Source organism: Molossus molossus, unplaced genomic scaffold (genome assembly GCF_014108415.1).
Source record: "Molossus molossus isolate mMolMol1 unplaced genomic scaffold, mMolMol1.p scaffold_m16_p_5, whole genome shotgun sequence".
NCBI classification, from domain to species: domain Eukaryota; kingdom Metazoa; phylum Chordata; class Mammalia; order Chiroptera; family Molossidae; genus Molossus; species Molossus molossus.
This window is the reverse complement of record NW_023425388.1, coordinates 102,916,055-103,060,233: the sequence shown is the minus strand read 5'-3', so window position 1 is coordinate 103,060,233 and position 144,179 is coordinate 102,916,055.

The following is a 144,179-nucleotide window of genomic DNA, read 5'->3' as shown; positions in this document are numbered from 1 at the left end:
AGAGCAGTCTAGAAAGGAGACCAGTTCCTTGTAAGCAATACAAAAGTAGTTTGGCAGAGGGAATTTAGAGCCAGAGATAGGAGCAAAGCCAACCTATGCTTCTTACAGGTTGTATTTTAAGCTTTTGTTTCTTTAAATTTCAAAATGAGTGTAACAATAGCAATTCTACAGTTTAGAAAAAGATTAAATAAGATAACTATGTCAAAAACCTTGCACAAAATAGCAAAGGTTCAATGATTGTTTTTTTTGAAACACCAGTCAGAAAGAATATATATGTACCCCCATGTTTGTAGCAGCACTATTTACAATAGCTAAGATCTGGAAACAGCCCAAGTGTCCACCAGTAGACGAATGGATAAAAAAGCTGTGGTACATGTACACAATGGAGTACTACGCAGCTGTAAGAAAGAAAGATCTCTTATCCTTTGAGACTACATGGAGGGACCTGGAAAGTATTATCCTAAGCGAAACAAGTCACACAGAAAAAGACAAGTATCATATAATCTCACTTATTTGTGGAATATAATGAACATAACAGTCTGAGGAATGGGGTAGTCCCAGAGACGTGGAAGTGGGGTACAGACTGACAATCCCCAGAAGAGGGGGTGGTGGGGGAGAGATAAACCACAGAACTTATATGCATGTATGCATGAACAGTGGACATGGACAACAAAGCTGGGGACAGGGCAGGGAGGGAGGGGGAGGAAGGAATCAGTGGGGGAAAAAGAAGAAACATCTGTAACAAAAATTAATTAATTAATAAAAAATTAAAATAAAATAAAAATTTGTAAAAGAAAAAAAATAAATAAAAATAAAAAAATAAAATCATATAGCATCCAGCCCCCCCCCAAAATAGCAAAGTTTCTACAAATGCCATAGCCTTCTCCATTTTTAACATAATACTTATGTATAGTTAGTTAGAACATTATGCCAATGATAAGGAAACGACTTAGTCCATCAAGGTCCATCGGAACAATATGTGCACAGGCATATCTCATATTATTGTGTTTCACTCCATTACACTTACAGATACTGTGCTCTTTACATAATGAAGTGTTGTAGCAATCCTGTATCAAGCAAAGTCTGTCAATGCTCTTTTCCCAACAGCATTTGATCACTTTGTATCTTGGTGTCACATCTTGGTAATTCTTGCAATATTTCAAATGTTTTCATTATTATCATATTTGTTATAGTGATCTGAGATCGATGACCTCTGATGTTACTGTCATAATTATTTTGCAGCGCCACAAACTGTGCCCATAGAAGGCAGCAAATTTTATCAGTAAATGTGTGTATTCTGACTGTTCCGCTGACTAGCCCTTCCCCCATCTCCTCCCTCTGCTTGGACTCGCCACCCCCCCCCATTTCCTGAGACACAATATTAAAATTAAACCCATTGATTATGCTACAGTGGCCTCTAAGTGTTCATGTGAAAGGAAGAGTCTCTCAATTTAAATGAAAAGCTAGAAATTATTAAGCTTAATGAAGTAGGCATGTCAAAAGTCCAGACAAGCCAAAAGCTAGACCTCTTGAGCCAAACAGTTAGCCAAGTTGTGAATGCAAAGAAAATGTTCTTAAAGGAAATTAAAAGTACTACTCCAGTGAACACACACATGATAAGAAAGGAAAACAGCCTGATATGGAGAAAATGGGTATGGATAAAGCCAAAACCTAATCCAGAGCAAGGCCCTAACTCTCTTCAATCCTATGAAGGCCGAGAGGTGAGAAAGCTGCAGGAGAGGCTGGAAGTTAGCAGAACTTGGTTCATGAGAGTTTGAGAAAGAAGCCGTCTCCACAACACACAAGTGCAGGTGAAGCAGCAATGCTGATGTAGAAGCTGCAGCAAGAGACCCAGAGCTCTACCTAGGATAAGTAATGGAGCTAGGTGCACTAAATAACAGATTTCTACACAGGCAGATCAGCCTTACAGTGAAAGAAGGTGCCATCTGGGACTTTCCTGGCTTCAAAGTTTCCAAGAACAGGCTGACTCTCTTATTAGGGGCTCATGCTGCTGTGAGTTTAAGTTGAAATCAATGTTTCCTTACCATTGTGAAAACCCTAGAGGCCTTAAAAATTATGCTAAATGATTCCACTCATCTGTGGAATTTAATGAGCAAACTGAACTACCAAGCAAAATAGAGAGACTCATAGATAGACAGCAGGCGGACAGCTCTAGTAGGGGAGGAGGTGTTAGGTGGTGGTGGAGGATTGAGCAAAAAGAAAAAAGAGAGAGAGAAAACCCATGGAAATGGACAATAGTGTGGTGTTTGCAATGGGTTGGCAGGGGGTGGAGGTGGAAGAAGCATAGAGGGGATAAATGATAAAGGAAGAAATAAAATATAAAATAGATTTTAAAAAATTATGTTAAATGTATTCTGCATGTGCACTCTGCAAATGGCATTCTACATGAGACAACAAAGCCTGAACCACAACACATCTGTTTACAAGATGGTTTACTGAATATTTTAAGTCCATATAAGACTGACTGCTAAAAAAAAATTCCTCTCTCAAAATATTACTGCTCATTGACAATGCATTAGGTCCTTAAGACCTCTGATGATGTACAACAAGGTTAATGTTCCCATACCCGCTAACAACATCCAGTCTGCAGTCCATGGATCAATGAGTAATTTCAGCCCTTAATTCTTATTTATTTAAGAATTATATTTCATAAGGTTATAGCTGCTATAGACAGTAATTCTTCTAATGGATCTGGGCAAAGTAAATTAAAAACCTTCTGGAAATAATTCACCATTCTAGATGCCATTAAGAACATTTGTGATTCAAGACAAGAGGTCAAAATATCAACATTAAGAGGGGTTTACGAGAAGTTGATTTCAACACTCATGGATAACTTTAAGGGGTAAGACTTCACTAGAGCAAGTAACTGCTGATAAAGAAATAGCAAGAGAACTGGAATTAGTAGTAGAGCCTGAAGATGTGACTGAATTGCTACGACTGGAATTAGTAGTAGAGCCTGAAGATGTGACTGAATTGCTACAATCTCATGATACAATTTTCACTGATGAGTAAATGCTTCTTATGGAGGAGGAAAGAAAGCGGTTTCTTGAGATGGAATCTATTCCTGGTGAAGAGGCTGTGAAGATTGTTAAAATGACAACAAAGGATTTAGACTATTACAAACATTTATTTGATAAGGCAGCAGCAGGGTTTGAGAAGATTGACTCCATTTTGAAAGAAGCTCTCGTGTGAGTAAAATGTTATCAAACATCACCACATGCTACAGAGAAATAGTCTGTGAAAGGAATTGTTGATTGGCAGAGAAAACCTCATTGTAGCCTTACTTTGAGAAATTGCCGCAGCCACCTCAACCTTCAGCAACCACCACCTTGAGCAAAAAGAAAACAATTGGCTGAAGATTCAGATGGTGGTGAGGATTTTTTAGCAATAAAAAAGTTTTAATTAGATTATGTACGATGGGTTTTAGACATAATGCTATTTCATACTTAATAGACTACAGTATAACATAAACATAACTTTTATGTGCACTAGGAAACCAAAACATTATGTGACTCGCTTTATTTCCATATTTGTGGTGGTCTAAAACTTAACCCACAATATCTCCAAGGTATGCATGTAATATAACTGAATTAAGGTCAAGAAATTTTTTTATTTTTTTATTTTTTCTTTATCTATGGCTTTTTTTCTTCTTAAAAATATGTCTAGCCTGGCCGGTGTGGCTCAGTGGTTGAGCATCGACCCATGCACTAAGAGGTCACCAGTCTTGGACAGGGCACATGCTCAGGTTGTGGGCCCAGTCCAGACTGGGGGGCCTGCTGGAGGTGGCCAGTCGATGTTCTCTTTCATTGATGTTTCTATCTCTCTCTCCCTCTCCCTTCCTTACTTTCTAAAATCAATAAAGAAAAAAATACTTGAAAAAATGTTTCTTATTGTGAATCTATATTGTTCTTCCTATAATTATTAGCTACTTTTCTTCATACAGCTCTAATTTATATAAGGGTGTAATTCCATACATTGCCTCAGTTTTTCTTTTCTTCTACTTTATGGTTGCACTGGTAACAGAAGACAAAAACATGCCTGGAGCTTTATAGTGAAGTGTAAGAAGGAAAAAAAGTAAATAATGGAGCCAATCTATACACTTTTCTATTATTCTAAAGAAAATGAGACATCCGTTATATTCACCCTTTTTATGGTTTATCATAGACAAACTATGAAAACATTTTCAAATCTACTCTTTTCATTCATGCACATTTTAGTATAATGTAGATGTAATTCACATATTCTCTTTGATCCTTGAAAATACTAAAATTTTGAGGATAAAAGATAAGATAATCTACATTTATTTTGCAAAGAAAGAAATAGGCTGCTATTTAAGATAACTCACTGAAAGATACAAATAACTAACTTGTGATACAAGCATTCTATTTATCGATTTCTGGCCACGTGATGGCTTTCGTGCTAAACCACACATTTTTACAATCCATCTTCTAATGTGGAATTGTTCCAGCACCTACTTCCAAACATGTTTATAGACGGTATTTTCAAAACAAACATTATTTGATCATCAATTTGCATAATATATATTTATGTTTATATTAGCTCGATTTCGTCTTCAAATGCTCTCTCTTGGCGTCCCTCTCCATTTATAGGCCTCTTCTTTCTTATATGCAAAGTCCAACCAGATTCCCTTCCACTGTTAACGTTTTGGGATTTTTATACCTAATATTCTTACTTTATTTGCATGTTTTAGAACCACAAAATTTAGAGCCTAAAGTATTACTTTCAATAATTGCACATTTGTTGCAGTGATAGCTTATATTTGCAAAAGATGTGGTTGATGATTATATAGAATCCTATTATGAATTATGTAATTTCTAGTTTATGCATTACTTTAATATTGTCTTCTTTATACAAAGCAGTATTTTGGTCCATCAGTTAACTTTCCTAAATAAGGAAGTTAGACTTTAATTGTTATTTAATTTCTGTTATCTATTCAATAAAATTTTCTTTATACAAAGGGGTCTCAGTGCATAAATCATACAGTTATAAGTAGGAAATACACACTAGCTTTTATTCTACAAATTGGACTTATTTTTAATATAGTATGTTTACCTTGCATATGAATTTCTAGATATCAATGTTTGATTAGCAAGAATGTGCACCAGAAACAAAATGTGCTCAAAGAATGTTAGGGCATTCAGTCCTTTATTTTCATTTATTTAGGAAATATGTTCATCTGAACTTACATAGGGTATTGGAACCCCTATAAGTAGTATGTGGGAAATGGAAAAAAGGATTATGTACATTTGTATATGTGTATATATACACATACATATTTAAAAACATGCTCTATTAATTAGCATTAACTGTTAGTAATTAATGAGAAATTAGAACATATATAGAGAAAACTTTATGACTTGTCTACATATAAACATTACACTTCTAAGCAAAAGCAAACATATGGAGCAGAAGGAAGAAACTGAGGAAATAAACCTGGCAAGTTTGCTAAGTGGTTAGAGCATTGGCCTGTGGACAGAAGGGTTTCAGGTTCAATTCCCAGTCAAGGGCACCTACCTAGGTTGCAGATTTGATCCTGGCCCCAGTCGGGGTTGTGCGGGAGGCAACCAATGGATGTGTCTTTCTCACACTGATATTTCTCTCTCTCTCCCTCTCTGTCTCTCTCCCTCCCTTCTACTCCATTTAACAAAAATAAATCTATGAAAAAATATCCTCAGGTGAGGATTAACAACAACAAAAAAAAAACAAGCAAAAAACTGAGGAAACAAATCTCAGAAAGCTAAAACTGAAAAGAAAGTACAAGTTGATGGTACCTATATTATGACAGAAAGATGAGGCCAAGTTTGTACTGTCTAAGAAGGGGGTCACAGAATCAGAAATCATAGTTCCTCTAAATATGATGTTCTTCATTGCCACAGATGGACATTCTATTTATTTACCATCACCCCACAACCCAAAAGACATCCAAGAAAAACGGGGAGTAATAAAAATAACTAAATGTCAGATGAAGCTAATATTCAAGAAATGCACAAGACCGATAAGCAGTTTGCTTCAGAAATAAAATCCACCAGTTAGAGGCAAATAATGAAATAGAAACTGAAGACAAGATAAATGATCATATAACATTGCCATAAAGAAATATAGTAAGAAACATAGATAAAATAATGTGAAAATAAAAGTCAGAAAAATTAGTGATAATATGTTCAGAAAAACTATCCTCATGTTTTCTTTTACTTTATTACTTGGCTTATGAATGCTCATAAAATATATAGCGGTTCAATAATCATGAAAACTACAAGTGCTCATGTAACGTCATTGGTAGGTTCCATGGCATTAAGCAAAACAAGCATTACAAAACCAATTTTTCAATAACATGTTTGATATAAGCAAGAATTAAATTCCTACAGAATTGAATCAATGGTATAACAAAACAACTTTGAACAAAATTATGTTATTTGAGGATCTGCTGTATAGTATTGCAGATTTAGTTAGATTCAAGTGTATTATTACTTTCAATTTTGGGAAAAAATATAGTATGAAATTAATATATACATTTACATATATAAATTATTACAAATAAACAAATAGTCATAGAAATTTAAGTAGATCTTCAGATTATGTTAAAATGATTTTAAGAAACAATTAGTTGTCTGATAGTGAGTTATGTGCTTACTAAAATGATGTTTTGAGTATTCAGATTCAAAGGTTTTGAAACAGTAGTGAATAAAATGAAAATGCAATATATTGTTACAAATATTTTTTAAATAAATCTTATATATAAAAACAATTTTATTATCTGTACAGATGAAAGAGATTGATTATAGAGGTTTGTAGTCTTTACATGTAGACTTACATTATTTATACGATCTTCATGCATGTTTAAATATGTTGTTTAAATATAACTGGTCTTATTCCAAAGATTTAGTTTGAATAATAGATATATTACCAAATGGCAAAGCCTTACATTTTTTTTCAGATCTTTCCTGCTTTCTGAAATTATCTGCATTTTCTAGGTGTTACATTCAGAAATAAAACTATTTATGCACCATATCAAAAAATTATATGACTGAAAAAATTAATACATTTTGCCATACACTTAATGGTTTTAGAATACGACAGATATATTATTTTTAAAAAATGAGTTTTTATATGGAGGTATGTGGTCAACATTGTTGAACAGTAGCTTGAGGATATTTCTTCTTTCTACGAGGAAATGCTGGCTGACAGGGTAGAAAACCAAGTGTGGGACTGGTTTTATACTTCATGCACAAGAGGAAGAGTAAATAAAATATTTTTGAGCCTGGCGTAGGGTGCTAGTTTTATAATTTTATCACATGAAAAATTCTTGTTCTATTAAATATAAATACTTTAATATTTTCTTTGAATTTATTTCATATCTTATACCCAAGAACACAGGGAAAACTGAGTTGGTCATTAATTCTCTGTAATTAAATATAAAATGTATACATTGTTCCTTATTCATGTTGCCTTTCATGCTCAAATAAAAGTGAGTTTGAGTCATTATATCGTTGCAGTACTACAATTCACTATTTAATACAAAGCTGTTTGCACATTAAAAATATAATTCTGTAGCTCTACAATCTAAATGTAAGATAATCAATTTCTTATCTACTAGAAACATAAAATTTCATTTTTTCCCTATATCTTCATTGAAATGAAAGAAAGTTATTAGTAAATTCAATAGTAAAAGATTCCAAAATGGCGGCGGAGTGAATGGAGCTACACAGACCGTCTCCAGGACCAAACTGGAATTACAATGAAAATAGAGACAAATCACCAGGAAAAAGCAGCAGAAAAGCAGCTTGCAAGGACCATGTAAACAGGGACACAGATTTGATCCTGGTAGGATTGCAGAGGCACCAGAGGGGGGCCTGGGAGCCCACGGTCGGCAGCTCGGCAGCGGCCTTAGCTGGGAGCAGCGCCCTCGGGTCACACTCCCAGGCGGCTCCACAGCGCACAACCGGGACAAAGGCTGAAACAGCCACAGACACTCACCTTGGGCTCCAGCAGAGGGAGGGCAGACTGGACTGGAACTATGTGGGGGCACATGGAATTCGGAGGGTGCTCAGAGCTTTTGCTGAGTTATGACCACTCAGGACTGTGGTCATCTTACTCCTTCCCAGGGCTCTAGGGAGAGGCAGTGGCCCCTCCCTCGGAATTAAAATTGAGGCCCATTAACAAAGAGCATATACCCCGCTCTCGGGAAATCCAGTTACACAGAGCACCTGAGGGAGTTTTTCATTAAACTGAGAAGCCAAAGCTCTTCGGGTAACATCCACTGCTAGCCTCCAGGAAAAAGCTAGAGGATAACTGTACCATTCCCCGGGCTAGCAACTCCAACCAGGAAAGTAAGACTTGACAGTGGTGTTTAACGTGGGTCCTTCCTGGCTCATCCAAACCCAGGGGAGGGAGCCACAAACAGCAGAACACCAACACCCACAAGGAAAATTTGGCAGAATCCAAAGCCCACTGTGATAGCCAAAATGGTGAAACACAGAAACAAAAGCCAAATGAAAGAACAAGAGCTCTCTACTAAAGGTGAGATAAATGAGGTGCAGTTAAGCAAGTTAACAGAACTAGAATTCAGAGCCATGATCTTGAGGAAGCTCAAAAGCATGTGTAAGAACATGGGTACCATGAGTAAAAACATAGAAATATTGAAAATCAACCAGTGGGAAATTAAAAACCACCAAGAAGAAATGAAGAATGACATATCAGAAATAAAGAACACATTGGAAAGTCTAAATAGCAGAGTAGAGGAAGCTGAGGACAGGATCAGTGAATTAGAAGATAGGGTAGAAAAAAATCAACCAATCAGAAAACCAAAAGAAAAAGATAATTAAAAAACAGGAAGATAGCTTAAGAGAACTGTGGGCCAACTGGAAACATAATAACATTTGCATCATAAGAGTCCCCAAAGAAGAAGAAAATGAGCAAGGGTTAGAGAATATATTCAAAGAAATAGTGACAGAAAATTTCCCTAATTTGGTGAAGGAAGAAGGCATTCAAGTTCAAGAAGCACAGAGAGTCCAAAGTAAGAAGAACCCAAATAGGCCCACACCAAAAATCATAGTGATCAAAATGCCAAAAATTAAAGACAAAGAATCCTAAAAGCAGCAAGAGATAAGCAACAGGATACCTACAAAGGAAACGCCATTAGGCTCTCAGCTGACTTCTCAGCAGAAACACTACAGGCCAGAAGGGAATGACATGAGGTAATCAAGGTCATGAAAAACAAGGATCTGGATCCAAGACTACTCTACCCAGCAAGGCTATCATTCAAAATAGAAGGTCAAATAAATAGCTTCCCAGACAAAAAAGGGCTAAGGGAATACATTAGGACCAAACCAGCACTGCAAGAAATGTTAAAAGGACTGCTGTAATTAGTAGAAGAAATAGAAAGAAAAATAGAACCACATTAAACAAAAATGGCAATAAATAAGTACATATCAATAATCACCTTAAATGTAAATGGATTGAATGCTCCAATAAAAAGACACAGAGTAGCTGATTGGATAGGAAAGTCTGCCTCATCTATATGTTGTTTACAAGAGACCCACCTCACAAAAAAGGCTCACATCGGTTGAAAGTGAAGGGATGGAAAAAAATCTTCCAAGCAAACAAAAAGGAAAAAAAAGCCGGAGTAGCAATACTCATATCTGATAAAATAGATTTCAAAATGAAGGCCATACCTAGAGACAAAGAAGGCCACTACATAATATTGAAAGGATCTATCCAACAGGGAAATGTAACCTTGATAAACATATATGCATCAAAATTAGGAGCACCAAAATATATTTAAAGTCTTCTGGAATACTTCAAAGGAGAAACTGATAGCAGTACAATCATAGCAGGGAACTTCAACACCCTGCTGACATCACTAGATAGATTCTCTAGACAAAAATTTAACAAGGAAACAGAGACTCTAAATGAAGCACTAGACCAAATGGATTTAATAGATATCTACAGAATTATACCCCAAAACTACAGAATTCACATTCTTCTCAAGTGCACATGGGACATTCTCAAAGAGAGACTACATGTTAGGATGCAAACTAACTCTCTACAAGTTCAAGAAGACTGAAATCAAATCAAGCATCTTCTCATCACAATGGCATGAAACTAGACATCAATTGCAACAAGAACATGCAAAGACATTTGAACACATGGAAGCTAAATAGCATGTTATTAAACAACAAATGGGTTACTGAGGAGATCAAGAAAGAAATTAAAAACTTCCTGAAAACCAATGAAAATGAACACACAACAAGACAAAATCTGTGGGATGCAGCGAGAGCAGTTCTGAGAGGGAAGTTCACAGCACTACAGGCCTACCTCAAGAAAGAAGAAAAATCACTAGTAGACTATCATACCTCACAACTTAAAGAACTAGAGAGTAAACAAAAAGAAAACCCCAGAGCAGAACTAAATGACATACAGTCCAAAAAAACAATTCAAAGGATCAATGAAACAAAGAGATGGTTTTTCAAAAAGATAAACAAGATTGATGGACCCTTAGCTAGACTCAACAAGAAACAAAGAGAAAGAACCCAAATACACAAAATCAGAAATGAAAGAGGAGAAGTAACTACTGACATCACAGAAATACAAAAGATCATTAACAACTACTATGAACAATTATATGGCAACAAATTCGACAATCTTAGCAAAATAGACAAATTTTTAGAAACACATTGTCTCCCAAAACTGGACCAGAAAGAGATAGAAAACTTGAACAAACCAATAACAACTAAGGAAATTGAAGATGTAATCAAGACCCTTTCAGCAAACAAAAGCCCAGGCCCGGATGGCTTCATGGGGGAGTTTTACCAAACATTCAAAGTAGAACTAATACCCATTCTCCTCAAACTATTTCAAAAAATTCAAGAAGAAGGAAGACTTCCAAACTCGTTTTATGAAGCAAGCATAATTCTAATTCCAAAACCAGGAAAAAGACATTACAAAGAACAAAAACTACAGGCCAATATCCCTGATGAACATAGATGCCAAAATTCTGAACAAAATACTAGCAAATCGAATCCAGCAATACATCAAATAAATAATTCACCATGACAAAGTGGGATTCATCCCAGAGATGCAAGGCTGGTACAATATTTGCAAATTAATAAATGTGATATACCACATAAATAAAATGAAGAATAAAAACCACATGATCATATCAATAGACACTGAAAAAGCCTTCGACAAAATCCAACATCCATTTCTGATACAAACGCTCAGCAAGATGGGAATAGAGGGATCATATGTAGACATAATAAAGGCCATATATGAAAGACCTACAGCTAACATCATACTCAATGTGCAAAAACTAAAAACATTTCCCTTAAGAACAGGAACAAGACAAGGATGCCCACTTTCACCACTCTTATTTAACATAGTACTGGAAGTCTTAGCCACAGCAATCACTCAGGAAGAAAAATAAAAGAATAGAGGAAGATATAAAAAAGTGGAAGCACATACCTTGTTTATGGATTAGAAGAATTAACATCATTAAAATGTCCATACTACCCAAAGCAATCTATGGATTCAATACAATCCCCATCATAATACCAACGACATACTTCACAGAACTAGAACAAATACTTCAAAAGTTCATATGGAACCAAAAAAGACCTCAAATAGCCACAGCAATCTTGAAAAAGAACAAAGTAGGAGGGATCACATTACCAGATTTCAGGTTATACTACAAAGCCAATCAAAACAGCCTGGTACTGGCACAAGAACAGGCATATAGAGCAGTGGAACAGAACAGAGAACCCAGAAATGGACCCAAGGCAATATGCTCAATTAACGTTTTACAAAGGGGGTAAGACATACAGTGGAGTAAAGATAGCCTCGTCAATAAATGGTGTTGAGAAAATTGGACAGCTAAATGCAAAAAAGTGAAACTAGACCATCAACTTACACCATACACAAAAATAAACTCAAAATAGATAAAAGACTTAAACATGACTCATGAATCCATAAAAATCCTAGAAGAAACTGTAGGCAACAAAATTACAGACATCATACACAGCAGAATTTTCACTGATACATCCCCTGTGGCAATAGAAACAGAGGAGAAAATGAACACATGGGACTACATCAAACTCAAAAACTTCTGCACAGCAAAAGATACAATCATTAAAATGGCAAGGCAACCCACTGTATGGGAAAGCATAATTGCCAATGATATATCAGATAAGGGGTTAATTTCCAATATATATAGAGTGCTCATACAACTCAACAAAAGGAAGACAACCCAATTAAAATATGGGCTGAGGAACTAAATAGACACCTCTCCGAACAGGATATACAAATGGCTAAGAAACATATGAAGTAATGCTCAATGTCACTAATCATCAGAAAGATGCAAATTAAAACAACAATGAGGTATCACCTCCCACCTGTCAGAATGGCTGCCATCAATAAATCATCAAACAACAAGTGTTGGCAAGGGTGTGGAGAAAAGGGGACTCTAGTACACTGCTGGTAGGAATGCAGACTGGTGCAGCCACTATGGAAAACAATATGGTGTTACCTCAAAAAATTAAAAATTGAGCTTCCATTTGACCCAGTGATCTCACTTCTAGGAATATACCCTAAGAAGCCTGAAACACAATCAGAAAGAATACATGTACCCCCATGTTTGTAGCAGCACTATTTACAATAGCTAAGATCTGGAAACAGCCCAAGTGTCCATCAGTAGAAGAATGGATATAAAAGCTGTGGTACATGTACACAATAGAGTACTATGCAGCTGTAAGAAAGAAAGATCTCTTATCCTTTGAGATGACATGGAGGGACCCGAAAGCCTCATCGTAAGAGAAACAAGCCAAACAGAGAAAGACAAGTATCATATGATCTCACTTATTTGTGGAATATAATGAACATAACAGTTTGAGGAATGGGGTAGTCCCAGAGATGTGGAAGTGGGGTACAGACTGACAATCCCCAGAAGAGGGGGTGGTGGGGGAGAGATAATCCATAGAATTTATATGCATGTATGCATGAACAATGGACATGGACAACAAAGCTGGGGACAGGGCGGGGAGGAAGGGAGACGGGAGAATCAGTGGGGGAAAAGGAGAAACATCTGTAACAAAAATAAATTAATTAATTAAATAAAAATTTAAAAATTTGATAGTAAAATCCCTTATGTGTGTCTGATAATTTAGCTAGTGCATTATATAAATATATTATAAATTATAGGTAGAAGAGCAAAATGTCATGTATATAACCTATGCTAGGATGAAAAAACTAAAGTCTTCTAGGGCACATATTAAGGGCCATTAAACAAAGTATATATTTATAGTATTCTGAGGTCTGTATATGGACTATTATATAGTTTTAAAAGTATAAATGAAGAATAAAATTTATTCCTCTCTCACTACGGAAGCTGGAAACTTTTAAAAGTATATTTAAGGACAGCAGTCACACTTCAATGAACTTGTAAATTTGTCTACAATAATATTGAAGACATTGAAAATTTGATTACCCAAATTTTAAAAAATCAACAGTTTTTCTGACAGAATCAGTAATGAATTATCACAGAGTATTAGATACTATCACAGTTTTCACAAAAGAATGATGTGCAAGCTTACCATTAAAACAAGCTGGAATACCATTGGCCAGAGTTCTTGAATACATTCAATAATACATGAAAACAGATATCTATTCAACAAGAATTTTTGTATCAAATATATGCCAGGCACCACAGGTGCAGAGGTAACAAACAGAAATACTACATACCTCCAATTCTTCAATTCTAGTTCAGAAGGGAAAGACAAGCCAATGCACTGCTACTTGATATAACTCCTATTATAGTTTTAGAAACAAGGCATTGTACAACCAAAAAGATGAAAGTTATTATTCTTGTCTGGTGATGTCCAAAAATAGTTCATATGTATGTGTTACATAAAAAACAAAACAAAAAAACAGCAGTTTGCTAGGCAAAGAGAGAGAGGAAGAGTATTTAGTCATTTCACTGAGAGAGAACAATATGTGACTGGCAGAGCTAGGAAAGTCCCTGCCTGCACCCTTTCATATGCACATTCAACACATGTCTTTGGATTAACTTCTGCTTGCAAAGCACTATGCTAGCAATGGGAAAAACACTGGAATATAGACGCCCATTCTCCCCCACCTGCCCTGGTGCTAACAATCTAATAGGAAAGACAGACACTGGATAACTATGAAAAGTCTTTTCTAAAAAAAAAAAAAAAAGGAGATGACCGAAAAATGGCGGCGGAGTGAACGGAGCTACACAGACCGTCTCCCAGAACCAAACTGGAATTACAACTATAACACAGACAAATCGACAGGAAAAAGCAACAGAAAAGCAGCTTGCGAGGACCATACAATGAGGGACACTGACTCCATCCCGGTAGGCTTGCGAAGGCGCGAGACGGGGCTGGGAGCCCACGGTCGGCAGCTCGGCAGAGGCCTCAGCTGGGAGCAGCGCCCTCGGGTCACACTCCCAGGCGGCCCCACAGCGCAGCCGGGACAGAGGCTGAAACAGCCACAGCCACTCACCTTGGGCTCCGGCGGAGGGAGGGCGGACTGGACTGGAACTGTGTCGGGACACTCGGGGTTTGGAGGGCGCTCAGAGCTTTGGCTAAGTGCACCCACTCAGGACGGTGGCCACATTGCTCCTTCCCAGGGCTCTGGGGAGAGGCAGCAGCCCCTCCCTCGGAGATCCAACCCCACCCTGTGGGCCATTGAAGTGCTAATTGAGGCTCACTAACAACCAGCATCTGCCCCACCCTCCTGAAAGCCCCTTGGCTGAGCACCAGAGGGAGTTTTTCAATCAACTGACAACCCAAAACTGATCAATTAACCTAGACTGCTAGCCTCCAGGCAAAAAGGTAGAGGATAACAGTACGTTTCCTGGGCTGGCAACTTTAACCAGAAAAGTAAGACTTGACAGTGGTGTTCAACGCGGGTCCTCCCTCGCTCATCTAAACACAGGAGAGGAAGCCACAAACAGCAGAACACCAACACCCACAGGGAGAACTTGACAGGCTCCAAAGCCCACAGTGATAGCTAAAATGGTGAAACACAGAAACAGAAGCCAAATGAAAGAGCAAGACACCTCCACCGAAGATGAGATCAATGTGGAGCAATTAGGCATGTTAACAGAGCTAGAATTCAGAGCCATGATCTTGAGGAAGCTGAACAGCATGAGTAAGGACATAGAGACACTGAAAATAAGCCAAATGGAAATTAAAAACCAACAAGAAGAGATAAAAAATGACATATCCGAAATGAAAAACACAATGGAAGGTTTAAAAAGCAGAGTAGGGGAAGCTGAGGACCGGATCAGTGAATTAGAAGACAGGGTAGAAAAAATCAACCAATCAGAAAAACAAAAGGAAAAAACTATTAAAAAACAGGAAGACACCTTAAGAGAACTATGGGACACCTGGAAACGTAATAATATTCGCATCATAGGAGTCCCCGAAGAAGAAGAAAAGGAGCAAGGGATAGAGAATATATTCAAAAAAATAGTGAGAGAAAACTTCCCTAATTTGGTGAAGGAAGAAGGCATTCAAGTTCAAGAAGCACAGAGAGTCCCAAGTAAGAAGAATCCAAACAGGCCCACACCAAGACACATAGTAATTAAAATGCCACAAATTAAAGACAAAGAGAGAATCCTAAAAGCAGCAAGAGATAAGCAACAGGTTACCTACAAAGGGAACCCCATAAGGCTCTCAGCTGACTTCTCACAAGAAACACTACAGGCCAGAAGAGAATGGCATGAAGTAATCAAAGTCATGAAAAACAAGAATCTGAATCCAAGACTACTCTACCCAGCAAGGCTATCATTCAAAATAGAAGATCAAATAAAGAGCTTCCCAGACAAAAAAAAGCTAAGGGAATACATTAGCACCAAACCAGCACTGCAAGAAATGTTAAAAGGACTGCTGTAATTAGCAGTAGAAATGGGAAGAAAAATAGAACCACACTAAACAAAAATGGCAATAAATAAGTACATATCAATAATCACCTTAAACGTAAATGGATTGAATGCTCCCATAAAGAGACACAGAGTAGCTGATTGGATAAGAAAGCATGACTCATCTATATGTTGTTTACAAGAGACCCACCTCTCAACAAAAGACTCACATCGGTTGAAAGTGAAGGGATGGAAAAAAATTTTCCAAGCAAATGGAAAGCAAAAAAAAGCTGGGGTAGCAATTCTCATATCTGATAAAATAGATTTCAAAATGAAGTCCATAACTAGAGACAAAGACGGCCACTACATAATATTGAAAGGATCTATCCAACAGGAAGATATAACCCTTATAAACATATATGCACCCAATATAGGAGCACCAAAATATATTAAAAATCTTCTGGAGGACTTCCAAGGAGAAATCGACAACAATACAATCATAGCAGGGGACTTCAACACCCCGTTGTCAGCACTGGATAGATCCTCTAGGCAAAAAATTAGCAAGGAAACAGAGACTCTAAATGAAGCATTAGACCAAATGGATTTAATAGATATCTACAGAGAATTACACCCCAAAACTACAGAATACACATTCTTCTCAAGTGCACATGGAACATTCTCAAAGATAGACCACATGATAGGACACAAACTAAATCTCTACAAGTTCAAGAAGATTGAAATCATATCAAGCATCTTCTCAGATCACAATGGCATGAAACTAGAAATCAATTGCAACAAGAACATGCAAAGACATTTCAACACATGGAGGCTAAATAGCATGTTATTAAACAATGAATGGGTCACCGAGGAGATCAAGGAAGAAATTAAAAACTTCCTGGAAACCAATGAAAATGAACACACAACAACACAAAATCTATGGGATGCAGCGAAAGCAGTTCTGAGAGGGAAGTTCATAGCACTACAGGCCTACCTCAAAAAACAAGAAAAATTTCTAATTGACTGTCTAACCTCACAGCTTAAAGAATTAGAAAGCAAACAAAAAGAAAACCCCAGAGCAATTAGAAGGAAGGAAATAGTAAAGATCAGAGCAGAAATAAATGACATAGAGACCAAAAAAACAATTCAAAGGATCAATGAAACAAAGAGCTGGTTTTTCGAAAAGATAAACAAGATAGATGGACCCTTAGCTAGACTCACCAAGAAACAAAGAGAGAGAACCCAAATACACAAAATCAGAAATGAAAGAGGAGAAGTAACAACCAACACCACGGAAATATAAAAGATCATTAACAACTACTATGAACAACTATATGGCAACAAATTCGACAATCTCAGCGAAATGGACAAATTTCTAGAAACACACAGTCTCCGAAAACTATTCCCGGAAGAGATAGAAAACTTGAACAGACCAATAACAACTAAGGAAATTGAAGAGGTAATCAAGACTCTCCCAGCAAACAAAAGCCCAGGCCCAGATGGTTTCACAGGGGAGTTTTACCGAACATTCAAAAAAGAACTAACACCCATTCTCCTCAAACTATTTCAAAAAATTCAAGAAGAAGGAAGACTTCCAACCACATTCTATCAGGCCAGCATAATTCTAATTCCAAAACCAGAAAAAGACACTACGAAGAAAGAAAACTACAGGCCAATATCCCTGATGAACATAGACGCCAAAATCCTGAACAAAATACTAGCAAATCGGATCCAGAAATACATCAAAAAAATTATTCACCACGACCAAGTGGGATTCATTCCAGGGATGCAAGGCTGGTACAATATTCGCAAATCAATAAACGTGATACACCACATAAACAAAATGAAGAATAAAAACCACATGATCATATCAATAGACGCTGAAAAAGCATTTGACAAAATCCAGCATCCATTTCTGATAAAAACGCTCAGCAATGTAGGAATAGAGGGATCATATCTCAACATAATAAAGGCCATATATGAAAGACCTACAGCCAACATCATACTCAATGGACAGAAACTAAAAACATTTCCATTAAGAACAGGAACAAGACAGGGATGTCCACTTTCGCCACTCTTATTTAACATTGTACTGGAAGTCTTAGCCACAGCAATCAGACATGAAGAAAAAATAAAAGGGATCCAAATTGGAAAGGAGGAAGTGAAACTGGCATTATTTGCAGATGACATGATATTGTACATAGAAAACCCTAAAGACTCCATCAAAAATCTATTAGACTTAATAAATGAATTTGGCAAAGTAGCAGGATACAAAATTAACGTCAAGAAATCGACGGCATTCTTGTACATCAATGATGAACTCACAGAAAGAGAAACTGATAAAACAATCCCATTTACCATCGCTCCAAAAAAATTACGATACCTAGGAATAAACTTAACCAAAGAAGTAAAGGACCTATTTGCAGAAAACTACAGGTCATTGAAAAAAGAAATAGAGGAAGATATAAAAAAGTGGAAGCACATACCCTGTTCATGGATTGGAAGAATTAACATAATTAAAATGTCCATACTACCCAAAGCAATCTATAGATTCAATGCAATCCCCATCAAAATACCAACGACATATTTCATAGAACTAGAACAAATACTTCAAAAGTTCATATGGAACCAAAAAAGACCCCGAATAGCCACAGCAATCTTGAAAAAGAAGAACAAAGTTGGAGGGATCACAATACCAGATATCAGGTTATACTACAAAGCGACTGTAACCAAAACAGCCTGGTACTGGCACAAGAAAAGGCATATAGACCAGTGGAACAGAACTGAAAACCCAGAAATGGACCCAAGACAATACACTCAATTAATATTTGACAAAGGTGGCAAGAGCATACAGTGGAGTAAAGACAGCCTCTTTAATAAATGGTGTTGGGAAAATTGGACAGCTACATGCAAAAAAATGAAACTAGACCATCAACTTACACCATACACAAAAATAAACTCAAAATGGATAAAAGACTTAAATGTGACCCGTGAATCCATAAAAATTCTAGAAGAAAATGTAGGCAACAAAATTTCGGACATCATACGGAGCAGAATTTTCACTGATACATCACCTAAGGCAACAGAAATAAAGGAGAAAATGAACACATGGGATTACATCAAACTAAAAAGCTTCTGCACAGCAAAAGAAACAATCATCAAAATGGAAAGGCAACCCACTGTATGGGAGAACATCATTGCCAATGATGTATCAGATAAGGGGTTAATTTCCAATATATACAGAGTGCTCATACAACTCCACAAAAGGAAGACAAAGAACCCAATTAAAAAATGTGCAGAGGAGCTGAATAGACACCTCTCCAAACAGGACATACAAATGGCTAAGAGACATATGAAGAAATGCTCAACATCACTAATCATCAGAGAGATGCAAATTAAAACAACAATGAGGTATCACCTCACACCTGTCAGAATGGCCGCCATCAACAAATCATCAAACAACAAGTGTTGGCGAGGGTGTGGAGAAAAGGGGACTCTAATACACTGCTGGTGGGAATGCAGACTGGTGCAGCCGCTATGGAAAACAATATGGTGCTACCTCAAAAAATTAAAAATTGAACTTCCATTTGACCCAGTGATCCCACTGCTGGGAATATACCCTAGGAAGCCTGAAACACCAATCAGGAAGAATATATGTACCCCCATGTTCATAGCAGCACTATTTACAATAGCTAAGATCTGGAAACAGCCCAAGTGTCCACCAGTAGACGAATGGATCAAAAAACTGTGGTACATATACACAATGGAATACTATGCAGCGGTAAGAAAGAAAGATCTCTTATCCTTTGAGACGACATGGAGGGACCTGGAAAGTATTATCCTAAGTGAAAGAAGCCAAGCAGAAAAAGACAAATACCACATGATCTCACTTATATACGGAATATAATGAACATAACAGTCTGAGGAATACAGTAGACCCAGACACATGGAAGTGGGGCACAGACTGACATCCCTCAGAAGAGGGGATGGGGGGTGGGGGGGTGGGAAGAGATAAACCACAGAACTTATATGCATGTATGCATGACCAATGGACATGGACAACTAAGCCGGGGACAGGGTGGGGGGGTGGTGCCAATGGGGTAAAAAGGTAAAATTTCTGTAACAAAAAAATAAATTAAAAAAAAATAATAATAATAAAAAAAAAAAAAAAAAAAAAAGGAAGGGTCCGGCCGGTGGGGCTCAGTGGATTGAGCATGGTCCCATGGACTGAGAGGTCCTGGCCCATTCCCCGTCAGGGCACATGCCCGGGTTGCAGGCTCGATCCCCAGCAGAGGGCATGCAAGAGGCCGCGGATATTTCATCTCTCTCACGTACATGTTTCTATCTCTCTCTCTTCCTTCCCCTCTCTCTAAAAAATCAATAAAATCATATTTATAGAAAAAGGAAACATAGGTGCCATGGGAACATAGAAAAGGCTTTAGAATATAGGGCATTTTAGTCAAGGGAACTGAAATTAGGTAAGGGAGAGAGGTGTGTCCAGATGGTAAAAGATCTCAGAAATTATGTTCAGTTGTTTGGACTGTATTCTGCAGGCAATGGAAAGAAGTTTGTAATCAAAAAGTGACACATCTGATTGGTATCTTAGAAAGGTACCACTGACAGCTTAAACAAGGAAAAATCAATCAAAGAGAGATTAAAATTATGGAAAACCGAAAGGGAGTCCATTATAAAATTCCACACGAGAGACAAGGACAGCCTGCGTAATACTTTACAGATGTGATGAAGAGGAGAGGGAATATCACAAAGACATTTCTGAGGTAAAATTTAAAAAAAAGAGAGATTCACAAATATAAGGAGTGAGAGAAATCCCAAATTAACAGCCTGCTCCATGGGCTTTACTTAAATGACCTGAGCAGTACAGTGGGGTGGGGAGAACTGAATAATACTGAGGATCTAGAAGGTGATTATTTAAGTGGTGGTCAAATGATGAAGAGTTCATCTTGGAACGTGAGAATTCCCATGGTGGGTGAGAGTGAGAACAGTCAAATGAAAAGATAAACCATGGACAATATATATTTAAAGCTGAGGACAGGGATCTGTGCTGGAGAAAAAGACTTAAATATTATCAAAATATTTACTCTAGAGCAGGGTTCTCATCTTTGCTGCCCTTCAGAATCACCTAAGTCAATTTAAAAAACATCAGAGCCTGTTTCACATCCCTAGACATTCTGACTTCAGTGATCTGGGGTGCAGACTGGACACAGGGATGAAAAAGTTTCCCCTGTGATTCTAATAGCAGCCAAATTAAGAACCTCTGTCATCAAAGGACATATTTGCATGAGGTCTTTTCATGGTAAAAGCCTGAACTCTGAAGTCAAGCAGACCAGTGTTTGAATAAAAGCTCTGCCAGTTGGCCATGAAACCTTGCATATTTAAGCTGCAAATTCCTTATTGAACAGTGTCTACTCACTGATTTGCAGGTTTGTATGCAAAAAATGTATAAAGGTGCTTCTCAAGATGCTGAACAAGTGCCTATAAATATCATCACCTATAAGTATCATCAATTATTATTAATACCACATCACCTTATTCTCCGTTATATAAAGGTTCAAGTCATTGGAGTCAAGGAGACGGCAGAGGAAAACTACACAAAATGTGAAGAGAAATGCCCTATGGGGAGAATCTGGGGAATATGCCGGCACTGAAGAGACTGGTAGAGGAGAAGGAGGCATCAAAGGAGAAAGTGGAAAATTCAAATATTTTGAAAAGATCTAGAGGAGAATGTTGTCTTGGAATTTATTCAATAAATTTCAGGTGTCACAAATGTTTGAAGTAGGATGAAGTCTGAATCTTGGTTTTGGATTTGGCTAATTCTAAGTCTATGAGGTCTACACTTCATTAGATTAGGGCTGTACAAATCTACCACTGGTTCAGGGGTGAATAATTAGTGGCAGCCAAGGTAAGGCAAGAGAAGGAGACTATTGCAAGAAGTTTACATTTTAATGGAGGCAGGGTAGAAGAAAGAAAGATTATAGAAAATTGGAAGAACTTTTTTCCTAGAGTAGAAATAGTTATAAAAATAAACAAAGGAGCTAGTTAATGAAAATACTGAAGATACATGAAGGAGGAAAATTGATGAGCTATGGCCCTTGAGAACGGTTGTCTCAGAAAAGAAAAAATATGGGCTGTTTCCAGATCTTAACCATTGTAAATAGTGCTGCAATGAACATAGGGGTGCATATATTCTTTCCGATTGGTGTTTCAGAATTCTTAAGATAAATTCCCAGAAGTGGGATCGCTGGGTCAAACGACTGTTTCATTTTTAATTTTTTGAGGATACTTTACACTGTTTCCCACAGTGGCTGCGCCAGTCTGCATTCCCACCAGCAGTGTGCTGGGGTTCTCTTTTCCCCACACAGTCACCGGTACCTGTTGTTTGTTGATTTAATGATGGCAGCTATCTCATTGTAATTTTAATTTGCATCTCTGATGATTAGTGATGTTGAGCACTTTTTTCATATGTTTATTGTCCATGTGTAGGTCCTCTTTGGAGAAGTGTCTAATCAGGTCCTTCGCCCATTTTTTAAATTAGATTGTCTTCCCTTTGTTGAGTATGAGTTTTTATATTTTGGAAATTAACCCCTTATCAGATGTATCATTGGTGAATATGTTCTCCCATGCAGTGAGTTTCCTTTCCATTTTGATAATGGTTTCTTTTGATGTGCAAAAGCATTTTTTTCTTCCTTTGTTACTCTTGCCCTAGGAAATGTGTCTGTGAAAACTCTGCTACATGAGATGTCTGAGATTTCACTGCCTATGATCATGCAATTTTTATCTTCCATTTTGTTTATGTGACGTATCACATTTATGGATTTGCAAATATTGTACCAGCCTTGCATCCCTGGAAAAAATCTCACTTGGTTGTGGTGTATGATTTTTTTTTTTTAATCCTCACCTGAGGATATTTTTCCATTTTTTGTACAGATAGAGTGGGAGGGAGAGAGAGGAAGGGAGAGAGAGAGAGAAACATCGACGTGAAGGGACACATCGAGTGGCTGCCACCCGCACGACCAACCAGGGCCGGGGACAAACTGCAACTGAAGTACGTGCTGTTAGTGGGAACCGAACCCGAGTCTCTCTGGACCGCAGGCCGATGCTCTAACCGCTGAGCCAAACTGGCCAGGACGTATGATCTTTTTAATGTATTGCTGGATCTGATTTGCTAATATTTATGAAGATGTTAGCATCTATGTTCATCAAAGATATTTGCCTGTAATTTTCTTTCTTTGTAGTGTCTTTATCTGATTTTGGAATTAGGATAATGCTGGCTTCATAAAAAGAGCTTGGAACCCTTCCTTCCTCATGAAATTTTTGGAATAGTTTGAGGAGGACAAGTGTTAGTTCTTCTTTGAGTATTTGTTAAAACTTGCCTGCAAAGCCATCCGGTCCAGGGCTCTTATTTGCTGGGAGTTTTTTGATTACTGCTTCAATTTCATTAGTTGTTTTCAGTCTATTCGGGTTTTTTGATTGTTCCTGATTGAGTTTTGGAAGACATATGTTTCTAAAAATTTTTCCATTTCTTCCAGATAGTCCAATTTGTTGTCCATAAGTAGATGAGTGGGTAGAAAGCTGTGGGCCCTGAGCGTGGTTAGAGCATCGGCCTGTGCACCAAAGGGTTTCAGTTTGATTCCAATTCCCATCCAGGAGCACGTACCTGGGTTGCAGGTCCAATGCTCAGCCCTGATTGGGGTGCATACAGGAAGCAACCAATGAATGTGTCTTTCTCACATCAGTGCTTCTCTCTCTTTCTCTCTCCCCCCTCTCAATCTCCCTTCTTTTTCTAAAAGTTAATAGTGAAAGTATCCTCAGATGAGGATTAACAAATAAACAAAAGAAAACTGTAGTACATTTGCACAATGAAATATTACGTGGCTATAAAAAAGATGGATCACTTCACTTTGTACAGCTGAATGGATCTGGAGACTATTATGTTCGGCGAAATAAGCCAGTCAGAGAAAGACAAATATCACATGATCTCACATATATGTGGAATCTAATGAACAAAATAAACTGATGAACAAATAGGTCCAGAGGCATGGATGCATGGAATAGACGGACAGATCTCAGAGAGGGGGTGGGGAGGGGGATGAGAAAAGATTAACCAAGGAACTTACATGCATTGCCCGTGGTCAGACAATGGTATGCTGAAGGCTTGGGGTGGGGCAGGGGTTGGGTGGAGGGGGACATAAGGGGAAAATGGGCAACATCTGTTAATACTGTCAACAATAAAAAGAAAGAGAAGAAACAGTACTTTTTCTGGGACAGGAGTGTGTGAGAAGGTGCTGCACATCATCTAGAAGCAGAGAGACCCCGTGGGTGCTGTGGGCGGAGCCTCTGGGCTGTAACAATCTGGGGGGGGTGGGGGCGAGCACTTACACCCGCTTTCCTGCTCTTGGTGTCCAGCACGCTCGCAGAGAGACTGATGATACATGTCTGATGAAGTGAACTGCGACTTGTTCAATCAGAAACCGCTCTCATTCTGGGAGAGTAAGTAATGCAAGACAAGACTGTCACAGTAAACCAGGAAACGTAATAGGAAGCCAAGGGAAGACCCTGTAAACACAGGAGCACCTCCCAGGCACTTGGCTCCATTTCTTCTTTATGTTGTCTTACATTCTTCTCCCTCCCCGGAGGAGTGAAGGAAATTAATGGAGAAAGTATAAAAGTGAAAAAAGAAAAGATGAAATAAAGTGTCTCGTGGGAATCTAATGTATAGCATGGTGATTATTGTTAATAATATGGTATTGTATACTTGAAATTTGCTAAGAGCATAAACCTTAAATGTTCTCACTACAGCCCTGGCCGGTTTGGCTCAGCAGTTAGTGTCGGCCTGCGGACCAGACAGTCCCGGTTCGGTTTTCACTAAGGGCACGTACCTCTGTTGCAGTTTGTCCCCGGCCGGGTTGGGGGGTGGGGGTCGTGAGGGTGACGACCACTCGGTGTGTCCCTCTCACATGGATGTTTCTCTCTCTCTCTCTCTCTCTCTCTCTACCCCCGCTCTATCTGAAGATAAATGCAAAAATTTCCTCGGGTGAGGATAAAAAAAAAAATGTTCTCACTACAAAAAATAAATGGTAATTATGTGACATGAAGGTGTTAACTAATGTGAAGGTGGTAATCATTTCACACTATATAAATGTTTCAGATCAACATTTTGTACACTTTAAAATTACACAATGTTATTTTTATATCAATTATATATCTATAAAGATAAATAAATCAATAAACAAAGTGCCTGGCTGCAGAAAGATAGGCAAAACTTCACAGTTTTCTCATAAAAACATTCCTTTCCTGCTCTAACAGTTGCAACTAAGGCAAAATAAAGATTATTTTCAGTAGTACTTTAGCTATAGCTATAGCTCTGGAAAAATAGTACAAACAAGCAAATTCTTTCTTAAAATTTTCTCCTACTTGTACCCAAGTTCTCATTCCCTCATACCATTTCAAATAGTTTTCCATATCTCCAAATAATTTCATAATGCTCAGAATGAAAGTGATTAATTACTCTGTCTAGTTAAAATATTTTTAGATAAACTAATAAAATCAGGGTCTTTTTTCTATACTCTTAAGCTTATTACACTGATTTTAATTCAATGGAAAAACATCCCAGTATCACCAGGCAAAAAAAGAATGACCAAGACAACCAAACCTATTACCCTGCTAAAAAACAACAACAACAACAGCAAAAACAATTCATAGTTCATGCCCTTAGCATGCTACACAAATAGCCTTATCTTTGTATAATGTAAGAACAGCAGTACATTTCAGGGCACTTTTTAAGTTTGATAGATTATCATCCATGAAGTTAATGATAAGATGTCAAATTGTATGTACCTGCCTAGAAAATTTAATGATAATAGAAGAGGAGGATGGTAATAGTATATCAGAAGTTAAATCATTATACTAAAGAAAAAAAACATAAAAGGGGAGAATGGGACTTTTGCTTCTTTATTTCCAGCACCAAGAGAAATTAGTGTTCTCACCATTACCACAGAACCCTTCCTGATACACCTCCTGCCTCCCAAAGAGTCAGCAAAGGAGCTGGTGCTACTTAATCTGCAATTCACGATATTCACATACATCTGTGTCACTGGAGTAATCCTATTTGATCCTATTAGTCTTTGATCTGGCAGTTTGTATGTGCAGGTGGCTAAGGCCTTTACCTTCCTGGCCACTTTGTAACAGCCCCAGCACAAAGTCCTCCGGGGTTCAGTCTGTTCACTGTACCCAGCTGGGCAGCCGGTTCCTTCCCGCACACCTCACCATCTGGGTATCCACAGCACAATATTTATTGTTAAAATTTTGTTCTGTTTCCTCTATTAAATGTGTTTGTTTAGCAGAGTACATCCCATAGATCATATGCTTTGTATGCATGTTCATTTTCCATATATTGTCTTTTGGCTTATTGCTTTTTTCTTAATATTAATAGGCAGAGAGACTATTATGTAATGCTATGTTTAAAATTAACATGCTAAAGGGCACTGAATAACCATGTTAGAAAAATAAATATTTGTCTAAGGGGTGAGAGTAACACATCAAAAATAAACTTGATAAATGTTTGTCAAAGTAATTTTTAAGGTGGTAAAATATGTGTCACATAAAATGTATCATTTAAACTTATTGAAAGTATTCAATTCAGTGGGAATAAGTGCACGCACACTGTTGTGTGGCCATCATTAACATCCATTTCCAGAACTTTTTCATCATTTCAATCTGAAAGCTATACTCATTAAATAATAACTCCCATTCTCTCCTCGCCAGCTCCTGCCAATAACCACCATTCTACTTACTACATTTATGAATTTTACTGCTCTAGGTACCTCATGTAAGTGGAATCATACAGTCTGTCTTGTTTGTTTGTTTGACTTATGTCACTTAAGATAATATTTTCATGGTTCATCCATGCTATAGCATGTATCATAATTTCATTTCTTTGTAAGGCTGAATAATACCCAATTATAAGTATATATCACATTTTTTCATCCATTTATTCATTGATGGAAATTTAGGTGGCTTCAACCTGTTGACAAATGTGAATAATGTTATGAACATGAGAGTAAAAATATCTATTCTAATGCTTGCTTTCAGTTCTTTGTTATCTAAACCTAGAGGTAGAATTCCTGAATCATAAGGTATTTCTGTTGAGTCTTTTGAGGAACCGCCATATTATTTTCACATCAATTGAACCATTTTACATTTTCATCATCAAACAGCAGTCCCATTTTTTTCACACCCTTGCTGACACAGTGGGTATTTTCTATTTTCTTTGGTAATAACCATCCCCAATAGGTATTCATGTAAAATTAAATTTGATATTTTGAAAAGAGTGAGTAATTTACCTCCTCATATGAAGGAATCCAAATCTTAAGGGATGGAATTGTTATCACTAACTCAATCTTATTTATTTTATGCCTAAGTCTTAAAAGATGATGTTTGCTTTATTGCTAGGTTGGGTAAATAGGTGTGCATTAAATATCTAAGGAATTTACCAAGAATAAACTTTAACTCTCTCTTTGATTTCTTTGGTGCTTCATATTGTCATTACCTCTTTGGTCAGGCAGAGATTGATTGTTTCTTTGCAAAAAAGGCTAAAACCTGTAAAGTTGTCAAATTATATTCATCAACATAACTATATGTATAATCCAATTCAGGAATAGCTGTCCATTGAAAATCAAATGTTATCAATATCTCCTGTAGAATGCATTCATTCTAAATTTTACTGTGAGTCTGTTCTTCCGAACTCTTTACAGTAGAAGTTTCAGTGATGCTAGACGTATTCTATATCTGTACCATCCAATACGTTAGCCACTAACCACATGTGGCTATTGACTACATGAAATATGACTATTTAAATGGAAAGTTAAAGGTTGGGGGTCCAAGATGGCAGTGGAGTAGGTAATTTCCTCTCAGAGCCAAAATTAAATTACAACTAGAATATAGAACAACAACCTGAATAACCAACTGAACAGAAACATTATAACCAAGGAGTTACAGAAGAAGCCACATCGAGACTAGTAGGCAAGACAGAGACACAAAAAGGGCTAGCCCTGTTCCCATGGGCAGTGGCTGAGATTCTTGAAGCATATCTTAGCTACAAAGGTTCCCCGTGAGAAACCAAGGATCTCAACCCAGTGACAGGCTCCCCACCCAGAGCACCAGAGCTGGGAAAATGTGCCCACATAACATGTGGTTGTGAAAATCATCAAGGATCCTGACTGCCAGGGAAAGACAGGAGTTTGACAAAAACCCAGGCACCCCCTTAAAGGGCCAACACACAAAATCTTGTTTGTAGCCACTTACCCTGGACTTCAGTAGAGGAAGGGCAGAGCAGACAAAAGTCATATGAGGATAGATTAGGTTTTAGAACCGGTGAAGGGACAGCTGCAGTGTCCTTGTTGAGTCCCTGTCCTTGTAGATGCCATCTTTCTTGGGTGAAGAACTCCCCTCCTTAGGCATTAGACTGGGGAAATGCAAAAGCCCACCCTCCAACTCCTTGTTGTCCACTCAGAGGAGCTCTTGCTCTGTGGAGTGCATCCCCTATGAAGTGGTCACTTGCCTGGGCCTGGGGGGGGGGGGGTGTAGAGGTCCTGCGGACTCAGAAGGTATCAGTGACTGAAGTGTGTGGGTCTTTCAAGCATCACCCCCCAATACACACACACATGAGATCCACTAACCCCACCTTCCAGACTCTGGGAGGCCTTGTTCTGCCAAGCTTGGGCTCTCCAGGAAGGCCAGGTGGAATCTGGGACAGACTAAATTGTGATTGGGGGGGGCACTCTTTTCCCACATGTTAACTCATGTAGAGCCTTCCCTTAACAGGGCCAAGTCTTGGTTTGTTTGGGCCCGATAAACTGCTGGCTTCACCCTGTCAACTCCCTGAGACCCAACTCCACCACACAGATATGCAGGCAACTGACAAGTGACAGCTAGCCTTGTTGTATGTACTCTGGAGCTTTTGCTCAGTGGCCTCAGACCTAGCACTGGCACGGAGATTGAACCTGTATCAGTCTGGTAAACATCACTCGGACCAACCTGGTGACTCACTGAAAATCTACCTAATGCAACTCGTGTGGTGCCAGAGGCTCTTTCACTGACTGAGCTTAACAGGCAGACAGCAAGTGGAGGCATGTTGAGGTAGGTATAAATGGATCTCAGGGTGCCTTGGACCTTTAGCTGTCCAGCCCCCAGGCTCAATAGTGGTAGAAGCTTGGTGTGCAGCATGGAACTTCCCACACATACCCAGACCCAGCAGAAGGAGCCACAAACTGTGGATCACTTTGTAGCTCCAAACAAGTTGCCCAGGGCCAGTCACAGGCAGCATTTAATTTTGAATTGCACCAGAGATCCTCCTAAGAGACCTCAGAATCAAAAGACCCAGTGACAAGCTTCAGACAACATCAGAACAGGATCCAATTAGCTCCACAATTAATGCAGCCAAAGGGAGATCTCAGCAGGCACCAGACACTGCTAAGGTCAATTCTGGTTCATATGGTAAACACCTGCACAGCAGCTGGAACACTGTGGTGTCAACCCCCATGCACAAATGGGTCAACAACAATCAAGACTCAATTACAATAGGAGGACTCACATAACCAACATAAGGGACATTCCTGGAGCACCCAGTTCAGGTCAGTTCAGGTGATCAAGGAGACAGTACCACTGGGTCCCATAGGACATCTACTACATAAGGCTACCCTTATAAGACTAGGAGACATAGCAGATTTACTTACCACACAGAAACAAAAAAAGAGAGGCAGCCAAACTGGGAAGACAAAAAAACATGTCCCAAACAAAAGAACAGGAGAAATCTCCAGAAAAAGAACTAAATGAAATAAAGGCAAGCAATCTACAAATAAGAGTTCAAAATGATGGTTATAAGGACACTAAAGGAACTTGGGACAGAATCATTGAACTCAATGAGAATTTAAACAAAGAGATAGTAAGCATAAAAAATGACATAAACACCATAAAAAAGAACCAGTCTAAAATGAAGAATATAATATGAAATGAAGAATACACTGGAAGAAATAAAGAGATTACAGGAAGATTATCAAATCAATGATTTGGAAGACAAGATAGCAGAAAACACCATATCAGAGCAGCAAAGAAGAAAAAAAGAATTTAAAAATGAAAATAGTTTAAGAGACCTTTAGGACAACATAAAAAATAACAACATTCACATAATAGGGTTGCCAGAAGGAGAAGAATGAGAGCAGGGATTGAGAATTTATTTAAAGAAATAATGACTAAAACATTCCCTAACCTGATGAAGAAAAAAACACACAAGTGCAGGAAGCCCAGAAAATCCCAATCAAAAGGAACCCAAAGAGGCCCTTACTAAGATACATCATAATTAAAATGGCAAAGTTTAAAGACAAAGGAACTTAAAAGCAGCAAAAGAAAGACAATTACCTACAAGGGAGCATCCATAAAACTGTTAGCAGATTTCTCAACAGAAACATTTTAGGCCAGGAAAGATTGGCACCAAATATTCAAAATGATAAAAAGCAAAGGTTTACAACCAAGACTACATTACCCATTTAAAAATGAAGGATAAATTAAGAGCTTCCCAGACAAGAAAAAGCTAAAGGAATTTGTTACCACCAAACCAGTAATACAAGAAATGTTAAAGGGTCTTGAAGGAGGAAGAGGAGGAGGAGGAGAATAAGGAGGCGGAGGATGATGAGAAGGAGAAGGATGAGGAGGAAGAGAAGGAGAAGGAGAAGAGAAAACTTAGCTATAAGGAATAAAATGGCAATAAATACTTACCTATCAATAGTCATTTTAACTGTTAACGGATTGGAAAACAAGACACACATATATATGCTGTCTACAAGAGACCCACCTCAGAATGAAAGATACACACTAAAATTAAAAGGATAGAAAATGATATCTCATGGAAATGGAAAAGAAAATAAAGCTGAGGTAGCAATACTTATATCTGACAAAATAGACATTAAAACAAAGGCTATATATAATAAGACACACAAGAAGGACATTACATAATGATAAAGGGAACATTCCAACAAGAAGAAATAACCCTTGTTAACTTTTATGCACCCAAAATAGGAGCACTTAAATATAAAGCAAATATTAATACACCTAAAGGAAAAGATTGAGAGTAAATGAAAAAAGATCAACATTAAATCAATAAGGCCTTAAAACACACATTAGATTGTATTTAATTTATATTTTCATAGCATTTCACCCTGAAGCAGCAGAATATACATTTTTTTCAAGTGCATATGGAAGATTTTCTAGGGTAGACCACATGTTAGGATGCAGAACATGTCTCAATAAACCTAAAAATATCAAAATCATATTAAGCATCTTCTTTGACCATAATGGTATGAAACAAGAAATCAGTAAAAAAAAAAAACTAAAAAATACACAAACACGTGGAGGCTAAATTACATGTTACCAAATACTAAAAAGGTTAACAAAGAGATCAAGGAAGAAATCAAAAAATTTCTTAGAATAAAGGAAAATAAGAAAACAACAGTCCAAAATCTGTGGGAAACAGCAAAAGCAGTCCAAAGAGGAAAATTTATAGAATTACAGGACTACCTCAAAAATTAAAAAAAAAAACCTCAAATAAATAAAGAATTAGAAAAAGAACAAAAAACAAATCCCAAAGTGAGCAGAATAAAGAAAATAATAAAGATTTAAGTAAAAATAAACAAAATAGAGTCTAAAAAAATCAATATAAAAAATCAGTAAAACCAAGAGCTGATTCCTTGAAAAAATAAACAAGATAAATAAAACTTTAACCAGACTTATCAAGAAAAAAAGACTCAAATTGGTAAAATGAGAAATGAAAAAGGAGAAGCAACAACGGACAACACAAAAATACAAAGGATTAAAATAAAATACTAAGAAAAAATTTATGTCAACAAATTGGACACTCTAAAAGAAATGGTAAATTCCTAGAAACATGCAATCTCCCCCAAAAAATCAAAACAAAACAAAATTCAAATGCACCAATTACAGCTAATGAAAGTGAAACAATAATAAAAAACTTCTAACCAAAAACGTCCTGGACCGGATAGTTCCTCAGGTGAATTTTGCCAATCTTCCAAAGAAAAATTGACAGCCATCTTTCTCAAACTATTTCAAAAATGTCAAAAGGAGAGAAGACTCCCAAGCTCACTTTAAAATTTACAATTTTATCCTAATTGTAAAAAACAGAAAAAACACTACAAAGAAAAAATCTTATAGGCCAATATCTCTTATGAACATAGATGCAAAAATCTTCAACAAAATATTAGCAAACCAAATCCAGCAATACAGTGATACCTCGGTTCTCGAACGCCTTGACTTTCGACCAAATCGGTATTCGACCAGGAGATTCGAGAAAACTTTTGTCTTGGAATCCGAACAAATATTTGGAACTCGAACTTCCGAGATGAGCCGAGTTGAGCCGAATGGCGTTCATTTGGCCCAGCGCGCCTTGCTTGCGTCCTCAGTGTGAGTGCAGAGAGAGAGTCACGCTTTGTGGAGAGAGTCACGCTTTACACTGAAGTTAACCCTTAGACATACTGTACACTTTTATTTCTTGTTGAGACTTATGTTTTTCTACATATTATATACAAATTAGGCCAGTAAATAGGCATTTTCTGGGGCTTGGAACGAATTAATCCAGTTTCCATTATTTCCTATTGGGTTTCATTGCTTCGGTTCTCGAACAATTTGGTTCTCGACCGTCCTCCTGAAACGAATTATGTTCGAGAACCGAGGTATCACTGGGTACATTAAAAAGATCATATACCACAATCAAGTGGTATTTATTTCTGGGTACAATATTTGAAAATCAATCAATGTGATACACTACATTAAAAAATTGAAAAATAAAAATAATATGATCATATCAATAGATGCAGAAAAAATATTTTGACAAAATCCAGGACCCATTATAATAAAACCTCTCAAAAAAATGTGAATAAAGGAAACATATTTTAATATAATTAAAGCCATATATGACAAACCCACAACTATAATCATACTCAATAAGAAAAAAAAAAAAAAAAAAAAAAAACACTAAAAGAATTTCCCTTAAGATAAAAACAAGAAAGGAATGTCCACTTTCACCACTCTTATTCATCATGGTACTAAAATTCCTATGTAATCAAACAACAAGAAGGAATAAAAGACATCTAAATTGGAAAGGAGGAAGTAAAACTGTCATTATTTGCAGATGACTTAATAATGTATAGACAGAACTCTAAAAATTCCACCAAGAGCCCAGTCAGTGTGGTTCAGTGGTTGAGCATTGACCCATGCACCGGGAGGTTGCCTGTTTGATTCCTGATCAGGGCACATGCCCAGGTTGTGGGCCAAATTATCAGTGAGTAGCATGCAGGAGGTGGTCAATCAATGTTTCTATTTCTCTCTCCCTCTTCCTTCCTCTCTCTCTAAAATCAATAAAGAAAAAAAAAATCCCACCAAGAAACTATTAGAACTGATAAATTCAGTAAAGTATCAGCATACATAATAAATATCCGGAAATCAATTGCATACTTATACACCTGGAATGAACTATTAGAATGGGAAGCTAAGAAAACAATCCCATTTACAATTGCATACCCCCCCCCCCCAAAAAAAAAATTTTTTTTACCTAGGAATAAATTTAACCAAGGAAGTAAAAGACCAATGCTTGGAAAATTATAAGACACTGAACAAAAAATACTGCAGAAGATACAAATAAATGGTAATATAGACTTAGCTCATGGATTGGAAGAATTAACATCGTTAAAATATCCATATTACAATGAATAGATTCAATGCATTTCCTATCAAAAAATCCAAAACTGCATTTGGAATCACAAAGGCCCCGAATAGCCATAGCAATCTTAAGAAAGAAGAACAAAGTTGAAGGAAGTATGCTACCTGATATCAAACTATAATACAAGACTACAATAATCAAAACAGCATGGTACTGGCATAAAAACAGACATGAAGATCAGTGGAACAGAACAGAGAGCCCAGAAATAAACCCACACCTTTATGATCAATTAATATTTGACAAAGAAGGGAAGAACATACTATGGGGTAAAGACAGTCTATTCAATAAATAGTGTTGGGAAAATTAAACAGATATAGGCAAAAAGAAAACTAGACCACCTATAGTACATATAAGAATAAACTCAAAATGGATTATAGACACACATACAAGAAAACATACACAGTAAAATTTCAAACATTTCCCTTAGTAATATTTTTCTGACGTATCTCTCCTTGGGGAAGAAAAATAAAAGAAAAAAATATATAAATGGGACAACATCAAACTAAAAAGTTTTTCACTGCAAAGGATAATATCAAGAAAAAGAGAAATCAACCCACTGAATGGGAAAACATATTCGCCAATAATACATCTGTTAAAGTGTTAATATCCAAATTTATAAAGAACTCACACAAAACCTAACACCAAAAAAAACAAACAATTCAATTAAAAAATGGGCAAAAGACCTAAGTAGACACTTCTCCAAAGAAGACCTACAGATGGCCAATAGACATAAAAAAAAGACGCTCAATGTCACTAATCATCAGAGAAATAAAAATTAAAACCCCAGTGAGATATCACTTCACACTGGTCAGAATGGCTATCATCAATAAAGCAACAAACAAGTGTTAGTAATGATGTCGAGACAAGGGAACCCTCATGCACTAATGGTGAGAATGCAGTATGGAAACAGTATGGAGGTTCCTCAAGAAATTTAAAATGGAACTGCTTTATGATCCAGCAATTTCACTTCTGGGTATGTACCCAAAGAAACCCAAAACACTGATTTGAAAGAATGTATGCATCTCTATGTTCACTACAGTGCTATTTACAATAGGCAAGTTATGGAAGCAACCTAAGTGCCCATCAATAAATGAGTGGGTAGGAAATATTGGTATATATACATACACAATAGATTATTACTTGGTCATAAAAAGAAGCGTGAGATCTTATCATTTTGTGACAGCCTAGACAGACTTAGAGGATATCATGCTAAGTGAAATAAGTCAGTCAGGGTAAGAAAATACCATATTAACACCGAGAAATTGTTCACCATCTTTGTCCTACATAAAGTATAGTCAATAAAAGTGACACATAAATATTGCCTATAATGAAATATGTGTGTGTGTGTGTGTGTGATACTGAAACACAAATGAAAAATAGGTGAGGGAAAAATTGGAAAATGCTTCAAAATGGAGGTAACAATTAAGTTAGATCTTGAAGGATGACTATGACTTCATTAGCTAGACAAAAGAAAGGTTATTTTAAGGAGCTAGAAATGCAAGCAATGAGTTGGAAACAATGTGGTGTGTTGCGGCATAGAGAAGTGTGCATTGTACTGAGCCTCTATGGGAGAGGTGAGAGAAATGAAAAGGAGCTAGAAGAACTGTCCAGAATTTGAGTGTAAAAGTCAGGGTGCTAAAAAAATTCAGACTTGAAGTATATAGAGGCAACGAAAAGAACGAGTAAGTAAAGGTACACTGTGAGTTCGTTCATTTCTAAAACAGTTCCTTTCTTTGACCTGAGTAATGACAAAAAGCATTAATCAGAAGGAACAGTGATTAATGGCTTAGGTGTAATTTGCATTTGGTATTAAAGCTTTTTTAAATTTGTTACCTTTTTTTCAAGGAAACTTATAAATATAAAATTATCTCATTGATTGAATCAAGCTATTCTTAAACTCTCTTAAATTAATACCTAAGATTTAAATAATTCACAACTTGCTATAGCACAAACCATGGTTGTTTATAGAATAAAAAGCAAATTCTTACTTCAAGCAGGTGAAGTTGTTTTGCAATCCTCCTAGTTCTTCATTCCAGGGTAAAGTTTAATATAAAATGTACAGGCATTGCACTATTTCCTTTTTCAACTTTCTGTGATTGGATTAATATTTTAGAGTGCTTACTCCAGGGTTATCCATTGATCAGAAGCTGTTGGCTGTTATGCTGAAATGTTGTTCTGCCTAAGGGTTATAATTCACCTGGCAAGTAGTCAATCATGCTTCACTCTTCGTTGAGTTATGATTCTTCCGTTGTTCTGTTGAAGTTCATTTCTAAGGTTTACCCTTCCTAAGTTCTATAAAATAAATAATAAAATAAAATAAAAGTAGGTGGGTCTTTGGGATATTCACTAACATTCTCTATGAAGAACTAAAACTGAAGTAAATGATGCTAGGCATAGCTAAGGACTCATTACACATGAACAATTCACATACCATTTAAAGAGATTATACAGTTTGTCATAAAAAGCATTTGTCTTAAATTCTGGTTAAATATAAACCTATTTGGGTTGAAATCTTAATTGATGCTTTCTCTCTGGTTCATTAACATTGTGATGATTCAATGAGATGATGGTCCACATAACAACCTGGCACATAATGACCAGAAAATCATGTCTCAGATGAGGACAGATGCCAAGTATTCTTATAGACAAAAAATGCAATCCACCACCTATAAAACATTTAAAAGTGACAGTCACATTTCTTAGCACAAGAACACTTAAAATCAATTCCAGATAAACCAAAGTCCTAATTATATAAATCAGAAATGTAAAACTCTTAAGGCAAATATACAAGGATGTTTTATGACTTTACCATAAGCAATAGTTTCTCAAACAAGATGTAAAAAGGAGAAACTATAATCAAAAAGTTGTATTGCTTTTAATGAAATGCAATATAATTTTTTAAAGTAAAAACCATGGTTTTATGAAGGTTGAAGGATACAACCTACAGAAAAATATTTGCAATACATATACCAAAAAATGCATTTGAATACAGACTATATAAAGTAATTCTATAAGTCTATAACAAAAAGTTAAATGTCTCAGTAGAAAAAAGTGTAAAATATATGTTTAAGCAGTTCACAGTAGAGAAAACCTGAATTCTCAATGAACAGATGCTTACTGCATATATAATCAGAAAAGACAAATTAAAATCATTCAATTGGTAAAATAAAGAAATGTGCCAATATTCGATGTTGACAAGGATAGACAGAATGGTAACTTTCACAAATGTGCTTGGAAACTATAAAAGCTACAAGCAATGTGTGGAATTTGGACAATATCTGAAAAACATAAAGAAGTAAATTTCATATAATCAATTTCACTCTTAGACATGTATCTAAAATAGTATTGGAGTTATGCACAGTGATGTATATGCATAAAAAAATATCATTGCTACACTGTTAAAAGGAGAACCTGGAAATGCCTATTAATGAGAGAGGAAAAGTAAATTGCAGTAAATTTATATAATGGAATACTAAACAGCAATGAAAAAAATGAGGCAAATCTTCCTGCATCAGCTTGAATAAATCACAAAAATCAGTCTTCTGAAGAATGCAATAGTAAGCTACAATTTATAAAAATAGTATAGTTATTTAATACAATGCTATATGTGATTGAGGGGTGCACATCGACATGGTAAAATTAATAGGAAATGCATGGGAATCATAGTAGCAAATGTATAATGCTGGTTTCCTCTCGCATGGAAACGCAATCTGGAAGAATACACACAGGGCTTCAATTTTGTTTAATATGTTCCTGCTTAATCTGGATGGTAATTACAGGCATTTATTTCACTAATTTCTCTGTCTTTGCCAAATAAATATTAAAAGCTCAGAGTCATTAAAAGCTCCAAGTACAGCACCTCAAATCTAAAGGCCATTTTCAACATGATTATCAAAATGCTCTTGATGTGTTTGGCTTTCTGACGCAAAGCTCTCTTGTGTCTTATAGATGAATCATATGATTTAACTTGCTCTAGTCTGAGATCAAGTCTTTCTTTGAAGCACAGTAATCAAGGAAGACACACTTACAGCTCTAAGATCTAAGAAGCTGTGCTAATGGCTACTTCCCTAAACTGCCACGTGAAGCTCCACACTGACCTGGTTCAATTGAGGAGCAGCTGTTTTTGATCAACTCCGAGAATCTGCCTGCAATTGGAGTGCTTGGTAAAATGTGGATTCCAGAGTCCCACCCCGATAATACTCTAATGTATTAAATCAGTGTGCATGTCGGGGCGGCGGGCTGGGGCTGGTTCAGGGATTAGTATTTCAAGTGTTATTTTTGTTCATTGTGAGGTTTCCTTGGTTCAGTGGCCAAAGTTTGAAGAAGAATTCACAGTATCAGAATTCTTAGAAATGAGTAAACAGCCCTTGCCAGTTTGGCTCAGTGGTTAGAGCGTCGGCCCAAGGACCAGAGAGACCCGGGTTCGGTTCCCACTAAGGGCATGGACCTCGGTTGCGGTTCATCCCGGACTCTGGTTGGGGTTGTGTGGATGGCAACCACTCGATGTGTCTCTCTCACATCGATGTCTCTCTCTCTCTCTCTCTCTCTCTCTCTGTCTCTCTCTCTCCTCCCCCTCTCCCTCCTGCTCTATCTGAAGATAAATGAAAAAAAAAAAAAAAAAAAAAAAGAGTAAATAAAGGCAATGGAATTACAGAGATATTATTAGGAAATGATCAGAAGGAGACATCTTTAAACCTAGCTTAACACAGAAGAGGTGCCACCTGCCTTGTGCTTTCAAAGATTACTGTCATATCAAGAAAGTGAGAACTAGTCTGGGTAGAATTTTTAAAATAAACAACAAAAAGAGGAATAAAATAGCTAGCTTGAGTATTTGAGAAAATGCAAGTAGATGTTTATGGTCATTGATAAAGCTGAAGAATGAAAAAATGCATTTGGGGTCCAAGTGATAGAGCACCTTGAAGGACATGATCAGGAATTTGGACTTCATCGTCTGTGCTCCACAAAGGAGCCTCCAGCAGACACGATGTGTGTGAATTCAAGTGGGCAAAAATGAAGGTGAAGTGATAACTTAGAAGAGTGGTCCCAAGAAGTAGAAGTAGAAATTGAGGCCCCAGCCTGTGTGGCTCAGTTGGTTGGCCATCGTCCAAAAGGGCATCAGTTTGATTCCTGGTCAGGGCACATGACTAGGTAGTAGGTTTGGTGAATATGTCAAGAACACCTTTGGAAATATGTGTGACAATCAGGAACAATGTATCGATGAGAGATATCAAATTTGGATTTAATTATCAAAATACTAGAAATACATAATCTGGGGTGATGGACAAGAATGAGAGGACAGAAAAGGGTAAGGGCAGACATATAATTAACGAATAGAAAATTGTATTTGACAAACAACTTATGTAAAAGGATTTAATATAGAGTGAATCCTAAAGAAATATTTGCTTACTCCTCTTAACCTCCAAATAAAGACCAAATTAAATGCAGAAGTTATAATTGATTGGAAATTTCAGAGGTGTATAAAAACTATGAGGGTTGGAATAGTCAGAGAAATTTTATGGTAGAGGAGGACCATGAACCACCCAAGACAAAGGAACAGGGTTTGGCCAATTATGGGGGGAAAACGTCCAAATCAGAGAAGCCAAGTGCATAGAAATGTATTGAGGAAGGTATACAAGTTCTGTATGAGAATAACATGATGGATTCTTGCCACACTCCTTGGCAATTCTGGTGCAACCTTAAAAACAAATGAAGAAGGCCTGGTTTCACCCTCTCTTCTCTGACCTCCCATGATGATGATGATGCAGTTGGGGTGGGGGTTAGGAGTGGGGCTATTCTCACTAAGGCACTTACTCATTGGCTGTGCCATCCTTGGACAGTTGCTGCTCACAAAAAATTGTTTGGAGAAATGCAAATAATGATATGCATGTGAAAGGATATTTAGGAGATTCAAAAGTTATAAATCTTGAAACAAAATTCAAAAAGTAATAAAATTCCTACTTAAGCATTAGGGAGAAATAAGTCCAGGGCATACTGGGAAACATGGATTCTGTTGTGAGCAACTGAGTAGCTCTGTATATTCCACTTCATATGGTAAAGGAACCTAATAAAGCCTTTCTTCAAATGAGTGATGTGAGGATTGACTGAAGTATCTTTTGTGGGTAAGGTGCTCAAAACTGTGTCTAGAATTTTCTCTTATATGGCCTTAAATAAGTCAGTCCCTCTTCTAGGACCTCTATTTCCTTTTCTAAATTTTTTTATTTATTGGTTTGTTTTTGTTATAGATGTTTCTCATTTTTCCCCCATTGACACCCTCTTCCCCTTCCCTCCCACCCCATTCCCAGCTTTGTTGTCTGTGTTCATTGGCCATGCATACATACATGTAAGTTCTATGGTTTATATTTTCCCCCCACAAACCCCCCCTTCCTCTAAGGCTTGTCAGTCTGTACCCCACCTCTGTGTCTCTGGGTTAATTTTGTTCAGCAGTTTGTTTAGTTCATTATATTCCACAAATAAGTGAGATCATGTGATATTTGTCTTTCTCTGCTTGGCTTGTTTTGCTTAGCATTACTCTCCAGGTCCTTCTATACCATCTCAAAGAATACGAGATCTTTCTTTCTTACAGCTGCATAGTATTCTATCCACACCTTTTTAATCCACTCATCTATTGGTGGACACTTGGGTTGTTTCCAGATCTTAGCTATTGTAAATAGTGCTTCTATGAACATAGGGGTGCATATATTCTTTCTGACTGGTGTTTCATATTTCTTAGGGTATATTCCTAGAAGTGGGATCACTGGGTCAAATGGCAGTTCAATTTTTAATTTTTTGAGGTAACACCATAGTGTCTTCCACAGTGGCTGCACCAGTCTGCATTCCCACCAGCAGTGTACTAGAGTCCCCTTTTCTCCACACCCTCAGCAACACTTGTTGTTTGATAGGACCTTTATTTCCTAAAGAATTAGAAAAATTGGCTGGCCCACTCAGTACTAATATATTGTAGGTGCAAACGTGAATACATGAACACAAATATTCCTCACTCACTTCAACCTCAAGTTTAGAGAGATACATGATTATGTGGCCCTGGCTGGTTTGACTCAGCAGTTAAAGCATTGGCCCACGAACCAGAGAGTCCCGGGTTTGGTTCCTGCTAAGGGCATGTACTTCAGTTGCAGTTTGTCCCTGGCCTCTGTTGGGGTGGTATAGGTGGCAACTAGTCGATATGTCTCTCTCACATCAATGTTTTTCTCTCTCTTCCTCCTTCCCTCCCTCCCTGCTCTATCTGAAGGTAAAAGCAAAAAAATAAAAAAAAGTCCTCGAGAATAAAAAAAAAAGATTATATAACCAGATCATACTTGTAGCCTACTGTATGCTCTTATGTTTTTGTTTCTGCACTCACAGATCTCGGGGGGGGGGGGGCAGTTGAGATTTCTGGGTGATAAGGAGGCACTCATTCTCTGGTGGACTAGAGGGAACCTCCACCTTAAGTTACATTTCAAATGGTGCATTGCACTTGCTCATTCATCAAGCTGCTAAAGGCTTTCTTTGTTGCCTTTTTTCTTTTAAAATTCACATCTTTCCTGTGTCTTGAATTGCTCAGACTCTTAATGAAAGTAACATTAAATCTTGCTGAAATAAAAATAGCTCCTGCCCAGGTCAAGTGGCTCAGTTAGTTGGAACATTGTTCCCTAAACCAAAAGGTCACAGGTTTGATCCTTGGTCAGGGTGTGTATGGGAGGCAACCAGTTGATGTTTCTCTCTCACATTGATATTTTCCTCTCTCTCTCTCTCGCTCTTTCTCTCTCTCTAAACAAAAATCAATAAATATATCCTCTGGTGAGAATTAAAAAATGATTTTGATTTTTAAAAGTAGCTTCTCATGTATAAAGTATATATGGATGTCAAAAGGTGAGATTTCACAGCTGAGTACACTAGTTCCCAAATGTTGTAAACAAGTGTATAGCTTCCTTTTCATCTCTGACCGTATTTTGTATGTGAAATCAATTTGTTATAGCATAAAATAAGACAATTATATAGACCAATATAATTCTCTTTGGGGACATATTAGGATTTTATGTGTGTGTGTGAGAGAGAGGGGGGGGGGAGAGAGAGAGAGAGAGAGAGAGAGAGAGAGAGAGACAGCCCACACAGAGAGTATAGGCTGAAAGAAAGTCAGCTTTAAACCTATGAGACTCCCTAGGCAGCTATTGAGTCTCTGCCCCGCTTCCACACTCAGTACTGTGCTATATCACTAGATATAGCCTGGAAGATGGTAACACTGGTTCAAGGGCAGGGGAAGGAAAGGGAAGTAGAAGGAAGTGGGAAAATATAGCAAACATGTGATGTGTTTAGCAGCTATTTGCTGGAGCAAGCCTCCGTCAGGGATCTGCAGCTGTGTCACTGAGCTTCAGCTCTGCAGGCGATCCAGGGCTAAACTGAAAGGCGCCAGCAGCAGGAAGATACATGGAGAAACGCTAAAGGAAGTCCAAAATCCATGGCAACGATGTGAGGCGAATGCCCTCACTCCTTAGATGCTGCTTTGCCCTCCCCTCCTATTGGGAGGAAGACAGATTCCTAAGACACAAAGTCCTCTTACCAACTGGATGTTTATTTGTTCTGGATTGCTGTTGTTGATGTTATTGTTTTTTCTTTTGGGGGGGAGAAAAAGGAGGGGTTTGATGAACACCTGTCAAACCTTTAATAATCCTTTTAATAAAATCAACATGCTGTACATCTTCCAGAATATTCTCAAAAGAGCTACTGATGCTTCTTCAAGATATAGGAGAGACTTGGGGTGGCAAACTAAGTCTCTCTACATAATAGGTCTGAGGACCATCTAAGATTGGATCTAAAAGTCTAGCTGCCAGGCCCCTAGCTGGCCTCCTAATAAATTGATGGATTCTCAAAGTGTTTTCTGTTTAGTATTACATAGTTCCCACAATGAGGGGGACAAATGGAGACTGGGAAAAGAATGTAAATATATTGTCTTCTCTTTGTGCTCAAAGGGGTGTATTTCCTCTGAAAGTTTCCCTATAAGCAACCAGCATACCCAAGTGGACCATTCCATATGGTCCTGCATCTATGCCCCTTCCTCCAAATGCTCAGTGCTTGTTGGTAACCCATCTCCAAATTAAACAATCCTGTGTGCATCACTGCTTGGAAATACACAAACTATCCCTTAGCAGGCCTTTCTAGCAAACACACAGGCTGATAAAAATCACTTAAAAAGAAACAGAAGAGATAATCCAGAGGAGTTTGCAAGGTCAGGGCACTCCCTGGGGAGAGCGTGAATAGGTGGGAGGTGTTCAGGTCAGGGTTAAATGACACTAAAATAAAGCCCCCTGCCCTGCAGCGTCCTCCCTCCATCTATAGAAGGAGTCTCCAGTGAGCTCCTGCATCTGGAAGCCTGCCCCTTCGGTGCCACAGAGAGGCCAGGAATCGCATTTCAAAGCCGCATCTAAAGCAGCCCACTTAAAAGAGCCAAGAAAAGCCTGGCGGTGACCAGAATTGGCCCACGTCACTTGCTACCTTCCTCCTCTTGCAGCCTTATCACCATTTCCCTTCTTTCCCCTTCTTCCCCTTTCTTCTTTGGCGGTGCAGGTCTTCTAGGACATTTGGGATGCACCCTAGGGGTTTTCTGGGACGCTCTGACCCAAGGCTGGAATGGAATGTCTCAGCATTCCGTCTCCATCCCACCTGTCTGCCTGCAGCGCGGTGGCTCCTAGGGAAATAACCCAGGACCTCTGTGACCAGGTATGCGCGTCCTCCGCGAGGCCCTCCGGCGTGTCCGTGCGCGTGGACGCCAGGCTCAAGCGGCCTCCGCAGCGCTGCAGCCCGGGGCGGAGCGGCAACCGGACTGCGGCAGTGGGGTTGCCACGCGGAGCGCCCCGCTCCGCCCGCCGGTCCGCAGGGCTCTGCCTTCCTCTCCCCATTGTGTCCGCAGCGCGGTGGGGCTGAGCCGCGCTCGCCACCGCCCCCGCGCCAACACCTGAGCTCCAGGCGGGAAGGAGAGAAGAGGGCGCACGAGAGGAGCAAGGAGAGACCCCAAAAGGTCAATGCGCTTCATCACTAATGTAGAGGCGCTTGGACCTCCCTGCATTACGTTTTCCAGCTCACCCCCACCAACTGGAGCGCTTTCTGGCACGTCCCACGCGTGTGGTTTTTGCATGTGAAAGATGGGACGCGCCTTGTTCATTCATCTGTCTTCTCTCTCTTCCTCCCTCTCAAAATCCACCCAGTCTCTACATCAGCACTACATATCCGAGCAAAAGCTGCAGGATAGAAACGCCGGTCTTGAAAAACCTCACTGCCTACATATTACCAAGAGTTCAGCAAAATTTACCTAGTAACGCTTCTTTTCGAAGCCCCATTGTCATCCTTCTAGGAGCATGCTATCAAAGTTTGGAGGCTCAAACGGCCTCGGAACTGCTGGGTTTTGCGCCCCAGGTCACATCATGAACCTCGGTGCGGTCCCAGACACCGAGATTCGGCGGCAAAGTTCCCCAGCACGAACCCAGCAGGCCGCTGATGCTTGGAGCATCCTAAGAAGCAGTCTGTGTATACCCAGGACGCCCCAATGCGCCACGCATCCGCTCCCCAAAAGATTAACCCAGCCATACGCAACAGACACACATTCCGAAACTTCTTTGTGAAGCTGGCCCAGCCCACCCAGAACCCTCACTCATCATAACTTGCAAGGAAATAAACGCCGAACCCTGCAGGGAAACTTGTTGAATTCTGCCCGAGCATTGGGCTGCAATTTCCGATTTAGACTGAAGGTTTTTGGTTCTACACGAAAATACCCAGTGCACCAGGCTCAATTTCTGACAAACTGCCGAGTCCTTTCCGCACCCATTCCGCACTTCCAACAACCACAGCTATAAAATCAAACGTGTCTCTTTTGACAATTCTAAAGCCAGCTCTCACTTCCTTTACAATCGTTTGGGAAGACTTACCCTTCGATAAGAGTGTTTTCAGAAATCTAGCGGCTCGGTGGTGCAGGCACAGCCCTCCAACTTTGCAGTGCACCTCCGGAGACCTTCCCGAGTTTCAACCAGGCAAAAGCGGTGTGAGACTTTACGAATGTAAGAATGGGGAAAGGGGGAGAGAGTGAAATCGCGCTTCTTCTCAGTATCAGCACCCTGGAAAAATCCAATCCTTCTTCAGTAGAGAATTCTTTCAAACCCGTTATCTGTATTACTACTAATGCGCAGAGCAGACGGCATTGCATGCAAATAGGTCCAAGTGCGCGCTACTATTGGTGGCAGCGGAGGCCCCTGGGTCCTACTGCTCAGCCCTAAAGTACACAGCAACACTACGCACCAGCTTTGGAGATGCGGAGGGGAAAATGGATTTAATTGATTCGTTACCTCTGGTATTGTAATGCCTGCTGCGATGTTTAACCCGGGGGGAGGTGGGGGGAACCCTTATATTTAAACTCCTGTCATGTGATATATCATTTCATATTTGCTTTTAATTGTCTGCGGGGATTGGCTTTGAAAATACAAAGGCTTTCAAAAGAACATTTTTTTTTTTTTCCTGAGGAAAATTCACACATACTTTTGGCAAGAAAACCCTCTTTTATGCATTATTCTGATATAAATCCAGGAAATATTTAAAATACTCCTGCACTTCACTCATATAAAATAGCATCTAATTTTATTATCGAAAATGCAGGACACTTCCAAATAAAATAAATAGGTTAATGTGGCAAAAGCTAAAATATGGGTGTACAGATTATAAAACATGGGATTTTTTAAAAAATGCTACTGGGGGAAAAATGCCACCAGTGACAATGCCATGAGCATCATTTTTATTTTGCAAAATAAGGAACTAAGAAATATTTTATTTGTGAGCATTGACAGGGAAAATATAATTCAACTTAAGGATACTGGGAATGTCACAATATGTCAAGCATTTACTATTAATTGCCACATTTTCTTTTTACAGTTTCTCTCTTTGCAAGCCCATTAGTAATGCAAATTGGCAGAAGGAGATTCAAAGTGAGGCAGGCCTGTGGTGACTGGCAATTTGAAATATTGTAACATTGTGCAAAAACACTTGTACATCATCATTAAATGAAGCTTTCTTAAAAATCAGAATCTTAATAGGTGAATCTTAATATATATAAATTTAAATCCATTAAGCATGCATTTTCCTTACTTTTAATTTCGTAGAAAGAAAGAAATCTTCATGCAAACTAAAATGACACAGACTCCACCAAATTCTACCTAAGATAGTTGCTGATATTACAACTTAGGGAATCATATAGTTTTATTTTAGATGTAAATAATAAAGTAAATTTAATTACAAAATTATAATGTTTATAATTTACAGCTCAATGGTATTAGAAAGTGTTTTACTGAATAAGGTCAGTAGCATCCAACTCATAAATTCACCAGCCATGTGTAAACTAAATACATGAAAAGCCAAAATGCAAAAATACAATAAAATTGAGATCTCACTCCAAATACTTGTATAGCATTTGAATTTATGTAGTGTGTGCTACAATCCTTCTTCATTTCCATAACTCCTTCCCTTACAGCCCCTACCCTTCCCCCATCAGTAACCCTTGACAACAGAAGTGTTACTTCAAGTCCAGGTTGCCTTTGCTGCCTTCCAGCCCTAACTTACAGATCACATCCTTGTAGGAAACAGAATTAACTCTTACATGACTGCGATGTAAAAGAAGAGTATTTCCTTCAAGGCTTAGAAAATCCAACATTTTTATGTATATTCCCAAAATTTCTACCAAACATATTTTTGAAACACCCATGACCACTAATTTAGAGTGAAAGACCTAATCAATAGTCAGTACATAGAGTCAGTTTGCTGAATTTCCCCCCTGCTACTTTGTCTCTGGATCAGCTTTTTGGAGATGACTTTTATTTTAGGGTTATCATCACTTTAGCCCAGGTTAAGAATTTTTCAAATTACACTAGAGCTAACACCAAAAAAAATCAAAATATTTCAATATTCAGTTTAGTTGTATAGGGACTCATATATTTTTTTAAAGGCTATTATTTGTTATAGTAAGGAAAGCATGGTGACTATGCAAAGCTAATAGGGATGATTGATGTTTAATTATTTTTTAAAGCAAATATATTATTGATCTTTCAACTGCCTACTACAGTTGGACTTGAAAAAATAATTATTTTCAGTCTAAGTGCAAATTGAAAGTTTCATATTCAATGAATACCTTTTTAGAAATGAGAAAAGATGTGTTTTATTCAAGTAGAGTTTGTACAAAATTAATGCAATCTGTCTGTGACTATAATTTAATAAAGAAGTTGAATAGCAGACAAATATGATAGTGAACAAAAGAAAATAAATAAATCAAAGCCTGCCTATTAACACATTTAGCATACAATTGTTTGATCAATTCACACCTTCTGCATAAAAGATTCAAACTTACAACAAGCAGATCAGAAACACAAATTCAATTTATTTGTTTTTCAGGAAACAAAAATGTGTTCTACATCTGTTTAATAAGTTACTTCTGTTTATTCTAATTATTTTAATATATTATGAGATATATAATACATATTGTATATATTTATAAATATTGAAAATATTTTACCTTACTTCTTAGATACGAAGGCAAAAATATCTTAAACAATGTTGACGCCACAATAGTTTTCATCATTTCTGGATCTGTAGGCGTATCCTTGATCTATTCTTTACTATTTGAAGTATTGTTGGACCCCTCATTCTGTCAGTGCAATTTTCAAGGACAATATGTACTCTGTCAGGAACTGATTTTCATTATGCCCTTGGATCATGATGACAATGCCTTATTGTGGCTAATGTGAACATCTATGAAAGTTGGAAATCAAAACTTACATGGCATATCCCTGTATTTCATTACTATAATCAGCCTGCTTTCTAAATAAATAAGTAAACACGTAATAGCATAACTTTTGATTAAATTTAATAAATTCTAATGACATTCAGCTACTATCCAAGCTATTTTTAAAATTCTGAGTGTGTTCAATTATTTTGAAATATATACAGGTTAAACAATTCCAAGCCATAGATATTACTTCATTTATCTAACATAAATAAAATATTAATTCATGTTTGATTTTTGACAGATGAAAAGGAAAATTACCAGACATACAAATTATCCTTTGAAACTAGAAATATAAAACTAAGGATATGGTCAAATAGGCATTTCTTTTAGGTGTAAATCAGAAGTAAATAGCAATATGTGTACTAATTGCTCATTGGGATACTATGATATATTAAAATGATGCACTAACATACCTTCTAAAAATGTAGAGTTTTACAGACATTACATTTAAATACATGGTTTATTAACTAATTTGGATGAATTGCTAAATCAGAGGAAGTAAGTACAATTCAAAAGTTAAAAATTAATCTATATAAGATAGTAAGTTTGAAGAGAAATAAGAAACTTTAAAAAGGTGAACTAAATTTGACTGTAAGCAGAAGAGATGAGAACTTCATGGTACAGTGATTTTTGTAAGATGACCACAGTGAATGGAATGCTTATAATATGTAGAACTATAATAAAAATTGGCAAGGAAAAGAGACATGGGAGAGGCTATTTTACTCTATATCAAATGAGATTGTACAGCAAGCAAGATAAAAGTTGAGAATAAAAATGTAGACGTGAAATATTGTGGCAGAAGTTGAAAGAACAAACAACAAAACTAAATAGAAATGGTGCAGGCATTTGTTATAGTATCTCGAAACTGGAGAAAGTATTAAACATTTTTTAATTCAAATGCTAAGTCTTAAGAATGTTGCTATCTGTTATCTTAAGAAATCTGTGAATAAAAGTTCCAAATATTTTTGTGAAAAAAAGACAAAAATGTAAACCCACATAAAAATTCTGATAAATGTCACATAACTTTCCTGAATATATTTTTTATTGATTTTTTTAGAGAGAGAGGAGGAGAAAGATAAAAAAATTGATGAGAGAGAAACATCACTTGGCTGCCTCCTGCACACCCCCTACTGGGGATGGGTTATACTATTTAGCAAAAGCTCTCTACTAGCCCATAACTAATGTATTCAAAAGCTACTCTCTTTTGCCTGGCCAATGTGGCTCAGTGGATTGAGCGACTCCCATGGACTGAGAGGTCCCGGTTTGATTCCTGGTTAGGGCACATGCCTGGGTTTTGGGCTCAATCCTCAGTAGGAGGCGTGCGAGGGACAGCCCATTGGTGTATCTCTCTCACATCGATGTTTCTATCTCTCTCTCTAAAAAATCAATAAAAACATATTTTTAAAAAGCTACTCTGTTTTAAGGACTCCTTTAGGACTTTCTTATAAAGCATAATAAAACAATAATTACTTTAAGATACCTTTTTATTCATCTACCACAGTTCTTAGGTGGTTAAATCCAATCAAACAGTAATGTTATTGCTAGACTAAACTCTGCCTGTATAAAAACTATTACTGAAGTTAAGTCTACTTTTCATATGGCACTATGTTGGACACATAAGAGTAGATAAAGCTATAAGGTAGATTAAGCAAAGATATAATATAGATATTATAAAATAGTTAAAAGCAAAGAGAATTGAAGGAATGGATTACAAAATATACATTTTAATATGGAATAATGGTAAATATAGTCGCTTGTGTTTCCTATGCTGCAAAGTCAGTAAAAGAAAGTCTACTTGCAAATAAGTTCTGCTTTTTTTCTTCACTGCTTTTAAAAGACCTTACCATGCCATGTCTCCGAAAGAGACTTCTTTTTAAAAAGCAGCTTTTAAGTACTTGTAATCAGTGTGCACTATATTTGAAACAAAGAATCAAATTTTAATGATTTTTCTGTCTAAATATCTGTATAGTGCTTTAGCCTAACAAGTCAGTTTTCTTGTTATTAACTGGTTTCTTTTCTGCTCACTAAATGTAAAAATAAAATATTATTACTGTAAGAAAAAATGTGTGATATGGTTTTGTAAACTCCATATTTTAAAAATAATCTTATTTTATATTAGAAGAGCACCTGGATATTTTAACCACATTCAACTATGTAGTAGCAGAAAAATTATATATCCATTTTTGTAAGTTGCAAATATGATCACCAAAGGTCTCTTCAATATGTTTTCAAACTTTACTAGGAGATAGAAAAATTTAAGAATTTTCTAAAATGGGGAACAAAACAATAAATAAGAATAACAAGTTGCCTTGGTAATTTCAAGAATGGGCTTCTTCAAATAGCCTTGTAAACAATTGGAGGATTTTAAGATGCAGAGAAAGGACACAAATTTGTAGAGAAGGAGCCATATGTAGCAAAACTTATTTTCCATTTTTACTGACTTAGACAGTTTTTAGATCTTGAGAATGTCTTGATCTCAGGTAATCGTCTGACTAGGGATTTACTCATTTCATTGTATACAAACTAGAGAAAAATTGGCTGAATGACAGTACCTTTAGGTGGAGTTGTAGCTAATTAAACAAGTGGACTTCCGGTGTTGATTGCTCAGTGTCAGCATTAAGGAAACTTCACTGTCCTGCTCCATGCCTGTGAGCTCGATCCTGTGCAGTTTAACATATTACCGCTGAAGAAACCTGCATCAAAGCACCCCTGAGGCATAGAGGAGAGGGAGAGTCAGCCTGAAGAACTGAGTATAAAAATGGACACTCTAAACTTAAAGAAAAGAGGGAGGGGGTAAATGCATAAAAAGCTGAAATACGGCTCTGGCCGGTTTGGCTCAGCGGTTAGAGCGTCGGCCTGCGGTCCTGAGAGACCCGGGTTCGGTTCCCGCTAGGGCATGTACCTCGGTTGCAGTTTGTCCCCGGCCCTGGTCGGTTGTGCGGGTGGCAGCCACTCGATGTGTCCCTTTCACGTCGATGTTTCTCTCTCTCTCTCTGTTCCTCTCTCTCCCCCCCACTCTACCTGAACAAAAAATGGAAAAATGTCCTCGGGTGAGGATAAAAAAAAAAGCTGAAATACAGCACGGACTAATAGGATCTTTGAAAATTAAGTTCAGAGGTCGGTGTGAAACCACCTGCGGTGTTAAACCTGCGACAAGTTCAATACCAGCTAATGGGGCAATGGGAGCGCTAACAAAGCCATGTTAAGTTGCAGGTACCCAGCTCCTATGTTATGAACAAGGCAGGTAGTGGTTTCACCGCTCCTTGCAATTCACAGCATATCAAATTCCAGACCTCAATTAAAAAAGAAAAGAAGGAAGGGAGAGGAAAAGAGAGAGAGAGAGGGAGAGAGGAAGGGAGGAAGGAAGCAGTGAGGGGACAGGGAGGAGGGAAGAGAAAGAGGAGGGAAGAGAAGGAGGGAGGGAGAGAAAGTGGGAAAGAGAACTGTAGAGCAAGATACAGACCAAGGTGGTGACAGATCTGACACTGACGTAAGAAAAGGTATTAGGAAAATATATTTAACCCAGAGAAATGATTTTTAGAAAATATGATCGCTGATTTCTATTTGTACTGTTATCATAAAGAAGAGAGGATAAGTCACACAAAAACTGTTACCGTGGTACTCTTTGAGTCTAGTCTAAAGTTCTATGGTTCTTCTATAAAAAAAAGAAAAAGATGGTGGTACTCTCCAGATTCCAGCAAGGGTTACAAAATACAAGGCATATTTGGACAAGAGTCTTGTTTAAATTAAGCTGAGTGGCCATGATCCATCTATGAGAGCTTCTCAATTCCAATTATGTACATAAGTACGCATAAAAACCCAACTCAAACCAAACCATACCAAACCAAAACAAAACAAAAATCCTGCCCAGAAAGGGAAAAATTAAGAGGACAAGAAGGATAAAGAGTATGATATGTAGTATAATGCTAACCGTATCATTCAACAACGACAAAAACCTTGCAAAATAAGCTAAACATGTTCTTTTGCCAGGAAGTTAATGATGATAGTATTAATTTTAGTAAAATTCTGTACATTCTTGGCACAAAATGATCATTCTAAGAAGATTTTTTGCCCTGGCCAGTTTGGCTCAGCAGTTAGAGTATTGGCCAGCGGACCAGAGGGTTCCCGGTTGGGTTCCCACTGGGGCGTGTACATTGGTTGCAGTTTGTCCCTGGTCCCGGTTGGGGTCGTGTGCCTCTCTCACATTGATGTTTCTTTCTCTCTTCCTCCCTCTCTTCCTCCTGCTCTATCTGAAGATAAACGCAAAAATGTCCTCAGGGGAGGATAAAAAATAAATAAAAAGAAGATTTATTTTTAAAAAATAAAGGTGAAGTGTTTCACTGAAATAATTTGTTAATTATTATGTGTAGCAAAACTTCAACACTTTCTTTGGGCCACCGACCCTGTGTCCACCCCACTGTTTGGTCTGGGCACACATACCAACTCCATCACTGTAACAACAGAATATTGCTTCTGTAAAGTGACATCCTTCTGGTACTTGCTTGCTTTTCAATATGCATGCCCATGATGGCCTGGGCAATTTCACAAGTGTTTTTACAATGAACACACATTTTGAACCTCTTGATTTTGTGGGATTTTCTGGGTCAACTGCATAGAGAACCATTTTCAGAGGTCACCTTAGGCCCCAGAATAATTTTTGATTTTAAAAACAGTGTGTATTTCTACATGCACTTATTATTATTATTTTGAAAACTCTTGTTTGAAAATTGATTTAATTAATACATGCCATAACTATGGATGCATAATCAACAAATTAAGTTACAGTTAGATGGAAAAATGTAAATGATAATACAGAATTGCAGATGGTATTTTATGATATAGATATGTCCAATTGAGTGTTTATCACATTATTCAATGAACTAAATGTTAAAAATCTTCACTAAAAAGGAATGGACTCCATAATTTAAATTATACAAAAATGCCAGAACAAATTCTAGTAAGGAAAAACAATATAAAACATTAGCTGAGATGTTAGGATGCTAGATTTAACGAAGAAATAAAATTTTTATTTATAATCATCTGTAAAATAATTAAATATATTAATAAAAGAAAAAGAAAGAAACATTGCTGGTGTATTCCAGAAAGTAAAATAAGCCGGTCAGAGAAAAACAAGTATCACATGATCTCACTTATATGTGGAGTCTAATGAATAAAATAGATCCAGAGACATGGAAGTAAGGAACAGACTGATGAACCTCAGAGAGAACGGGAGTGTGGGGAGGGGGCAGGAAGAGATTAACCAAAGAATTTGCACTCATATATGCATAACCAATGGACACAGACAACATTGTGATGATAGGGGGTGGGGGTGGGCCTGGGGAGGAGGGTGTCAATGGGGTCAAGAGGAGGGACAGCTGTAATAATTTCAACAGTAAAGATAAATTTTTAAAAAGAATACTATATTTATCAGGAAAAATAAACCATATTGCTAAAGCGAACTAGAATGGGATAAATACTCTTGCTTTAAAATTATCGAACGGTAGTAAAATAAAAGTTCAATAAACATAATATCAGTTAAAAACAACTCTTTGATTGAATAATATTTAAAAATTTAGTAAATAAATTTTTTGAAAAATATGTTATAACACATGTGTACACACAGATGTATTATAGGACACATATATGTGTGTGTTATAGGATGCAATATCCCTAAATTAACTCCTCTCTACACTTGAACTTCTAACATTCTTTTTTATGGAAAGAAAATTTGGGCAGTCCAGGCAGCTAGGAAAATGGAGGATCGTTTTGCTGTAAGACAGTGCATTAATATTTGACAAATAATCAAGTGTCCCTCCCTGGCTGCCTCTCCTTTCAGGAGGATCACACGTCCCTCTGTGACTAGCTATGATCAATGAAGTTTTGGCAGGATTTCCAAGAACCAGCACGTGGGTTGTGCTTCTAAGAGAGGCTGCCTGGTCCACCCGGGTTCCAGTGGAGGTGTCAAGAAATAAAGCCCCAGATGACTCACAAAGGGCATAATGCATGAGCGAAAAATAAACCTTCCTGCTGGTAAGCACCTGAGGCTGAGGAGAGCACCGGCTACTGCAGCGTTATCTAGGAAGTCCTGACTACTGCGTGTGGGATTGAAGAAACTCCATTCTGTTCACTACTTTCTGTACCCGGCCCGTCAGCGACTAGAAGCTAGACTGTGCTCTCACGTAGCCACTCGTGGACGGAGTTGGTTCCAATGTCCCCATGGCTACATCTGCCCAGCTCTAAAGACAACAACTTCAAACCAAGAAGAGCTTTCATTCTCCTTTTAAGTCATTTCAAAATTTGAGGTATTTAAGGTTTTATTTAGATCCTTTATTTATTTATTTATTTATTTATTTATTTATTTGATCTTCACTCGAGGACATTTTTCCATTTTTTGTTCAGATAGAGTGGGAGGGGGGGAGAGAGAGAGAGAGAAACATCGATGTGAAAGGGACACATTGAGTGGTTGCCACCCACACGACCCAACCAGGGCCAGGGACGAACTGCAACTGAGGTATTTGCCCTTAGCGGGAACCGAACCCCCGTCTCTTGGAACCACAGGCAGATGCTCTAACCATTGAGCCAAACCGGCCAGGGCTAGATCCTTTATTTAAAGGATAATGCCTGCAATAAAAATACAAATCTAGGGCTAACAATAATCATGTTACCTTGATTATAATAATAATAATCATGTAAACTGATCTCATCTCAAGTTTGAATTTTCAATACATTTATTTTTCTTGTGCACAGCGTAGAGGCAGAGGAGGTAGAAATAAATTCAATTGATTATAAAACATTGGTAGTCTGAGAACATTAATATTTTTATTTTAAATATATGAAGAAATTCCCACAAATAATTTTGCAGACTAGTAAATATTTACTTTTAAAAATTAAACAAAACAATAGAATTACTGATATTAAAAATAAAATTAACCTTACTTCAAATTAACAATTTACATGAGAATTAAGTTCAAATTATAGAATTATGGACTGATTACTGCCCCATTAAAAAATCACTAAGTCCGAACTATTTAAAACAGAAAAAAATGATATAGGCTGGATGAAGTATTAAACACAAATCATAAAGCAGCTAGAAGATAATGGAACCATGTACTAGAAATAGAGGCAGCTCATGAATAATAAATCTTGCCAAAATATGACCACTAATTACTTTGCTTATATTACAAAATTTAAAACACAATATTTAGTAGACACAACCAAATAATTAACTCATATCCAAATATATACATAAGTATCACTGTTGAAGTATATGTATATGTTTGATAACTGACTATAAGTAAAACAAATGTTATACAAATCATGTGATCTTGTGTCTTACAGAAATATCATGCTGCAAAAATCGATAATAAATTATTTCAATAAAGATGTTTATTAATGTTTTATGAACTAGTATAGCATAATATAAACAGCACATTGCTGAATTTTGCAAATTTTAAATGACTTTATTTTAGTGGGCATATGCATTTTAATAATAGTTTAAAAAAATGGATGTAAACAGAAAACGTCTATGATTTTGCTATTATCACCAGGAGGAGCAATGCAGAATCTCTCAGCTAATTTTGCAGAAAATAAGTAATACTGTCTTTGTCAATATCAACCATAATATGTTAAATCCCATTGGCTAAATTATGCATATGCATTATCCCTCATTCACATTACGTGGCATTCTGAAGAGGACCATTGACCCATGAAAACAAATTGCTACTTTGAAATCCATTATGATTAAATATTTCTGGATTCTTTCTGTGGTTTTGTTAGAGGGAATTCTACTTTACAAAGAGCTACTAAAACATCACAAGAATAGCCCTAATCCCATCTTCTTACGTGACCCAGGAAGGATATGGTTCCAGCCGTAGTCTACTCCAGGTTGCCTTTCCAACATAGTCAACATTACTATAGATCATATTCAAAATAGTTATCATTTATTCTGCAACTGGTGTACACAAAGTGACACAAAGAAAAATAAAAAGGCCTTGCACTACTCCAACCAAGGTCCTGTCTTTTGGTATTTATCATTATCAGTGATTCTCAGCATCTCTGAGCCTCCAGAAAATAGTGTTTTAAAACACTGAGGCAGAAGTATATCCTGAAAGAAAATGGACTCCTTGTCTATTTTTTCAGCCCTCCAGTTTCTTCCACACCTGCCCTTTGTCCTGGACAGTGAAAATTCCCTCCACTGGAAAAATCCAGTCTTGGCTACTATCTTGCCCTACATGGAAAAGCTTTCAGGGTCTATGTATTCTCTCAATCTACCTTAATCTATTGTGCATCTCATTCTCATCGCGAGTCGTGATGAAAGCTAAAGTATTTCATCTGATAAACATTCTGCCTGCTTCAAAAGATATGAATTTATTGGAAAATCTTTAGCAGATGTATTAGACTTCAAATTCTAAGCAATAATTATTAATGAGGTGTGAAATGCTATATACTATGCTAAGGTACGTGTTTCTTTTTCTTTTTTTATCCTCACCCTAGGACATTTTTCTATTTTTTTACTCAAATAGAGTGGGAGGGAGAGAGAGGAAGGGAGAGAGAGAGAAACATCGACATGAAAGGGACACATCGAGTGGTTGCCACCTGCACGACCAACCAGGGCCGGGGACAAACTGCAGCTGAGGTACAAGCCCTTAGCGGGAACCGAACCCGGGTCTCTGTGGACCTCAGGTCAATGCTCTTAACTGCTGAGCCAAACTGGCCAGGGCTTAATTTCTCTTGAAATTGCTCTAGGTTGGAAATCTTGAACATATTTAGTAGGTGTGAAAGAGGTCATTAATACAAGAAAAATTTAGGTAGATAATACTACTCTGTGATTCAGTTCTTAAGCTTGGGGTATATACTTTGGGGACTTATATAAGTGTAGTTCTTGGCTAAAATTGAAGAACCGATATGTTTTTGAAAATTAACTATATATAATAGCTCAATGAACACGATAGGCCCCCAAAAGGAGGGAAAGCAATCTACCTTATCAAACTGCGTATGGAAATTGCATAGTCAGTGTACAAAAACACCCACAAAACCTACAGGGTCGGTAATTAATTATATAGTTATTAAAGTGCAACCTGAACATAAATGCTATTGAGGACAACAGAAAAGAATCATCTCTGGGAGGTGAGATTAGTCGAGGCAGAAATAAGACCATTTAATTTTATTTTTTAAATTACCCACAATACAGGGAAGAAATATAGATTTCTCACTGTGAGAAAAAATGTGAACAAATGAAACTTCAGGAAGGAACAATAAAAATGATTAAGGGTCTAAATGAAATGATTAATGGACAGAGATTAAAAGACAGTATCCATTTAATTTGGTGAAAAGACTAATGGGAAATTCAATCACTTGAAAGCATCCGTAGGGTAAAAAGGAGGAGAGGGAGCAAATTTTAGGTTAGACAAGAGAAAATAACTGGAAGTAATGGGATTAAATTGAGTATAGAAAATTTTGAGGGACTATCATAGAAAAGACAGCCTTGTTAGGTCTATTAGGCTGAGGAATTGTTTCCTAGGGGACGTAGTAAAAAGCCCCTTGCTTGAGCCATTTGTAGACCAGACAAAGAAGTGGGTAATGGTCTAGGAGACAATTCTGTACTCACAAAATTATGGACATTATGATCTAATAGCTCCTATCCTGCCAGCACAAAAGTCTCTAATGCCTATAATTCTTCAGCTTCCAGCTTTTTTATTTTCCCTTTTTAGGAAAAGCTGATGGAACTCTGAACAGGGACCCTGAAAATGGACTTCCTCCACATACCACTTTAATGGCTTTTATAATTGCACCACTTATTGTTTTCATATTATTTACCATAGTAGTTTTTGTAAATTAAGATTCTTTTAGCAAAAGCAATATTAAAATATTCAATTGCCAAATAAATGTTGGTTTGCAATATAAGAATATTAGTGATATATTTTATTGATCTACTAACAACTTGAAACTTAGTATAGATTACTTTTATACCATTGGTTTAATCATGTTTTCAAGGTATCTTACACTCATAATGAAGTTGTCATTTATCTAGAATTTAAACAGCTGAAAAGGTTTTAGCATATGAAATCACTTTCTTGACACACTGTCCCATGAAACTGATAGTCATAAAAATTATTCTGGATACATTTATCTTTATCATAATTTCATTAACAGTATTGAATATGTTGGTTTATTCTAGGATATTCAATCTAATTTAAAAGGTGGCATCTATGAATTTAGTGAACATTTACCATATACTGTAAAATTGATCTTCTAAAATAACTGTCCCTAGATATGCTAGACAAATAAAAAATTGTTGTCTCACTAATCTGATAATGTTTTTTGTCATGAGGGTTTTTATCCAGGAGCATGGAAAATGTACCTGATGTTATATGTGGAGTAAATAGGACTGAGCCGCTAAAACACAGCTGAAAATACTTTAGGGTTTTAAAGATACATCTATGTATTTTCCTATTGAATCTTCATCATCTCCCTCTAAGAAAACTCTAGCTCAGTAAACTTAGTGACTTTCTCACTGTCACTCAATTAATACCAAAATAGGAGCTGGTATTACGTCTCCAGGCTTTAACACTGTTGTCTTCACATGCACCATTTGATCTCTCCTAGTGAAACAGACAAGACTCTCTTGAACCATCACTTCATTTTCAGTCAGTGTGATCATCCTTCCTGCATATTAAACAACATGGAGCTGAAGAAGAAACAGACTGCGCGCAAGTCAGAAGTCTGAAGTCCCCCTCTTGGTTCTAGGATAACTGTCAAATCTAAGTTGAATGTGGTGGGTCTCAGTTTCCCCAACTTCACATATTCATTTACTTAGGGTTTGGGATCCCTATTTGAGTTGAATGATATTCTTAAACCATGATGGCACAGTTTTCAAATCATGTGAAACCATTTTTAAAAATTATGTCTATAAATTTTATCTTTGCAAGTTTGTGTTTAACACTTTTTTTAATTCTTAAAAAACTACTCAATAAAATAGAAAAATGTCTTAGTTGTTAATAAATTAGATTAACTCGCCAGATGACAAGAATGGTTTAATGGGTAAGTACATTGCAATTTAAAATGAATGTTAAGGAATTTCTATAAAAATATTCCTAATACTTTCATTTTTTAAATCTATTTAAATTTTAAGTCTTTGGAGTGAATGAGATCAATATTTATATTTTTTCCTGTTAGGTACTTAAAATGTGAACAAATCAATGTCAATTTCCCATCAAGCTTAGGGATATATATTTCTCAAGAACATCAGAGGCACAGGGTTCATGTCCTTGCTCAGCTTGGCACTGCTTAGACTGTTGTCAGTTTCCAGACTCCACACTTGAAAAGGGTACAATAACCTGGGGTGTTTCCAAGGAAGAATGACTTGGAGGGCAAGGAGAGCCAAAATAATAAAATATGCTTACAACACTGAAGAAACTAAAGATGTTTACAGTGCAAAAATAGAGTCGGATAAATTTTTGACAGTGAACAATATACTTTTGTCTTTATTATAATCAATATCCTAGAGAAAATAATATACCGGCACAGAGTTTCATAGTAAGGCAAAGACAAATTTACAAGATGAGGAAAAAGTAGGTTTACACACATGAGTATGCAAAACAGAATTATTCTTGTATTATTGTTCATTAATTATTGTATCATTTTTTTTCCAATTTTTATTTATTTATTTTTGTTACAGAGGTTTCTCCTTTTTTGTCCCTAGACACCCTCCTCTCCATTCCGCCACCCCACCCCCCAGCATTGTTGTCTATGTCCATTGGTTATGCGTACACACATGTAAGTTCTTTGGTTCATCTCATCCATCCCCTACGCCCCCTCCTCTGAGGTTTGTCGGTCTGAACCATGCTCCTTTCTATATCTCTGGGTCTATTTTATCCATCAGCTTATGTTGTTCATTATATTCCACACATAAGTGAGATCATGTGGTATTTGTCTTCTCTGATTGGCTTATTTTGCTTAGCATATTGTATCATTTTCCATATGAACAACTGTAAACCTACTTTTGCTCCATCTGGTATATTGTCCCCCTAGCATGCGGTACCCAGTTGTGCAACATTATTCACTGCACACAAACCCAGTATGATAGCTACATTAGTGAAAATCACATTTGTTTTTAATTTTTAAACTAGTTCATCTCTATGAGAAAAACCTAGTGCTCCTCGTAGATTCATACATTTGTAGAGTTGCCAGGTATGTGTTAGTCTCTGCAGATATAACATGAAACAAAGCTTCAAATTTCCTTCTCCCACGGGCTTATATTCCAGTGGGGTGAAACACATAGGTAAGAAAACAAATAGCCCTGGCCAGTTTGGTTCAATGGTTAGAGCGTTGGCCAGCAGGTCTAAGGGTTTGGGGTTCATTCCTGGTCACGAGCACATACCTGGGTTGCAGGTTCAATCCCTGCCCTGGTCAGGGTTGTGTGGGAGACAACTGATTGATGCTTCTCTCTCTCTCTTCCACTCTTTCAAACAATCAATGAAAAAATATCCTCACATGAAGATTAAAAACAATAACAAAAATAACAGATGACTGACCAAGAAAGACCACAGTACAAAGGGTGGGCAGTAAAAGACTCTTTGAGGAGGTAACATTTAAGTGAATATCATGCATATAAAAATGTCAGCTGTGTGTAGAAACAGAACGAACAGCTCGAGCACAGGATGAAAGAGGAGAAGAGTGGATCCCAGAGCCCAGTGGCGGACAGCAGGGAGCAGGGTAGGGGACGGGCTGGCTGGAAGGCTCATGCAGCACTATGAAGACAGCCATGGTGACAGGTACATTTTTATCAGTGTTAGAAATAAACGTGGAGGTAAGTATGAGTGAATTATTCATATCTATGTTACACACAGAAGAGGAATGAATTTAAGAATATTATTAAAAATTGGAAAATCATTTCATAAGTACAAAGATTTTTGAGGGATAATTTCTTCCTACTTCTCATAATCATCGTCTACTCAAAAATCTGCACACAAAAGTTTATAGCAGCTTCATTCATAATTGCCAAAACTTGGAAGCAACGGAGATATCCTTCCATAGGTGATGGATAATCTGTAGTACATCCACACAGGAAAATATTATTCAGTCATTAAGGAGAAATAACCCATGAAGCCATAAAAAAAACAAACAAACATGGAAGAAATATAAAAGTAGATATTACTCAGTGAAAGAAGCCAATCTGAGAAGTCTACATACACTATGATTCCAACTATATGATGTCCTGGAACAGGGAAAACTATGGAGACAGTAAAAAGATCAATGACTGACTAGGGAGAGGGAGGAATAAACAGGCAGAGCAGAGAGCATTTTTAGGGCAGGGAAAGCATACTGAATGATATTACAGTGATAGATGTATGCCACGATACATTTGTGAAAACCCATAGAATATACAATACCAGTAGTGAATCCTAATGTTAACTATGGACTTGGGATGATTATGATGAGGCTCACTGATTGTAACAGATGTGCCGCTCTGCTGGTGGCTGTTGATAACATCAGAGGTTATGCATATGGCGGGGCAGGGAGCATATGTAAAATCTCTCAGTTTTGCTATGAACCTAAACCTGCTTTTAAAAAAGTCTTAAAAATTAAATTATAACAATTTATTTAATAATTCAAGTCTCACCCTGGCAGGTTTGGCTCCGTGGTTAGAACGTTTGCCTGCGGTCCAGAGAGACCCGGGTTCGGTTCCCGCTAAGGGCATGTACCTCAGTTGCAATTTGTCCCTGGCCCTGGTTGGGTCGTGGGGGTGGCAGCCACTCGATATGTCCCTTTCACGTCGATGTTTCTCTCTCTCTCTCCCTCTCTCTCCCTCCCACTCTATCTGAACAAAAAAATGTCCTCGGGTGAGGATAAAAAAAATAAAATAAAAAATATTTCAAGTCTCAAATAATAATATTTAAACATGTGAAAGGCTATGGCTTATGCTGATCTTGAACATTCATTCATTCATTCACTCACTCACTCACTCATTCATTTACTTAGCACATTTAATGTGCCAGGAACTCTTCCAAGCAAACGGAACACAATAAACCAAAAAGTATTACTTCAGCAAGCTTGCATTCTAGTGGAAGAGACATTAAGTAACAAGTTAAATATTGTATAGCAATGATTTTCATTTTTGTATTTGATTTCAGATTCAATTTCTGCCCTTCTGTGACCTGCTCTGTATATCAGGTAATTACATCCCCCAGGCTTCTTTAATCTCAGATTTCAGGTAAGTTTGTCTAATTAGAAACACGCACGGAATACTGGAGGGTGTGAGGAAGGGAAAAGCCAGGGCACTTCAAACCTCCTTCTAATTTTGGAGGCTTCTCTCACAGCAGCTGTGTCTCTTGCTTCCTCCAAATCTGCAGCTCCTGCTTGACAGCCCCTCAGAGAAATGCAAATTAAATGTAAATTTAAAATATAATTAGATACTATTTCACATCCAGATTGACAAAAATTTAATAATCGGACAAAACCAAATGCTGTCAGGGATGAGAAGCAATGGAAAGACATACTCTTTTGGTGGGAGTTAAAATGTTAAAACACATTTTGAAAAACAAATCTGAATTTTATAAAGAAGTTGAAGATAAACAAATCCTACTACTCATCAATTCTAATTATACACTCAAAGACACATTTGCACATGTGAACCAAGAGAAATGCCCACACCAGTGCTCACTCTTTCTAATGAAAAAAATTTATAATGCCCTGCAGAAAATAAACGTTTAGTGGAAAATATATAAATGAATGAATAAAGTTGGCTTTATACATTTGCTGGAGTATTCTATCAAAATCTAAGTAAGTAAATTAGAGATTCTTGTGTTAACATGAATGTGCTTTGGATGAAGAAAAGCAATATCACAGAACACACAGACACATTATATGTATAGTATAATTCCATTCATAACGTGCTCAAAATGTGCAAAACTAAATATTTTTGTATATGTAGACATAAATGGTAAAGTACTTATTTTTTAAACAAGCAATGGTAAATGAAAAACTCATGATAGAATTTGGGTGGCGAGGAATTAGGGAAGAAGTTGAATTAGAAGATGAAATCTCAGATGTTTACAAGGTCATTGGTGATGTTCTCTTAAGATGATGGATAGATACATGAATACTCTTTATTATTTTTTATTTCTTACTCATGTTATCTAAGTATTATTTTTGATTCTTGTAATTTTTTACAATTAACTAAAGTAGGGTTAATGCAAATGTAGAGATCTATAAAATTATTATCATCACCATATTTTAATTATTATTGATTATAGTAAAAATAAATAATATTACCAGGTACATAAAACACAATTGAAAAATATAAGAGACATATAGGCAATGCACAAGTCAGACATACTAAAGGCTAACAAACTGGGGAAGCCACCCTAGCAGAAAAAATACTACGTTGCCATGGACATTTATCAATCATATGCTTTTTCTGTCATTCTCCTGGAAAGTGGTTACCATGGAGTACTTATAATCTTCACTTTTCCATTTAATTTGAAGTAGACCTATGTATATCCAGGAAGACTTTGAATAAGAATGGATACCACAATCACAAGTTATTCCCCTGTAAGGATTTATTCCCTAACCCCTTCATAAAACAGTCAGAAATAGTTTTCTAAGGGCTCAAGTCCTCAAGGAATACATCAATAAGATGAATCTAGTTGTCATCACATACGCGGTTTTACAATGCAGTACATTCCTTAAAACCATGCCTTAGGCTACATAATCACAAAGTGAAAAGTTCAATTCTATTCATTTATCTGTTTGAAGACATTTGACATTAGTGACAAAATTATTTTAAAAAAAACAACATATGTCAACTTTGACTTACTTGACCTTTGATAAATACTGTTTAGTTTTTGTTTCATTTTGTTTTCTTTGGAATCATGAATTCAATCAGAAAAATTTTCTCTTTGAAGACAAAATCTTTTCCAACACTAAGGAAGGTGGAACTTCTTTATTTTATGCCATTTTTCCCCAACCAAAGTATTTGTCATTAGGATCTAGAACCTTCCCAAGTGTGCAGGAAGGATGCAGGGTGGTGAAGATTTTTGTATTTTTATAGTAGATTCAATATAATATGGAATATCACAATGCAGTTAAAATAATAATAATAATACCAAATAGACTTACAGTACTTCTAAATACTTAATGATTTAAACATAATAAATCATTTAATTTTTCAAACCTTAATAAGCTAAGCAACATTATTAAGTTCTTTTTAGAGGAAACAGAGTAATCAAAAAGACCTGCCATTCTTCACACAGCTCGAAAGAGGAACGTGAGTGAAAAAATATGCCTTAAAAAGTTACCACCGTTAGTCACTAGTCTCCACAGCTCCCAAAGCATACAGAAGTTGGGTTAGCTCTGGAGAGTATGCAAATAAAGGCAGGTTACACGATACATCTCGGTAGAACCATTAAAGTTAGCTCTCTGGGAAACTTAATTCTAGATGAGGAGGTAATTGGTTGGTGTAGGCAATTTCTTAGACTCAACAAGGACGGGGGAAAAAAGACAGGCGGAGCAAAAGGACTTCAGATATATGTAAAAGGGACATAGTGAAATTAGGTGAGTATCATTCAGTACCTTGGAAAGTTCCCTGGCAATGATTAACTTCGCTTTTGTGAAATTTGATGTGATGAAGCCTTTTAGTTTTACAGTCTCTGGATATAGAATTAGAATTATTTCCTGTATACTCAATGCTTGTCTTTTTAAAAACTTTCATTTTGAGACACTTTCAAACTGAAGAGGAAGCTGTAAATTCATGACAAATACTTTCCCCATCTCTAAAACATTTGAGATTAACTATACGATGGTAGGTGATTTTGACTGCTCTTTATTGATGATGTCCACTTTTATCATTTCATTGAGGTGGTGCCTGCCAGACTTCTCAACTGTGAAGTTACCCCTTTCCCCTTTGTAATTAATATGATTTTGTTCTAAGTTAATTTTAATTATGCAAATAATTGCAGATGTAGATGTAAGTATGTACAAACATGTCTCCACCATTCTTTGAGTACTTCCTTGCTTCTGGGACAATAAGATGTGTCAGTTTGACCTTACATGTTCTCTGCCTTAGCCTTAAAATATTAGCCTTTTCATCAAACAGTCATGGCTCCCATTATCACATAATTCATGCATGAAGTTATGCATATGTCTGTGTTTCTGTGTGTATAAATATATGGATAAATAGAGATCAATCCTCTTATATGTATCATATGTCCCTTCACTTCTATTGTCCTGTCCCCCACCTGTGCAGACACTGTCTGCCTGCTGGTGCTTTGACACCTGCGCACTGGGCCACGGTGCTGTGCAGGATCTACTCCAGCACACAACTGTTTGTAAAGGCCAGATAATCACCTTAATTCTTTCAAAAGTCCTCACACTCTATATTTAATTAATAAAAGACATTTCCCACCTGACTTTATAACCAAAAGGGCTGTATAAAATTCCATAGGGGCATTATAAACTATTTTCTAGGTTTCACTCTCCTCTTGACTGTGATAAAGTTTTCCTATTCTTAGAACAACCAATCTTCCTGTTTATGATCCTTCCTAGTATGGTGGTACTTCCTCTTTTTATTTTTTTAATCCTCACCTGAGGACATTTTTGCATTTCAGATAGAGCTGGAGGGAGAGAGGGAAGAAGAAAGAGAGAGAAACATCAATGTAAGAGAGAAACACATCAACTGGCCACCACCCACATGACCCCACCCAGGGCCGGGGACAAACTGCAACCAAAGTATGTGCCTTTAGCGGGAACCGAACCCGGGTGTCTCTGGTCTGCAGGCCGACGCTCTAACTGCTGAGCTGAACCGGCCAGGGCCTCCTTTTATAATTCTACTCTGCCAAGCTGAGAGAACACGTGACTTCTTTTTATTGGTTGCTGATGGCTGACTTCATTAGAAAGTACTGAGAAAGGAGATGGAAACATCCAATTACCAGAGATAAATATTTTTATAATTATAAATGTTTATAGTTTTTTAAAACTACAGAGTCTTCTTCATTTCATTCATTAAATGAATTGGTACAGGCTGGGAATAATTTTGTAGTCAAATTGGCAAGAAAGGAAATGGGAGCATGGAAGTCTAAGTGCACCTTCCAGGATTCAGGTATTTAATATTTACAGGTCTTTTCTTTATGTACTTAAAGAATGGAAGAAAATCAATGAAATGAAGGTAAGAAAGTCAGCAATATTAATATTCTAGGTTCATGGATTGTTTTAGAGATTCTAGAAGGCAGTGTGTTTATTTTGTAAAATTATACTTTATTCATTAAAATGTTGAGTTCAGCAGAGAAGTGACAAGCCCATGCACAAAGAAATTATGAGAAAATGGAGTAGAAAGTGTTACCAAGACTATAAAGTAAGACAGATTATTCATTGAGAAGCTGTGTGAGAGATCAGCCCATAGAAATGCAAAATCTCTGTAAGAGAAAAGACAGCAATCATACTTCATCTTGGCATCTCCAAGATCCAGTTTAACTGACACATGGTAGTCATTCAACTGATGTGTGTTGAGCAAATGACTATAATAGGTACAGTGTCACTAGTGGGAAACTCTGACATGTTGTGGAATGGGCAAGATTCACCCACATATGTATCACATTTAATATGTGGGTGAAATGTTTTCAGTCGTTAAATTCAGTGACATGGCCCACAATGATCATGGATGTTGATTTGCAATAGTGGATGATTGTTAATAAGGTGTCTACATTGTGATGAACACTTACCCTTCAGAGTGCATGTGAGGGGGGATGTGTGTGTGTGTGTGTGTGTGTGTGTGTGTGTGTGTGTGTGTGTATATAAAACCATTAACTAATTAGCACACATACTCATAGAATCATGGTCAACAATGCCCAGGATTTTTCAATGGCATATCTGACATAAACTACGGTGGATGAGATAAATTCTGTCATAACATTGCTTCGGATAAAAATTCAACTTAATATATAACCAAAGCCACATATTTAATGCATACGTGTTATACAATTTTAGATCAGGGTATAGTATTAAACTAGTCATTTTTACTATAAAAATACTTATAAGAAATCACATAAGTTCAAATGGTATAAAGTTGAAAATGAAATCACTATTAACCTACTACTTGTTCTTCTTTCCTGCCCTAATTCCCATATATTTTACCCTCAGTCTCCAGAGGTAGCATACGATGTGTTTCAGCTTACTTCTATATGGTAGGGTAGGACTTCTAATGATGAGAATACATATTTTCAAGTGACTTTGACTTTCTAATAGATCCCGGTTATTAGAAGTTACTGCATAAAAAAATATTACAAGACTAAATCCCACTAATGCTAAGAATTATATTTTAAATAATCTCATCCTGATATGGTAGCTCAGTGTTAATGATAAAATGAGAGAGTTGAACAGTTTCATACTGATGAACGCTTATCTTAGTAGAAAATAAACATGTTTACTCATGTAATTGATAAGCAGGCAAAATAACAGGGATACAATTATACAAATGTTTTGGATTTCCATTGAGATTTCTTCTAATGAATTATGTAGAATCTTTAACGTAGGTTTGATTTTTCACCTGAATTTAGTTTGAATAATTGTTTTAGGTGATCATCCATAGGTAAGCATTCTATTCACTCATCGATTTTTTTATTTATTTAATAATTAGTTATTAAGAAATGTTTTGAAAATTTCCTACTTTGTTTCTTTTCATTCTGCATTATAACTGTTGAGAAACATTGGGAAAAGTTAGGATATGTTGTAGATCATGGGTTTTAGTTCAAATATTTTCTTATTTAAGAATGAATAGTTCTGAAAAAGAAATAGTAGCTTTATTACAATCGATCTCCTGAGCTGTCTTTGGGTCTGGGCCCACTGCTCTCCGGGGAGAGAATTTTGGCCTGTGGCTCTGCTGAGTTACCAGAAACTGTGATTATGGATGTGAAGCTGTCATTCCATCCTAGCAGCTGACTTCAGAGCCAAGAAGATTAAATGGTGCCAGAAAAAAAATAAACTTCAAGAACTTAAAGTGACTCTGTGAAGATACCTGGGATTAAAAAAAAAAAAAGCTTTTTTTGGGCTTCAACATACCTTTAGGCCTGTCTTCTTATTCTGGTTTCTATTATTTTTTCCTTACATAAAATTATTTTTAAATATAAATAAAATAATGACAAAAATGGATGAATGGTAAGAACAATTTTCTATGCAAAAGTACATAGGCAAAAAAGAACTCTTGAAAGGGTTCAGTTAACCTAAATAATATCATCTTAATATTACAATCTGCAAAAGCCCTGTATCTCTGTGGAAAAAAAAAAAAAAGTCTTCAGGTTATTTTTTGGGAGGGAGGATGAGAGTATTATATCCCAACTAGAATTCTGAGATTTCTAAGCCACAGGCAAGAATTTTTAGCCTACCACTAATTCATTAAGTCTCTATGTTCACACTGTGGTTTTTTCCTGTGGGTGTTAGAAATTTGTGCCACAATTTACTCCGTGGATGACTTTAGGATTACAGTTAAATCAGATGAGATACAATGAACTATCACAACTGTAGTTTTGGAATATAAATGTATGCTAGATATAGATAAATGCAGTGTTATATTTTAAAAATACAACAAACATGATGTTTGAGAGAGGTTATTTAGCTGTCAAGTCCTCTTGTCTCAGACTTCTGATTTTTTCCTACACAACTCATGGACAAGGTTCTATCTTCATTTCTTTCTTCTCTATGATTCAAAGTTCCAAACTAGTTGTTCACTTTCAACTTCATCCTTACTCTCAATGTTCTATTTCTCTTGAGTTACTTTGTTTGGTTTTCTAACCTTCTTCTATTTATTGTTTCCTCTTTGCCCAAGTTCTCTTCATCCTGGTTTAGAGGGTTGCTTCTTGTAATAGGATCAATGCTTTATCCATAAGGAATATGGGCATATTTATTTTGCAGGTTTATAACTGAGTCTTGTACAGTTCACACTCAAAATGATGATCAAGGCTACTTCTAATTAAGAAGAGTCATTATTTAAACACTAACTGTAGATTATAAAAACTATTCTCAATACGAATAATCATTATATTCACTATAATTATGATAAAAATTAAGAAAACAAACTATAAAAAAAAATAACAGCTCTGAATTACCCAATATTTTTTTTTGTGTGTGTGAATTTCAGAATTAATGTTAAGGACAGAAGCACAAAATATGGCTGCTTTTTCATGATAAATTTATATTTATCAATAATCCTAAATAATTTATTTATAGGTACAGTTAGCTTGTTTAATTAAAAAAGAATCACACAGCCCTGGCCAGTTTGGCTCAGCGGTTAAAGCATCGGCCCATGGACCGGAGAGTCCCAGGTTTGGTTCCCGCTAAGGTCATGTACCTTGGTTGCAGTTCGTTCCCAGCCCCAGTTGGGGTTGTGTGGGTGGCAACCAGTCGATGTGTCTCTCTCACATCGATGTTTCTCTCTCTCTCTTCCCCCCTCTCTCCCTCTGCTCTGTCTGAAGATAAATGCAAAAAATGTCCTTAGGAGAGGGTAAAAAAAAAGAATCACACAAATAATAAAAATATTATTTCATTTATCTTAGATGTTAAGATTTATTTCTGAAAATGTGTTAATGATCTGGATATGTAAACAAAATCACAATTTGTATATAATTCTGAAGTTTTTGCTTTACCTCTTCTGTAACAATTGGTATTTTCCAGGAAATGTAAAGGACACACACTTTTCTGGATTTGTTCCTGAGCAGAACATTAAATGACCTTGATTGTGCTTAGAATTTCAATTTGAAACCTCTAAGCTTGGATATAAATTCCAGTTTGAGGTTTTTGTGACATTTCTACTGAGGCAAGATGTGTAACAATAAAAAACAAATAGTGGAAAAACAAACCTCTAAAATAACATTTTTGAGGATAAATAAAAAAATTAAAAACTTTGAATATAATCAGTAAAAGCAAGGTATTTAATTTAAGATTTCTAACTGTAACATTTAATAAAGAATATCCTTTAATATTCAGTTACATAAACATGTAAAGAGATATTGGATTGACTTTCTGTGTGTTTTTTCTGAGTGCTAGTAATGCTGTTGTAATATGAAAATCATCTGAACTAGTAATGAAAAAGAGATTGGATTTTTTTTTCCTATTTTAGTTTTCTTTGTGCACAAACTACTAAAGTACTACTCCAAAATAAAGCATGCCTTTTCCCCCCACATTGATCTCTTACAGCTTGCCAGTAAATACTGAACAGAAATTAATTTAATAAAATATTTCACTGTAACTCTCTGTGATTATTGTTGAAAGAGTGAAGAGAAATGAACATAAGTTTGGTCTACCCCATGTATACTTCTTGAAATTGCAGTGACGAGTGCAATTAGAAAATCCACTTCCATGGGAAGAAAGTGACCTGTGCCTACAAATGGTACACAAACTGTCTTAGACAAGAATCCAAAAAAACAACTTTAAAAGTATATCTTGCAAAATCTTGAGCTCTTGGCAAATATTGGTTGATAAACAAAGTAATGACTTCACAAATAACATAGTACTGAAAGGATTGAACATTTACCTTGTGAAACATTTTTACTTAATTCACCAAGAGCAAAAGAAACACAGTTTTGTTTTTTTCAATTCAGAAACTGCTGAGTGGACTACATTTCTTCTTTTACTGTAAGGTATACGAAGGAAGTGTAAATTTTTTTCTTGAAATACAATCTTACCAGAAAAAAAGTAAACTCATTCATTGGATTGTAATGAGAAAGTACTCTGTTTATATGTTAAATTCATATACTCTGTGTAATGGCAATAGTTAATATTTATTGAGTACTTTATCTCCTTTAACTATCACATCAACCCTGTGATGTAAGCATTCTTCTTATCCTTGATTACATCTATGGAAAATAAATCAAAACATATTAATAAGCTTGCCCTGATCACAGGGGGTTGAACTCAGACAGACTTACTAAAGCATTTACATTTTCATGCACTGAGATACAGCTATAAAAATTTAGAGAAGAAACATCAGTATATGATTGAATAGCCAGGAAAAATTTCATGTAATATATGGTGTTTGATTTAGGTCTCAAACAAGAGTATAAATTCAAATAGTATTAATAAGCCTGGAAAACCTGTGGCAAATCAAATTTTTATACCAGATAGGCATGGTAAATTTGGGGGCAGAGGTGTCTAGATTGAGTAGGATAGATTGGGTAGAATTGTATTGATTTGCAAGGTAGTAAAAATTAAAGATTTTACTCTCTAAGAGGTGGGATATATTGACTATTTGGAAGATTTATACAAATTATCTGTAAACATTTCTTGCACAGACTCTGTAGTCAATGTTAAACAGCAGTCTAGAATAAATCACTGCAACACAGCTTATAAGGTACAACAACAGACATGTATAAATATGCACACCTTTACCAGAGGAGGACAACAAATCCTTCAGAACAAGTGACATCAGACTTCTGTCGCGAAGGTAAAACAAATGTTATGGAAGATTTATCTGACACTGAAGTTCAGAATGAACTAAATAAGAGAAGGACATGATGTCAGGTAGAGAGGATGAGAGGCAATACAGTAAAAGAGATAATATGGGCTAGAGGCTTGATCAGACGCCAATTATTTTAAGCATGATGGATTACTGGTCAGAAGAAGAGTATTGAAGAATTACAGTTTTAAAAATGACTCTGGGGCAGTTGATTTGCTTATACTATACTAACCATGATGCTAACAAGACCAGAGTTATGGGATTACATGCTCTGTTCTATGACCTTGGAGTACAGGCCAGTTAGGAATTTTAGAAGTCTTTGCAGAATGACAAATGCAGATAATGTGGAAACCTCCATAACGTGTATGCCTAAGATGTTCAACGTTGAAAAAGATCCTCAAAAACATTTATTCAGTTAAGTGTGGGCCAGGAGCATCATCACATAAAATTAGAATACTATATACTAATTAATATGACTTCTCCTGAGCTTTCCAGACAGAGGTGAGTATTAGATCATACTTACATATGGTTTTATTTATTCATGCACAGGTCTCCAGCACTATTATCTATGTAATCTTCACTACTTCTGCCCAACAATGACAACAACAACAATAATAATGAAGGGAATAATATCTATCATGCCCCAAGTCATTTTGAAATCAGGTAGAGCATGAACAAATAGCTAAACTATTCAGCACAAAACAATTTTTTTTTTACATTTTATTAATTAGGCATTTTTATAAACCTGTATTACAAAGGAATAAACTGAGACTCTTAGAGTTAGTGATTGTCTGATCTAGGATCCATACCTGGAATGATTGCTTTATTTATGGCCTGGAGAAATATTCTTATTTTTGATGACTTCCTGTTTCAGATGCCCAAAATAAGTTGTTTTAATAAGTGTGAAATGTAGAAATGTAGATAAAGAAAACATACAAAAATCTGCTTATAATAGTAATTAAATCTCAAGCCATAGCAGTTCCTACAGTTCCTTTGTGACACCCCTGAAATTTAAAGTTTAAATTATAAATCCAAATCCCTAAAGTAAGAAAAAAGAAATATCTGTCCTCAAATCCAATCCTTTGAACAACATAAGGTGCATCCCATGATCCTGTCTGTGGGCCTCCCCACCACAGCCTCCCCGTCCTTTCCCATGATCCTGTCTGTGGGCCTCCCCACCACAGCCTCCCCGTCCTTTCCCATGATCCTGTCTGTGGGCCTCCCCACCACAGCCTCCCCGTCCTTTCCCATGATCCTGTCTGTGGGCCTCCCCACCACAGCCTCCCCGTCCTTTCCCATGATCCTGTCTGTGGGCCTCCCCACCACAGCCTCCCTGTCCTTTCCCATGATCCTGTCTGTGGGCCTCCCGACCACAGCCTCCCTGTCCTTCCCATGATCCTGTCTGTGGGCCTCCCCACCACAGCCTCCCCGTCCTTTCCCATGATCCTGTCTGTGGGCCTCCCCACCACAGCCTCCCCGTCCTTTCCCATGATCCTGTCTGTGGGCCTCCCTACCACAGCCTCCCCGTCTTTTCCCATGATCCTGTCTGTGGGCCTCCCCACCACAGCCTCCCCGTCCTTTCCCAGTGTAACACTGGGCCCAGCTCTTGAAATCACAGTGAGGAGAAGCGGTGGAGACAGACTCCAATGCAGCAGCCTCTTGTCCTAGTTCCTCACTCTTCTGTAGTCAAGACTGGCTCAAGAGCTCTCCCAACTGCAATCGTTCTCTCTGTGGGCAGTATCTCTAGGCATCATGCCAAGGACAGGCAGGGAGTCCTGAGAAGAAGGTGTTTTTCTTTGCGCCAAGCTATATGGACTCCAAATTCAATCCAACTCTAAAAATTCCACAGTTTCAAGAAGTGAAGTTGACCCAATACTATTGATGTTCAGGAAATTCAAAGAACCTGGTATTTTTTCTCTGGAATTTCTTTTCCTTTAGCCTTTTTTTCTATCCAAAATTTATTTACTGCCTGAAATTTTTGTCAATAACTTCAAGTATTTACTATGAATTCATTTAAACAAGTGATAAGCATCTGACATACGTCCAGTCCAATATTAGGCACTGAAGAGAAAAGAACCAGGGGAATATACTGTCCTGGGAACCCAGAGGTATTACTATATCTTGTGGTGTAAGACATGAGTCTTAACAAGAGGATAAAGAAAGTTAACTAAAATAATACAACGTTTTTTAATCTATATTTCCCCCCAGATGAAACAGCTTCTGATTGTGAGCAAGGCACCAAGAGATATAGGTAGGGATGATAGACGATGACTGGTCACCAAAATCTGCATTATCATCAATAAAATAAGGTTTGTGACATGTTTTGTAACAACTTTTCAGGATATAAGACTTGTCTTGTGACAAATATGAATTTAAGTAAAACTATGCCAAGGATATCTATTGTCAACAGTGCCCTTTTGAGAATGACTATCATCAATGAGTTCACAAAGAAGTGCTGGCAAAATGTGAGGAAAAGAAACCCCTTGTGCCCCATTGGTGGGAATGCAGACTGGTGAAGCCACTGTAAAAAAAACTCAAAAAATTCAAAATGGAACTGCTTTATGACCCAGCAATGCCACTTCTGGAATATATCCAAGGAAACCTGAAACACCCATTTGAAAGAATATATGCACCCCTGTGTTCATTGCAGCAACATTGCCCTGTTGAAAGGATTCATATGACTTAGTTTTTCATGCAGAGCCTTTAGAGATCATAATCATCCTTAATTTCCAGTAGCACTCAGATAAATAAAACTAATTTTAACTTAGTTCTGCATGTATTTTATTGCTTTAAATGAGCTTTTAGCTAGCTACCAAAAATGTTTGTTCATTCAATTTTCTGACTAACAGGCAATCTGGTTTCATCTGCCTGATTAGAATACTTATTTGTACTGGCAGAACCAGGAGAAATTTTTCTTCAGCCTAATACACACTTTGGACACTGTGAATGTAATGTGGTGTGTTTTGTTGTTGTCATTTCTAGATGAAATCAGCCAGATGTAAAGAATAACTCGAGCGCAGAGGAGAAACTAGCTGTGGAAGGACTGACTGCTGGGTTACGCGGTGGAAGACCTGCTGGCTCCCTGTGGCTCAAGCATTTGGACTGTGGACAGTGTAGACATTGTCTAAAAGTTCTTACTAGTTATTAAAGCTAATATCATCATGAGATACCACTCCACTCCTCACTAACTGTGTCCCGAGGTCACTCCCAGAGTTGGCAGATAGGGTATTTCCAAACTGGGAGGTTTGAGGAAAATTGTTGTGGTTCAGAGAGAAAATAGTCTATAAAATTTGACAGCAAATAACTGGCTGATTCACCAGCAGCAGCAGCAGCAGCAGCATTAATAATGTCTCTCCTCTTCTTTCCACTGTGATGCTCCTCCCAATATTAATAATGTGCACTTAGTAATCACCTGTCTTGTGCTAGACATCACAGTATGTACTTGAATTATATATTTCATTTAGCATTCCTAATATGTGTTTGAGGTAGATGTTGAAATCTTTGATCAGATTTAGATAGGTAGAGTGATTAGTCATAGTCACTCAACTGGATAGTGAAACAAATGTGATTCAAACTCAGGCGTCTATCTGTCCAGAATCTCTTTTTTGTTTTGTTTTTACTCTTACACTGCTTTAAAGTTGCACAGGCCAGCCTAAGAGAACATTAACTATTATAATTCTTTGTTTCTATTTTAATTGAGGTAATAGGAATATAAATGTCTTGTTTCTGTTTCTAGAAAGAACAGTTTATCCCAGAATATACATTGTTTGAGTAAAGGCTAAATATTTTATATTTATTTCTGTAAGTTAACCATGTCTGTCAAACAAATTGTAACACAAAAATGTTGGTTGATTCAAGTTAGTCAATGGTTGACTCAAGTATAAACAGGTGTCTTTTACTGCCTTTTAAAAATCATGAATTGTTTAGATCGTTAAGAAATTACCAATCAGAAAGAATATATGTACCCCCATGTTTGTAGCAGCACTATTTACAATAGCTAAGATCTGGAAACAGCCCAAGTGTCCATCAGTAGATGAATGGATAAAAAAGCTGTGGTACATGTACACAATGGAGTACTACGCAGCTGTAAGAAAGAAAGATCTCTTGTCTTTTGAGACTACAGGGAGGGACCTGGAGAGTATCATCCTGAGTGAGGCAAGCCAAACAGAGAAGGACAAGTATCATATGATCTCACTTATTTGTGGAATATAATGAACATAACAGTCTGAGGAATGGGGTAGTCCCAGAGACGTGGAGGTGGGGTACAGACTGACAATCCCCAGAAGAGGGGGTGGTGGGGGAGAGATAAACCACAGAACTTATATGTATGTGTGCATGAACAGTGGACATGGACAACAAACTGGGGACAGGGCGGGGAGGGAGGGAGAGGAAGGAATCAGTGGGGGAAAAAGAAGAACCATCTGTAACAAAAATTAATTAATAAAAAAGAAAAAAGAAAAAAAAAGAAATTAAATATTTGCTACTAAGAAAATAAAATATAGTATCCACATGCATTTTTAAAATAACCTACAGTAGGGAGTGGAGGGATGGGAGTGAATGGAAAATAATACATGGTGATGGAAGATGATTTGAGTTTGGCCCTGGCCAGTTTGGCTCAGCGGTTAGAACGTCAGCCTGCAGTCCAGAGACCTGGGTTTGGTTACTGCTAAGGGCATGTACCTCGGCTGCAGTTTGTCCCCAGCCCTGGTTGGGTCGTGTGGGTGGCGGCCACTCAATGTGTCCCTTTCACATCGATGTTTCTCTCTCTTTCTCTCTCTTCTTCCAGCTCTATCTAAATAAAAAAATGGAAAAATGTCCTCGGGTGAGGATAAAAAAAAAAAGATGATTTGACTTTGGGTGGTGGGCACACAATGCAATATACAGTTCCTGTAACACAGAATTTCACACCTGAAACGTATTTGATCCTATTAACCAATGTCACCCCAATAAATTCAATAAAAAATAGAAAACCTCCAGCTATAAGCAAAGGACAATTGAAAGTTGTTTAATTGTGATGGTAGCTAGTTAAGCATCTTTTAAGGAATGAATTGAAAAAGTACCCTTTGCGTTTAGTCAGCACCTTAATTGGTGTTTGATTATGATACTTTTCTGGTCCACAGCCAAAGAACCCAGAATATTGGGGTTCTTTAGATGGATGAGCAGCAGAACTTGCACTAGTCTCAGCCTGGCTCAGTTTTGCTGACTGATCTTTGGGTAAGAGTTACCATGTAGACCTCATTTTACTCAATCATCAAACTACCCTAGGAGGTATCAAAAAATGAAGCATAGAACCTTATACCTAAAGACTTTTTAATTGCCTATATTTCAATGTTAATTACAGTTGCTTTTTCAATAATATTTATAGGACTCTGATAGTCTATATTTAAAATGTTTCTTAATTGTAAGGTAAATGCCTTAAAATGAAAAATACTAAAATAGAAAACATGGTGCATTGATATTGCTTATTCTCTGGAAATTGATGAATTACATAGTTTAGCTCGTTTTACTTTTTGTGTGTGATTGTTTTTCAATCTGATTTCGCCTGAATAACCACAAAAACCCCATGCTATGCAGTGACTCAGATACACTTTGCAATAATAGCTATGCTAACTGACTTTTAATGCTATTTTACTTCCTAGTTGCTCTCCACATGTCCCCAAAGTTTAATAAAGCTGAAAACATTTTATTTTATTGTCTCAAACTATTGATTATCTGCTTAATGTAATGTTGAAAACTGTGATGTATTGCATTTGCCACACTGATTAAATGACTTATCTTAAAGAAATAAGAGTTCTGCTTTAAAGCAAAGAACCCGAATACAGAATAAAATTGTTTCTTTCCGACATTACTTGTGGCTCCATTAGAAAACACACAAATCTTATTCTCAGTTCTGCAAAGGAAATAATTTGATTGTTTCACAAATGATTTAGATATTCCTAGGGGCATTGCATGACAACTGAGATTTCTTCTCTTGATTTTATTGCTAACATAAGATTATTTAAGGAAATGAATAAGCAAGTCACTTACTTCAGAGAAATGGAAACAATAAGAAAAAATTCCTTGAATTTTTGACCTCATTTAAAAAACAAAACCAAAAAACCTACTTGAGACGAAAAGGAAGCATTGAATATGAGCAAGAAAAAAGATATGTTACTATTTTAACTGATACTAAGAGTTGTCTAATAATAATAGAGATTAATGAAGAAACGAATATGAGGCCGCCATAACAAAGTACCACAGACTGGTGGCTGAAACAGGCTGGACATCAGAGAGCCAGGTGACCTCAGAGTTATTTATTTTGAGCCCTCGCTCTGGCTTGCAGATGACCAGGGAGCAAGGCCTTTCCTTCTGTCTTCACATTGTTTCTCTCTGTGTCTATGTCTTAATCTCCTCTTCTTATGAGAACACTAGTCATACTGGATTAGTCATACCCCAATTACCTCATTTTAACTTTTTTTTTTTTAACTTTTATTTTATTTTATTTTTTTTTTCTTACAGATATTTCACTTTTTTTTACCCCATTGGCACCCCCCTCCCCACCCCACCCCTGCCCCATCCCCGGCTTAGTTGTCCGTGTCCATTGGTCTTGCATACATGCATATAAGTTCTGTGGTTTATCTCTTCCCACTCCCCCCACCCCCTCTTCTGAGGGATGTCAGTCTGTGCCCTGCTTCCATGTTTCTGGGTCTACTGTATTCCTCAGACTATCAAGTTCATTATATTCCATATATAAGTGAGATCATGTGGTATTTGTCTTTTTCTGCTTGGCTTCTTTCACTTAGGATAATACTTTCCAGGTCCCTCCATGTCGTCTCAAAGGATAAGAGATCTTTCTTTCTTACCGCTGCATAGTACTCCATTGTGTATATGTACCACAGCTTTTTTATCCATTCGTCATTTTAACTTAATTACCACTTTAAAGGCTTTATCTGCAAATACAGTCACATTCTGAGATACTGAGAGTTAGAGGTTCAACGTATGAATTTTGGGAGGACATAATTTAGTCCAAACAACTATTTAATGTAAGGATGATCATGTATTTAAGTCCCTTCATCCATCGTGAGGATGTGGTATTGAGGCATGGTATTTGCTGACAGATTTAATTCACTTGCAAGGGTGCACTAACACCATGGAAACGCATTCCACTGACCTCAGAACCTTACCTTAGGAGTTGTGTTTTCTCCCAATACCTGTTTCTCATCAGAGGAATGTACATTTGTTAAAGGAACAGCTCATTTTCTTTTCTTTAGCATTTAAACAGGTACAAATGGAATTGCCCTTTTCTTAAATATATTCACATATTTGACCACACTGATTGATTAAGGGGAGTGCATTTGACCTAAGCCATCCCATCCAATTTTCAGATCCAGAGCTGTGGCAAGGAAATGCTTTTCTCTAGAGAGAAAGCTGAGGTTACATAAACCCAGTAGTTTTAAGATGTGCCAGTTTTAGCCCTGCCTAGTGTGGCTCAGTGTTTAGAGTGTCACCGGTGCAGTGAGGGGTCACAGGTTCAATTCCAAGTCAAGGGCGTGTAACTGAGTTGCAGGCTTGATCCTGGCCCTGGTCGGGGCACATGCGGGAGGCAACCAGTTGATCTCTCTTTCTCTCTCACAATCTCTTTCTCCCTCCCTCCCTTCCACTCTTTCTAAAAATCAATTTAAAAAATATTCTCAGATGAGGTTAACAACAACAACAACAACAACAAAATGTGTCAGTTCTAGTCATCTGGAAAAAGCCAATCTGCATTCTGAGAAGATGAAACTAACATGCAATGATTAAAGGCAATGGGCAGAACTAGTCGGAGGCCATGTTCTGCTGCTGTACTACTCCATCTTTGTTTTATTAGAGATTAAGTTCGTAGTCTTTCCTTGAAAATTGCAAAATCTAAATTTTAGCTAGATTAGGAGACAGGAAACATTTCTTTACTCCCATCACCAGAAAAATCTGAAAAATTTTAAATCTTGGTCATTTCTACCTCATTGATGTTTTTTTTGGTGATGAGAGTAAAAAAATGTTTCCTGTTTCCTAATCTAGCTAAAATTTAGATTTTTGCAATTTTCAAGGAAAGACTACGAACTTAATCTCTAATAAAACAAAGATGGAGTAGTACAGCAGCAGAACATGGCCTCCTACTAGTTCATCTTGGGGACAATTTTTGAAAAACCAATAACCAGTGTTTTTATTGAGTCGGTTTTGGAAAGTATTTCTGCTGAGTCTCTTTTCAACAGATACATTTAGTTTTGCTAACTTAAAGGATGAACAGAAGCAGCTTAATTGTAGAAATGTGAATTTTTAAAAAAATGCATAAAAGTATAAGTCAGTCTCTGGTTCCCTATCAGGGAACCTCATGCTGAACTCTGACCATTTACATGTTTTTATTTATTTTATTTTTTTATCCTCACCCGAGAACATCTTTCCATCTTCATGTTCAGATAGCGTAGGAGGGAGAGAGAGGGAGAGAGAGAGAGAAACATCGACATGAAAGGGACACATCGAGTGGCTGCCACCCGCACAACCCAACCAGGGTCAGGGACAAACTACAACCGAGGTACATGCCCTTAGTGGGAACCGAACCCAGGTCTCTCCAGACCACAGGCCAATGGTCGAACCGCTGAGCCAAACTGGCCAGGGCTACATGTTTTAACTTAGAGTCAGAAGTTTTAAATTGAATGCAGTCTAGTTTATTGATTATTTTCCTTTATGAGTAATTCTTTCTTTATGAATTGTGTCTTACATGAAGAAATTCTTCCATTTTTTTCTAGAAGTTTTGTTTTTTATCATTTTCATTTAGATCCTTAATCCAATTTGAAATTTATTGTTGTGTATAGCATAAGGTAGAGGTCAAGATGCATGGATAACTACTTTTAAAAGAGAAGTGATCAAGCTAAGAAAAAGGTAATGCTGATTGATGATCACTGAATTCATTTAGATACTGAATTGAAAATAAACAAGTCTGACTGGTATGGCTCAGTGGCTGAGCATGATCCATGCACCAAGAGGTCCGTTTGATTCCCGGTCAGAACACATGCTCAGTTTCTGGGCCCAATCCCCAGAGGGGAGCATGCAGAAGACAGCCAGTCAATGTTTCCCTCTCTCTCTCATCTTCTTTCTCTTGAAAGTCAATAAAGAAAAAAAAAATTTTTTTAAGTTACTTTTTTCTATTAAAATGAGACAGCATTAAAGCTAATACAATATATGTAAATATGACTGTCTTTTTTTCACTATTGTTTGTAATTTCTAAAATTTTTTTTTATTAATTTATTTTTGTTACAGATGTTTCTCCTTTTTATTCCTATTGACACCCTCCTCCCCATCACTCCCACCATGTCCCCGGCTTTGTTGTCTGTGTACCCCCATATTTGTAATATGCTTTTCTTAATAAAATTATTCCTGCAACTGTACCAGTACATATGTATGAGTGCATGTGTACATATGTGTGTGTGTGTAAGAAATTACTTACAGGAGTGTGGAAGGATTTTGGATGTTTTATTTATTTTTACTTTTTATTATTGCTTTTTTGTGTTTTTAAAGGAAGCTTATGCTTTTTAAAAATAAATAAATAAGGCTATTAATAAAAATGTTTGCTCAATCAATGGATTTGTGCCCTAATGATATCTACACTTAACTTTATACTTAAAAAAAATAGCTTAATTTTTATTTATTTTTATTTTTCATTTTTGTTACAGATATTTCACCTTTTTCACCCCATTGGCACACCCCTCCCCACCACACCCCCACCCTGTCTCCGGCTTAGTTGACCATGTCCATTGGTCATGCATACATGCATATAAGTTGTATGGTTTATCTCTTCCCACCCCCCCACCCCCTCTTCTGAGGGATGTCAGTCTGTGCCCCACTTCCATGTTTCTGGGTCTACCATATTCCTCAGACTGTTATGTTCATTATATTCAGTATATAAGTGAGATCATGTGGTATTTGTCTTTTTCTGCTTGGCTTCTTTCACCTAGAATAATACTTTTCAGGTCCCTCCATGTCATCTCAAAGGATAAGAGATCTTTCTTTCTTACCGCTTCATTGTGTATATGTACCACAGCTTTTTTATCCATTCGTCTACTGATGGACACTTGGGCTGTTCCCAGATTTTAGCTATTGTAAATAGTGCTGCTATGAACATGGGGGTACATATATTCTTCCTGATTGGTGTTTCAGGCTTCTTAGGGTATATTCCCAGCAGTGGGATAACTGGGTAAAATGGAAGTTCAATTTTTAATTTTTTGAGGTAACACCATATTGTTTTCCATAGTGGCTGCACCAGTCTGCATTCCCACCAGCAGTGTACTAGAGTCCCCTTTTCTCCACACCCTCGCCAACACTTGTTGTTTGATGATTTGTTGATGGCGGCCATTCTGAAAGGTGTGAGGTGATACCTCATTGTTGTTTTAATTTGCATCTCTCTGATGATTAGTGATGTTGAGCATTTCTTCATATGTCTCTTGGCCATTTGTATGTCCTGTTTGGAGAGGTGTCTATTCAGCTCCTCTGCCCATTTTTTAACTGGGTTCCTTGTCTTCCTTTTGTTGAGTTGTATGAGCACTCTATATATATTGATACATATATATCTGATACATCATTGGCAATGATGTTCTCCCATACAGTGGGTTGCCTTTCCATTTTGATGATTGTTTCTTTTGCTGTGCAGAAGCTTTTTAGTTTGATGTAGTCCCATGTGTTCATTTTCTCCTTTATTTCTGTTGCCTTAGGTGATGTATCAGTGAAAATTCTGCTCCGTATGATGTCCGAAATTTTGTTGCCTACATTTTCTTCTAGAATTTTTATGGATTCACGGGTCACATTTAAGTCTTTTATCCATTTTGAGTTTATTTTTGTGTATGGTGTAAGTGGATGGTCTAGTTTCATTTTTTTGCATGTAGCTGTCCAATTTTCCCAACACCATTTATTAAAGAGGCTGTCTTTACTCCACTGTATGCTCTTGCCACCTTTGTCAAATATTAATTGAGCGTATTGCCTTGGGTCCATTTCTGGGTTTTCAGTTCTGTTCCACTGGTCTATATGCCTATTCTTGTGCCAGTACCAGGCTGTTTTGGTTACAGTCGCTTTGTAATATAACCTGATATCTGGTATTGTGATCCCACCTACTTTGTCCTTCTTTTTCAAGATTGCTGTGGCTATTCGGGGTCTTTTTTGGTTCCATATGAACTTTTGAAGTATTTGTTCTAGTTCTATGAAATATGTCGTTGGTATTTTGATGGGGATTGCATTGAATCTATAGATTGCTTTGGGTGGTATGGACATTTTAATGATGTTAATTCTTCCAATCCATGAACAGGGTATGTGCTTCCACTTTTTTATATCTTCCTCTATTTCTTTTTTTAATGACCTGTAGTTTTCTGCAAATAGGTCCTTTACTCCTTAGGGTAAGTTTACTCCTAGGTATCTTAATTTTTTTGGCGCGATGGTTAATGGGATTGTTTTTTCAGTTTCTCTTTCTGTGAGTTCATCATTGGTGTACAAGAATGCTGTCGATTTCTTGACATTAATTTTGTATCCTGCTACTTTGCCAAATTCATTTATTAAGTCTAATAGATTTTTGATGGAATCTTTAGGGTTTTCTATGTATAATATCATGTCATCTGCAAATAATGACAGTTTCACTTCCTCCTTTCCGATTTGGATCCCTTTTATTTTTTCTTCATGTCTGATTGCTGTGGCTAAGACTTCCAGTACAATGTTAAATAAGAGTGGCGAAAGTAAACATCCCTGTCTTGTTCCTGTTCTTAATGGAAATGTTTTTAGTTTCTGTCCATTGAGTATGATGTTGGCTGTAGGTCTTTCATATATGGCCTTTATTATGTCGAGATATGATCCCTCTATTCCCACATTGCTGAGCGTTTTTATCAGAAATGGATGCTGGATGTTGTCGAATGCTTTTTCAGCATCTATTGATATGATCATGTTTTTATTCTTCATTTTGTTTATGTGGTGTATCACATTTATTGATTTATGAATATTGTACCAGCCTTGCATCCCTGGAATGAATCCCACTTGGTCATGGTGAATAATTTTTTGATGTATTTCTGGATCCGATTTGCTAATATTTTGTTCAGTATTTTGGCATCTATGTTCATCAGGGATATTGGCCTGTAGTTTTCTTTCTTCGTAGTGTCTTTTTCTGGTTTTGGAATTAGAATTATGCTGGCCTCATAGAACGTGTTTGGAAGTCTTCCTTCTTCTTGAATTTTTTGAAATAGTTGGAGGAGAATGGGTGTTAGTTCTTTTTTGAATGTTCGGTAAAACTCCCCCGTGAAGCCATCTGGGCCTGGGCTTTTGTTTGCTGGGAGAGTCTTGATTACCTCTTCAATTTTCTTAGTTATCATTGGTCTATTCAAGTTTTCTATCTCTTCCCGGTCCAGTTTTGGGAGACTGTGTGTTTCTAGAAATTTGTCCATTTCGCTTAGATTGTCGAATTTGTTGCCATATAGTTGTTCATAGTAGTTGTTAACAATCTTTTGTATTTCCGTGGTGTTGGTTGTTACTTCTCCTCTTGCATTTCTGATTTTGTGTATTTGGGTTCTCTCTCTTTGTTTCTTGGTGAGTCTAGCTAAGGGTCCATCAATCTTGTTTATCTTTTCGAAAAACCAGCTCTTTGTTTCATTGATTCATTGATTTGTTTTTTTGGTCTCTATGTCATTTATTTCTGCTCTGATCTTTACTATTTCCTTCCTTCTACTTGCTCTGGGGTTTTCTTTTTGTTTGCTTTCTAATTCTTTAAGTTGTGAGGTGAGACAGTCAATTAGAAATTTTTCTTGTTTTTTGAGGTAGGCCTGTAGTGCTATGAACTTCCCTCTCAGAACTGCTTTCGCTGCATCCCATAGATTTTGTGTTGTTGTGTGTTCATTTTCATTGGTTTCCAGGAAGTTTTGAATTTCTTCCTTGATCTCCTCGGTGACCCATTCATTGTTTAATAACATGCTATTTAGCCTCCATGTGTTGAAATGTCTTTGCATGTCCTTGTTGCAATTGATTTCTAGTTTCATGCCATTGTGATCTGAGAAGATGCTTGATATGATTGCAATCTTCTTGAACTTGTAGAGATTTAGTTTGTGTCCTATCATGTGGTCTATGTTTGAGAATGTCCCATGTGCACTTGAGAAGAATGTGTATTCTGTAGTTTTGGGGTGTAATTCTCTGTAGATATCTATTAAATCCATTTGGTTTAGTGCTTCATTTAGAGTCTCTGTTTCCTTGCTAATTTTTTGCCTAGAGGATCTATCCAGTGCTGTCAACGGGGTGTTGAAGTACCCTGCTATGATTGTATTGTTGTCGATTTCTCCTTGGAAGTCCTCCAGAAGATTTTTAATCTATTTTGGTGCTCCTATATTGGGTGCATGTATGTTTATCAAGGTTATATCTTCCTGTTGGATAGATCCTTTCAATATTATGTAGTGGCCATCTTTGTCTCTAGTTATGGTCTTCATTTTGAAATCTATTTTATCAGATATGAGAATTGCTACCCCAGCTTTTCTTTGCTTTCCGTTTACTTGGAAAATTTTTTCCATCCCTTCACTTTCAATGTATGTGAGTCTTTTGTTGTGAGGTGGGTCTCTTGAAACAACATATAGATGAGTCATGCTTTCTTATCCAATCAGCTACTCTGTGTCTTTTTATGGGAGCATTCAATCCATTTACATTTAAGGTGATTATTGATATGTACTTATTTATTGCCATTTTTGTTTAGTGTGGTTCTATTTTTTTTCCCATTTCTACTGCTAATTACAGCAGTCCTTTTAACATTTCTTGCAGTGCTGGTTTGGTGCTGATGTATTCCCTTAGCCTTTTTTTGTCTTGGAAGCTCTTTATTTGACCTTTTATTTTGAATGATAGCCTTGCTGGGTAGAGTAGTCTTGTATTCAGATCCTTGTTTTTCATTACCTTGATTACTTCATGCCATTCCTTTTTGGCCTGTAGTGTTTCTTGTGAGAAGTCAGTTGAGAGCCTTATGGGGTTTCCTTTGTAGGTAACCTGTTGCTTATCTCTTGCTGCTTTTAAGATTCTCTCTTTGTCTTTATTTATTTATTTATTTATTTATTTATTTATTTATTTATTTATTTTTATCCTCATCCGAGGATATTTTTCCATTTTTTATACAGATAGAGTGGGAAGGAGAGAGAGGAAGAGAGAGAGTGAGAGAAACATCGACGTGAAGGGACACATCGAGTGGCTGCCACCCGCACGACCAACCAGGGCCGGGGACAAACTGCAACTGAAGTACATGCCCTTAGCGGGAACTGAACCCGGTTCTCTCTGGACCACAGGCCGACGCTCTAACCGCTGTCCCAAACCGGCCAGGGCTCTCTCTTTGTCTTTAATTTGTGGCATTTTAATTACTATGTGTCTTGGTGTGGGCCTGTTTGGGTTCTTCTTACTTGGGACTCTCTGTGCTTCTTGAACTTGAATGCCTTCTTCCTTCACCAAATTAGGGAAGTTTTCTGTCACTATTTTTTTTAATATATTCTCTAACCCTTGCTCATTTTCTTCTTCTTCGGGGACTCCTATGATGCGAATATTATTACGTTTCCAGTTGTCCCACAGTTCTCTTAAGCTGTCTTCCTGTTTTTTAATAGTTTTTTCCTTTTGTTTTTCTGATTGGTTGATTTTTTCAACCCTGTCTTCTAATTCACTGATCCGGTCCTCAACTTCCTCTACTCAGCTTTTTAAACCTTCCAATGTGTTTTTCATTTCTGTTATGTCATTTTTTATCTCTTCTTGATGGTTTTTAATTTCCAATTGGCTTATTTTCAGTGTCTCTATGTCCTTACTCATGCTGTTCAGCTTCCTCAAGATCATGGCTCTGTATTCTATCTCTGTTAACATGCCTAATTGCTCCACATTGATCTCATCTTCGGTGGAGGTCTCTTGCTCTTTCATTTGGCTTCTGTTTCTGTGTTTCACTATTTTGGCTATCACTGTGGGCTTTGGAGCCTGTCAAATTTTCCCTGTGGGTGTTGGTGTTCTGCTGTTTTTTGCTCCTTCTCCTGTGTTTAGATGAGCGAGGGAGGACCCACGTTAAACACCACTGTCAAGTCTTACTTTCCTGGTTAAAGTTGCCAGTCCAGGAAAGGTACTGTTATCCTCTAGCTTTTTGCCTGGAGGCTAGCAGTCTAGGTTACTTGATGAGTTTGGGGTTGTCAGTTGATTGAAAAACTCCCTCTGGTGCTCAGCCAAGAGGCTTTCAGGAGGGTGGGGCAGATGCTGGTCGTTAGTGAGCCTCAATTAGCACTTCAATGGCCCACAGGGTGGGGTTGGATCTCCGAGGGAGGGGCTGCTGCCTCTCTCAGAGCCCTGGGAAGGAGCAATGTGGCCACCGTCCTGCGTGGCTGCACTCAGCCAAAGCTCTGAGCGCCCTCCAAACCCCGAGTGTCCCGACACAGCTCCAGTCCAGTCCGCCCTCCCTCGGCCGGAGCCCAAGGTGACTGGCTGTGGCTGTTTCAGCCTCTGTCCCGGCTGCGCTGTGGAGCCGCCTGGGAGTGTAACCCGAGGGCGCCGCTCCCAGCTAAGGCCGCTGCCGAGCTGCCGACCTTGGGCTCCCAGCCCCGTCTCGCGCCTTCGCAAGCCTACCGGGATGGAGTCAGTGTCCCTCGTTGTATGGTCCTCCAAGCTGCTTTTCTGTTGCTTTTTCCTGTCGATTTGTCTGTGTTATAGTTGTAATTCCAGTTTGGTTCTGGGAGACGGTCTGTGTAGCTCCGTTCACTCCGCCGCCATTTTTCCTTCCTTAATTTTTCTTTAATCCAATAAAAATCTAGATGCTTCTATTCTTATTTTAATCATAATTTTAAACAAAAATTAAAGATCTAAGTATTGTTGATTTTTATATTTCTGTAGTAAAAAAATTACTTGTGATTATTGTGGTCTCATTAGAATTGTCCTTTCATTATTTAGAAGTTTAATTTTCAGATCCAAAATTGCTTTTTTACTGTTTTTATGTTTATACAACAGTTGTTAGACAGATAATGATATTTATAACATTACTCTTATGATTCATCTTTGGGTGGTAAATAACTATAAATCTACACACATACCCCTTCTCTAAAACAAAACAAAATAAAACAAAAAGCAGTGTTATACTAAGAACTGAATGCATATTAAATTAATTCTGATAGAAGGCACATATTGGTAGATCAGAGAAAAGTATTAAAAATGGGTTATTATATACTTTGAAAATTGATTAAATTTCAGAAAGCAAAAACAGAAGAACTAGAAACAATTTCATGAGAAATAATAGCATCAAGGTGATAAAATGTTAGTGAGGGAGTTGACCATTTTCCTTAAGCATGACATATATGACGAGAAGTACTCAAGGATGCTGGAAAATTAGGTTTATCTAAATTGTTTAAAGCCTTGATTATTTAAGTAAGAATCCTATGTTTGATTCATGCATACTATCAGGAATTCATCAAAGATTTTGTATACTTAATTAATTAACATGATTGAAATTTATCTGACTGCTATATATTAGGAGAGGGAGAGATTAAATAAAAGGATACTGGTAAGAAGGCTATTTCAGCACAGGTGAGAAGTAATTAGTCCTGCACTAATTTGTTAGCAGTGGAATGGGAATGATGCTACCAATCTTAATAATAGGTGTTGATTAGCATCCAACAAAACAAGTGGATAGTTGAATGAATGTAAATGGTAGGAAGAAAAAAAAAAATCAAAAAGAATTCTTTTTGTGCGTGTTCATGTATTTTCTTCTTCAGGTTCCATATATAAGTGAAATCATATGTTATTTAACTTCCTCTGTCTGAATTATTTTTCTTAGTATAATCCCCTCTAGCTCCATTGCCAGATGGGAGGTGTTTGGGAGGCTTGGTGAAAAAGGTCAAGGGATTAAGAAATGCAAATTGGTAGTTACAAAATAGTGACAGTTGCAAAATAGAGCACAGGGCATATAGTCAGTAATATTGTTATGACTATGTCTGGTGCCAGGAGGGTACTAGACTTACTGAAGTAATCCCTTTGTAAATTACAGACATGTCTAATCACTATCTTGCATACCTGAAACTAATATATCACATGTCAACTATAATTGAAAAAGAAAATTTTGTGTTTTCAATTCAATTTTCAATTCAACGCAAGATGGTATAGGGAACCCAGAAGACAAGAAGCAGAACTGTCTGAGGTGGAGATGGGCAATGAAATGCTATATTTCAAAGGCCAGTGCCAAAACAGGGGTGATTTTTTCTTCTCTGTTGTTTCTTTATTTGCTTTATTATGATTGTCTTGGTCTAGTGTCATTTGTTTCAGAAGACCCTCCACATTTTGGATTAAGCAAAATTTTCACCTCCATTATAATCTTATGGGATCACTACTGTATATGCATTTGTTATTGACCAAAATGTTATTATACAGCATATAACTAGTTGAAATTATTTGAGAGTGTATATATAAACTTAAAATAAAAATAAGTTTGTCCTAGAAGAAAGCTTCATAATCAGACTATTTGATTTTTAAATGACTAAAATGAAAAGTTGAAGAAAACTAGCAGTATATAAAATATAATATTGTAATAATGATTTAAAAATATATGTAATTATTCATTTCTTTAAATTTTAAAAAATCTGGGAGATACATGCAATGGTAAATTCTAATGGTGAGTAGCAATATTATTAGGAAGAATCACAACCATGATTTTGGGGCATAATTATTTTATTTTGTTTTCTACTTGGTGTGTTTCAAAAGAGTTGAAATTTTTAACAAAATTTTTGTGCAGTAGGCAGTTAGACAGACATGAACAGAGCAAGTACGATGGGCCTGGTACAAAAGGTAACCAGGACACAAGGCCCCTGGTGCTTAGCAAAGGCAAAATCGGGAAAACAAGGACCTTGCCCCTAGGGTAACCTATCCTTCCCTAGCATATCACTAGTCATATGTGTGACCCTCTGACCTTTCATATCGCTGGTCCTGTGGTTTGGACACCCCCCTGACTTTTCCTCCCCTGTCATGTTACTAGTTATGTGGGTTAGATGGGTTATACCCCCTTAGAGAAGGAACAAACAAGTGGAGTAGAGAACAGCCCCTAAGCATTGAGTCTCAGGACAATGGAGTTCTGACCCACAACTAATACATCTAAGCCTCAGTTGTATTTTGGCTGCAGGCCCAGAAAAGCAGCAAAGCCAGACGAGCAATGCCATGGCTGACATCAGGACCAAATGCATTCACTAAAGACCTCTGCTCTAGTGCTGACCAATCAGTGGAGACCACAACCCTGAAAGGACATCCCTGGAAAGCTGATGACTATTCTATTGAGACACTCCCCTGGAGCCTCCCTTAAAACTCCTACCTTTATAAGCCCTTAGGCCAGAGGATCCAGTCTGGCTCTCTCTATGGAGCATGCCCAGTCTTTCCCCACCTCCTTTCCCCAGGTACATTTTCCTTGTCTCTTTCTCCTAAGCTCTAAGGGCTTCTTTCTTTTTGCCTCTGTATTTGTTTCCTGAGCCCTTTTCTTCTACAGCTCACTCCTCCTATCTCTGTGACTTTTTAAAATAAACTCTCTTACAGTGTGAATCTTGAGTCTGAATTCTTTCCTAACAAGAACTGAAGTACCGAAGTTGCTGAACTAAAGTCGGATCTGACCCCACCAGCCTAACACGTGGTGCTGTTCTCCCGCCACCAATTGACATATAAAATAGTGACATATTCAAAAGCGGCCATATAAATCGAATGACAAAGCTTCATCAGATGAGCTCTCAATAGCATAAAGTATTCTCAATTTATGATGTCAGCAATATTACCAGATAGGATAGTTGACCAAATGGGTCTAATACTAGCAGTGACCTTGGGGAAAGTGACATGTGTGTTTTATCTCACAACATTTCAGAATTAACAATAATTAATGGTTTTGGTAGAGATAATCATCAAATAAAAAAACGTAAGTAATTAGCTGCAGCAATGTGTGGAAAATATATGAGTCTGGGAAATGAGCCAAGATAAAGGTTATAGTGAGTGTGCATTTTAAAATGACAGAACCTAGAGGGTAAAAGAAAAATTTGGTGTGAAAAAAGTATAACGCTATTAACTCTTAATTCATGACTCTAGATAAGAGAGAAAATGTGCAAAGATAAAAAGATCATTATAGATGGCTTATAATTAGATTTTAAAATCCCCAAATTAATTTTACTTTCTCAATAAATATATGGCTTCTTTCCTTATTTTGTAAAGTTAATTACAATCTCATCTTGTTTGAAAACAAACACACTTAAGAACCATGCTTTAGGCAATTTAATTTAAAGTGTTAATTTAAACATTATGCATAGTGATCTTAAATTTACATCTTAGTATGTAAGTAAATCAATACAACACACCTCTAGGGCAACCTGAGATACTTCATGATATGATGAAGGGGAGGACAGTTAGAGTCTATGAATACATTAGGGCATTGGAGAACTATGAATGAATACAAAACTAAGAGGTAAATTGAGTGTTAACACTTCAAAGAATCAGGAATCTGAAAAAAGAAGTTTAAAGGGGCAAAAGCAGGGCAGGGGAGAGCCTGCCATAGCAATACAGTATTTGGGGATAATTATAGGACTTGCATAAGATAACAGAGATTTGGGTGCAAGTATCCATCAGGAGCTCTGAAGAATGAAGCATTCACCCAATAATTCTTAACACACACACACACACACACACACACACACACACACACACACACAGAAGCTACCATGATAAAAACATAAGAAAAAATTTCAATACTTTGAGCTGAAGAAAATATAAAATATCACAAGGAAGGATGTAAGATGTAGTAGATTTTGAAATATCACATAAAAAAACAAAAGGAAATGTATTTCTTTGATTTTTAGCTAAGTCTAATTTTAATTTTACATAAGCTTTTCTTCTGGTGACCTGGACACTCTACCAACTGAACTATTACAAAAGCTCTAAGTAGGTTTCAATGTGACTTTCTGCTAGTCTTTCACAGGCTGAATAAAATTAGGCAAAAAAAAAAAAAACAACAAAAAAAACCTAGGTGGTTGCATCTTGTGGATTCATAATTCTAACCTTCACCTCTGAACATGTATAAATCATTCAGGCTCTGTTGATTCACCTCAGTAAAATGAAAGAAATGGTAATTATTTTCAATTACATTTTTACAGGTTTATATTTAATTATACTTTTGGCAGTGCAATTTTTCCAGTTTTAAACACTTTTATTTATTGAATTAGCACTTAAAACAAAGGTTGCTGTAATTAAATAGACCATGATCTTGATCTGATAGATCTGTAATTTGGAAATTGTACTTCTTAATATAATTATTAAATGGATTTAGCATATATCTAAACTCTATCAAATAATTATAGTCAGCTCTTTATTATCCAGCAGTTGCATATCCCACCTGGAAATCAGACGCATTACTTCTTCCACTGACTATATTATTGTGTCCATTTAGCTATTCCATTATTTATTAATTCATCACTTTAAAGACTTTTCTTCTGTTCATTGGAAAAGTATGTGCAAAAGTGGAGCCAAATTAATAGCAGATATTTCACACATTAGTATTTCCATTCTTGTTTATCTACACCTGTTAAAATTTTTATAATAAACTGATGAGTACAAATTAATTTTATTTGGTTTAAAGCATTCTTAAACCATAAAAGTCTAATTATACATTGAATTACAAAATTATATTTATTTTTTACATTCCTATGAACTTTTTATCATAAATACAAAGTAAAAAAAATCAAAATGATGACAGAGTTCTGCTTAGAATATAAAAAACATTGTTTAGAGATGATTAGAAATTTAAATAAAGGTTTTTTATTTTTTATTTTTCTTAATACCACAGACATTTGTCAATTACCGAGTTCCATGAGTTGGAAAGCTTTGTCTGTCTTCTACATCCTGTATCTGCAACTTATAACACAAAGAGGACTCAACATTAGTTGAAATACAATACAGTTTTTATTTATCTAACTAAAGGAGAAACCCAGTCACTTTATTAGCCCTATAGTAGGGTAAGGATTAGGATTAAGGATAAGGATAGGATTAGACTAAAAAATATGTGTATCTTTTAAAAAGATTATTAATAGGTTATATATGAAGAAATTATTATTGTTAATTCTTTGGACTTAAATATTTAGGCAACTGGAAAATATTAATAAAAACAATTATCAATAAAAATTAGTAAGACAAATCCTTTAAAGACATTTTATTAGATTAAAATACAACTGATAGCAATATCTTGGGAGAAAACATGATGTTTCAGGTACAATAATTTAAATTCTCAGCAATATGGAACATGTGGGTCGAAGGCGCCTGGAGACTGGTCCGGGATGTGAACCTGTGTTTATGGCTGCCAAAAGAGCCAAACAGTATGGCACTCTGAGCTCTTAGAGGAGAGTTACAAAGTAGCCAACATCTGGGTTTTTAACTAGTTTGGTACAGAATTTCTTTCTCAGAACCTATGTGGAAGCCTGCCCTTTGACACAATGGCCATAGGTGGGCCAGGTGCTTCCCTGGTGACTGTGCTGTAACCACCAAGCAGAACCTGGGATGTCCAAGTACGAATCAAGGCTGGTAGATTAAAAAATTCAGCAAATGAAAATATGCAGGAAGAGCTGTTACTGAAACCCCTGTTGTTCTGTTTTTGAGTCTACTTGCCTCTGTCCACTGGCCCAAAGTAATGCACCAACAGTTTGCATATTGAAAGAAAAAATAGTTTGACAATGAATTGGCCAAATGGAGAAAGGGAGCTTATACTCTAAAGATCTTACTCCCTCAAGGCGATGGCAGTCAGGTTGCAAATTATATAGGACAAAACCACCAGACACCATGGGTTGGAGGTGATTCAGGATCACGCTGTGAGCTGATTGGTTGGAGATGAGATAAGAGTAATAAATCATTTTTTTCAGGTGTTGAGGACAATTCTGAGGCTTTTTCCAGCATCCCTTTGCCTTGTCTCAGGAAAGTAGCCAAGGGGTTGTACCACTTTAGGGCTCAGGAGCTAAAACACAATGCATTTATTTATTTATTTATTTATTTTTAAAGCTTTATTTAAATTTTTTTTCTTTATTGATTTTAGAGAGAGAGAAGAAGGGAGAGAGAGAGAAAGATAGAAACATTGATGAGAGAGAACATGCCCTCCTCTGGGGATTTGGCCCACAATCTGGGCATGTGCCCTAACCAGGAATCAAATCGGCAACCTCTTGGTGCATGAATCCATGCTCAACCACTGAGCCACACCAGCGGGCCTGAGACACAATTTAGGTCAAGATGTTATCATTAGCCAGCCAGCGGTTTGGACCTTGTGACCTTTAGTCAGGTCCAGGCTACTGTCTTCTGCTGCCTCGGGGGTTGCTGATTAGTGGGGGAGAGGCTAGTCAATGAGAAGTATAGAAAGAATGAGACTGAGACAGATATAATTTCTCGAGCTAGGATTTAAAGCTAAATGCAATCCAAGTCATAGAGAACCTCTATTTCAGACCACAGTGCAGGATGTAAGGAGGGCTTCCGAGTCTCGCCAGGAGCACTGGGTGCTTAGACACATTAAAGGACACCTGCAAAGTAATGTGGAAACCAACAGTTAACACGAGTCTTTCAGCCAGTAGAACTCAAAATAGTTTTGAATGTTTAAAGAGAGTCAAAACCAACACAAATCAGCAGTGGATGCTCAGGTCAACTCCGCACAAACAGCGGATCTTGGCCCTTTGTCTTCCTACCTCCAGCTGTGCGTAGGAAATTTAAGACCTACGGGTCTTAACTGCAGCCAAAGTCATTTCAATGTTTCTTCTTAATTGAGACAAGGATATTAAAACATTCTTTTGTTTTTTTTCTTCTTCTTTCAGTTTTCCTGAGATAGAGAGCATATCTTTTGAAATGGCCTTGAAGGAGAAAAAAAATCAAAACAAAAACTAAATGAACTGCATGTTGACAGCATCTTCAATTACATAATCTCTTTGGTAAACAAACCAAAAAATATTTTCTCAGGATGCTAGAGCTGTGGACATCAATTCAGAAAGAGCTTAGTTGGTTTCATATTTGTTTATTTATTTCTTAATGGAAGTGCCAATTTTCCTATTGATTTTTCAACCTCCCCTGACTGTATTCTCAAATGTCTAAGTAGCCTGCCATACAATTTATAGGTCCATGGTGATAGGGTCATCTACACCCATCAATCAGAAAGGATTTATTAAACACAGGCTAAGTACCTGGTATTCTAGTAATAAGAAAAATTAAATTATACATCCCTTGATCTAAAACATGAGCCAGTATTTTGCTATAATCAGCAATAAAACTGTGTGAGTGTAAATAGGAAGGATATTATCTGATTAAAAAAAAAAAAAAGATTTCTCTAGGAGCTTGAAGAGAATACAGAAATGCCAATGATAAATTTGGCATATTCAGTCTTGGGCATAGAACATTTTGTTGTTTATGATTTTTTCTTGCTTTTAAGTGTATCAATTAAACTTACAAGAAAGTATGTCACTCAGTTTATCCTTCCAACACCTTTCAGGTGATACTGATTTTAATTCTCTCCTTAGTCTAAATTTTAGATATAACCTTATGTATATTAATACTACTGTTTTCAGGAATAATGTGATATTAATATGCATGATAAAATCATATCCTTGACCTTAGCATGGTTGTTTATATCTCTATTCTTTAGTGTATTGTGGAAAATGAAAGGATATGAATATAGTCAACCCTAATTCCTGGAAATTTACAACTACACACTAAAACTTACCTAAATAGACTTATTTCAGTTTCATGATGTGTTTGGCTATGTGCATTGGAGACACGGTGTGGGGCGGCATCATGTATATAGTAAAACCATAAGTGAATGGAATCTATAATCACTACTATCTTCTTAACATTCTTTCTCAAGTTTTAGTTTACTGTCAAATCCACTTGGGGCATTATTTCTCCATTTCTCTCTATGAGGTGATCAAATCCTTGATTTTGCAGGCTTTTATGGACCACTCTTATTTTACTGTGTATGCTAGCTTGAAAATAAACAAATTCATTTTTGCTCATGATTTAGGCAGTTTACACATTTCACTTTGTTATGAAAATTGAACAATAAATCCACAGGCAAAAAATTATGATAGGGCAGTAACAAGTAAGAATACAGGGACAAACCATAGCTTGGCATATCTGCCACAAATATCTAGGCATAGATAGATAATAGATAGATAGATGACAGATAATTCCATCACCATGTTGCCCAGAATTATATCCTACAGCTATATAATTGTGGGTGGATCTGCCTCTCTGCCATTTGCTAGTTATCTAATAATAGAATGTGTGGTTATTCTCTTTTTCCCTCACTTTCTGAAAAAATATACACAAACTAACAAGTCTAATCTGTTTTTAATTAAAAGAGAACATGTTGTCATCAGACTGCACCATTAACTTCTTATAATAAACATTTCTTGAACTTTTTCTGAGAAAAAAATTTTTAGCTTTTTTGTAACTATTTCTCACAGAAAAATAGACTTCTTAAATAGTTTCAAGAACAAGGACTGTTCTTGAACAAATAAATAAATGAATAAATAAATAAATAAATAAATAATTAATCATCGGATTAGAATGCTCTTGATGAGAATTTGAAAACAAAGGGGAAAAGGGTGGCAACAAGATCTGTAGCGAGAAAACTGAGTTATAATCTTTGTCCATTCATTTAGTAGTTTACTTGTTTATTTTTAATAGGGGGCAGTTATGCAGGATAAAAAGAAGAGCTGTAAGGTTCAGTTTTTACTTCCTTTTAGAATTAAACAGGATCACTGTTCCGGGGTTTCAGAAGCTAGTCCTCAAGTGTTTTTACAGCTAGCTACTAAGGGTTCTAGTAAACATGGTCCTCTTTTTTTATTTGATATTTCCCTTTGCTTTTTTAAAATGTTTATTTTTGAGAGTATTACAGATGCTCCCCCTTTTGCCTCCATTGTCTCTCTCCCCGTCTTTGATATTTACTCACGGGACAACCAGAGGAAAGTGAACCAATTAATGATGGCTCTTTCCATGTCTCTGCTCCTCCAGAACATCACTGACTCTCTTCAGATGAACATGTCTTCTAGAGACTTAACTCTAAGAAGCTCTACCCAGAGACTCACAATAAAAATATATCCATGCCTATAGTAACAGTAGTAAGCTAAACAATAAACAGAGAGAAAGCATAATGTTGCATAATTTGTTTACTTCAGTTTTCTCTTCTGTAAAGTGAAGGGGACTGGAGCTAATATTCCGAAATTTTCTTTTCTGTTTCCAATTATTTTTTCATACGCATGTGCACACACACACTTTCTCCCTGCCTCACAACAGTTTGACAGCCAACTTGTAATCTAAAAACATTTAAATATTCATTAAAATGATATCGCAAAGATTCAGAAGATGGTGACAGGCAGGACCAGAGGGAGGGTGAGTATGTGAGAGAGCAAGTGAGTGTGAGTGGGCATGAGTGTGGATGACCAACCTCAAGCAGTGCAGAGACGGGGACAGAAGGTTCCTGTGCCGTGGACAGGAGCAGCCGGCTACCAAGGTAAGTGGCTGGTCAGTGAGCTTCTCCCTGAACGCTGGGAGGCCCTGCCACTTTGAAAGATACCGGGTCTTCTCTGAGAGGAGGAAGCAAGGAGCGGCTAAGGCCAAGCGACCTGAGTCCAACAGAGTGCCTTGTACCATCGAACTAGTGTACCTCACTGTGATAACATGCACCACTGCACAGTAGCAGCACTATGGAGGTGCCTGCTGCAGTAGCCACAACCAGCCGGGAGCCAGCAACATCCCCCACAGCAGCAGTGACTGGGTGGGAGTGGAGCCCCACCCCCAAAAGCAGCCAAGTCGTGGGAGTGGAGACACAACCCTAGCAACAGGGGCTTGGGATTGGACATCCATCCCCAGGCAGCAACAGCACAAATGGGCAGCTGAGACCCATCCCTTGTGGCATCAGCAGAAGCTGATCAGGAGCAGAGCTGACACTTGCCTCCAGCAGCGACTAATCAGGAGCTGAGCTCCACCAGGCATAGGGTATCCCAGGAGGCCACCAGAAGGATCCACACACCCCAGAATAGTACCAGTGAGACCCATGCACCCCAAGAAGTAATAGCACAGATGGGCAGCTGAGACCCATCTCCAGTGGTTAGCAGAGGCTGATCAGGAGTGGTGCCCCAACCCAAGCAACAGCAAGTCTCAGCCAGCCAAGACCTGCATGATAGACCAATGCCGGCTGCCAGTTGCCAGTACCCCAGGACCCACGGCAGGCAAGAGGACCCATTAAAAAACAAAAAACAAAACAGTCCAGGAAGCACAGCAGCTTTATTTGATACACACCAACCTGCCTACACATTCCAACATCCCTCACCAGGCCTAGAACTACCAAATTGCTAAAATGGCGAGATAAAGAAACAACACCCAAATGAAATAAAAGGAGAAATCACCAGAAAAGGAATGACAGGAAATGGAAGACGTCAATTTGCCAGATAAAGAATTCAAAGCAATGATTATAAGGGTGCTCAAACAATTTGGTGAGAACTACAAGCAACTTAATAAAAATTATAAAGAGCTCAGTGGGAACTACATCAGCTTAAAAAAAGAGGTAGAAGCTTTGCATAAAAATCAAGAGAAAATTTAGAATGACATAGCTGTTATGAAAAATACCGTAGAAGGATTCAATAATATATTAGAAGAAGCTGAAGACCAAACCAGTGAGTTAGAAGACAAGGTAGAAAAAAACCCCACCCAAATAGAGCAGCAAATGGACAGAAAAATTAAAAAGCAGGCAGAGAGTTTAAGGGAGGTTTGGGACAGTAAAACATGTAACAACATTCGCATAACAGGGGTACAAGAAGGAGAAGAATTAGAGAAAAAATACAGAAACTGTTTGAAGAAATAATGACAGAAATCTTCCCTAAATTGGTGAAGTAAAAGTCACACAAGTCCAGGAAACACAGAGAGTCCCAAGCAAGATGAACCCAAAAGGACCCACAGTTGGACACATCATAATTAAAATGGCAAACATTAAAGACAAAGAAAGAATCTTAAAGGAAGCAAGATAGAGACAGAAATTTACCTACAAGAAAGCTCCCATTAGACTGACAGCTAATTTCTCAACAGAAGCACTGCAGGCCATAAGAAAGTGGCATGAAATATATAAAGTAATAAAATACAAGGGTCTGAATCTAAGATTACTCTATCCAGCAAGGCTAGCATTTAAAATTGAATGAGAAATAAAGAGCTTCACAGACACACACACAAAAAGCTAAAGGAATTTACACCATCAAACCAGCACTCTAGAAAATGCTGAAGGGACTGTTGTAAGAAGAAGAAGAAATGGAGAGAGAGAAAGGAACACAAGCATAAAATAAAAATGGCAACTGATAAGTATCTATCAATAATAACCTTAAATGTAAATGGCTTAAATGCTCCAAGCAAAAGGCATAGGGTAGCTGATTGGATAAGAAAACACAACTCATATATATGCTGTCTACAAGAGACCCACCTCACAACAAAAGACTCACATACGATGATAGTGAAGGGATGAAAAAAATTTTCCAAGCAAATGGAAATGAAAAAAAAAGCTGGTGTAGCAATACTCATATCTGATAAGATAGACTTCAAAGTGAGGGCAGTAATAAGGGACAAAGAAGGTCACTACATAATATTAAGTGATCAATCCAACAACAGGATACAACTCTGGTAACATATACGCACTGCCCTGCCCAGTTTGGCTCAGCAGTTAGAGCGTCGGCCTGTGGATCAGAGAGTCCTGGGTTTGGTTCTCACTAAGGGCACATACCTTGGTTGCAGTTTGTCCCCACAAAGGTTGGGGTTGTGTTGGGTGGCAGCCACTCTATGTGTGTCTCTCACATCGATGTTTCTCTCTCTCTCTTGCCCTTCTCTCCCTCCCGCTCTATGTGAACGTGAATGCAAATATATCGTCGAATGAGGATTTAAAAAAAAACAAACCCAAAAACAAAAAAAATATCTACGCATCAAATATAAGAGCACCACAATATATTAAAAAACTTCTGGAGGACTTCAAGGGAGAGATCAATAGCAATAAAATTATAGTGGGTGACTTTAACACCCCATTGACACCACTGGATAGATCTTCTAGACAGAAAATTAACAAGGACACAGAGTCCTTAAATGACAAGCTAGATCAGTTAGACTTAATTGATATTTATGGAACATTTCAGCCCAAAGCTGCAGAATATACTTTTTTCTCAAGTGCATGGGACATTCTCAAAGTCAGACCACATGTTAGGACCCAAAGTAAGTCTCTACAAATTCAAGAAGATTGAAATCATATCAAGCATCTTCTCAGATAGCAATGGCATGAAACTAGAACTCAATTACAACAAAAACACACAGGAACATTCAAACACTTGGAGGCTAAATAGCATGTTATTAAACAATAAATGGGTTACCAAGGAGATCAAAGAAGAAATTAAAAACTTCCTGAAAACCAATGAAAACAAACACACAACACAAAATCTATGGGATGCAGTGAAAGCAGTCCTGAAAGAGAAGTTCATTGCCCTATAGGCCTACCTCAAAATACAAGAAAAATTTCCAAATGACATTCTAACCCTACAACATAAAAACTAGAAAGTAAGCAAAAAGAAAAGCCCAGGGCAAGTAGAAGGAAAGAAATAGTAAATGTCAGAGCAGAAATAAATGACATAGAAACTAGAAAAAAATTAAAAAGATCAATAAAACAAAGAGCTGGTTGTTTGAAAGGATAAACAGATTAATGAACCCCTAGCCAGAGTCAACAAGAAACAAAAAGTGAGGACCCAAATAAACAAATTCAGAACGAAAGAGGAGAAGTAACAACCGACACCACAGGAATACAAAGGATCATCAAAACATACCATGAATCATTATACAATTAGACAATCTAGACAAAATGGACAATTTTCTAGAAACATACAGTCTCCCATAACTGAACCAAGAAGACAGAGAACTTGAACAGACCAATAACAATTAAGAAAATTGAAGATGTAATCAAGAATCTCTCAATAAACAAAAGCCCAGGCCTGGATGACTTCACGGGGGAGTTTTACCGAACATTCAAAGAAGATCTAACACCTATTCTCCTCAAACCATTCCAAAAAATCCTAGAAGACAGAGGCCAGCATAATCCTAATTCCAAAACCGGATAATGACACTACAAAGAAAGAAAACTACAGGCCAATATTCCTGATGAACACCGATGCCAAAATCCTTAACAAAATATTAGCAAAGCTGATCCAGTGATACATCAAAATAATTATTTATCATTATCAAGTGGGATTCATCACAGGGATGCAAGAATGGTACAATATTTACAAATCAAGAAATGTGATACACCACATAAACAAAATGAAAGATAAAAACCATGTGAGCTTATCAATAGATGCTAAAAAAGCATTTGACAAAATCTAGCACCCATTTCTGATAAAAACACTCAACAATGTGGAAATAGAGAGATAATATTTCAACATAATAAAGGCCATATATGAAAAACCTACAGTCAACATCATACTCAATGGAAAAAAACTAAAAGTATTTCCTTTAAGATCTGGAATAAGACAGGTATGCTCACTTTCGCCACTTTTATTTAACATAGTACTAGAAGTCTTAGTCACAGCAATTAGACAAGAAGAAAAAATAAAAAAATTCAAATTGGAAAGGAGGAAGTGAGGCTGTCATTATTTGCATATGATGTGATATTGTACATAGAAAACCCTAAAGACTCCACCAAAAATCCTCTAGATTTAATAAGTGAATTTGGCAAGTAGCAGCATACAAAATTAACCTCAAGAAAACAATGGCATTCTTATATACCAATGACAAACTCACAGAAAGAGAAACTAAAAACCAATCCCATTTACCACTGCAGCAAAAAAATTAAGATACCTAGGAATAAACTTAAGCAAAGAAGTAAAGGACCTCTTCACTGAAAACTATAGGTCATTGAAAAAGAAATAGAAGAAGATATAAAAAAGTGGAAGCACATACTGTGTTCATGGATTGGAAGAATTAGCATCATTAAAATGTTTATACTACCCAAAGCAATCTATAGATTCAATGCAATCTCCATCAAAATACCAATGACATATTTCACAGAACTAGAATAAATACTCCAAAAGTTTATATGGAACCACAGGAGACCCCAAATAGCCACAGTGATCTTGAAAAAGAAGAACAAAGTAGGAGAGATCACAATACTGGATATCAGGTTATACTTTATGGTTTTCTATATGCACTGTAATCAAAACAACCTGGTACTGGGGCAAGAATAGGCATATAGATTAATGAAACAGAACAGAGAACCCAGAAATAGACCCAAGACCACGTGCTCAATTAATATTTGACAAAGGTGGCAAGAGCATACAGTGGAGTCAAGACAGCCTCTTCAATAAATGGTGTTGGGAAAATTGGACAGCTACATGCAAAAAAAATGAAGCCAGATTACCAACTTCCACCATACACAAAAATAAACTCAAAATGGATAAAAGACTTAAATGTGACTTGTGAATCCATAAAAATTCTAGAAGAAAATGTAGGGAACAAAATTTTAGACATCATACACTGCAGAATTTTCACTGATACAACACCTAAGGCAAGAGGAACAAAGAAAAAAATGAACACATGGGACTACATCAAACTAAAAACTTCTGCACAGCAAAAAAAAAAATCCGTCGAAATGAAAAGGGAACCTAGTATATGGGAGAACATAATTGCCAATGATACATGAGATAAGAGGTTAATTTCCAAAATATATAGAGCACTCATACAATATAACAAAAGGAAGACAAAATTCAATTAAAAAATGGGCAGAGGACCTAAATAGACACCTCTCCAAACAGGACATACAAATGGCCAAGAGATATATGAAGAAATGCTCAACATCACTAATCATCAGAGAGATGCAGATTAAAACAACAGTGAGGTATCACCTCACACCTGTCAGAATGGCCACCATCAACAAATCATCAAACAAGTGTTGGCGAGGGAGTGGAGAAAAGGGGACTCTAGTACACCGCTGGTGGAAATGCAGACTGGTGCAGCCACTATGGAAAACAATATGGTGTTACCTCAAAAAATTAAAAATTAAACTTCCATTTGACCCAGTGATCTCGCTTCTAGGAATATATCCTAAGAAGCCTGAAACACCAATCAGAAGAATATATGCATCCCTATGTTCATAGCAGCACTATTTACAATGGTTAAAATCTGGAAACAGCCCAAGTGTCCATCAATAGATGAGTGGATAGAAAAGATGTGGTACATATACACAATGGAACACTATGTACCTGTAAGAAAGAAAGATCTCTTATCTTTTAAGACAACATGGAGGGACCTGGAGAGTATTATACTAAGCGAAACAAGCCAATCAGAGAAAGACAAATATCACAGGATCTCACTTATTTGTGGTATATAATGAACAAAACAAACTGATGAACAAAATAGACTCAAAGACATAGTAGTTGGGTACAGACTGACAAACCTCTGAAGGGGGATGGGGGAGGGAAAGGAAGAGATAAAACACAGAACTTAAATGCAGGTATGTATAACCTTGGCATGGTCAACAATGCTGGGGATGGGTGCGGGGGCAGGATCGGGCGGAGGGTGTCAATTGGGGAAAAAGGAGAAACATTTGTAACAAAAATAAAGTAATAAAAACAAATAATTAAATAAAATAATATTGAATAAATTTTTTTTCTAGTATATGTTTGGAATATATTCCATATATTATATATATGGAATATGGCTTCCTATGGAATATATTTTTAAAATATATTTTTAATTTTTAATAAATAACTTCATTTGTGAAATACATCTCATAGAACTATTGTGAGAATTAAGTATAATGAACTGACTAGAGGTATATGTGTATGTATCAATTTTTCAGTGTCATACACTTAATTAAATAAGCCTTGATAGAATAATCTTGGTTGGACTTGGACCTTAGTACTTTATGGGTTAATTAAATATACATGCAAGTGAATTTGAAAAAATAAGTTTGTGTCTTTGAAATTTAAAGCTGTATTCATATATTTATTTATTTCTCACCCGAAGATATTTTTTTCCAGACAGAGGGAGAGACAGAGAGAAACATCGATGCAATAGAGCCACATTGACTGGTTGCCTCCCGCAGGACCCGAACAGGGCCGGGGATGACCCGCAACCGAGGTCCTTGCCCTTGGCCGGAATCACACACAAGACTCATTTTTCCTCAGGCTGATGCTCTAACTGCTGAGCCAAACCTGCCAGGACATATTCATATATTTTAATATATAAATGCACACATGTATAATTTATTACTAAGCTTATGTATCTTGGATCAGTAGAGAACAGATTGGTAGATCTGAGTACAAAAATTCTACAATTTATTAATCCTCTTCCTTAGACGTTTGGATTTTTCATTATTTCATATACAGAATATTATATAATTGATTATATTACATTTAATGAAAAAAATGTTGCCACAGAATAAGAGTGCTTTCCTCAGATCCTATTTTTAGTCATTTTGCTCATCTGCATATATTCACAATTTTTTAGAGTATGGGCAGAGTTGTACATACTCTGCTATTCCAGGCAAGCCTTTTGCTTTTTGAAAAGTAATTGTGTCCTGGACTCTGTCATAACTGGGTATAACTCCTTAGGAACTATCATCTGTTTAGCATAAATGCAACATTTTATTGCTTGATCCATAAGAGCTTTACAATTTGTCTGTAGTTGACACTTAGAAGATCTTTCTTTCTAGTAGTTTCCCACTGGATTAGAAAGATCAGACTGATCTTTAATAAAACGGATGTCAAGGACTTTATTTTCATTAACTTGGTTATATTTGAAACTATCTGAACAATTTGATTATTTCTAGTGCTCGTGACAACTCCAGCTGCAAGTCAACTTGAGGCTTGGTTTTGTTGACAACACAGCTGTGCTCCAGGCATCTTCTTATTCAGAAGTACATTCATTTGTTTGTTCAGAGTGAAAGACATTTATATTCAATATTACTGAGTACCCACTATACTCAAGCCACGGGTTCTAGGCACAGGAAATACAGATCCTACCTTGCCCAAATGGAGCTCACATCCTAATAGAGGGACTGTGACAATCTAATTCACACAAACTATGACACGGAGGATTAAAATGATTCCCAGAGAATTCAGGGAAAATAGGTCATAATAATCCTCCTGTTATGAAGGATTAAAAAAGACACGTTGAAGACATTTTAACTGACTTTGGAATGAATGGGTAAGACTAACTCAGTGAATAGTAAAAGAACATTCCAGGCAAAGGAGACAATGTATGTAGTGAAAAAGTAGCCAAAGGGAACAGTGAACATTTGATCAACTGAACTGTCTTATGCAATTGAAGCCGGCAAAAAAGTGAATAAGAAGAGTAGAAACTGGAGGTATTTTGAAGCATTGAATTTATTAAGAACCTTATAGACCATGGTAAGGTTTTGATCATTATTTTAAAGATCTGGGAAGCCAGTAAAAGATTTTCCATGCATGAATGTGTGAGTTATGATTAGATTTTTAGTTAGAAAAAAGTGACACTGCTGGGGGGTAAACTTTTCTTCTTTTTTACAGCTGAATAGTATTCCATTGTGTGAATGTACCAAGCTTTTTTCCCCCTGAATTCTCACCTGAGGATATGTTTTCATTGATTTTGTTAGAAAGAGAAGAAGGGAATGGGAGACAGAGAAATATTTATGTGAGAGCAACAATCAGCCACCTCCTATATGTGACCCAACTGGAAATCGAACCTAAATCCTGGAAATGTGGCCTGACCAGGAACTGAACCTGCAACCCTTCAGTGCGTGGGACAATGCTCCAATCAACTGAGCCACACTGGCCAGGGCACCACAGCCTTTTTATCCACTCATCCACTGATGGACACTTGGGCTGCTTCTAAATTGTGGCTATTATAGATAATGCTGCAATGAACATAGGAGTGCATGTATTCTTTCAAATTAGTGTTTTGGGTTTCTTCAGATAAATTCCCAGAAGTAGAATTGTTGGGTCATAAGGCAGTTCCATTTTTAATTTTTAAGGAAACTCCATACTGTTTTCCATAGTGGCTGCACCAATCTGTATTCTCACCACAAATTTCATTCCTATGTGAAATCTAATAAACAAAATAAACTAACAACAATGTAGAGACTGACTCATGGGTAGATAACAGGATGAGAATTATCTGGGGTGGGGGCTGGGGATATACAGGGATTGAGTGAAAAAAAAATAAAGAGAAAGAACTCATGGACATAAACAACAGTGTGGCAGTGTGGTGATTGTGGGGGGAGGGTGTTGGAGGGAGGCGGAGGAGGGTATAGAGGGGATAAATGGTGATGGGCAGAGACTTGATTTGTGGTGAACACACAATACAGTGTACCTATGATGTGTTATAGAACTGTGCACCTGAAACATGTATAATTTGTTAACCAGTGTCACCCCCATAAATTCAATTTTTTAAAATGATACTGGCTGCATTGTGAAAGGGAAAATCAGTTGAAAGAAAGAGACCAAACAGTGGACCATTGCTTAAGTCCAGACAAAAGATGATTTAAGAGGATCAGATTTATAATAAAAGTAGGGGAGAAGTAGAAACACTGGAAAGATTCCAATGAACTAAAACCTGTAAATGTTATTAATAAACTATTTTGAGAAAAGCATAGACTAAAAAGAGAAAGTCAAAGATGATTCCATGTATCTGGCTTGTGTACACGGTTTTTTGGCCATGTCATTTCATTTATATAGGAATATTGGAAATGTTATGAGGGTTAAAATTACAAGGTCTCTTTTGGAAGTATTACATTTTGGGTGTTTATGCAATATTCAACTGACAAAATGGGTATATATTTTGAATTTCAGAAAGAGGGCTAAGCTATAAAAGTGAGAAAAGAGCCCAACTGGTGTGGCTCAGTGGTTGAGCATTGACCCATGCACCAAGAGGTCGCTGGTTTGATTCCCGATCAGGGCACATGCCCGGGTTGTGGGCCTGATCCCCAGTGCGGGGCTTGCAGTAGGCGGCCATTCGATGTTCTTTCTCTTCGATGTTCTTTCTCATCAATGTTTCTCTCTCTCCCTCTCCCTTCCTGTCTCCCTAAAAATCAATAAAGGAAAAAAAAAAGTGGGAAAAGAGTAATGCATAGTCATTGAATCCAAAATGTGGTTGACTTTGCCTAAAGAATGACTATGGCAAGAAGAAAAAATGCTTCAGATCAAATCTTAAAGAACTTCAAGGTATATTTTCTAGTTGAGAAGAATAGAGTCCACTGAGAAAAATGGCCAGAGATTTAGGAAAAATAACAGGAATATGGTATCATTGAAAACAGGACAAAGACAAGGTCTCCAGAAGAAGAACAATGCCAAAAGTATTGCATGCTATGAAAAAAAAAAAAGTCAAGTAAATAAGGACTACACTAAATGTCTATTGGTTTTAGTGACCTGAAAACCATTTTTACCTCAGCCAGAGCCATTTCATTGGAGCAGTAAGAGCAAACGACAGGTGAGAGCAGGCTGGGGAGTTGTTGGGAAGTAAAGAAAAGGGGTCTGTGATGTAAGCTCATTGAAGAAGCACCATGGTCAGGAGTGTCAGCGAGATACAACATCTGTCAGAAGAGGAGTTAAAGCTGAGCTATCATTTTCATGGATAACTGGTAGCAGCTAGAAGCTACTTGGTTTGGGGGATACAGCAGACTGTTTGGAGTTATTTTATGAGAGCACAAAACAAGGTAGTTATTCTGCTTTTTATGCTATCCAGTAAAATACCATTACATATAAACAGAATAAGGGATTTAGGCAAGATTTTAGACGATGTCCTTGAATATAAATACTGATGTTTTGGAGAGTGTTAGTCTGTTTTCACATTTATTTCCCCAAAAAAAGAAAACCTCTTAGTTTTATTTGAGTGTGGTCTCACCCAGAGGAAAGAAAATGGAACAGATAATTATAACTTTTCATTCTCTGACTGGAAATGCCAAGATAACAGTATATTAGCTTCTGATAATGAAAAGGAAAATATTTTTCTAAAATGACTATATTATGTCCTGAATTTATACAGATTTTGTTTAAATTCTGCTTCAGACATTAAAAAGCAGTTCAGTGACAGTGAAATGTTGGAGAATTTGAAATTCATTCCCACAAAGATGTTACACATAAGTATCTCGACGAAATGTTTATAGGCAATGGTTATTATGCTTGCAGTATAAAAGGAATTTATGTCTATACTAGATGCACATATTTGAAATGAAGGAATATTCTTTCAAAATATGTAATTTTTAATATCTCACATATAAAAACATTGAAGTAAAATCATTCACTGTTATTTTAATGTGAGATCTCACCCAAGGCTTTTAACAAATATATGCACAGAATACAATGCAGAAAATGTTATGAAAATCTTTACATATATGGAATTAACCACACAACCCTAGGGCAATATAATTTACTTATTTAATGGTGGTCCGACTTATATGACTTGGACAACCACATAACATAAGTGCAGAATTTATATCAACATTTTTTTTTTTCACATACCATTAAACCTTAGAAAAAAACACAAGAAGCAATTAAAATGTTTCTACCTTTAATGTCATCATTATAGAATGAGACCTATGACATGTACTGACTCTCATAATTTCTTAAAATAGTGAATATTTTCCTCAAGAATTATTAAGGTAGGATAGTCTAAGGCATAAAATTTTTTCTATAATAGTAAAGGCTTGAAATCACTAATTTCAGTTTGTTATATGGCAGATTCAAGGTTATGAGGTAGTTATTAACTTTCTGGGATTACTAATTTAAATTGTGGCACTTTTGTCAATTTAGAATTAGTATTCTGTGCTTAAATCTAAATAAGTATGCCTGCATTTAATATTAAATGTGTGCTGTATTGATATGTAACATATTTTCTTGGGTTATTGTGAAGGTAATTTACATAATTTATCATATAATTTTAACAATCAACTTAAAAAAAAAGAAATGAAGTTTTATAAAAAGCAAATAGTCAACAGACAAATAAGTTATTCTTAGCATTGGGTATGTACAGACATGATATATAAATGAGTTACCCTCAGGCAACTTTAAATTATTCAATAGTTCTTTTTCTTAGAAAATTCAAAGTTTTAATAACCTTGACAACAGTGCAACATTACTGTATATCTATTGCAATGCAGTATAAGAGAATTGGACATTTCTGAAAGAATAAAATATCTTTGCAAGAATTAATAGTAACACATTTTTTAATATATCTTGTCAGATGTTTACTTATCTGAAAGACTCAGGTATAAACAAGGCAAATAAATAAATTAGCTAGAAATCTATACATTCTTTTTTCCGTTGATTTTTAGAGATCGTGGAAGGGAATGAGGAGAGAGACAGAGAGAGAAATATCAATGTGAGAGAAACACATCATCAATTGGTTGCCTCTTGCACATGCCCTGATTGGGCCTGGATTGATCCTGCAACCCAGGTATGTGTCCTTGACTGGGAATCAAACTCTCAACCCTTCATTTCAAGGGCTGATACTCTAACCACCGAGCTACACCAGCCAGGGCTCAATACATCTTTTTTTAAATCAAAATACTTTGCTCTGAAATATCAAAATATGAGTTTACATTTTTATTTTTTGTTCACCATCTAAACAATTATGGTATATTTATTTTTAGATTTCTGAGTGAATGATTAATGACGTTAATATTTATGATTCTCTTATGATATATATTGTTCAATTCAGACTACTACATCGTGATTAATAAAATATGCATTTCTAAGTATTGGAAAGACTATTGTTATAATTTATTTTTATTCCAGTAAACAAAAAATTTGTGAATAAAAGTTTCCATAACAGATACCAAGACAACTGAATAATGATCAGTTAGTATTGCTGTATTTCTAAAGTTGATATATGTTCTTTCTAACAGTGTTATAATACCATATTATAAAATATCTTCCACTTTAAATAATTTGAGTATTTTTTCTTCCATAAAACAGTTTCTATTTTGAATCTGTTATTCTGTCTGGAGACTAGGTAAACATAGTGACTCATTTCTTTCTTTGCCATCCCCAATTCAATTTCTTTAGACAGATGTAAGAAACAGCTTCATTAATGTGCTTGTATTTTGTTCTATTTCAATTGAATTAGTTTACTATGATCTCATAGTGTTAAAAACATTTTAATTATGTGTAACTTGAGATTAAATGCCAAGTGTCATGGTTTACTGTTTATTTATTCCTTGATTTATTTTTTAAATGTATTTGTGATATTGAAGTTTATAAGAAGACATATATATATTTGGTCTCATCCATGTTTCTAGCACAGAGCTCATAAAAGTCTTGGAATTTCCAAAGTGATGATAAACTCATCTTTTGTTACATTAATGAGGCGATATTTAGAAAGCACCTAAGGATGGGGGGCTGGTTGTCTAGAGGACCAGCCATGCAATTTCTACCCTCTGACCCCTGGAAAGAGGAGAGGGGCTGGAGATTGATCTCACTAATGGCCAATGATTTAATCAATCATGCCTAAGTAATGAAGCCTCCATAAAAACCCCAAAGAACAGGGTTCAGAGAGCTTCTGGTTTGGTGAACACATGGACATATAGGGAGAGTGGTGCACTGGGAGAGAGCACAGAGCAGCTCCCTGCCCTGCACTGGCCTGGTAGCTCAGTTGGTAGAGCATCATCCTCAGATCCCAAGGTTGTGGGTTTGAACCCCTGTCAGAGCACATACAAGAATCAACAAATGAATGCATAAATAAGTAGAACAACAAATCAATGTTTCTCTCCCCCTTCTGATCTCTCTCTATAAAATAAGTAAAAATTTTTTTTAAAAAGCTCTCTGTTCTTTTCCTATGCCTTATGCCTTGCCCTGTGCATCTTTTACATCTGACACTTTCTGAATTATATCCATTTATTTATTTTCTCTTTATTAATTTTAGAGAGAGAAAGGAAGGGAGAGGGAGAGAGAGGTAGAAACATCAACAAGAGAACATCAATTGGCCTCCTCCTTCATGCCCCCCACTGTGGATCAGGCCCACAACCTGGGCATGTGCCCAGACTAGGATTGAACAAGAGACACCATTGAGCTACACCGGCCGGGCTATATCCATTTATAATAAACCTGTAATCTAGTAAGTAAAATGGTTCCCTGCCTTCTGTTAGCTGCTCTAACAAATTAATTGAATCCCAAAAGGGGGTCATTGAATTTCTAGCAGGTGAGTCAGAAACCCAGGTGACAATTGGCAGTGGCATCTGAAGTTGGGAAAGGGGTACAGTTTTTAAGCCCTTAATATGTGGGATATAAAGCTATCTCCAGGTAGATAGTATCAGAAGTGAGTAGAATTGTAGAACACCCAGCTTGTGTCCTGAGAATTATGTGACGGTGTGGGAAACCACCGTTTGACACACACACACACACACACACACACACACACACACAAGAATTATAATTGGGAAATTTAATATTAAAAATAAAATTTAGCTTCTCTATCAGATTTCAAGATTACTAATAACAAGAGACCCTCTATAGTCTGAATGTAGTATCAAAATGATGGATATGATATTGAGTATTAGGGAATTAAATTCATAAAAAAGTAATTATTAGCATTAGTTAATATCAGGGAAATAATATTAATTGAAAGTTTAAAAAATGTATCACATTTCTTTTTTTCTTGTTTTGTGGTACATGCCCCTAGCAGGAACCAAACCCGGGACTTTCTGGTCCACAGGCTGATGCTCAACCGCTAAGCCAAACTGGCCAGGGCAATGTCTCACATTTCAAAGTAAGTAAATATAATAATTTAAATTATTTTTCTGTTGATTTTTTCACCTTATCACCTAATCTTGTCAGAAATTATAATATATAATAATTGCAATATTAGATTAAAAACTATATAACAGAAGCCTATTTGTATTAATCTGGAAGCTTGACTTCTGGGATATAGATGTATGAGTAGATTCTCTCAAAAATTTAAAATTTCCAGACTTTTGTGTCTGCAGTAGTGGCCATTCTTTTTCATCAAGAGCTCCCCCCCCCCCCCCGAAGGTTCTTTGAGGCCTTTTTCCTACATGAAAATGGATGCTTCAGTCTTCAGCTGCCCCTGCAGGCTCCCTGGATTCCAGGCTGATAATCCTCCAGGGATGTGCTGGACTTTAGTAGGGAGGAAGGGACTATAATGCCTAAGGGGTAAAATCTAGCCAGCATGTACTGGGGAAGAGCCTGGGACCATCGATGTGATTGAATCTATACTGAAAGTGTTCAATTAAGGAGACCAGAAAATAAGACCCATCTAGGGAGTCTACTTGTTATAGGATAGAAAAAAGCTAGGAAAAGTGTAGGACAAGCAGAATAGGGAAACTAAGACAGTTAAACAGCAGTGTGCAGCCACGTAGTAAATCCTCTCTTCCCTAAACCAAGGACACTTAAGAGTAAATGGTTTGCACTTCTCCCCAACCAGAGGGTAAATAGCTTAAGTTACTCTACACAAGGAGACTAATAGCAAATACAGGTAGTGTCATTTACCAACCACACCCAAGGACAAATTAAGACAATAAATCTCATTTTGGTACATCAGCATAACACTGATGAACATCCTGTTGATCTTCCCCTAAGACCTCCCTTAAATGCCCAGCCTTTAAAACTCCTGAAGATGAAACAGGGCAAACAGAGAAAGACAAGTATTATATGGTCTCACTTATTTGTGGAATATAATGAACATAACAGTCTGAGGAATGGGGTAGTACCAGAAACGTGGAATTGGGGTACAGACTGCAATCCCCAGAAGAGAGGGTGGTGGGGGAGAGATAAACCACAGAACTTATATGCATGTATGCATGAACAGTGGACATGGACAACAAACTGGGGACAGGGCAGGGAGGGAGGGGGAGGGGGAATCAGTGAGGGGAAAAGAAGAAACATCTGTAACAAAAATAAATAAATTAATTTAATATATATATATATATAAAATAAAAAATAAAACTTCTGAAGATGAAGGTCCCAGCACTCTCTCCCTCCAGGAGGCGCACCTGTGCCATTCCCTTTCCCCCTTGGCACACATCTCCTTAACTCCAAGGGACTCTAGGAGACTTGCAACCAAGGGAGCAATGAGCAGCAGCTCATCCCAGCTTATCCCCTTGAACCTGTCTCCAAGGTCCCCTTTCCTCTGACTTCCCAGTGAGCCAAAGCAGCCCAGCCTGAGCTCTCCTGTTACTTCTTCTCTGCCTTTCCTCCTTTCACTGCCCCGAGTGTGTTTTTGCTGTGGTCAGTAAATTCTTGCCTGCTTTGCTGCATGATTGGAATCTTTCCTTCAAGGGGACAAGAACTGTGGTCTTGTCTCACCAGTAACATACTGACTTGCGAAAACTTATTTGGGGTATAAAGATTGTACTCCTTGGGAGATGCAAATTAAAACAACAATGAGGTATCACCTCACACCTGTCAGAATGGCCGCCATCAACAAATCATCAAACAACAAGTGTTGGCGAGGGTGTGGAGAAAAGGGGACTCTAATACACTGCTGGTGGGAATGCAGACTGGTGCAGCCACTATGGAAAACAATATGGTGCTACCTCAAAAAATTAAAAATTGAACTTCTATTTGACCCAGTGATCCCACTGCTGGGAATATACCCTAAGAAGCCTGAAACACCAATCAGAAAGAATATATGTACCCCCATGTTCATAGCAGCACTATTTACAATAGCTAAGATCCGGAAACAGCCCAAGTGTCCACCAGTAGACGAATGGATAAAAAAGCAGTGGTACATATACACAATGGAGTACTATGCAGCGGTAAGAAAGAAAGATCACTCATCCTTTGAGACGACATGGAGGGACCTGGAAAGTATTATCCTAAGTGAAAGAAGCCAAGCAGAAAAAGACAAATACCACATGATCTCACTTATATACAGAATATAATGAACATAACAGTCTGAGGAATACAGTAGACCCAGACACATGGAAGTGGGGCACAGACTGACATCCCTCAGAAGAGGGGGTGGGGGGGTGGGAAGAGATAAACCACAGAACTTATATGCATGTATGCATGACCAATGGACATGGACAACTAAGCCGGGGACGGAGCGGAGGTGGGGTGGGGTGGAGGGTGCCAATGGGGTAAAAAGTTAAAATATCTGTAACAAAGAAATAAATAAAAAATTCATAAAAAATAAATAAATTAAAAAAAAAAAAAAAAAAAAAGATTGTACTCCTTGGGCTAGACCCAAGGGAATGGGTCTTGAAGTGTATATGTATAAACTAAAAATTATGGTAATCTCTAGAAACCTTGAAAAAAAGATTATTCACACTGAACAGGGTGGAAATACGTGATAGAGAAGAAAAATATGGTAAAAGCTCCTGGAAATGGGCAAGCTGGATAGATATGAGGCATGAAGTCTCACCAGTAGATTGCATCCCACAGGAAAGTGCAGAGAACGCCACATTTGGGAAGACCATATGAAATGTCCTACTGAAGAGACACCAACATCATTAAGAAGGTGAGTCATGGCTCTCCTCTGAGCAGAATTGGGCTCAATGATAATGCATATTTTAAAGCCTCTGAAAGAGTGGAGGCTAGGTAGTAGTGCTTAAATACCAGAAGCTAGGCAAGTTAGGTAATCATCATAGTGCCCGAGAATTAGATTTGCAGCCGAGGGGATCTGACTCATGGTGATTTATGGTGATGGCTAATAAAGTTTGGCATTTCTAATGACAAAACCAATGAGCAATAAACAAGGAAACTGCTTATCATTGTTATTTAAAATAGAGCAAAATTGGAAGAGGAGGAAGCTGAGGGTAGTTGCACTAACAAAAAGTTCAAAGTTCCTTGACTGTTTTCTGGAACTGATCCAGTTTTTGGATACCAAACGAACTAATAAAAGAAATGGCTGGTTCCCTATGGAGAAAGACTGGGCGCAGTTGTGGCTGTTGTACATTGTAAAGAAGCTCCTTAGTACTTTCCCAAAGGTCATTAACTTAAATGATTTTACAATTTTTAAAGGAAAATGACCACATATTTTACTGTGGGACTCCTGCTCTGGATGGACATTGACACCTGGGACCTGAAGCATCACGATACTTTCTCAGTTAGAAAGTACATGGAGGGCAGAAATTAGTGGACTCCTGGCTGAAACCTGGCTTTCTGTGAGTCCCTGGCTGAGCCTGGTGGTCATTTCACTGGCCCCTGAGTATATAAGTGGGATGGACAGACTTGGAAGTTGGAGTAACTCCCTCATTGTGTCATCATGAGGAAAAGCAAGTTGGAAATCTTGAAAATTAATCTCTAACCAAGGGAATAAATACAAATAATATCACATTGGAATGGGGTGTGTATGGCAGAGGTTATTGTCAATTTCAAAAAGGTAATGGATGCAGAGATGGTGGTCCCCATGATATCTTCCTTTCATTCCCAAATCTGGTCCTATAGAACCCAGATGGACTGTGGAGAATGACTTGGGTTACTGCAAACTCAAACTGCTAGGAGTCCTGATTACAGCTACTGTGCCAGATGTGATACTCAAGCTTGAGCAGGTTAATTTAGCTCAGGTATATAGTGTGATACTTAAATAAATAAATGCATCCTTTTATATTCCAGTTAGGAAAGAAAAAAAAAAACAAAAACCACAATTTACCTTCACAACAATACATATTTTTATTTTCACCCAGAGCTATGTTAACCTTCCCATCTCCTACTATGATATAGTCCAAAGAGATCTGGTCCATCTGAGTATTCTACAGAACATCACATAGATCCATGACATCAAAGGCATGAGAACTTATAAGAACTTTAATACCATAATTTGTGGCCCGAAATTTGGACATTTTGCAGTTTGGACTCTGAAGCTGCTTACAAGGTATGCCTTTTCTCTTTGGGGATCAAAATCACCCTCAGGGCAAACAGCCCTCCATGTGACCCTGCTGTGTGATAAATCCTACTCCCCATGTGGTTGATAAGCAATGCTCCCTGAACTACCAAAACCCTTTGCTCTGAAGACCAGAACTGAGGCTAAGACATTGATAAATGCTTGATCACGTTACCCATTGTTCCCGCTTGCTGACCACTGAATCAGCTGAACATTAAGGGCCAGTTGCCCCCTCCAATCAGAAAATGAAAGATCTAAGTTTAAGACCTTGTTTCCCTAGCAACCTATCTCTTTGTTAGCCCCCCGCCCCCTTGCAATTTGCTTCTTTAAAAACATTGTTCTACCTTCCCCACCTCACAGTGTGTTTATATTTCAAGCTAAAGAATATGGTCTATAATGTACAAATCATATCAGAACAAAGCCCTTTTTAATTTCTCAAAAGGATTTTCTGAAAGTTTTTCTTACAGCCATCATGCTGATCAGACAGAAGATGCTAGAGGTGGCTAGCATAATATAGGCCTTGGTAAACATATGTGGTCCAAAGAGTGGGAGACAAATCCTGTAAAGATTTCAGATTCTGCCCTGGTCAGTTTGGATCAGCGAGAAAGCATCTGCCCATGGACCAATGAGTCGTGGGTTCAATTCCAGCCAAGGGCACGTACCTCAGTTGTGGTAGGGGTCGTGCAGGAGGCAACCAGTTGATGTGTCCCTCTCACGTCAATGGTTCTCTCTCTCTCTCTTCCCCTCCCTCTCTCTCCCTCTCACTCCATATGAAGATAAGTAGAAAAATATCCTCAGGTGAGGATTTTAAAAAAACAAGAAGAAAAAAAAAGATTTCAGATTCTGCCATTTCAGTAAAGCGCTAGGAGTCTAGTGGTTTAGAACATGCCAGAACAACTTCTCCAGAGCAGAAGACTAATTCATGCAACTTGTATTCCTTACACATATAAGGGAGACCTCTTTGGGTTCTGGAGATAATATATTTCATAGCGTGGAATAATACTCTGGTCTTTATGCAAGATGACGTAGAAGGCTGTTAGCTTTGACTTGGGCCTAAAGCAGGAGAGAGAAGGTCCAGGCGGCATAACATGTAGTACTGCCACTGAGGCCATATAATCTGCAGGCCTTACAGAGTCTGGGAGTCAGCAGTGGGGAAAGATGCAGTATTCAACTGAGAGTAAGTGCAATTACGAGAGCACAACATGGACGGGAGGTTTTAGAGCAAAGCCATTCTACCTGCAGAGAGAAATCTACACCTTTGAAAGACAGCTTCTGGGGTTTGATTGAGCCCTAGTAGAGACAGAATGTTTCATTATAGAGTACCAAGTGACCATGTATTTGGAACTACCCATCTTAGGCTGGGCTATTTTGGACTCACAAGTCATTAAGTATAGTGAATGCAGTGGTCACCTACACTGGAAATGATATATCTGGGGTCAAGTGCAGAGTTCTGGTCAGAGGGCACAAGCAAGCTTCATATGCAGTTATCCCAGACTCCCTCATGACCACCATGATTGTACCAGCATCCCTCCCGCAGCCCACATACACTGACGACGAGGGTTCTGTATGATTGACACAGAATGAAGAAAAAGGCACAACTTGGTTTATAGATGGGTGAGATTGTTATGAGGAAGCAATTAAGAAATGACTGTCAGCTGTGATGCAACTTCACTCAGAAATGGCTTTAAAAATAAACAGCATGAGAAAAAATATTTCTCATTTACAGAACTGTAGGAAGTATCCCTGGTTATCTACTCTGTGTGAAAGGAGAGCAGACCAAATTTAGGGGGGTAAATTATCTATATATCTATATATATCTACATATGTCTCTACATATCTACACACACACACACACACACACACACACACACACACACACAAATTTGAAAATGCTTTGGTTGGCTGGTTAGGGGTCTCTTTGAGAAATATTGGAAGATGAGAAACAAAGAAAACTGTGGTAGGGACATCTGCATAAACAGAAGGGAGTGAATATGAATTGAGAATCTTTGCATCACCTACCCACCAGGGTACAACCTCCACAGAAGAACCACTGAAGAGCCACGTAGACAAAATGACTCAGAACATTGGTGTCAGCCAGTATTTCCTGAGATTGTCTCCAGTGCTGGAATGATGGGCACATGAACTTAGGGCCACTGTGGACCAAGGGGAAGCAATGCAATGGCTCAATAACATAGGTTCCCACTTGCCAGGGCCCATCTAGCCACTATTGCCAATCTGCCATGAACATGATAGCTCCATACGATTTCTCATTTTTTAAAAAGATTGCCACTTAGTGACAAGTTAACTACTGCCTTTCTGTCCTGGAAGGGCCATTGGTTTGTTCTCTGGGAAGGCCATTGGTTTGTTCTACAGGAATAAACTCTTTCTCAGTCTCCAGTTGATCTCTTCTGTCTGTAGGACCTTCAGTCTCAGTATCCAGGGACTTAAAGAAATCCTGGTCACAGGCATGGACTTCTGCACAATACATCATATGATCAAGGAAACAATCTCAAATAAAAGAGATGTGGGAATAGACTTATCACCATGAGATCCACTGGCTATATTACATTCTGCACCATCCAGAAAGTAAGTGCATTACTGTGGTCTGCTGAAGGTGAAGCTGAACTGTTAGCCCAGAGATAATGCTCTGTAAGGATGAGGGACCACTCGTCAAGATGCAGTATAGGCATTTAATCAGAGACCACTACATAGCACTGCATCCACAATAGGAGGGATACGTAATTTAGGAACCTAGGCGTAGAAGCACAACGTATTCCATCTTCCACTATCTGCTATGACTCTGTAGGAATTTTGTGCTTCCCATCCTTCAGTTTTGTATGCTGCTGAGTAAGGTCCTGGTTCTGGTTCCCCAACATAAATGTGCTCTTGCCTGCAGCCAGAGTCTCAAAGTGCTATAAGGTACTGATGCCACTTAGACACTTTAGGGATCAACAGGAAAGAAAATGAGTCACTGCCTTTTTAGGGGTCATTGAACCTGATCATCAGAAGGAGGTCAGGCTGTTGTTTCATAGTGAGGACAGGGAGGAACACGGTGGAGCTTGATGGACTCACTTGGTTGACTTACTTGGGTGACTCAAGACTCTTTTGCCTAATTTAACTGTAAGCAGGCAGTGCAGTGTTTCCAGCCTGAGACAGGTATGGTTGCTAGGACTCCAGACATTTCAGGAACGAGTGTTTGGATCACTTCACCAGATAAATCACTGTGGCCAGCAAAGGGGAATGTGAGGGTGGGGAGAATTTAGAAGGAACAGTGAAGAGGGAGAATGAGCCCAGGTGTGGCTCTGAGGCCACTGGAGCAGCTTGGACCGTGGCTCTTCCCTCCCGGTCCACCTGTGATTTCCCCCGAGGACGAGGCCACGGCAGTTCGGAGGGAGACCGGAGACGCGCCCCTCAGATCCCTTCCCGAGTGAGTCACGGCCCCCCTGTCGGGCGGGCTCCAGCCGAAGGCCGTCGGCTGTTCGCTCATTCAAGATTTGGCCGGGATTATTTTTTTGGGCTGAGATAATCTCGTCTGGGGTAACCCCAGCCAAAGACTGAGCAAGATCGTGGTAGACGAGAGCAGAGCTCGGCGAGGGCTCGCTCTCCTCCGGGACTGCGGTGGGGACAGCCGGCACCGCGCCCGGAGGCCGCTCTTCCATCCGGCTTCCTTCCCCTTTCACCGCAGGTGCTGCTGCTTTGTAGAACTTTTTACTGCCAACTCTCTCTTCAGTGCTCGCTTCCTTCAAAAACTGCTTGTGGCAAAAGACCTGAAAGTGGCCCTGGCCGATTTGGCTCAGCGATTAGAGCGTCTGTCCGTGGACAAGAAAGTCCCGGTTCGGTTCCTGCCAAGGGCACGTGCCTCCGTTGCAGTTTGTCCCCGGACCCCTGTGGGTGGCGGCCGGTCGATGTGTCTCACACTGATGTTTCTCTCCCTTCCTCTCCTTATATGAAGATGAATGCAAAAAAAAAAAAAAAAAAAGACCTGAAAATGTATATAGTATTCATGATTTATTCTTATTGCCTGGAAGATATTTATTTCTCAGTAACTCATAGTTACATAATTTAGTACTGTGTTCTATATACACTTTCTGAGAGAAGGGAATGAAATTACTTATTATCTAATACTTCTTTGTTCCTTATGGTACATTCATGAGGCTAGAGATAACATGTTATTGAAAATAGCTGAAGCTAAGGTACTGGTGTGTGTGTGTGTGTATATATATATATATATGTATATATATATATATATATATTATATTCCTTTAAATTCAAGTAATTTTCATTGAATATTTTAAAAAGAAATAAACTAAGCCACTAAACAAAACAGAAAAAACTATGCACCTGCCACATTTGTGTTGTGGTTCAGGCATGTATTTTTTCTAAAACACTTATGCTGTGAACTTTCTCAATTAAATTGATATTCATACAGAGGTGGTGTTTGTGGCCAGTTGTAGAAGACAATACCTAGGATACAGATTCTGATCATCTCAAAATCTCCCTCATATCTCTATGTCCTAAATCTTCTAAATCTAATGCTATTACACATACAGAGAGAGAGAAATTTATAGATTCATTCTAAGTAGTTGGCTCACGTGATCATGGGTACGGGCAAGTATAAAATTGGTAGGGCAAGTTGGCAGGCTGGAAATTCAGGTAAGAGTGGATGTTCCAGTCTTGAGTCTATATTTTTCAGAGCAGCAGACTTGAAACTGGCATATTTTCTATGCTGCAGTCTTCAGTTGAATTCCTTTTTCTTCTAGAAATCTTACTTTTTATTCTAAAGGTTTTCAACTGATTGAATGCAATTTATTTTTGGAAGTTAATCTGCTTTACTCAAAGTCTACTGATTTAGATGTTAATTGCATCTCAAAGAAATGCTACCATAGCAACATCTGGACAGGTGTTTGACCAAACAGCTGGGCACCATGCACTGGAAAAATTCACAAATAAGATTAATCATCACAGTGCTATTTTATCTGAATGACCAAATTTAAATGCATTTCTTGTTTATTTTACAAAAGAAGAAATCTTGGAGAATTTCTCTTCTTCTCCTACCATCAGAAATAAGCTTTCCCAGTTCGCCAGGAAACCAGAAAACCAGATTTGTGATCGTATGAGTTGATGCCAGTGATTAGAATCAAGTGCCGCTCTGGGGAGCTGGCTTGGCAAAGATAATCCTTGACTTTCTGGTCTCCACTTATGAGACTAGAAATCAAATGATCTCTAGAGGTTAAGGAAACTATTAATACATTCTCCTTTTAAAAATGTTTTTGAACAGTAGTCTTGCTCAGAATATTTGATGGAAGTAATTTGAGTCTCAGTGCAGAGACAGACATAGGAAATCTAGGAAGTCTTATGGTTACAGGAAATAGGAAAGAGATCATTATCTGTTCTTTTTCTTTCTTATTCATTGAACCACATACATTTCAAATTTACTGATACAATATTTGCAAGTTAGAAAAGTAGAGAACTAGACTGTATGTGTATTTAAATATGTTTTCATTGATTTTTTTCAGAGAGGGAGGAAGGGAGGGAGAGAGAGAAACATCTATGTGAGAGAGAAACATAGACTGGCTGCCTCCTGCACGCCCCCTACTGGGGATCGAGCCCACAACCCAGGTATGTGCCCTGACCAGGAGTGGAACCAGGACCTCTCAGTCCATGGGACAATGCTCAATCCACTGAGCCACACCAGCTGGACTAGACTGTGTTTTAAATAAATTCAGTTATTAGCCTCTGATTCAAGAAGAAGAAATTTGGCTTTTAGAGAAAAAATAAGTAAAAAACTAAAAGTTAATTTTACTCTCTGGTTTTCTATAAGGCTTAATTTCATTTTAAAACTCAAAGGAAAATACTTAGCTAAAGTGACATTAAGATCATGCTTAAATATGCAGTTAATAATTTGAAATCAATGAACTGAAGGGCAATTTTCTAATAATACACTGAAATGCAAGGCAAAGTAACAGAAATGCAAAACATATGAGGAACTCCATTTGCTTTGGTGCCAAAATCTTGGAGGAGATGAATTCTCATCAAGTTCTGTTGCCCTTTAAATCTGCTCACTCACAAGGTAGACTAAACAGAAGACAACTCTACTTCATCTTGTCAAAAGATTTGATTAAATAAATGTTCTATTTAGCACAGTCATGTTTTTTAACTAAAAGCTTGCTGTAACTGTATTGTGAATAGGAAATGAATTTCTTATTCATTTCCATTTGGAACTAAACAAAACTGTTCACCATAATTTTTTTTATTTTTTATTTTATAGTAGTTCATTTTTTTGGTTTTCATGTCAGACATGTAAAGCAATATACTCTGCAAAGTAAATCATGAAGATAAAAACAAAGTGAGATGGAACGTGAGAATGAAGAGAAACAGTCAACATTTCAAGTATTAAATCATACATGAATCATAAGGTCACTCAGGGCACTATGTCAACGTAATTAATTTATTCGAGAGATGCATTTGCAGTCTAGTTAGAATTATCAACTGATATGTAGTACAGATGCACACGTGAGAGGATAATGATTATCGTTATTATATAGTTTGTAAACAAACAAGGCGATGATTTTTTTCTATAGAAATGTTTCTGTAAAATTTGTGTCATCATTTATTGTATATTTTACTAATGGCTTTATGTTTTTTTTTCTTTATTGACTTTTTTTAGAGAGAGAGGAAGGAAGAAGGAGAGATAGAAACATCGATGAGAGAGAACATCAATTGGCTGCCTCTTGCATGTCCACTACTTAGGATTTGGTCCACAACCTGGGCATGTGTCCTAACTGGGAATCAAACCAATGACCTCTTGGTGCATGGGTTGACGCTCAACCACTGAGCCACACCGGCCAGACGTTACTAATGGCTTTAAACTCAGAAATGTGGTAATGTAATAGAGATTTACTTTTTTTATCTCATTGTTTGAAAGGCCTTATTTCAGGTGTCTCTATTTGTGTGTTTGCAGTGAAGTATTTAAAGAAGTAGTAACCTTGTTTATTCTGTAATTTAAGATTTCTCATGTTGTTTTTCAGCATACCAGGTTGGTGTGTAGGGATCATTTCTATTATACCACATTAGTATTATCTACTGCACATTCTGGTCGAAGAAGACAATGGGTGGGCAATATATTTCATGTGCAGATGCTGATACTCAACCCCGGAAGAATCCCTGGTAGTTTAAGCCTGTAGCAACAGGTTTTACTCGCAACTTCACTACACAGAATGAAAACTTTGGTGAAAAGCAAAGGTTTTCAACTAATCAATAGGGTAGAAGGTCTAGAAACAGATCCACACCTATGAAATGAACTGATCATTGAAAAAGTGACACTGCAGTGTTTTGGGGAATTGACTTGAATTAAGTCCTGCAGGGTTCATTGGATTTCCATAGGAAAAATAATTCACATTAATCCAAAATTCACATCATTAAAGAAAAATTATTCTAGACAGTTTATATATCTAAATGTGAATGATACTTCTACATGAAAAGAGAGTTGTTTACACACACATTTTCCAGATTTCCCAGAGCACAGCAGTCCTGTCCCCACCCCGCTTGCTTTCTGCTGGACAGCTCGCTGCTCCTTCCTCAGCTTGTGACACGCAGTACAGATGGACACCATCAAAGGACGGATATCCTCCATCACGTCAACAACCGACTGGACTTGCACTTATGCCCAAATTCTGTTTTTTCTTTTGTTAAGTTATAAGCTTTACCTCTGTCATACCAAAGAACAGTACCCCAAACACATTTTAACCTGTATTTTCTCCTCCTGAATGTTCTTTGCAAGAGATCATCTTAAATAGCTCTGTATATCTAAATTTTGAGTACCCCAAGGCTGGAACTTCTGTTTTCTATCCCCTCTTCCTAAGTGACACATGGCACTATGGTTAATAACTTCAAACTTTCTATCAACAGTTTGGAGCCACCCTTGAGCTCAGAATTGTACACTAGACAGGTACTTACTCTCTCGACAACTGAAATGGTGTCTTTTCTCCTCAAACCTGCTCACTCCTGTGTCCACGCATCAGTAAATAGTGCCGTGAGCCACGCAGTTGCTCGAGTCAAACATATAGGTGTTCTCTTTATTGTTCTTTTTATCCAAAGTCCATCTGAACTAAGAAATACATGTCAAATGCCCCTATTCTCTCTAGGCTCCAGGTCAGCTCCCTGATTTGAATCATAATCATTTCTGACTTCCAGTACTCTACTCCTGCTAGTACTATTACTACTGCTGCACTGTTACTACCCCTGCTACGGTCACTACTCCTAGTATTGTCACTACCGGCACTACTGTCACTACTACTAGTACTATTACTACCGCCAGTACTGTTACTACTGCAACCGAGGCACGCGCCTTTGACTGGAATCGAACCAGTGACTCTGGTCTGTGGGCTGATGCTCTAACCACTGAACAAAACCAGCCAGGGCTAGCTTTTTAAATATGCTTTCTAATTAGTGTCCACATCGCTTGCATTCTTCACAAAATTAAGATCCTGCTTATTTTCTATTTAAATAAACAAATACTACTTTAGTGAATTTTTTTATTAATCTTAGAATTAAAAAAATCCAAAATCTAAAGGCTGTAGTAAAATTAAAGAATCCTGCAGAGTCTGCCTCTAATTTTCCCCTAAAGGCTTACTAGACTTTAGCTACATTGGTATCCTTTCTACGCTACAAGTTCTCTAGATGTTGTACTTACTGATGTCTCTGGAGGCTTTCTTCTGCTCCTTGCGTGACGGCTCCTTCACTCCTTCAGCTCACGATTCAGTGCTACTTCCTCAGTTCTTCTCTAAATATCCCATATGAGCTATGGGATACATCATGGTTATTTACATTTTGTTATTATCAAAAATTGTAAATGTTTATACAATTTTTTTGTTTTTTTTTTTATCCTCACCCGAAGACATTTTTTTTTTTTTTTTCCGATATTTTGTTCAGAGTAGGAGGGAGAGAGGGAGAAAGAAACATCTATGTGAAATGGACACATTGAGTGGCCGAGGTTCTATCAGTATATTTTGATTAATTTACAACAAATATAATTGGGATAAATAGGTAGTAAAACTTTAAATATTAAAAAGCTTCTGAATGACTACATTATGACTTTTCTTTACAACTTTTTAAAAGAAAAAGCATTTCCCCAACTAACAGGCCCACCTGGCACCATGAAGAATCCCTACATGGACTTTGTTAGTGGCAATGTAGAATAATGAATAACTTTTTTTGATTAAAACTTTATACAGAAAAGTATATTCATTTTTCACAACTAAATAGAAAAGAAATAACTAAATTTTAAATATTGAAAAATATTTAATATATTAAACTGTAAAGTTGTTCAACCATATACGTTCAGATTCTTCTGAAATCAAAACAAATTAAGTAAAATCATGGAAAATATGCTTTTGGTTTAATTTTTCAGCAACCCTGTTTCAATGTATGCTATAACTCTGAATAACTCTGATTGTGTTTAGCACAACCTCCAAATATTTATGGTTGTACCGACATAAAGGAAGTGATAAAAAAGAATATAAAAGTAAACTTGATTCTTCTTTTTCTTTGGGTATTCATAATATGCTTAGATTAAGGTATAAATATGTACTCCAGCTACAGTGAGTTTTCAACATAACCTAAATTCTTAAATAATTTTCCATTTTTCACACAATACTTTCTTAGTTTTGAATGATGCTCTTTTATCCATGGTTCCCATAAAATGCTTGACCAACTGCAAAGCCAAACTCAAGTGCACCTTATGTGGGATATATTTCCTATTATCTGATCACATTTCAGTAATCTGTGTTAGAATACAAAATTGCCAAAGTCAGAGACCATCTCTGTACTCCCAGGTCCAGCAAAGTGATCAGCATCATCTAACTCTTCGACATTTCCTGATAGAATAGACAAGTACAAAGAATTTGGATCTTAAAACAATGCGTCACTCTGATGGTCTTGCCAGTTTTTAGATGACACTTCAATCCCAGAAAAGAAAGTTTACCTTCCTACTTTTATCAGTCAGAATAGGTTAACATATGATGCTGTATTAATACCTGAAATCGTGATGACTTAAAATAGTGAAAAGTTATTTCTTGCTCATGCCCTTTGTCTATCATGGTTGGCAGGGGTCCCTGCTCATTGTGGTCAGTAAACTACCCAGGCAGATGGCACATCAGTGTCTTGACAGTTGCCTGTTGCTATGCCACAGAGAGAGAATAATGAACTACATGTTAGCTCAATAACTTCTGCCAATGACTAACAGCACTTTGATTGGCCAACACAAATTACAAGGCCAAACTTGATTCAAAGAGTAGAGCAGTCCTAGGGAAGGGAGAAATAACCCTATCAAGGTGCCTGAGAGATGCTTAGAATAGTTGGCCAACAGCATTGATGATTATTATTACACCAATTTTTTTTTCCAAGGGCATTAGATTCAGAATATAATGATCTTTCACCATTTTTTTTTTTACATTGGCAAAAGGATGTATGTGTGTGTGACTGGGGAGGAGAGAGGAAAGGGTCAATTCTTTTGTGTGAAATGCTGATAATAATTCTAATGTTGGAAGAGTTTTAAGCCATTGACAATTTTATGACAGATACTTGAGTAACATAAAAACCAGCTTAAGAAATGACAAGTGTATCTCCCCCATGCTATCTTGTGATACTTTGCATGTGTTGAGTTATAAATGAATATATATTCATACATACATATGTATGTGTGTATATATATTCAGACATGTAAATGTGTGTGTGTGTATGTGTGTGTACATCTTAACCTCAAGCCTAAGATAAAGAAGCATCTAGAATAACATCCTGCACATAATTGTTGGCAATCAATAACTTTCACTCACTTTTTTTTTTTTATCCTCACCCGAGGACATTTTTCCATTTTTTGTTCAGATAGAGCAGGAGGGAGAGAGAGGAAGAGAGAGAGAGAGAGAAACATCGATGTGAAGGGACACATCGAGTGGCTGCCACCCGCACGACCAACCAGGACCGGGGACAAACTGCAACCGAGGTACGTGCCCTTAACGGGAACCGAACCCGGGTCTCTCTGTACCACAGGCCGACACTCCAACCGCTGAGCCAAACCGGCCAGGGCAACTTTCACTCACTTTTATTGCTAATATAGAACACATTCAGATTTCACATATTACTTATTGCCAAACTTTACTAGAATCCTAAATGCAATATTAAAGGAATTTTATTTGAAAGTTCTTCTTGTTATGCCCAAATTTATTACTACAAGATCTCAAAGTTAGTCTTGTGGTTTTACTTGACAAGCATTTCAAAAATATACAAAATATAAAAAACATATTTTCAAATAACATCTGTACCAAGAGGAAAATCCTGAATTCAGATTTTTGGCACTATAGATATATATAAAAAAATATATATATATCCCTAAACTTATTTTGTTTTGAAGCTAAACATTTACTCCTTTGAGTGTTGGTAATTTAGAGGGTACAGGATTCTGAAACCTAGAAATGTCCTTATTTAAAATATACCTGTGTTGCCCAGCTGGTGTGGCTCAGTGGCTGAATGTCAACCCATGCACCAAGAGGTCACCAGTTTGATTCCCAGCCAGGGCACATGCCCAGGTTGTGGGCCTGATTCCCAGTGGGGGGCAGGCAGGAGGTGGCCAATCAATGGTCTTTCTCATTGATGTTTCTATCTCTCTCTCCCTCTTAAAACTAATAAGGAAAATAATAAAATATACCTGTGTTTCTAAATACCTTGTCAAAGTGAGTTATACTATGAAAAAGAATTCTTGAGACACAAATCAAATCTCTTCTACACGCACTGTTGCAATAAAAAGTTTACTGTAAACAGTTCATGTAAATTCAGGCTGGTGGCCCATGTTAACAGAGTGCATGCATCTAGTGAGACTGAATTCTCTGGCATTAGGTAATAGTATCAAGAAGTTTCATCTTTAAAAGTCTTAGTAATTTTTAATTACCAATGGTTTATTATTTATTGTAAATTCTTTGCTTCTTGTGATTTTGTTGAGAAAGTGTTTGCTTTCTTTCCCTGTGAAAAGTAGGGGTCTGCTTGACCCTCGGCATTTAAAATAGTTCCCAATATTTCATATTGTGGAGATTTAAAGCTGTAAGGACAGAGTTTTTACAACGTCTGTGATCTAAGGAAGTACAAAAAGTATGAGTTTTCAAAATTTTATGAAATGTTTTCTTATGTATCTGCATCATTGTATTATAACAAATAGGTAAACACTAAGTGTCAAATATTTGTTTTTTCTTAGATCAGAAAATATTAACTCCAAGAAGCCAGAGCCTAATGATGAAAAGAGGCCTCTGTCCTCTGCCAGTTTAATCTCTACCCCTTTAATGTACCTAGGCATTTTGGGAGCTCATCACTTCAAGTACCTGTTATGGTAATATGAAAAGCAGAATTTTCCTGCGTCTGGTTCCTTAGAGAAATACAGGGAATACACAATTTGGGGGAAATATTGGGCTGAACAAAGCAGAACGTCTGTATTCTGCTGCCCAACATTTTGCCCTTGAACTTTCATTCAGTCCTTGCTCGGACCACACTCTCGGGACTTCCATGGCCCCCCTCCGGGCGAGCACACACAGTGTGGGAGTGCCGGCCTCAGGCACTTGGGACGGTAGTGGTGTAAGAGCAAGGCCCTCCAACCCTTTCATTCCCAGTGGTTTGGGAGATAAAGGTGGCAAGGGTTGTATAGAATCATCTAGAGATTCATAGTACGTTGGGACAGAGCAACATACATGGTCCTCATTGCATGTGGTCTCAGTGACAGACACTCCCGGGCAACCCAGGGAGAGGCACTTAAGGTAACTGAGTGCCCTGGCGAGGCCGCGGGTGGCCGATCAGTAACAGTGTGAAGAAGGAGAGGAAGGTTGGCGAATAAATTTAGAAGAAATCTGATTACTCACTAGACTTGGGAAAAGTTAAAAAACCTACCTATCATAAAGAAGGCAGAGATGGGATTCAGTGAAAATAAGGGGATGGAAAAAATTTAAAAAGGCAGTTCATTTTACATGACCACAGGTATGGCCCTGTTGCTGAGAGCTCAGGTAAGGTGCATGCTGAGATCACTGGAACTAGGCACCTGGGAGGTCAGTGGAAGAAAGGGATGTAAAAGTTCTGGAGCAACTTTTTAAAGCAGTGTTTTGGACTAGCAGTGAACAGAGTAACTGAAATTGGGGAAGTCAGATAGAGGTAGAAACCTCATGCCTCTAATAGCAGAGCTTAGGTTGAGAAATTCTTGCAAACCAGTCTTGGTGTGCCTAATATATAGATTCCTAGCTGCCTAAAAATCATTTTGCCATTTTCCAAAGAGAACTGTGAGTTTGTTTTGTGTGACAATGTTCCCAGTTATATGTCCTCACTGCCAAGCTTTCTTTCATAGCGAGGAGTGGCTGTCTCATGCTGCTCACCATTGGAAACTGCCAGGGGATATTTCTAAAAAGGTTTGTTCATAGTTGTTGTTTTGTTTATTTGTTAATTTGTCTTTATAGAAAACTGACTCAACAGTTTCTGCCTTCGTCTTTCCGTCGTCCTTCCCCTGCCTAGAGCAGGGATGCAGTGCTGACTCACCGAGGCCCATTGAAGGGTGTACGAACAGAGTTCTAGAAGGAGCATGAACTCTTGTGGCTTAGAGAAACCACTTTATTTTCAGCCCTGGAGCTATATGCTATGTGACAAAGTCAACCCTTATGTGATTACATCCCCTCCCCTAAAACAGTTTCTATTACAGGCAGGCAAACATGATCCCTAAGTAGGAGAAGATCCACTTGTAATAAGGTAGTTGTGGAGAAGTTATGCCTTAAGAAACAAAAACCTGACCCCTCAGATGACTACCAACACCTGCTGGTGAATCATTGCTTAGAAAGAAGGACAATGGTCTTTGGAGCGAAATGGCAGCACTGGCCTCCTCCGCAACCACATCAAAATTACAACCGCACTGCAGAGCAACCAGCACATCACTCAGAGGCGCCTGAACTGACCAGCCGGGAGTCCCACAACTGCGGATGCGAGGAAGAAGCCACATGGAGACTGGCAGGAGGGAAGCAGATGTGGACGGGCTGGTGCCACACACATGTGGCGAATAAACCTTGAGAGATATCTCAGCTCTGGAGGTTCCTCCTGAGGAGGGGGGTCCCAGCCCCACCACAGGCCCCCCAGCCCAGGGCTCCAGTGCCAGCAAGAGAAATGCAAATTGTTAGTAACAGAATGGTCATGGGAATGTAAAGTATAGCAAAGAGAATATAGTCATTTATATTCTAATAACTATGTATAATGTCAGATGGGTACAAGATTTATTGGAGTGATCACTGTCTAATCCATAGGGTATACGATTTAAACTAATATAATATTGTATGTCAACTATAATTGAAAACTAAAAAATGATTTACATAAAAAAGAAAACAAAAATAAATACATTTTTTAAAAAGGAAAGAAAGAAGGAAAGTGTTTAGGTGAGCTGGTATCCTGCCATTTCCAATCTACTTTTCAACGTATTCAAGAATATTCATAAGTCAAAAAATATTGGAATTGCTGGTTACCAACCAAAAAATGGCGGCGGAGTGAACGGAGCTACACAGACCGTCTCCCAGAACCAAACTGGAATTACAACTATAACACAGACAAATCGACGGGAAAAACCAACAGAAAAGCAGCTTGGGAGGACCATACAACGAGGGACACCAACTCGATCCCGGTAGGCTTGCGAAGGCGCGAGACGGGGCTGGGAGCCCACGGTCGGCAGCTCGGCAGCGGCCTCAGCTGGGATCAGCGTCCTCGGGTCACACTCCCAGGCGGCTCCACAGCGCAGCCGGGACAGAGGCTGAAACAGCCACAGCCACTCACCTTGGGCTCCGGCAGAGGGAGGGCGGACTGGACTGGAACTGTGTCGGGACACTCGGGGTTTGGAGGGCGCTCAGAGCTTTGGCTGAGTGCAGCCACTCAGGACGGTGGCCACATTGCTCCTTCCCAGGGCTCTGGGGAAAGGCAGCAGCCCCTCCCTCGGAGATCCAACCCCACCCTGTGGGCCATTGAAGTGCTAATTGAGGCTCACTAACAACCAGCATCTGCCCCACCCTCGTGAAAGCCCCTTGGCTGAGCACCAGAGGGAGTTTTTCAATCAACTGACAACCCAAAACTCATCAAGTAACCTAGACTGCTAGCCTCCAGGCAAAAAGCTAGAGGATAACAGTACATTTCCTGGGCTGGGAACTTTAACCAGGAAAGTAAGACTTGACAGTGGTGTTCAACGCGGGTCATCCCTCGCTCATCTAAACACAGGAGAGGGAGCCACAAACAGCAGAACACCAACACCCACAGGGAGAACTTGACAGGCTCCAAAGCCCACAGTGATAGCTAAAATGGTGAAACACAGAAACAGAAGCCAAATGAAAGAGCAAGACACCTCCACCGAAGATGAGATCAATGTGGAGCAATTAGGCATGTTAACAGAGCTAGAATTCAGAGCCATGATCCTGAGGAAGCTGAACAGCATGAGTAAGGACATAGAGACACTGAAAATAAGCCAAATGGAAATTAAAAACCAACAAGAAGAGATAAAAAATGACATATCCGAAATGAAAAACACATTGGAAGGTTTAAAAAGCAGAGTAGGGGAAGCTGAGGACCGGATCAGTGAATTAGAAGACAGGGTAGAAAAAATCAACCAATCAGAAAAACAAAAGAAAAAACTATTAAAAAAAAGGAAGACAGCTTAAGAGAACTATGGGACAACTGGAAACGTAATAATATTCGCATCATAGGAGTCCCCGAAGAAGAAGAAAAGGAGCAAGGGATAGAGAATATATTAAAAAAAATAGTGAGAGAAAACTTCCCTAATTTGGTGAAGGAAGAAAGCATTCAAGTTCAAGAAGCACAGAGAGTCCCAAGTAAGAAGAACCCAAACAGGCCCACACCAAGACACATAGTAATTAAAATGCCACAAATTAAAGACAAAGAGAGAATCCTAAAAGCAGCAAGAGATAAGCAACAGGTTACCTACAAAGGGAACCCCATAAGGCTCTCAGCTGACTTCTCACAAGAAACACTACAGGCCAGAAGAGAATGGCATGAAGTAATCAAAGTCATGAAAAACAAGAATCTGAATCCAAGACTACTCTACCCAGCAAGGCTATCATTCAAAATAGAAGATCAAATAAAGAGCTTCCCAGACAAAAAAAAGCTAAGGGAATACATTAGCACCAAACCAGCACTGCAAGAAATGTTAAAAGGACTGCTGTAATTAGCAGTAGAAATGGGAAGAAAAATAGAACCACACTAAACAAAAATGGCAATAAATAAGTACATATCAATAATCACCTTAAATGTAAATGGATTGAATGCTCCCATAAAGAGACACAGAGTAGCTGATTGGATAAGAAAGCATGACTCATCTATATGTTGTTTACAAGAGACCCACCTCTCAACAAAAGACTCACATAGGTTGAAAGTGAAGGGATGGAAAAAAATTTTCCAAGCAAATGGAAAGCAAAAAAAAGCTGGGGTAGCAATTCTCATATCTGATAAAATAGATTTCAAAATGAAGACCATAACTAGAGACAAAGACGGCCACTACATAATATTGAAAGGATCTATCCAACAGGAAGATATAACCTTGATAAACATATATGCACCCAATATAGGAGCACCAAAATATATTAAAAATCTTCTGGAGGACTTCCAAGGAGAAATCGACAACAATACAATCATAGCAGGGGACTTCAACACCCCGTTGACAGCACTGGATAGATCCTCTAGGCAAAAAATTAGCAAGGAAACAGAGACTCTAAATGAAGCACTAGACCAAATGGATTTAATAGATATCTACAGAGAATTACACCCCAAAACTACAGAATACACATTCTTCTCAAGTGCACATGGGACATTCTCAAAGATAGACCACATGATAGGACACAAACGAAATCTCTACAAGTTCAAGAAGATTGAAATCATATCAAGCATCTTCTCAGATCACAATGGCATGAAACTAGAAATCAATTGCACAAAGAACATGCAAAGACATTTGAACACATGGAGGCTAAATAGCATGTTATTAAACAATGAATGGGTCACTGAGGAGATCAAGGAAGAAATTCAAAACTTCCTGGAAACCAATGAAAATGAACACACAACAACACAAAATCTATGGGATGCAGCGAAAGCAGTTCTGAGAGGGAAGTGCATAGCACTACAGGCCTACCTCAAAAAACAAGAAAAATTTCTAATTGACTGTCTCACCTCACAACTTAAAGAATTAGAAAGCAAACAAAAAGAAAACCCCAGAGCAAGTAGAAGGAAGGAAATAATAAAGATCAGAGCAGAAATAAATGACATAGAGACCAAAAAAACAATTCAAAGGATCAATGAAACAAAGAGCTGGTTTTTCGAAAAGATAAACAAGATAGATGGACCCTTAGCTAGACTCACCAAGAAACAAAGAGAGAGAACCCAAATACACAAAATCAGAAATGAAAGAGGAGAAGTAACAACCAACACCACGGAAATACAAAAGATCGTTAACAACTACTATGAACAACTATATGGCAACAAATTCGACAATCTCAGCGAAATGGACAAATTTCTAGAAACACACAGTCTCCCAAAACTATACCCGGAAGAGATAGAAAACTTGAACAGACCAATAACAACTAAGGAAATTGAAGAGGTAATCAAGACTCTCCCAGCAAACAAAAGCCCAGGCCCAGATGGTTTCACGGGGGAGTTTTACCGAACATTCAAAAAAGAACTAAGACCCATTCTCCTCAAACTATTTCAAAAAATTCAAGAAGAAGGAAGACTTCCAAACACGTTCTATGAGGCCAGCATAATTCTAATTCCAAAACCAGAAAAAGACACTACGAAGAAAGAAAACTACAGGCCAATATCCCTGATGAACATAGACGCCAAAATCCTGAACAAAATACTAGCAAATCGGATCCAGAAATACATCAAAAAAATTATTCACCATGACCAAGTGGGATTCATTCCAGGGATGCAAGGCTGGTACAATATTCGCAAATCCATAAACGTGATACACCACATAAACAAAATGAAGAATAAAAACCACGTGATCATATCAATAGATGCTGAAAAAGCATTCGACAAAATACAGCATCCATTTCTGATAAAAATGCTCAGCAAGGTAGGAATAGAGGGATCATATCTCAACATAATAAAGGCCATATATGAAAGACCTACAGCCAACATCATACTCAATGGACAGAAACTAAAAACATTTCCATTAAGAACAGGAACAAGACAGGGATGTCCACTTTCGCCACTCTTATTTAACATTGTACTGGAAGTCTTAGCCACAGCAATCAGACATGAAGAAAAAATAAAAGGGATCCAAATTGGAAAGGAGGAAGTGAAACTGTCATTATTTGCAGATGACATGATATTGTACATAGAAAACCCTAAAGACTCCATCAAAAATCTATTAGACTTAATAAATGAATTTGGCAAAGTAGCAGGATACAAAATTAACGTCAAGAAATCCACGGCATTCTTGTACATCAATGATGAACTCACAGAAAGAGAAACTGAAAAAACAATCCCATTTACCATCGCTCCAAAAAAATTACGATACCTAGGAATAAACTTAACCAAAGAAGTAAAAGACCTATTTGCAGAAAACTAAGGTCATTGAAAAAAGAAATAGAGGAAGATATAAAAAAGTGGAAGCACATACCCTGTTCATGGATTGGAAGAATTAACATAATTAAAATGTCCATACTACCCAAAGCAATCTATAGATTCAATGCAATCCCCATCAAAATACCAACGACATATTTCATAGAACTAGAACAAATACTTCAAAAGTTCATATGGAACCAAAAAAGACCCCGAATAGCCACAGCAATCTTGAAAAAGAAGAACAAAGTTGGAGGGATCACAATACCAGATATCAGGTTATACTACAAAGCGACTGTAACCAAAACAGCCTGGTACTGGCACAAGAACAGGCATATAGATCAGTGGAACAGAACTGAAAGCCCAGAAATGGACCCAAGGCAATACGCTCAATTAATATTTGACAAAGGTGGCAAGAGCATACAGTGGAGTAAAGATAGCCTCTTTAATAAATGGTGTTGGGAAAATTGGACAGCTACATGCAAAAAAATGAAACTAGACCATCAACTTACACCATACACAAAAATAAACTCGAAATAGATAAAAGACTTAAATGTGACCCGTGAATCCATAAAAATTCTAGAAGAAAATGTAGGCAACAAAATTTCGGACATCATACGGAGCAGAATTTTCACTGATACATCACCTAAGGCAACAGAAATAAAGGAGAAAATGAACACATGGGACTACATCAAACTAAAAAGCTTCTGCACAGCAAAAGAAACAATCATCAAAATGGAAAGGCAACCCACTGTATGGGAGAACATCATTGCCAATGATGTATCAGATAAGGGGTTAATTTCCAATATATACAGAGTGCTCATACAACTCCACAAAAGGAAGACAAAGAACCCAATTAAAAAATGGGCAGAGGAGCTGAATAGACACCTCTCCAAACAGGACATACAAATGGCCAAGAGACATATGAAGAAATGCTCAACATCACTAATCATCAGGGATGCAAATTAAAACAACTATGAGGTATCACCTCACACCTGTCAGAATGGCCGCCATCAACAAATCATCAAACAACAAGTGTTGGCGAGGGTGTGGAGAAAAGGGGACTCTAATACACTGCTGGTGGGAATGCAGACTGGTGCAGCCGCTATGGAAAACAATATGGTGCTACCTCAAAAAATTAAAAATTGAACTTCTATTTGACCCAGTGATCCCACTGCTGGGAATATACCCTAAGAAGCCTGAAACACCAATCAGGAAGAATATATGTACCCCCATGTTCATAGCAGCACTATTTACAATAGCTAAGATCTGGAAACAGCCCAAGTGTCCACCAGTAGACGAATGGATCAAAAAGCTGTGGTACATATACACAATGGAATACTATGCAGCGGTAAGAAAGAAAGATCTCTTATCCTTTGAGACGACATGGAGGGACCTGGAAAGTGTTATCCTAAGTGAAAGAAGCCAAGCAGAAAAAGACAAATACCACATGATCTCACTTATATACGGAATATAATGAACATAACAGTCTGAGGAATACAGTAGACCCAGACACATGGAAGTAGGGCACAGACTGACATCTCTCAGAAGAGGGGATGGGGGGTGGGGGGGGTGGGAAGAGATAAATTACAGAACTTATATGCATGTATGCATGACCAATGGACATGGACAACTAAGCCGGGGACAGGGTGGAGGGGGGGTGGGGTGGGGGGTGCCAATGGGGTAAAAAGGTAAAATATCTGTAACAAAAAAAAAAAAAATAAATAAAATTCAAAAAAAAAAAATATATTGGAATTTACTAATGATAATCTATACTATGCTATTCAGTTATATTAAAATGTTATTATTCTGTGAAATAGATTTTTAGGTTAATTTGGAGGGGGAGAAATATTGTCAAGTCAAAGTTTGAATGAATTAGAGGATAAAAAGTTGCATACATTCTCAAAAATCTGAAAATTAGTTGCAAAGTCACAGTTAATTTAGTTACCTTGTTATACTGTCTTAGAATAATAATGTGGGATGAGAATTATAATAAAATTAACCAAAATTCAACCCATTAACATTTTAAAAGAAAACACCTACATGGGTTGGCCATCTAATTTAAATATAACTATTTTACAATTAAAATATAATTTTAATAATAATAATTTATTTACTTCATATGACAACATTCTATTGTGTAACTTAATGAAACACGTTATCTACCATTGTCTCTTATACTTTCAATTGAATATTTTCAAATACGGATCTTCAAATTAAATGAAAACAACATGTAACTACAGCTCCCACTAGAACATATTATATAAATGTAGTGGAGACAATCAGTAATGTATAATAATTCTCTGTAGCCTATATAATCAGATCTGATATTTTACTTCAGTATTTCTATATAAACTTTTAAATGAATGTCACAGACATAGTTACATTTTTGCTTATAGGACAAAAACTGAGCTTAGTTTGATGTAATTTAATGTAAGGTGTCTTTGAAAGAGAAGATAAAACTTCCTGTTTTGTACATAGTTCAGGCCACTGATCTGCTTCTTATTTTTACTCCACGCAGCCACACACACTCACATGAGTCCATGTTCATCTTTTAACAAACTCTATTTAAAAATTAAAGAACCCTTGGCTACAATTCAATATAACTTATGTCCAATAATTAATATGATAATCACCAAGCATTATTTAATTTAGATTCTTTAGATCTGTCAGTTAAATAAAACAAATGTTATTAAAAGCATTCACTCTTCATAAAGTAAGCCTTCTTGCCCAGATAGAATCTCTTCTAGATTTTCGATGGTATCTGTCCTAGTAAAATCTGATTGTATTCCATGTCATAGTTAGAATAGCTTTTGCATACACATTGCAGTTTCAGAAAGATTTTCTGGTCTTTTTTTTTTATTTCTAAATGACATTGTATAGTCTATAATTCCTGGAGCTAACATCATTTCTTCACTGAAATATGTAAGTTTGAATAAACAATAGTTCTTCAATAAAATGTATAAGGTTAAAAGAAATTTCTACTACACAATATATTTTGAAAAAAGACAATTTATTGCCTCCTCTTCAGCAATAATATATATTGGGAAAAATGTCCTCTGATAAATATTTCTCACACATTCATCAGTTGCAGAACTTGGAGTTGCAAAAAGAGACTATTTCCAGGCCTAAAAAAATGCCATGGCTTTAATATCTACTGTAAGTTGACTCTATCAAAATGTTTTGTAGATATAATTGTGTTTGAATCCTGTATCCTTAGCAATAGACATTTTTTTTCTGAAAAGTATAACTTCTTAAAATCTGTTTTCAAAATGTAGCTAGTTTGTATAAACACTAAAAAATAAAAAACAGTGTACTCTCACAATTTAGATAATTTGTTTAAATTTTGATATAACTTTTAGTTTTTCTATGCATAAACATTTTAATTTTAAAATACAATTTTAGAGTATTTTATAATTCATTGTACTATTCTTCTGTCTCTCTCTTTTTTTTTTTTTTTGTACGTGCCCCTAGCAGGAACCGAACCGGGACCATCTGGTCCGCCGGCCAACACTCCAACCGCTGAGCCAAACCGGCCAGGACTATTGTACTATTCTTAAATAAAACAACTTAATATGTCATGGAATCTCATAGTTGGAATGCATCTTAACGGTCTTGTATTGTTACATCCCTTTATAATACCCTTCAAAAGTCTTAGCATCATTGAAATATCATAACATATCTTAAAAGTATTTTGAGTATTTAGTAGCTTAAGAGGAAAAATACCATTTTGCCTTAAGATTTGATGTTTCATTTCAAATTGATCTAATTGTATATTAGACTTACTTCTCTGCCACCTATCATCCATAATTCTGTCCTCTAAAGTTATAGGTAACAGGTAAAATTCATCAGAGTAGAATATTCTTAGCTCCAGGCTACGCAGCTATCATTTTTTTCAGTGCTTTGTATATGAGCATGTATTTATCTCTGCTTGTATGGTATTTTTTGACATACATTAAAAGACTTCTAAAAAAGTTGTTATTCATGTGGAGTCTCTACTCAAACAGTCTGAGATGAAATCCTGGCTCAACAATTTGCTAGCTTAAGCAGGTTATTTAATTTCTCTGTGACTCAGTTTCTAAATCTGAAAATGGGAAATTATAATTGAATCAAATTTATAAGGTTGGTTTTTTTTTTGTTTATTTATTTTTTCTTTATTGATTTTTAGGGGGAGAGGGAGAGAGAGAGAGAAACATCAATGAGAGAGAACATCAATTGGCTGCCTCCTGCATGTCCCACACTGGGGATTCAGCCCACAACCTGGGCATGTGCCCTGACCAGGATTTGAACTGGTGACCTCTTGGTGCATGGGATGATGCTCAACCACTGAGCCACACCAGCTGGGCGATAAGGTTGTTTTAAGGATTACATTAGTTAACATATACCAAGTGTTCAGCTCAGTGGCTGGCACGTAGCAAGTGTTTACTATATATTAACTATGATTATCTTATTTATTCATTTACTTTCATATTTACACAACTACCTATATCGTGATGACTGTTCATTGTCCAGAAGTCCAACAAGCTTCAGATACTTAAAACCAGCTCTTGTAGATATCTGAGTGTGAGTGTGTCTCATAGCACTCAAACTTGAAATTGTCTTTCACCCTTCCAACCTGGTTTTTCTGACATAAACTAACCAATCACTTAAATCCCACATAAAATCCTGGAAATAATATGTGACTCTTCCCTCTTGTAAACCAATTTCCACAGTGTGTTGTGGGTTGAATTGTGTCCCTCAAAAGACATGTTGAAATACTAACTTCCAGTACTTGTAAAAGTGATCTTATTTGAAATAGTTATAGCATATGTAATAAAATTAATAAGATATTGTACTGGATTTGCGAGGGCACTAAATCTAGTGATCCAGAGATGCAAGAGACACACAGAGAGAGGAAGGCCATGTGAACAAGAATTCAGAGATTAAAATGATGCAGCTGTGATACAAGCAAAGCTAACGTTAAATTGCTGGCCACCACCGAAAGCTAGGAAGAGGCATGGGAGAATTTCTCCTAGACTTTTGTAGATAACATGGTTCTGATCACACTTTGCTTTCAGACTTTTTGCTTCCAAAAATGTGAGCGAACAAATTCATGTTTTATAACTCTAGTTCATGGTACTTTGTTAGAGCAGCCCTAGGAAACTAATACAAACTGATTCTTCAATTTTGTTTTTTAAATATCTCTTGAATCTATACTCTCACCTCTATCTTGAGCATTGATTCTAACTTGGACTTCATACTATCTCTTAAAATGGTATCTCTGTTTCTGGTCTTTCCTAAGGATCACAGAAATGATAAAACAAGGATAAGCAGAAAATCATAGATAAGAGGTAATGGAACGCTAAGCTAAATTATAAAGATTAAAGGATAAATTCTTGAGCACAGTGTAGCTTAATTAGAATTCTGAGTTCCACTGGGCATATGTAACTACCCTATGACATAGTAATAGATTGATAGTGAGTTGTTAATCTATAAAGGTGCTATATTTGAAAACTGAAGAAATGTTGGTGGGGTCACTGATTATTTCTTTCAAATTGTGGGTTTGTAGAGCCAGACTCATTAGTTTTAAGTGTCATCTATGTGCTGATGGGTCTACTATTGTTGATGTCTGTACCTAAATGCTTCCTAACATTTCCACTTGGACTTCTAATAAACCACCAAACGTCACATAGGCAAATAGGATTCCATGTGTTCACTAAGCCTGTTCGCCACTGCCATTTTTGCAGTGTCACACCAAAATTTGCAGTGTCATTCTTGCTTCCCCACTCACATTTCATCTTTTGATATTCAACACATCTTCTCTGTGTTATTTTCATAATATATCCAGATTGCAATCACTTCCAAAACCGATATGGCCATCACCCTAATTTGTGCCCCTGGCATCTCTCTGTTAGCATACTGCAAGCATCCCCTAAATAGTTTTTCTACTTCTATTCTGGTCCCACAGAAGTATATCAGATATTATCACTGTCTGCTCAAACCTTTTAAGGAGTTCTGTTACCCTTAAAAGTACAATCCAAGGCCTCAGGATTTACACCACCCTACCTGATTTAGTGCTGGTTACTACCCCTATTTATTCCCTCTCACTCTTCCTAAGGATCATTATCCCACCTGCCCAGGTAACTTTGCTTTTGTGAGCAAATCAACTATGTTCTTTTCAGAATATTTGCATTTGCAGTTTCCTTTGCCTGAATTACTTATTCCCAAAATATATTCATGATTTATTCCCTTTCTTTTTTCCAAATGTCAACTCGCAAGAGAGATTTAACTGAACATTAACGTAAATAAAGAAACAAATTTTGTGAGACTTCAAGATTTTACTATGAAGCTATGATAATCAAGACCATGTTTTATTTACAAAGAAATAAAAAAATAGATCAATGGAACAGAATAAAGAGCTCAAAAATATAGTTAACTGATTTTTGACAAGGGAGCAAACAGTCTCTCTCAGTAGTATTTTCAACCATGGTGCTATAACAACTGGAAAGCTACATGCAAAAGGTGTATATAAACATAGACCGTGCACTCTTTAGAAAAATTAACTCAAAATAGATCATAGGCCTAAATGTAAAATGTAAAACAATAAAAATCTTAGAAGATAATGTAGGATAAAATCTAGATGACCTTGGGTGTGGTGATAACTTTAGATACAACACCAAAAGCATGACCCATAAAAAAAAAATGATTGATTAACTGGACATTATTAAAATTAAAAACTTCTGCTCTATATAACATATTGTCAAGAGAATCAGAAGTGAAGCCACAGATTGAGAGAAAATACTTTGAAAAGACATACTGATAAAGAACTGTTAACCAACATATACAAATAATTCTTAAAACAGCAATAAGAAAATGAACAACATGATAGAAAAAATGGACAAAATATTTGAACAAACACCTCAGCAAGGAAGATACACAGATGGGAAATGAGCATATGAAAAAATGTTCAACATCATATGTTACTAGAAAATTGTAAATTGAAACAATAAGATATCAATACATGCCTATTAGAATGGCAAAACCCCCAAACACTGACAAAACCAAATGCTGGTGATCTGTGAAGCATAAAAACTCTCATTTATTGCTAGTGGGAATAAAAAATGGTACAGCCACATAGAAAGATATTCTGGCATTAAAAAAAACCAACTAAACATATGACCATCATATGATCCAGCAATTGTACTTCTTGTTATTAATACAAAGGAGTTGAAAACTTCAGTTCACATAACAACCTACACATGAATGTTTATAATAGCTTTATTCATAATTGCCAAAACTTGGAAACAATCAAGATGTCTTTCAGTAGGTGAGTGAATAAATAAATTGTGGTCATTTAGACATATTACTCAGTGACAAAGACAAATGAGTAACCAAGCCATGAAAAGACATGGAGGAAAATTAAATGTGTATGATTAAGTGACAGAGTAAGCTGAGAAGGCGACACATAGCAGTGTCCCTCACCTGTAGGAATACGTTCCAATACCCCAGTGGATGCCTGAAGCCATGGATAATACCAAACCCTACAAATATTAATGTCCATATATGCCTATGATAAAGTTTATTTATAAATTTAGGCACAGTAAAAGATTACCAACTATAGCTAATAATAAAATAGAACAATTATATCAATATACTGTAATAAAAGTTATGTGAATGTGGTCTTTCTCTGTTTATGTCTGCTACCCATTAAATATTTAATTATTTTATGTCTTTTGCATCTTAATTTTATTGAATATATTAGGGTGACATTGGTTAATAAAATTATACAGGTTTCAGGTATATGGTTCTAAATATATCATCTGTATAATGTATTGTGTGTTTAAAACTAAACACTTATAAAACCCTGTGGGCATAACTTCTGAAATGTGTGAGACAGCAAAACTAACAGACTGGCACAACTTTATTTTCTTCTTTTCACAGTTTCATAGGTAGAGGATCATTCTTACTGTGGGTCTCAGGCACCTCCGCCTACGGGGGTTCTTTCTTGACCAGAGCTTCACCTCCCACAGACAGCACCCCTTTGCGGCTTCTCTTCGCCCGTCCAATTGCCCTTTCACTCCTCTTGGCTCCATGATCACTGTCAGGTGAAGTAAGTTACCTAAACGAGTGCCAAGACACCAGGACAGTGGGTCAGATACCGATATGGGCGCCGAGGGACTAAGGGTAGGGTGTCTACAGGGTTGAAATACTGGACAGAGGGGCAATTATATCCCTGGAAGGGAAGCATGAGAGTTCATCATGCTGCTCAGAATGGCATGCAATGTATAACTTATGAATTTCTTTTTCACTCCAGGAATTTCCATTTAATACTTTTTTTTTTTTTAACAAAAAATTTTTTTTTCTTTATTGATTTTAGAGAGAGAAGAAGGAAGAAGGAGAAGGAGATAGAAACAACAATGAGAGAGAACATCGATTGGTTGCCTCCTGCATGCCCCTCACTGGGTTAGGCTGGCGACCTGGGCATGTGCCCTGATCAGGAATCGAACCGGCGACTTCTTGGTGCATGCGTGGACGCTCAACCACTGAGCCACACCGGCCAAGCCATTTAATAATTTTAGATGTCAGCTCACTGTGTGTAACAATAACTGAGGAAAGAGAAACTACAGCTAAAGGGGGACACTGTACTGCATGACCCCAACTATCTTTTATTCCAGAAAAGGCAAAACTATGAAGACATTAAAAGGTCAGAGGTTTCAGGGGCTGGGGGTGGGAGACAGATGAATAGGCTGAGCACAGAGCACGTTTAGGGCATGACACTATAATTATGGATACATGTCATTATATATTTGTTAACATCCATAGACTCTTTAACACCAAGAGGGAATCTTAATGTAAACTGTGGACTCTGGGTGGTAATTTTATATCAATGTTTGTTATCATTTTTAACAAATGATATAGGAGTGGGTAGGTGTTATATGGTAATGCTATAATTCCTGCTCAGGAATTATAACATAATTACTCTATAATAAACATAACATTACTCTAAAATAAAGTTTATTTTAAAAAAAGATAACCAGAGTTTATATCTTGACTCGGGATTATTTTATAAGGAAGGACTGACTAATGGAAGATCTACATTGTAAAATATCACTCTTTGAATGTGCAAAGCATCTGTAATATTTTAGTAGTAATCAATAGTCTTGAATCACAATCTGGAAAAATAGGTAAATAAAAACAAATCCTCCTTTAAACATTTCTCTCTCAAATTTCAGTCACTTATTCTGCTATGCCTTCTGTCTAGTGATCAACAATATGTAGCATATAATTATAATTCATTTGAACGGCCTGTCTCCCTGGAAAGACCCGAGGGGGCCACACAGGATCAGGACGTGGCCAGTGCTGCTCTCGCCTCTCCCTTAGCAAATGCTGGTAGCTTGGGTTCATGTATGGTGCTGTCGGTTAATTCTTAGTGTAGCCAGAGGCAGGCCAGAACCAGGGTGTCTCCTAGTGAGTGCAGCTGGTTTAATCCCAGTTCCTCGTGAAGAACAGCCTGCTTCCAGGACACACCATTCTAATTGGTGTCCTTGCTGTTTGTATCTAGGAAAAAGCTACAAACTGAATGGACATCAACAGATCCTCATTAAAAACCAGAAAACATTAGCGATGATTAATGTTTTGGATCACGGACGAAATAACAAACAAATCAATATAGTTTAGAAACCGAAAGACGTCAAATATAATTTTGAAATGACGTTAAATTGGGGGCGGGGCAGTGTTCATTAAGAGAAATTTAAAGTATCTAGATGAAAACATTGAAGGGTTCAAAATAAATTGTCATATTTAATTTTAGTGGAAGTCGTATGTTTTTTTTCAAAATAGGTTGTATTAAGTAACTAATTAAAACCAACATTTCTTTAAAAAATATCTAAAAGCCCTGGCCCGTGTGGCTCAGTTGGTTGGGCTTCTTCCGGGTCACTGAGGTGATGCTGATTGGATTTCAGGTTTAATTCCCAGTTGGGGCTCATGCCTGGGTTGCTGGCTTGGGTTCAATCCCTATGGGGGGTGGAGGTTATGGCAGGCAGCCAACTGGTGTTTCGCTCTCACATTGATGTTTCTCTTTTCTGTCTCTCTCCCTTCTACTCTTTCCAAAAAATCAATAAACATTATCTTTTAAAAACCTAACAAATATTTTAATGTAACAAATAACCTGATTATTTAAGGTTTTTATATAATATATTTAAAGCAATTATAGATATTAATTCAAAATAGACTATATTTCTATCTTTTTATTGCTTTCTTCTGAGGATGTTAAGGATCTGATTCGAACTTACCATTTTTAACATTATCTCGATATCACAAAAATATTTCAAATTTACTCAGTATTCCACTCATTTAGGATGGCATTGCATTCTTACAAGGTCTAAGTAGTTATTAGGAAATGAAATTTTTTTAATTAATTTATTTTTGTTATAGATGTTTCACCTTTTCCCCCCACTGGTTCCCCCCTCCCTCTCCCTCCCCGCCCTGTCCCCAGCTTTGTTGGCCATGTCCACTGTTCATGCATACAAGCATATAAGTTCTGTGGTTTATCTCTCCCTCCTCACCCCCTCTTCTGGGGATTGCCAGTCTGTACCCCACTTCCACGTCTCTGGGACTACCTCGTTCCTTATAATGTTATGTTCATTATATTCCACAAATAAGTGAGATCATATGATACTTGTCTTTCTCTGTTTGGCTTGTTTCGCTTCGGATGAGACTTCCCCGGTCCCTCCATGTAGTCTCAAAGGATAAGAGATCTTTCTTTCTTACAGCTGCATAGTAC